This window comes from Camelus ferus, chromosome 10, assembly GCF_009834535.1.
Source record: "Camelus ferus isolate YT-003-E chromosome 10, BCGSAC_Cfer_1.0, whole genome shotgun sequence".
Taxonomy (NCBI): Eukaryota; Metazoa; Chordata; class Mammalia; order Artiodactyla; family Camelidae; genus Camelus; species Camelus ferus.
Window position 1 is genome coordinate 59,112,575 of NC_045705.1, and position 144,179 is coordinate 59,256,753.

At 40.2% G+C, this 144,179-nt stretch overlaps 3 protein-coding genes and 1 pseudogene across 7 annotated transcripts; 1 reads left to right on the top strand and 3 right to left on the bottom strand.

Annotated features, from left to right (window-relative positions):
• Positions 1-13,391: 13,391 nt before the first annotated feature.
• Positions 13,392-23,522, bottom strand: KCNE3 (potassium voltage-gated channel subfamily E regulatory subunit 3). Of its 3 annotated transcripts, XM_032489346.1 has the most exons (4): positions 23,383-23,522; positions 22,081-22,147; positions 17,859-17,992; positions 13,392-14,852 (listed from the first exon to the last, which is right to left on the bottom strand). In XM_032489346.1, the coding sequence occupies exon 4, from the start codon at positions 14,810-14,812 to the stop codon at positions 14,513-14,515; it is 300 nt and encodes a 99-aa protein (XP_032345237.1). In that variant the 5' UTR covers positions 14,813-14,852; positions 17,859-17,992; positions 22,081-22,147; positions 23,383-23,522; the 3' UTR covers positions 13,392-14,512. The 3 variants fall into 3 exon arrangements, with proteins under 3 accessions (XP_032345237.1, XP_032345238.1, XP_032345239.1); XM_032489347.1 differs by lacking the exon at positions 17,859-17,992; XM_032489348.1 differs by lacking the exons at positions 17,859-17,992; positions 22,081-22,147.
• Positions 23,523-27,241: 3,719 nt separating this feature from the next.
• On the bottom strand, positions 27,242-27,843 carry LOC102515928 (annotated as a pseudogene).
• An 11,539-nt stretch (positions 27,844-39,382) lies between these two features.
• LIPT2 (lipoyl(octanoyl) transferase 2) lies at positions 39,383-41,389 on the bottom strand. Of its 2 annotated transcripts, none has more exons than XM_032489349.1 (2): positions 40,887-41,389; positions 39,383-40,343 (listed from the first exon to the last, which is right to left on the bottom strand). In XM_032489349.1, the coding sequence occupies exons 1-2, from the start codon at positions 41,308-41,310 to the stop codon at positions 40,114-40,116; spliced, it is 654 nt and encodes a 217-aa protein (XP_032345240.1). In that variant the 5' UTR covers positions 41,311-41,389; the 3' UTR covers positions 39,383-40,113. The 2 variants fall into 2 exon arrangements, with proteins under 2 accessions (XP_032345240.1, XP_014412177.2); XM_014556691.2 differs by having other exon boundaries at positions 40,863-41,360.
• A 48,678-nt stretch (positions 41,390-90,067) lies between these two features.
• Positions 90,068-134,713, top strand: POLD3 (DNA polymerase delta 3, accessory subunit). Of its 2 annotated transcripts, XM_006181583.3 has the most exons (12): positions 90,070-90,259; positions 91,531-91,586; positions 103,122-103,224; positions 107,659-107,698; positions 108,935-109,067; positions 113,596-113,860; positions 115,056-115,128; positions 118,071-118,236; positions 120,682-120,788; positions 126,678-126,808; positions 127,939-128,017; positions 133,910-134,713. In XM_006181583.3, the coding sequence occupies exons 1-12, from the start codon at positions 90,200-90,202 to the stop codon at positions 134,107-134,109; spliced, it is 1,413 nt and encodes a 470-aa protein (XP_006181645.2). In that variant the 5' UTR covers positions 90,070-90,199; the 3' UTR covers positions 134,110-134,713. The 2 variants fall into 2 exon arrangements, with proteins under 2 accessions (XP_032345241.1, XP_006181645.2); XM_032489350.1 differs by lacking the exon at positions 127,939-128,017 and having other exon boundaries at positions 90,068-90,259; positions 133,910-134,044.
• The last annotated feature ends 9,466 nt before the right edge of the window (positions 134,714-144,179 follow it).

Consider the following 144,179-nt stretch of genomic DNA (forward strand, 5'->3'; position numbering starts at 1 on the left):
ACTGTAGCCCTCAGTGGTGCTTAATTCAAAAGGGAAGAAACCCCAGGAGAAAACCTGATCCTCTCTGGGAGGGGCTAGTCTGGAAGGTACAGTATCTGAAGGCCTGGAGCCTTTTCCTGATTGGCTGCTAATTATGCCATTCCCTTGACTGCAGTTTTTTGTTTTTGTTTTTTAACGGTAGGGTTTTCTTAGCTCAATAAGAGAAATAAACGAGAAGGAAGCATGGAATCCTGTTCTTAGAATCCTAAAATATTAGGCCTGGGAAAAATCCCCCAGTGTGCTTTCCCCTCCCAGCATGCTTACTGAGCTGAAAATAAGCGGCAAATGCAGACTTAAAGGGGAGTAGAAATGATTGATTTTTATAAGAGAAAACTGGAGGAGGGTTCAGTAAAGGACAGGGGCAGTGCTCTCTCTTTGCTTTGGTAATACTGGGGATTCATGTGTTGATAGAATATTTATAAATCTCAGATTGTTTAGAACCAGCTGACAGGTGGAACTATTTTCTTCCCTAGATCATCTGTACCTCTATATAGAGATAGAACAGAGTCACATTTTGATGTCCTGAATGTCTTGATCATGAAATGAGCTCCACCTTAGAGGTTTTACTGGTCCCCACTCCTGTACTCTATATAATGCTTGTTATGTTATGTTGTTACGTTATGCTATGCTATACTATGCCATGTATGTTATATTACATTATGTTATATTATTCCTGAGTTCACTGGAAATTCCTTTTATCCTACACTCTGTCTTTTTCATGCCTCTCTGCAGGCTGTTCCAGGATTGTTTTATGGAGGCTGTTAGAATGGTAGACTATTCAAATGGGAAGAACTTTAAAGAGTGCTTGGCCTAGCTCTGCACATTACAGCCAAGGAGCACAGGCCCAGAGGAGCATTGAGTGACAAATGTCAGCCAGGGATTTAGAGGCAGAGCTTGGGTGTCATGCTTAGCATTCTTTCTGCAACAGGCACAATCTCCTTTGCCAGGTGATTTGGTTGAGATGAATTTTGGCACCATTCTGAAAAGCTCAACATCTTATCTCTTCTCACAACAAATCCCTCTTTCCTAGTTCCTTCCTCATCTCTCCTTTCTCCTTCCCAATTTTGACTCGGATCCAGGAGCCACAACAGGTGTTGGGTCTGCCTCTCAGCAAATCCTGACTCTTGGCTGGCACAGTCCTGGGGGGTGGAGCATGCCCTTGTGCCACCCGCTTGGCTACCAGATCAGTTTCAAGGTCTCTCTGGTAACCTCCAAGGAAAATTCTACAAAAACGTTCTTTCCTCCTTGGCTCATCTAGTGATTGGCCTGAGGAAAGTCTTCAAAAGTCTCCTCTGATCTCCCCAAAGAGCAGGGATATTTTATTGGAAACTTACCTCAAACTCCTTAAAGATTGTGGGGTTTTTTGCTAAGCTGGACACAGTATTAGCATACAATGGAGGCTAGTAAAACATGCCTGTTGTTGACAATAATGGTAATAAAACTCACCCAATTATCTGAAACCTTCCCAGACTCAGTCATTCCACTGGAGAGGGCAGGGCTGCTGTAGTGCTGAGTGTAATACCTTTTATGGGCTCAATAAATATTTGTAAGAAATATGCAAAATAGGTCTCATTTTAAGCTTAAATTAGATCCACATTTTGAATTCACACAGGTGTGGGCATGTCCAGTGAGGCAGGCATGAGGAGTCCACTGCTCAGATCTCCAACACGGAGAGCCTGCTGGTAGGAGTGTTGTTAGCTGACCACCTGGGGCTGCAGCACCTTCGGAATCTACTGCAGTGTTTACACCACTGTCCTGAGCTCCCTCCCCTTCTTCCTCTTAATGACTGAGCACTGCAGACATGCAGAGCCAAGCCATGCCTGCCCAACACGGGTCTCCTCCAACAGGCAGAGTCGTTCTGCGTCTCCCCATTAGCCTGGTTGAGACTTTCTCAGAGCTGTGTTGAAGTCTGAGGTTTTTCCTGCCCAAGCCTCCTTCTGTCTCCCTCTCCATTCACAGGTGTCAGACCTACATTGCTATCCGCAGCTCTCCCATCTACTCCCATTGCCCCTTCTCTTTATATTTCACCGGTGTTTTCCCCAATAAATCTCTTGCATTTCTTACTCCATCTTGGCATCTGCTTCCCAGAGGACCCAAACAGGCAGTTCTGCCAAGTGGACCCAACTCACCAAATCTATTTTTCATGAAGGCCTTAGGTGTCTCCTGGAAGGAACTCATCCTAAGGAAAGCAAGGGCAATCAGGTCCAGCAACGGAATCTTCAAAATCAAAGAGAAGTGAGTCAGAGTTCAGTCAATATTAGGTTTGTCACACAGATTGTTTCCTGGCCTCACTCCCCTCCATTGGCTCATGCTCAGTAATTTGTGGAAGGGGATGCGGATGAGGAGGAACCAGCAAAATATAGAAGAGCAGCTTTACTAAAAAATCCTTGAGTCCAAAGGGCAGAAAAAGTACCTACTGAAAGTTCGTGTGACAAAGTATAGCACAAGGGTGGGAGAAAAATATTCTCTCCTCTTCACAATCCATATAATGGATTCTGTGGACTGGGGACTCTACGAGGGTCAGTGTCATCTGGCATCTCAACAGCCCAGTGAGTGAGAATCACTCTTTGGGCCTCCCAGAATTTAAGGGGAGCATTTCTCAAGGAGCTGAGGTCCTTTATTAACAGGTGGAGGCAAGAGCTTGCAAAATGACATAACAACTTTGAATCACAGGCCATCTGAACTGAAAGGAACTACAGAGATCATCTAGTCTGCTGGTTCTCAAACTATGTTCCGATTAGAGCCTCAAGGGCAGCGGTGGAGGAGTTTTATAGATGAAATACAAATGTATGATAGTTTAAAGAAAGGAAAGATTAATTTGATGGAAGAAGGTTTTCAATAAAAGTAAGAGGATAAGCAGATGAATGAACTAGTCTAGGTCAAATGGTTAATAAGTGGAAGAGCTAAGACGAGAATCATGATTTCCCAGCCTCCTGTATGCCTTCCTAAGGGACTTCAGCTGTTATTTTAGTGATGTGGTGGCTATGAGCAAATTACTCAGAATGGAAAGAATTTGGGGGTCATGGTGTATATTTTTTCTCTATGTTCCTACTCTTGGGAGAAGGGCAGAGTGGATCTGCCTTTTGGATGCAACTTGGTGACTCTAAACAATTATGCTCTTTCTGGAGCCTGGTTTTCATTAGTTTTATATCCTCAGGCTCACAAGTCAGCCGGGGCAGAAATGTGGACAGAAAGGCCTAATGGAAGGAATATGTTTGCTTCTAATTTAGAGTAAGAACAACTGCACCCTGCAGATCAAAATCCATGGAAACTTCCACAGCCCTTCAGCAGTGTACAGAGCAGCATTTCTGAAAGAGTGCTAAGAGATACTTAATATGTTCTTGAGAAAGGGTTCCATATCAGTACTTTGGGGGAATATTCTATATTATATCCTTGTCTTGGAGATTCATGTTGCTCATAGAAGAGTCTGTGAAGAGCTCTGCAGAAGATGTCTATTTAACCGTAATCCAGGGTTTTGTGAACTTGCTTGTTGATGGCAACTTTTCTTCATGAAACATCTATTATCATCATACAGAGCACACTTGGGAAATGCTAAAGTGAAGACTACTGACTAGGAACAGATGAGGTCTGGGTTGTGGTCCTGGCTGTGCCATTAACTTGAGTTTTTCATCTTCTTTAGACTTTAGTTTCCCCAGCTGCAAAAGAGAGGATTGGACTCAATGATCTAGAGAGAGAAAAGGACTACCTTTTATTGTATACTTACTCTGTGCTAAGCATACCATCTGGGCCCTGCCCTTAGAGGAGTGCCATGCTTGGTTTAATCTGCTGTCATCACCCTGAAATTCTTAATAATTTTTAACAAAGGCCTTGCATTTTCGTTTTGCACTGGGCCCCATAAATTATGTGGCAAATTATGTAGCTGGTCCTCTGTGTGTGTGTGTGTGTGTGTATATATATATATATATAATATATGTATATATACATATATATTTGTATGAGAGAGGGATTATCTCTAATATCTCTAATCCAATCAATCTAATGAGAATGTATGTGTATTATTATTTGTGATAGACAGATATGGAAACTGAGAATGAATGGGGGTGAAAGAAATTGCTCAAGGTCACAGAGAGAGTGAATATCAGAGCCAGGATTCCAAGTGAGTCCACTGGACTCCAAAGATTTTGCTCTTCCCACTAGACCAGCTGCCGGTACAAACATTCTATAATTCTAAGATTCTTTTGTTCTTCCAGTTACTGCTAGATTGGTCTCACTGTTTAAGTAACAGAATAACTATATTGATACTGTTCAATATCTAAGTGAATACCTGGCTAAATGAATCAGTAAGCGGTGAGGTATATGTCAGTGAATGCATGGCTGGGTGATGGGAAATGAGTGGCTATCGAAGTCAGACAGACATGGGAGTCCAGCAAACCTGGTTCTGCCATTCATTAACCATGTGACCTGGGGTGACCTACTTGACTTCTCTAATTCCCAATTTGCCTCATAGGTATGTTGCAAGGATTAAATGAAAGTGCACTGCCTAAAACATGGTAATCCCTCAAAAGATTATTATCATTCTTTTATTAACCTGGCCAGCTAGATTTGCTGTTGTGATATCAGAGCTCCAACTATTGGAATACATTTGATTTATTCAGTAACAAGTGCAAAAACATTAGATTTCTTTATTTTTTTCTAAATCAAATTAAATAATAAGATTAAATTTTAATTTTTCTAATTCAAATCAGATTAAATTTAGCGTCACCCTCACCTACCAGATTGGTGGGACAGTCAATATTAAGACTTCTATGGGGATACAAAAACCTCAGGGCTTACCCAGTCCAGAAAACCTGTGGGACCATCTTCAGTCCATTTTAGTTGTAGCACATTGTCCAAACAGGTGTGTTGCAGTTAGGTCTATCTGGCCCAGTTGCTCAAGCGATCTACTCCTTCTGTTCTAAACCAGACTACCAAGAACTCCCATATGGCTTCCAAAGCCATGGCTTGGTGTTCATTCCCCAGGTGTCCTAGTAGTCACCACTGCCAGAGATACTGAGAGAGAGCCAAGTGCAGATCTTTCACCACCCATCCATCCTCTTGGCTTTATAGAACCCAACTCTGCTCTCCTTTAATCCTCAGAGCTTCTGCCTTCCAAACAATCCAGCTCTGTCCCCTTAAGAATGTAGATGTTGGAACCTAGTGAATAAAACAAAAAAGAAGCAGACTCAAAGATTTAGAAAACAAACTAGTGGTTACCATTGCGGAGAGGGAAGGGGGAGCAGGGCAATATTGGGGTAGGGGAAAAGAAACGGGTTATGTGATTGTATGAAATCATGTGTGGGACACTTTTGAAAATTGTAAAGCACTATAGAATTTAAAGAATCTTTCATTCCATTAAAAAAAAAAGAATACAACGTTTAAAAAAAGAATGTATATGTTGGAAACAGAAACCTCTAAATGGTCCACTGCCCCTTCCCCGTCCTCCAGAGAAAGCCTCTCAGCCTACAAAGGACTTACTGTCCTTCCAAAAAGGACACAGAGGACATTTTTCTTCAAGTCTTTCTACTAAGTCCACAGCAGAAAAAATATTAATTAATCAATCATTCATTCATTCATACCCAATATTCTCAAACCTTTTCATCTTCTGTGAAGACTCCCATAACTCCCTCTCTCCCTTGGCCACTATAGTTCACGTGTATCCTGAATGTCTTACTTTTACTGCAAACTGGAGAATTGGGGTGGGGAAGGGGAAGTGACAGGACTAGACAGATTATGTGGCAGACTCTCTCCATTTCTGGGTGTGAACTGTCACAGCCAGCTGTTTGGAATTCCACATTTCTGATCTTCTGAACCTCTTGGGAACAATGAGGAACAGGCTTTGGAAGCTTCGATTTATATGTAATGGCACAGAGTGCTTGGTGACGGTACTGGGATGGGCTAGGATACTGATGTTCATGGAATAGATAAAACAGAAGGAAGCATTAGACCATCAGTTTTTCCCCTAGTGCAGACAATTATGCTGGGTGTCTGCCAAGTCAAGGGCAAAATTAAAATTTTGCTCTAAAGCAGCATTAGAGCTATAGATGTGTAGCGCGGGGCCCTCTAGTGGCCAGTTCTTACTCAATGACCATAAGTTGCCATTTTCATCACCTCCAGTCTCTGTCAGTGCCTTGTCTTCTTCATTTTGGTTTTGCAAGAACCACTAACTGCCTCCACCTGTATTCTATCATCCCATTCCTCTGTCATTACTGACAACCTACTTTGGAACAGGCTCAGTGCTAGGGAACAGTTCTTGAGGGAGAGATTGATTCCCTTGGAAACCAACTGAGATGGAGAGTGGCATGCAGGTGTTTTAGAGCGTGCTCTTGGGAGATACATCAGTAAGGAATTGAGCACACAGGAGTGGGCAGAGGGAGAAGCTAACTCACAATGTGGTTACAGTGGGAACCTCAGCTAATCCTACTGGGAGTTCTGGAGCTGAGATGGCCCCTCAGAGTTGTCCCAAACTGATGTGATGGAACCAGACCTTTGTATCCCAGCATCAGTCTGTCATTGGTAATGAACTGCCCCCACTTCCTCCCAGGAGGGGCTATAGCCTTGGGTGAAATAGTTCCCTGTGGCCCAGAGCAACGCACAGTGAGGGCTGCAGCTGTGAGCTGCCAGTAGCCCACATTCCCAGCAGGTGTGTCATATCTGGGCAAAGCATCACTGTATCCACTCCTGGGAGTTTGCAGTCACATTCAGGGGCTCCCTGAGCACTTTGTTTATGCCTCTCTTTTATCAGTTTCCCCTTAATGCTGGGAGCAAAGTCCAGAAATAGAAGTCAGGAGACATAGATTCTAGCACAGACTCCTGCCGCATGACCTTAAGTATGTCACCTAAATTATCCTGGCCTCTAGGCTAGCAATAGAGTTCAATAATAGTCCTTTACCATTCATATTTTACGAAGTGTTCTCACATCCACTTTTAGTTGAATCCACCAGACCAGACTCTCTAAAGCAAATGAGATAAGGAGATGGAAATGTCTTGAAAGGTTGGAAGCACCATGCACATGTGAGAGATTATGTAGCACAATACTCATGGTAATGTTGATTCATTCCATTAATGTTTATCGAGCATACATTTTGTGCCCAGCTTTATCGTAGTTGATGAGGGCATAGAGATACATTGGACGTGGTCCCCGCCTACACCTTTGCAGTGTTTCTAACGGAGAAAAGATATGCCTGGAGAGTACAATGTGATAAAAATTATCAGAGATTTATAAGCAGGGCAGTAACATGAGTGGAAGAAGCCTTGACCTGTGCAGAGGAGGAGCATAAAGGAGTTCAAAGTAAAGCTTCTTTTATAGGCAGAAAAACTGAAGTGGGTGAGCTAATCCTTGCCCCCATGAAAGCGGAGACTGGGGCTTTCTTGTTTGCTGCTGTATTCTTTTACCAAACACATTGCCTAATATATGGGTACTCAATCAGTATTTCTTGAATGAATAAATGAATGATAAACCAAGATCAGAACTGTAAGCTTGTAGCTGTCCCACAGAGATCTTTTGAGATCTGTTTATAATCTCATCCTCTCTCCAGCTGAGGGAGATGCACCAAATATTCACATTATAGATCTTTTCTTGAGATTTGACCCGTCTAATCTCCCAGCAGATTCTGTGGCTGATCTCTGTGTTCCTCTTGTCCCGTGTTGAGTCAGTGCTGTAGGGACTCAGGGACCTCACCAAAGAGCTGTCCCAATTGGCTTATTATTCCCATCAGCATTGTGATAAAGCCCTCTCTTCTCTGAGGCATCTTGGTTGGGGTAGGAGGAGCTGGGCGAGATGTGACTCCTCTACTTCATCCATGAAGGGGAGCAGAGGCCAGCCACAGAATCACTGGGAAATTAGGGGGGTTTAGTCTCGAAAAAGGATCTAATGTGACTCTCAAAGGGACCAGCTATCGTGTGAAAAACATGGACTTTGAACTCAGGCAGGTCTTTGTTAAAATCTAGACAGCTCCATGTATTAATTAAATGAATGTTAAGCTATTTCCCCTCTGAGCTTCTGTTACCTTATCTACAAAGTGAGATTAAAAAAATAATTACCTCAAGAGCTTCTGAAAAGGTAAAATAAGGTAACATGCAAATTCCCAGCACAGTGCCTGGCAGAGATTGGTTGCTCATCAAGTATTAGTTCTTCTCTTTTTCTTTCCTGTTCACTAATTTCCTTCTCTCCTGCTCCCAGAGCTCATTCTCTGTCACAGCTTAACCACTTTCCACAGAGAGGTTCTCTGATTTCATCCAGGAAGATCATGTTCCTGGTTTCTTAGCGACACCTGAAAGAGGATTCTTTTTCCTACACAAGGCTGGCTGAAAGCCTTGCTTTTCTATTTCCCCTTTGCCTAAACAAATATGTTGGCTATTACCACTCCAGTGAGAGGAGAGACCAGACTCACCAGTGCCAGAAAAAAAAAAAAAAAAAAAAAAGCAAAAGTCACACTCCCAGGACAGGCTTAGTTATACCCACAAGGCTCCCCGGCCCCCCCAAAAAACATGTTGAGTCAGAGTGACAGCACTGCTTCCTTCTTGGCAGGGCTGTACATTTTTTGATCATGACCCGTCCTGGGGAAGGTGAAAAGGGTAGGGTGAAGACCACCTGCTATCCACAAAATCCACTTTCTTCCTTATAATCATGGTTTATCTGAGACCTGACTGCCCAGATTGGGACTTCACTTGCCAGCCCCCTTTGCAGCCAGTGTTGACCACATTACTGAGCTGTTGTCAATGGGTGTGAGCAGATGGGATGTAAACAGCTTTTGCTTTACTTGCGTTTGAGTAAATCTCTGGCCCTGGAATTCTGTTCTGTCTCTCTCTTAACTAACTAGAAGTACTTCAATCAGAGTGAACTTAGAAGCTACATGTTGAAGGTGGCAGTCATTATCCCAGGTCCGTGAGTAGAGCAGAGCCATTCACCTACTTGGAATGTTGCCTTGGACCATACTATACTGGACCTTCTAATCAAATCCTACCTCAAATCCCCAGGAAACATCCGTGATATGTCCCTTGACTATCATGTTCAATATTTGTTCCCCACATTTTCTGGTATTTAACTATACTGTTTCCTACTTGGTTCTATTTGGTGTTATATTGTTTTGTTCTTTATTTAGCATATGCTTCTTGTCTCTTAAGTTGGGAGATCCCAAGATGTGACACTCTGCTTCTGCTCCCATTTCCCCAATAGCACAGCTGTTGTGGATGCTGACGGAGCCCCCATGTTGTCCTCCTTCCCCAGCTGCTGTGAGTGTTGGGTGCCATCAGCTCAGAGCTGCCTCCTTGTCCAGAGTTTTGGCCTCAGCCAAATATGAGCACCCCTGGGATGTTAAGGGTCCCCTCTAGCAGCCAGCAGTCAATGATGACTGACATGGGGGAGAAAAGGATAGCCTCAAAAGGCGGGGCTGATTCTGTGATGAAAATTGAGCTTCAGAACCTTCCTAAGGAATCAGGCTTTTGCAAATCACCAACCAAGACAACTGCTCTAGCCTGCAGTAGCCCACAGGCGCCACTCTTCTCCAGATACCTGCTCTCAGCTGATGGGAACCTCCTGGCACCCCTTCTCTCATCCCCTCTCCCCACCAGGGTGGCCCACAACCAATGACTGACTGATATGGGGCATAAGAGGCTGGTCCCCTTGCCTCAAGGGGCTGTAATTCTGTTATGCTGTTTTTGCCCCACTTTCCTGGGATCAAGCCACAGCTAGATGTGACCTAACATAACACATACCTTGTTTATCGTGTTCCTTTTCCTCTCTACTCACTCTCTCTCTGGCAAGTTTCCTCTGAAAAGTGCTCCCTCAGTAAATGCATATCTCAGGCTTTGCTTCTAAGAAAACAGACTTCAGTCTACTGGTGTCAGTACTCTGCCATCATCTTCCCAAATCATTTTCCCAGTCATCTCAAATCCATGCTTTGTGCTGGGTATGCCTTGGCGCTAAAATTAGGCTGAGGGTGCACAAGGGGCTATATGAAGAATAAGTGGCTCCAAAGCAATCTACAGATTTAATATGATCCCTATCAAACTACCCAGGACATTTTTTTTTCACAGAACTAGAGCAAATAATCCTAAAATTTATATAGAATCACAGAAGCCCCAGAATTGCCAAAGCAGTACTGAAGAAAAAGAATGAGGCTGGAGGAATAACCCTCTTAGACTTCAGACAATACTACAGAGCTACAGTAATCAAAACAGCATGTCACAAAAAACAAACATATGGATCAATGGAACAGAAAAGAGCCCAGAAATAAACCAACACACCTACAGTAAATTAATCTTTGATGAAGGAGGCAAGAATGTACAGTGGAGAAAAGACAGTCTCTTCAGCAAGTGGTGTTGGGAAAGCTGGACAGCTGCATGTAAATCAATGAAGTTAGAATACTCCCTCACACCAGACACAAAAATAAATTCAAATGGCTTAAAGACTTAAACATAGGACAAGACACAATAAATCTCCCAGAAAAAAACATAGGCAAAACATTCTCTGACATAAATCTTAGCAATGATCTCCTAGGGCAGTCTACCCAGGCAATAGAAATAAAAGCAAAAACAAACAAATGTGATGTAATTAAACTTGTAAGCTTTTGCACAGCAAAGGAAATTATAAACAAAACAAAAAGATAACCTACAGAATGGGAGAAAATATTTGCAAACAATGTGACTGACAAGAGCTTAATTTTCAGAATATACGAACAGCTTATACAACTCAATAACAAAAAAGCAAACAACCTAATCAAGAAATGGGCAGAAGACCTAAACAAACATTTCTCCAATGAAGACATACAGATGGCCAATAGACACATGAAAATGCTCAGTATCACTAATTATCAGAGAAATGCAAATCAAAAGTACAATGAGGGATCACCTCACACCAGTCAGAATGCCCATCATTACAAAGTCCACAAAGGATAAATGCTGGAGAAGGTGTGGAGAAAAAGGAACCTTCCTACAGTGTGGTGAGAATGTAGTTTGTTGCAGTCACTATGAAAAACAGTATGGAGATTCCTTAAAAAACTAGAAATAGACTTACCAAATGATCCAGCTATCCCACTCCTGGGCATATATCCAGAGAGAACCATAATTCAAAAAGATACATACACCCCAATGTTCATAGCTATTTACAGTAGCCAAGACATAGAAGCAACCTAAATGTCCATCAACAGATGACTGGATAAAGAAGCTGTGGTTTATGTATATGCTGGAACACTACTCAGCCATGAAGAAGGGTAAAATAATGCCATTTGCAGCAACATGAATGAACCTGGAGATGGTCATTCTAAGTGAAGCCAGAAAGAGAAAGAAAAATACCATATGGTATCACTTATATGTGGAATCTAAAAAATGAGACAAGTGAACTTATTTACAAAATGGAAACAGACTCACAGACATATAAAACAAACGTACAGTTACCAGTGGGGAAAAGGTGGGGTGGAGGGATAAAATGGGAATTTGAGATTTGTAGATACTAACTACTATCCAAAAAATAGATAAACAACAAGGTCCTACTGTGTAGCACCGAGAACTATATTAAATACCTTGTAATAGCCTATAATGAAAAGAATATGAAAAGGAATATATATATGAATATATATATCTATATATATCTATATCTGAATCACTGTGCTATACACCAGAAGTTAACACAACATTATAAACCAACTATACATCAATAAAAAAATAAATAGGCTCTACTGAAGTAGTTGAAAGGAATACCTACTAAATAGGGATGTTATGCAAGTTTTCAAAGCTAAATGAGTTAATGTGTGTAAAATGCTTAGGCTACTGCCTGATTTGTAGTGTCTTAAGTATTTTAAGTGGTCTTAAGTATTAGGGCAGGGATTTATTTGATCTTTTTCATTTGCTTATGCATTCTAAGTGTGCCTAGATGAGTCCGTGGCACGTAGTAGGCACTCAATAAATCTGAGTGATTATTGAAGTTTTGCTTTGAAGACTCAAGGTGACATGCTGGGATCTGGCCAGCAGAGGGCAGAACTGGTGCAGCCAAAAGAGCCTAACTGTTGAAGGAGGTAGTGGGATAGAGCTGCCAGGAGGGCCATCGTACATCATGCATCGTAAAATATTAGAATGTTTAAATTGTACCTTAAAATCCTAGATTTTTATTTAGTTCAATCTTGAGTGTACATGAGGTATACTGAGCCCCTGCTTTGTAAATTTAAACAAGCAAGCAGTTCCAGGCATTGGATCCCTGGTATCTGTATCTTCTCTTTTGAGCTTGTGATGAACCCATACTCCTCTCAATAAATCCCCTTTTGTGCTTATGCTAATAATACACATTCGATTTCTGTAACTTGCAAGAGAAAGAATTTGTATTACTTTATTATCAAGCCCTGTGAGTATAAGAACTGTGTGCAAGGGAGTCTCCCCCATAGGTTTCCCACTGCAGGCCCTTTAGGCTGCCTCCTGCTCTGCCTACCAGCCAACTTGCTCTCTTCAGGAGGATGGTCTTACCACATTTCTGCCTCCAAGCTTCGTCTTATTCCTTCATTCACTCTGCCTGCTTAGATCTGTATTATCTTTCAAAGCCCAGTTCAAATTCTACCTTCCTCTGACTCTTCTAGATCTACTCAATCCTATTTCTCAAAATCCTGGTAGCATCCATCACCTGACATTTATTCTTAGACTTGATGGCATTCCGTATTTTATTTGGGCGTCTGGTCTGGGTGGTCTGACTTCCAAGTCTGTTGTCTACCCATATGTCACATCTTCTTAAGCAGATCTCCACCTTCTCCCTCAAGGAGACATGAGGAAAGGCTTGAGCATATGTGGGGCTTAGCACATTCACAAGGAATCAACACAACTAACTGCTCACAGGAGCCAATGCTCTGTGATCTTCCATTCAAGAAACACACAGGCATTTATTTTTATTTTTCAAAGTGGAAGTAGCTTTTCCCACCTTATTATACAAGAAATACATTCATAGTCAAACAAATCAAATATTACATAAATTTTTAAAGTAGAAAGGGAAAATCACCCGTAATCCTTCTCTTCAGAGATAAGTGCTATCGTAATATTCTTTCAGAGTTTTTGCTAAACACAAATATGTATGTTTTAATGGGGCTTTCTAGAGACCCCATGGAGATTCCTTACAAATAGAAATCAAACAGAACAGTGGGAGGTTCCAGCCTGGGATTTGTAGCTTGTAAAGTATTTACCTGCCACATTTCACGTATTCAGCTGAACCGCATGAAAGTACTGTTATTCAGCTGTTTTTGACCTACAAGTTTTGTATGGTTCAGATCAATGTATGTGAAGCCTAGAATGTCAGATCTGGTAGAGTCCTCAGAGACTTTCAATTGTTTCAACTTTCTAACTATTTCACAGTGCCAAAGAGGGAAAAGAGGCAGAGAGAGAAATGTCTAGCCAGTTTATTATACACCACACTCATGGTAGAATCAGGGCTGGTTCTCTCTCCAATGAATCAGGTACCTGCCTTTTCATGTTGTTTCTTTTAATATAGCAATCTTCTATGTGTGATCTATGTGTGATAATAATCTTCTAGATGCAGATTTCAACTTGGTATCAAAAGTTCTCACAGAATTCAATCAAAATGTTGAAGGCTGCCTTAGAGGTAGTGAAGTCCCCATGCTTGGAGTGTGGCTGGGAAGGGCACTGGGACATGGCTGGAGGGGCACAGGAACCTCGGAGCTAATGAGGCTTAACAATCAGGGCCCTGTACTCACGTGGCTCTTTCTTAAGGTCTTAGGAGGGGCCCTAACAATGTATTAACATGGTAATATATTTTTGTAATATTTACAAAATTAAGTTATTTTTAAATTCTCTTTTTTTTTTCAGGAGGACCCCCCAGAATTGTATATGTTTCAGGTCTAGATCCATTCCTGGGTGGCACAGACTTTTGAAAAGCACTAGGCAAGGAGCCCAGAGTTACTGGGTGCCAGTCATGGGACTGCTCTGGCCCAAATTGACAGAATGGCACTTGCTCTGCTTCCCTCTTGGGAGTAAAATCACAAATATTAAATGGGTAGGAAAACATCAAATGTGGGCAAATATAAATAAATAACATTACTCAGATTTCCTGTCTGTGATATGGGACAATCACTGCTGCTGCTCATGTTTGTTGAAGGTCACAAATCAAAAAATGTGTCCTCAGGGCATCTTCCTATTTCATTTCCCTCTAATACAACTTCCTCTTCTCCTTCCTCCAGCTCCAAGCCCCCAGTACTCTGGCCACTAAACTACTGATTGGTCATCATATGTTGCTACTTCTATATATTTGTTCATAGGGCTCCCACTGTCTATGAAGTCTATTTTTGCTGGAAAAAAATCCTTATCTACAAGGCCCAGGTCTCCTAGACCCTCTTCACCTACCCCAATAATGACCTCTCTCAGCAGTTTCTTGTTGATCTTACAGATAAGGACACTGAGGCCTGACATGGTCCATAGCTGAGTTCTGGAGGCCCCAGAAGATAATCCTCAGGTGTCTTAATCTGCCATCTCAAGCCTCCTAGCATCAGATCATGGACACACGGTTCTTGATGTACACATGATAGGGGTCACTGCGCTTGTCCACTTTGCGGGAGCGGGTGTATCCCAGGATGAGGCTGCCCACAGTGGCAGCAAATAGGAACATGACAAAGAGAATGTACATGTAGGAGTTGTCATCACGGCCAGGTAGGCTGGCGCGCCGCTCCTCAGTCAGGTTGTCTGGACTCAGCCGGCAGAGCAAGTTGCTGTGAAGAGTGGTATTTAGAGCCTTCAGCACAGCATGCAGACTCTTGTACCAGGTCTCAGTACCATTGGTGGTCTCCATAGCAACAGGGATTGAGGTGGGACAAGAATCCAAGGAAACTCTGGTAGTGACAGAAAAGAGAGAGGATGGCTGTTATCTGCAGTGGAATGACCTCCCCACTCCTTTAGACTCCAGCTAAAACCCCAACATCACAGTTTATTCTAACTACTTGTTTACTTGTCTATCTTCTCTACTAGACTGCAAGCCCAAGGAAGGCAGGGACTATGTCTGTTTTACTCACTGCTATCTGTGAGCACTTATGACAGCACTCAATAGGTGCTCAGTAAATACTTATGGAATAAAGTCCTCCTTGACCATTGTAACCATGTTGATCTATCCTTTCTGTGGATTCTGTAAGTCACTGAGCTTTAGGCTGGAAGGACCTTAGGGATTATTTAATCTAATTTCTTCCATTTTACACACAGGGAAACTGAGGCCCAGAAAGAATAGGTGGCTTGTCTGTGATCATAGAGAATACTGGAGGTAGAGCTGAGATACAGCCTTGCTCACTGATGGCCAGCTGAGGGCTCCTTTGGCCTTTACGCTCGTTCTCAGGAGGACTGTGTGGCATCATTAGGAGACACTCCTCGGAACCCTCCCTCAGCACAGTTCTCTTTTGTACTCCACAAACACCATGTAGAAGATGTTTGGGGATGGCTTAGATTTCCCCCTACCTGGGGCCAGAGGCTGAATCATTTGACCTCTAAAGCATCCTATGTCCCACTCTAGGTATTCCTAAGCTATTGAGGGGAAATTGTGATGGAAAGGAGGTAGCTGGGGAAGCAGAGCGAGGCCAGTAACCGCCGCAGGTACTGGGCCTGAGGGCAGTGGAGTGAAAGGAGCACTCAGTCTGGTTTGGGATTTTACCTGCCCCAGAGAGAGAAGACACTAGCACCTCAGCTGTCCTGCCTTCCAAAACAACGTCACTGTGTACGTGGCATATAATAGGTGATGACAGATGTTCCTTTTCCTTCCTCTCAGAGATCCTTAGTCTACAATGTAGAAGAATAGCTGAAGACAGCCTTGCATCCTAGTCTCTGGAAAAACATATGTCATTCCTTTTAAACAAGGCTCCACACTCACTTCCTTCAGGAAGCCTTCGTGTGCTCCCACCATACTCCACAAGCTTTATCATCGCAGCCTTCCCTTTGCCCCAGTGGTTACATAGAAGGCAACGTGTGGCTGTCCTCTTGCTATTGATAAAGGTTATCAGCAGACCACACGCTCGTGGTTAACAAGACTGTGACTACCCTCGTTCTCCCTCCCTCAGTGGTCTCCAGTAAAGATGGCCACTTTGGACTTCTCCATAAGCCAAGCACTCCGAGTTCACTGACTGGTTCCAAAGCCCTCCTTTATCTAGATAGAGCTGTCAACAAACCAAAGTTAACACATTTGACTATTAATTATAAGATCTCTTCCCCAGAAGAGATGACAGTTAGTTATGGCCACAACAAATATCATGAACAACTCTATGAATGCAGGTGTTGGGAGGAAGAATCTAAATAATACAGCATTAACCCAGGACTGGCTCACATTTTATGCAAGGCCCTTGGGGCCCCCTGCCATCTAGTACTTGGGCAACCTTGTCTAGATGGAGGAGGGGAAGAGTTGAGTTAAGATCCAGGAGGCATAAGTTCTTATCTACTGTCCCACTTGTCAGGCAAGAAAGCTGTGCCTTCCTCTTTCCTCATATGGGCCAATGGAAAGCAAGAGCAGCACAATGAAATTAATGGCTCAATGAATCATCTGGCCAGTCATCATTTATGGAGGCCCACTTTTGGGCAATCTCATCCTGGGGGTTCCAGGAAGCCAGTCCCTGTACTCAGGGGGCACATTGCCAGCTCTTAAATAATGTAGGAGACAATCCAGGAGTTACTGGGGCTTAAAGGAAGAAGGGCTCGGAGAGTGTTCACAGTGATGAAAGAATTTGAGTTGGACCTGGAAGGGTGTTTTGGAAGTAGAGAAGGCAAGGGAAGGAAACAGATGAGCAAAGGCCTGACAACAAGAAAGCACATAAAATGTTTTGAAGAATGGAAAGTAGCATAAAGAGGGTGAGATGTATGGAAGGATAAGTTAGGATGTGGGATGGAGAGACTGGCCCAAACCAGATTATGGAGGGCTGTAAGTGCCAGGTGGCAGAGTTGGAACTTTATCCTGTAGCTGGGGAAGAACCACGGGATGATATTTTAAAAGGGGATAGTTTTCTGACATTTTAAATGATCAGATCTGTGCTTGGAAAGGACACCCTGGCTGGTGTGTGAAGTGGGCAGGAATTGAGGCAGGGGGCCCAGTGATAAGGGTCTTGAAATAGCTTAGGTTCAAGTTGCTGAGTCCTGCGCTGGGGGATGACAAGTTGGGGTGGGACAGTTGGGGGATGTGAGAGGCATTTGGGGGGGGGATGTGAGAGGCATTTTTGGGAGGGAATGGCTAATGCAATGGTTGCAGGAGGAAGGGGCCTCACACAGTTTTACAGGTGGACAACAGACAGGTGGCATAAGTGCTGGAAGAGCTCACTCTGAGGAAATAGATTTCTTGCCCTGTTTGTACTTCAGTTTCCTTCATCTATCAAAAAAAGATTCTCACCAGCAATTGTTCAATGGGTATTGAGTTTCAGATGAAAAGATCTAGAGATTTGTTGCATGACAATGTAAATATGGTTAACACTATTGAGGTGTACCATTGAAAATGGTTAGGATGATAAATTTTTTTTAAACATATTACAATTTTTAAAAATTAAAAAAAAAAAAGATTATTATCCCTGCTCTGCCTCCCTCCAGGCTTACCTGAGCATATACTTTTATTACAGTGAAGAGGATTTTAAAAATATATTTTAATAAAAAACATGGTTTCCATTAAAATGATGATCTATTTTTCATTTTTGAGAAGTAAATACCCATACACAGTTAAAAAAAAATTGCAGCTGTACATACAATGAAAATGAAGTCTCTCTGTTCCCAGTGGCCCAGGTCTCTTTCACAGGTCACTGTTATCAGTTTTCTTAAATATCCTTGCAAGGGGGTTTGAATTGATGGGCAGAGGGAGGGCCACCTCAGCCTGAAAGACTCACCAAACAGCAGACAAATTCAGTGGCTCCTAGTCGGCTTCAGGAATCTCCCTGTGGGTGCCCTAAGGCTCCTCAGCCCCTCAGCTTCTTCAGGATGTCCCTGGACACATCTAGGGTCTCAGTATTGTCTTTGGGAGCTAGGAAGGCCCAGAAGGGCCAGAAAAGGAAGGAACCAGACACACAGAAAAAACTTCAGAACAAGGGTGGATCGCCCAAGGCCAAGCTGGAGGGTTGTGCAATAGCCCTGCTGAGGGTTCTGACCTCCGCCTGCTTCCCCTCCCCACCCTGCAACAGCTGGATCAGGCTAGCCTAGGGGTGCAGTTAGAGGAACTGTGCCGCAGCCAAGGGACATCTGACTGTAGTCCCCGACTCCAGGCCCACAGTGTCTCCACTGGGTGACTTCATGAGAAACCTCAATTCAACACATGGACTGCTGCTCAGGGGCCAGCTAACAGTGCAGACTAAAGTGTCCCCTTCCCCCAGGGTACTGCCAGCTTAGCAGGAGCATCTAAAGGCTGAAAGGGCCAGAGACCCAAGGAAATGATGCGAGTGGCAGAATGGCAATCAGCACTGGGGTTGATATTTTATGTAGGAACAAATGATGTTACCAATCAACCTATTTGGATAGACTGGGTATAAACATAGGCATGGCATCAACACTACCTGTAGCATAACTTTGTTGTGAAAATTAAAGGAGAAAATTATGCAGTGACTAGCACTAGACTCTTCACAGATGTGGTGGTGGTTTTATTTGTGTACAGCAGAGGTTGGCAGGGCCTTCAGAATCCTTTTAGTCTAACCTCCCTCATTTAAAAAAATTAAAAAGAATTTTTTTATTGTCAATACATATAATTTTGATTATTTATAGCTGTGCTAAAAGTGCTAAAAGCATAAACATTTTTATAAGATGGATATACACCAAGTTTTTTTTTTGAATATACATGTATTCATTTTCATATTCTTAACCTCCTTCACTTTATAGTGAAAGAAATGAAAACCAAAGAGCTGTCTGGGTTCAGCTGCTACTTGTATGACTTTGAGCATGTGACTTCCTTTTTCTGAGTCCCAGCTTCTGTCTGCATCTGTAAAATGAAGGGGTTTTACTATGTAATCTTATAAGGTCCTGATCAGCTCCAGCACCCCATAAAGATACAAATCTCAAAACCATACTGTGAGATTGTGGGAGATTGGACAGGCTGGTCAGAGAGGCATTTGGGAGGCTCTCTAGAGCCCCAAAACACAAGATAGAGAAGGCTGCAGACCTTTTCCTTACAGGTTAGGGTGCTTCGGAGTCCTAGGACTGCATTACATTTAATACTCCAGCCTAGATAAACTGAAGGCCAAACCTGTTGATTTGTTCATTTTTCCTCTTTACAGCTCACCTGCGAGGGTGATCCAGCCTGGGAGAGAGAGTCTGTGCAGAAAGTGGGGTAGGGGGACGGTGCGGGCTCTGAGGTGGGGTTCAGTGAGGGAAGTAAAGTTTCACAAAACCGTTCATTCCTCAGACCCTCCTTCCAGCGCCTCTCTGGATAGTCCTGGATACTTGTGGTTCTGGTGGGAGGAGTAAAGAAGCCATAGTTGCATATCTTTAGGAGATGGGTTGGGATGGGAGGAGGGCCCTAGTGCCAGGGCATCCTGTTGGGTCAGGAGAGGCAGAGCTGATAAAGGGACAGCTTGGTTCTTAATGACCTGACTCTGGGTCCCAGGACAGGGATTAGTAGTTGGCAACATTGGGAATTTTGTTCCTCTTTCTGAGCTCCTTGGCTTCTCTCTTCAAGGTAGTCATGGATTGTGAAGCTCTTTGGATGGGAAAGACAGAGCTCCTGCCCTGCAGAGTCCTTGACTTGAAACAGGAGATAACCAGTTAGGAAGGAAGGTGAACAGTGATTGATGTTAAAGATCATTTAGAATCTAGATTGTAGGCCAACCCCTCCATTTTGTAGATGAGGAAACTGAAGGTCGGAGAGGGGAAGTGACAAGTCCAAAATGACATGGCTAGTAAATGGCAGAGTTCAGATGAGAACCCGTCTTTGGGGTGCTTTTTGGGTGCTCCTTCCACTACAGGTGGCAACATGCCCTAGCATCTGAGCAGCATAGCACACCAAACACAGACTCCTCGTGTCCTGGGACACAGTCTCCTCTAACTCCATGTGCCCGATGATACTGAGCTACAGGCTATTCTGCTTTCTCCTGAACTGCAGATTCTTGCCAATCTTAAACGAGGATCCAGTAAGGGGAGAAATTGGTAACTTTTGGAGTTTTCCTTCCTTTGTAGTCTTGTCTCCCGTGGCTCCTTCTGCTCCTGACCTACTCCTGCTCCCCCATACAAACCAGGTGCCCTCTCTTCCTCCACACCCTGATACTACTCTTTCCTGCACATTAACATGTTCTCCCTAAATGTTTTTAACTTGAGCTCACCCAGCCTCTAACCTGGGGGTGGAGGTGTAAAGCTGTGACCTGAAGGATGAATGGGATATCTTAGTGAAGTTTTCTTTCAGGTCTCTCTACCATTGGTTCTTTTGGTTTCTCTATTGCTCTGTTTCAGCTACTCTTTCAGAATGAGTGTTTTAAGTGCCTGGAAATGTGGTAGAGAGACAAGGGGGAAAAGGTCATAAAACAGGCAGGGGATCCAAAGACAACTCCTGCAGCTTCACAATTTTGCCACTGGTCTGTCTGGTGGTATCTCCACCATGGACTGGACAGCCCATGGGGTGGGAGAGGAGCTGAAACAATGAACCTTAACATATAGTTGGAAGGAGACACAGGAATAAAATCTGAGCTGGAAGAAATCTTAATAATCATGTTGGTGGTGCAACCCTCTCATTCAACCAGTGGGAAAATAGAGTTGTTAAGTGGGAAAATAGAGTTGTTAAAGAATTAAAGAAGAAATCACTTGCTTAAGGTCTCACAGCCTAGGAGGGGTGAAGCTGGGACCAGAAACAGGTATCCTGTCCACAGATATTTCTATAAGTTTCCCATTACCTGTAGGACAGTCTAACCTCCTCTGAGTATCATTCAGACTCCTTTGGATGTGACCGTGCCTCTAGCCCCATCTCATCACAGCTTTTCCCAGTGCATGTGCCCGACGATACTGAGCTACAGACTATTCTCCAGACATTCCTTGCACTTGCACACCTATCACCTTTGCTCATGCTGTTTTCTTAGGCAGGAATGCCCTTCCACTTTTTATCTGCCTGGTGAACTCCTACTCATCCTTCAGTACCCAGCTCCAATGTCACCTCTGTAGACTGTCTCCTGAGACAGTTCCCTCCTCACTCCCTAGACAGTTAGCCTCTCCCTCTTGTCTGTTCCTAAAGTGCTTTGCATAACACCTTATTAGACCACTATGCTGTACTGAAATTGTATCTCTGTGTGTATCTATGTAAACATCAATAGATACAGATATATATGCTTAACTGCACTAGGAGGTATGAGGGCAGGGAGCTGTGCTTCATACATTTCTTTATAGCAGACACTCAAGAATAGATGGATCAATGCCTCTTCATACATACACATTCATGAAAACAGCTTACAGTACTTAAAAATCAACTTCAAGAGCAGGCCAAAGCATTCCATTTGGTCTGGAGAAAGGGAGGCTCAAAGAAAACACATCATCTTGGTCAGGTGGGAAAGTGAGTCGGGGAGAAGGAATTCTAAGCTGCCTTTGGAAGTCCAGATGTTCCCTGCACCTGAACCCCTGTCAATCCAAAGGGCAAACATTCTTGGCCCCAAAACACCAGCGGTGGCTTTGCAATCCTTTTCCCTGTGTACCTGCCCAGGGTGTGGCCATACACACCCACTGCTGCATACACACAGTCCAACTCCCAGTCTCCCAGCCTCCCTTGCCTTTCAAGTGTGCCTTTCATGGTTCGAATCTTGGCTGTATGCATGGCTATGTGGCCTTGAGCACTGCATTTATTTCCTCTGAAACTCATCTATGAGATTGGGGTAATTACCCTTGCCCTGCTTGCCTCACATGGGACCTCAGGGAGACAATGGAGGAAAGGTGTTTTAGAAATTGCAAAGTATTATATAAACATAAGAAATAATTATTGGGCAGCCTGGTCACCTTGTTTCCTTTTCTGTTTCCCTATCTCCTCCCCCTGCTCCCTAGTATTACCAAGAACAGCCATCCCTATGTCCCCTCTCTCCACCCTTGGTTCTCCTACCCTCAGAAGAGGTTCAGGAGGTTCTTTATTACTCTTCTTGATTCTCAGGCACTTACCTCCTTCAGAAGCATTCCTTGTTTCTCATCCTCTCTGATCAGCCCTGTAGTCTCTTTCCATTTAGTCCTATCGGTGATGGAGAACACACCAGAGTTGGAGTCAATAGACCTGCCCCTACTTTGCAGACCAAGTGTCTTGGTTAAGTCTTAAGTCATTTCTTCACTCTGGGCCTCACTCCCGCATCAGTAAGCTGGGGTTTCTTGTCTTGCCTTCCTCTTAGTAGGTATTTTGAACATCCACCCATTCAATTGATGGATAGAAATGTCTGGAGAAGTATGGAGTAAGTGAAGGAGGAAGAAGGATTTTGGTTATCATCTCAAGGAGTCAAGGAAATCTGAAAGCAGTTTCCTTGCTTCCAGCATGGATCTCCTCCCTCCATTTGGAGCTGAAAATGTGGCTGGAGGCCAGGAGATAATGAGGAGTTTACATATTTACAATGCACTTTTGTAGCTGAAGTGGAGACAGCCCTGGGCTAGAAGTGAGGAGAATTAATTTCTACTTCTGTCTAGTCCCCGGTGTGATCCTGGGCCAGCCATCTTCCCCTGAGCCTCAGTTTCCCCACATGTCAACTGGTGAGAAGTCGGGAGGAGGGATAGGAGAAGATACTCTTCATGGGCCCTCACACAAGGGCCGGAATTCATGTACTTTCTAGACAAGGGTCCAACCCTCCTTTCCCCACATACCATAAGGAGTACCCAGGCAATAGGGCCAGGGGCCCATTTTACAGGTGGTGACCTAGGAAAAGAGCGCACAAGGTATAGAGCAGCTGGGTAACTAGCACAGATTTTAACAACCTGTAAGCTAGAACCCAGGTCTCCTGACTTCCTGCCTAGATCTACATCATTTGCACTAGAAGATGTTTTTGGGAGCCTCCAGCCTTTTCCTGGGACTGCGGCGCATAAGGCGAGGGGCACAATGGAGTAGCGAATGGGCAAGTCAACTAGCAGAGCAAGCGGCTCCCACCAAGCAAGAAAACACGCTGGGTGCTGGAGTGTCATTTCCGCCTGTGCGCTTGTGGCGGAGCCGCAGGTGTTCGTATGTATATCTGAGGATGTGGAAGGAGCTTTTAGTGCCGCTGTCCCGGGGCCTGCGAGTGCAGACGCAAGCCCCACGGTTTCTGGGCCGGGCATGCCAGGAGTTGAGCCCCGCACTCCCACGTGCGCCTGGGATCCCTGTGGCTCGACTCGAGGGAGGATCAGTTCCTTGTCTGAGCCGCCCCCCACGCCAAAGGAGTAGGGAAGATTCCTCATTTATACCCCCCCACGTCAGCTTAACCTTTCCGACCTGGGAGTGCACCTTACCTGCCTCGCGGCGAGGCTCCGAGGGGCGCCGTCTGCTAGTTGGACACCGCGCCCTGGGCTCGTGGGTGCGCTGCACTGAGCCGCAAGGAGCTCCGCCAGCCTCTCTGCGCTCTGACCCGCGCTCCGCCGCCTTTCCCCTTCCCCAGGGTGTCCCTCCCCCGGCCCCGCCCGGCCCCGCCCGGCCCCTAACCCACCCACTTCTCCTCCCGGAGCTGGCTTCGGGAGCCTCCGCCCAGCTGCTTGGCCCCACTCCGCTGTGGGCTCTGACCCTTCCGTCCCTTGCAGCGCCTGCTTCCTGGACCTGAGACCGAATGCTTCTTGATTCGCTTCAGCTTGCCCAGTCTGAGACCGTGCTCAGAAGGCGAGGCTGAGTGTCGGGTGCTGGTGGAATCAAGCTTTGCCCCTATGTGGTCGTGTGGTGGTGGGCAAGTCACTGCTCCTCACTGGTCCTTGGCTTCCTGGCTGTAAAATGGGTACAGTTCCTGCACGCCTTCTTCACAGGATGAATGCGGGTTGGATGCGATCTTAGAATCCAAAATATTAAAGCTGGGTGGTTACTGGACAAATCATCTGATTCTAACACAAATCCTCTTTTCCAGAGAGGATGCAGTTTCCGGAAGGGGCCCAGTTTTGGGGAAGGGGGCTTACCCAGGTTCACCAAGGATGTCACTGGCAGAGCTCAGACTCAGAATCCGCTAGGGCACTCTCTCCCCTTAACCTCGGGCAATGTCTCCTCCCTCCAAGTCTCAACAGTCCCTCACATGCCCAGACAACTGGTCATACCTCACTGCTCCCTGTCCCAGGATACTCTGCTTTCTGGCTGCCCAGGTCCTCATTCAAGCTCTTGCTTCCTTGCTGGTGACACTGCAGGTTCCAGAGAAGAGAAGCAACCAGGGACAGCTGAGAAATGAGGGCCAGGAAGCCATGGGCAGGGGAGTGGACAATGGCAGGGAATAACCTTTCAGAGACTGTGGGTAGTCCTTATCAGAGCCCTTTCTGCCAGCCTGTGGCCTTGGGATAGTTAATAATAGGCTAAGCTCTGGCTCCCTTGTAAACAAAGATCTGTTCTAGGACATCTGAGGAATACTCCCTCAATCACAGACTCTCAGATTATATCTATGAAGTGCTATCATTTAAAAAAGACCTATAACATGGAAGGGATGTTGTAAAAATTGCTGATCTTCATCAAAACACGTTACTTCTGTGTGACTTCGGTACTTACACATTTTGACCCAGCTACTCCTTTTTCTCAGTCTGAATATCACCTCTCAGGGAAGTCATCCTGACCCTGGGCATGCAGTTTCAAATTTCAGTCAACCTAAGAATCACCTTGGCTTCTTTTAAGTGAAGTAGACTTTTGGGTTCCATGCCAGAGGTTCTAATTCAGGAGATCTGGAATAGAGCCCAGAAATTAGCTTTTTTTTTTTTTTTTTAAAGCTTCCTGAAAGATTGTGATGCAAGTGATTCTTGAGACCAGCCTTGAGGAAACAGCTCTGGCTCAGTTAGCATTCCTTCCCACATCCTGCCAAGGCCTTGCATATAATCTATAGGACTATTTATTACAGTTATCAAAAGTAACTGTCCACCTCATCTACTAGATTGTGAGTTCTTTGAAGATAGAGATTGTTTCTTGTCCTAATAAAAGAATTCTATATTTCTGTGTGTGTGTATGTAATACAGATTTTACAGATTTATTGCATATTAATCATGTCATTTCACACAATTTTAAGTAAACAGACTTAGAGAAAATACACTGGGAGTGTTAAACAGATGATGACAATATTGATGAGAGTGTTCAAGTGTTCATATCAGGTAGTAAGAGGCACCACTGCCACCATCATCCCCCAAAATTTGTACATTTCATATAAAAAGTAAAAATAGTTCATTGGCATTTAACTGGCATTATTCTTTGTAATCTATGAACCATGATGAGCCTGAACAATTTCAGACTCTTTAGAGCAAAACAAAGCATTTTCTTTTACTAACTAATGTAGCAATTTCAATTTCCTTAAAAAAAAAAAAAGCAAATAAAAAAAAAAGAAAACTACACACACAATCCTCAAACTGAAATTGGTATATTCCAATGGTCCTGAATTTTAATGTTTCTATTATATTAATTCGAGAAATAAAATGTGATTCAGCTTTTGAAAATGAGATTGAACTTCTTCATCGTAATTATGCTTACTTCATAGTTCAAATGATTTAACTGAAGCCAATGTAAACCTAGTAAAAACCATGGATACAACTCAACTGCTCTCTTGCTAAGGAAACTTCTTTAAAAGTGAACTATTCTTTAAAAGCTCAGACTCAAGATGCACAGTTGTAACTTGAGGAACTAACAATTGATATCACAACAGTAGTTCTATGTGTCTTTAAAGCTGGAGAGCATATACAGAATCACTGTGAATCACACATACATAGCAATAACTTCCTGGTAAAACTACACTAATAGTTTCCTCTATTAATGATTTAAAAAATAATTGAGCATGTACGGTTCAGCATTTGAAAGACTTCTATGCCTACTATTACAAAGATGCTCACGCAAGGAAATATATTTGGATACTTGCAAAGAAACAAGACTTGAAATGTGGTTTTGTGATAAGCCATTTAGAAGACCTGAGTTACCAAACAACTAAAAATAACCATCAAAAGATAAATAGGAATTTCTTAAAACCATTGTCTCTAAAGGTACAAAAATTAAATCTTAAGGTATCTTTTACTCCCAGTTATCTTGGTATATGCAGCAAAGAGATTTGTTTTATGGAATATTTTAAATAGGATCCAACACTTATATTCAAATGCTTTCTAATGTATTTGGCAGATTTGGCTTTTTTGTTTGTTTGTTTGCTTTGGGGGAGGTAATTAGGTTTGTTTGTTTGTTTGTTTATTCTAATGGAGATACTGGGGATTGAACCCAGGACTTCGAGCATGCTAATCATGCACTCTACCACTGAACCATAACCTCCCCCCTCAGATTTTTTTTAATTCTTATTTTTTGTTGAAGTGTAGTCAGTTTACAATATTAGGTTCATGTGTACAGCAAAGTGATTCAGTTATATGTGTACATACACACATATATTTTTTCAGATTATTTTTCATTACAGCTCATTATGAGAATTGAATATAGTTCCCTGCGCTATACAGTAGGTCCTTGTTATCTATCTATTTTATATATAGTAATGTGTTCAAATTTGTTTTATATTCTCCTGTTCAACATTCCACTGGAAGCTCTCATAATCAAACACCGTGACCCAAACCATGAGAAAAGTACAAGCATATTCATTTGTTAAAAAGAAGCAGTTCACCCTTGAAAAATAAAAAGGAACTGCAAAATATAGTATGTATGAAGTTCAAATACTAGTATTTAAATTTCTCTGAAGCAATCTATGCTTCAGTAATTAAGAGAAAGATGAGCTGAAGATTTTATTGAGATGAGAAGCCTAGTAATATGGCTCATGCTGTGGACTAATTGTTCACTCAGTCTTCTGCTCCATTGGGATGAGAGTCTGAAAAGGGCTTCACACTCCTTTAAAAAAATCACATCCACTAGAATAAGATCATATAAATTAACATTGATTATTATTCCTCATATTTGTTCATTTATAAAGCTCAATTGGCTTCATAAGCTATACTGAACAGTAATATTTTCACCTTTTACGAGGGTGAGTTTGTGGAAATAATTTAATATAACCAGATCTCTTCATGACCTTTCAGTTTGAAACATTTTTTAAATGAGAAATGTACACAAAACAATTCTGTTTTACAAAAACCAACCTCAATACCAGAAAAGATTAGTAAAAGATTTTGAACCCCATTTACTTTTTAAAGGATGCTTTTCCCTTGTCTCAAATTCTAAGCACTATTCATCACCTTTTGAGTTAGTTTCACTAACTTCACCACATCCACCCAGTTCCATCCTCAAGGAAGTTCTCCTGAGTGATCTATTTTATCTGCCTGCTTACGTTTCTGGGCTTTTGAAAGTTGTTCCTTTTTGTCTTTTTTCTTACTTGATGGGGATGTTTTAGGAGTTTCAACTGAGATGATATTGCTTATGGATTTCGTAGAATTAACGGGATGATGATTCTCCGTGAACTGCTCTTTCTTGTCCTTGGCATATTCAAACAACGTGTAGGGTACGAGAGTCTTGAGATTAACTTTCACTGCTTCCTGTAACTTGGCTAATATGCTCTACTTTACAGATGGTGATGTGGTGTTATTTTTAAAGGCATTCATAGATATGATTGGAGGTTTTGGGGTATATGTTTCTGTCCAGGAAATCTCTATGAAGAAGGCTTTGGGATCACCACTTTTCACTTGTCCTAAATTGAAATGAAACTGGACTTAACTCCTGGGAACTCTTCATCTCCTTCATAAATAAAGTGATGCTTTCCGTACTACTTCCTGGTCCTCATTGGCACTCAGTGCACACTGCTTGCTGGGCACCTCCTGGGCAGATGGCATTCAAGACAATGCAGAGAAAAGGAGGGCAGTGGCCATGAGAACTGCGTGGCTGCCTTCCTTGCCCTTGGCTGGGAAGGCACACCCTTCACATGGCAGACACACAAGACCCTCTGGCAGTGCCAAGCCACCGGTTGGGGACTGGTCTATGTTTCACTCTTGACAGGAGATTGATCAGTTTTTCTTGCACACCTCTAGTGACAAGGAACTCATTGCTTCAAGGCAGCTGAGGCTCTGATTGTTAAGATGTTCTTACCATTTGACAAATACTGCCTCCCAATGACTTCTACCCTTTGGTCCTTATGCCCAATGATGACATCAAATACGTGCCTAATCTTTGTTCCCTTCTTCAGTCCTTCAAAAACTTAAGGTCTGTCTTCTACTTCCCCTTCTCAAGTAAGGTGACAGGAACCTTGTTAGGGACCGCAGCTGGCTGAGGAGCCATAGGAAAGTAGGCTGAGCTGCCTCATTTTCGCCATCTGTGCCTTACAGTCTTGCTGTGAGGCTTAGATGATCCAGTGTGTATAACATGCTGAGAGGATGATGCACATGCATGATAAATGGCAGTTTATAATATTATTAGATGAGAAAAGGAAGGATGAAACAGAATTCCTGTCCTGGGGAGACCATTGTCTGAGAAGGACCTTTGGGGAACTATCTAATCCACAGAAGTTGGGGACAAGGTCCTGACCTTGTGATAGGGAGGGTGAGAGAGTAGGGTGGGCTGAATGAAGGGGTCAGGGGAAGACTCACCTAGAGACACACCTTCAAGTCTTAAGTGCCACCTTCTTGGTGAAGTCTTCCCTCACCATCCTATTTACAAATCCCTTCCTAATCCCTTCCTCCGCCTGTCCTCCCTAAACCCCTTCCCTGCCTTGCTTTTGAATAACATCAAACATCATCTGATCTGATAAAATATGAATATTGTTCTTCCTGCATCACAGCTGAAGCTCACAGCTCCTGTCTGTCAGCCCGATCTCAGAGCTCTCCTCTGCTCTGGATTCCTGTAACCACCCCCTCCCCTCTCTTTTTCAGGCCTGGGGAGGTAATGGTGCCCAAATGTTCCAAGATCCAGGGTACCTCATAACCTCTTGTGGTTTCCCTACTCCCTGCCCACCTCTTTGAATAGAGCCTCCTTACATTACTGACGTGAGATGGCCATCTGCTTCCTGCCGGACCTGGCTGATACAGAAGCCCATTCTCTTCCAGCCCCTGTACTTCCCTTGAACACAGCACTTACTCTGTGTTATAACTGTCTACTTTATTTGTTGACTCCACACCTAGAACATAATCTCCTTAAGGGCAATAAGCCAACACTAAACCTGCACAGAGTAGACCTTACTGAGGATTTGTTGAATAAATGAATGAATGAATGAATGAATGAATGAATGAATGTCATGAAAGAAAGATCACTAGGAATTATGCTATCAGGGAAAGCTTCCAAAAAGAGATAGAACCAGAGAAAGCCTGGAAGGATAACACGATGCTTTTTCAACCGTCTAGGCCAGACCTCTTCTCTGAGCACTAGACTCCTACTTTTAGCTACCTACTTGACATCTCTGCTTGGATAACAGGTTGGGGCTGGAACTCTTGACTTCCTTCCCTGGCTCCCCTCAGTCTTCTATCTCTTGGTAAATGGAACCATCATCCATCCACTTCCCTGTTTGCTTTCTTCATGGAACTCAACCCAGTCTTTATCTGTGTTCTCATTTGTAGGTCTGCCTTTCCCATTACACTGTAAGCACTCCAAGAACACAGACCAAAATACCCAGGATGTAACTCAATGTCTGTCTAGTAGGTGGGGGAGAAGAGTTGGGACGTAGGATAAGCATGGATAATGTCTGCCAACAGTCTTAGAAGCCTGGGTTACCAAGGAAAATACAGCATGAATCACAAAGGAAGTTTAATGATCATATCAAGTTATTTTATTCCATTACTCATCAGGAGCCCATGTGTTTCCGTGATCTTGTCTCCTCTTGGCCTATCAGTTTAACCTACAGAACGTTTGTCTTCCCGTTCTGAGCTTAATCATTCTCTTGCCTCCGTAGGCAGCACAGAGCTATGAAAAGAGCACTAGAAGTGGGGGAGCAAGGTGTGGTGTCAGGAGACTGAAGACCTCAGAGGCCTCTTCTCTCCACCTCACCTGCACACATGCTGTGTCCTGGGAAGGTGGAACAGTGGTCGAGAACACAGCTTCTGGTGTCCAACAGAGCTGGGTTTGAATCCTAGCCCTACCACTTATCAGCCATGAGAGTTCAACCTCTCTGAGTCTTTGTTTCCTTATCTGTAGAATGGGGATTAAAAATAATTACATCTTATGGTTGTGTGGGCTACAGTAAAATATTTAAAGTGCTTCACCTGGTTCCTGACACATAGCAAGTGTTCCATAAAGAATAACTATTAATGATGGCATGTGTGCTCATGATTGTATAAATATGGACTTTTGAATCTTATGGTTTAAACAATAAGGGCTATAGGAATACAGAAGAATGTGGAATCAGGGAGGAGTGGGGTTTGCAGGGGAAGTGGGTGCATCAATTAGGAATCTTAGTTGCAAAAGACAAAAAACCTAGCTCAAACTGACTTAGGTAGAAAAGGGAATTTATCGGCTCATGTAATTATAAAATCCAGAGGTATCTAGCTTCAGGTATGGCTGGGTCCAGAATCTTCAGGAAGCTGCCTCTTTGCATCTTTGGATTCTGCTTTTCTCACTGTTGCTCCATGCTCAGGCAGGGCCCCGCTTTGTGGTAACAAGATGGCTGCCTGCAGTTCCACTGTATTTTGTCAATAAAACCAGTAGAATGAGCTTCTCTTCCCCACAATCCTCCTGACAGGAGTCCTGGGTCAAACTCTTATTGTCCTTAAATAGGCCCAGTGTCAATCCCTGCACCAATCACAGAAGCTGGTAGGGGCATCCTCACTATTCAAACCACTACACTTGTGTGGGAGAAATTATATTCCAGTTATAAAATAAGTAAGTCATGGGATTATAATGTACAGCATGGTGACCACAGTTAATAATACTATATTACTTATTTGAAACTTGCTAAAAGAATAAATCTTAAAAATTCTCATTACAAGAAAAAAAATTTTTGTAACCATGTAAGGTGACAGATGTTAACTAGACTTATTGTGGCCATCATTCCTCAATGTAAATAAATATCAAATCATTATGTTATATCCCTGAATCTAATCTAATGTTACATGTCAATTATACCTCAATCAAAACAAACATATAAAGACACCCACATAAAGTTGGTGGGGAGTGGAGTTTGAGTCCCTGAGGAAAATCTGGTTGCTACTATCAGAAGCTGTACTGACTGAAACAACACATGTCCTCTACAGTGGGCCTTAGGAAGCAGATATGATTTGAGTGGACAGAGAGGAGGGAGGAAGGCACCCCAGAGACTCACAGCTGAGCAGAAGTGAGAAGAGGGGAGTCAGTGTGTTGTGAGAGGGAGCAGGCACCTCTGTGGAGTCCTAGAGAGTAGACCTGGGACCAGGTGGGCTTGGGGATGGGGGAATCACAGGATCCAGATCTCTGCTCACTGGGAGCATGGGACAGGCTGCCTCTGGAGATAATGGGCTCCGTATCACTGGAGGTGAGCAAGCAGAGCTTCCTCATCAGAGTGGCTCTCAGAAAAGCCTTCTACATGGGCCCTGAGATTCCTTGCATCCCCCAAATCTGAAATCCTATAGTCCAGAAATCAGCTCCCTTCATCCTGATCCCCACCCTTCTCTCTCCTCCAAACTCCTCTCTAAGGGAAGTGCTACATCATTCTCCCTAATGTGTTTATGGGGTGTCTGAAGACATTTTGGATTCTGATCCTGGCTCCTCCAGCAAATGTGGGAACTTGGGGTACCACTTGTCCTCTCTGGGACTTTCTCCCTCAGCACAGGAAGGGGTGAGGCTATCTGATCTCTGGAGCCCCTGTCAGCCCTAACCTTCTTGAATATTCTGTCAAAGACTCAGCCTGGCCTCCTGAGGAGGGACAGGACACACCACAGTTCTCAGGCCAACCAGGTGTGTTGGCTCTTCAGGGTCTCAAGGGCGCCTTCACAGTAGCTGTCTCGCTTGGTCCTTTCACTTTCCTGTGAGGAGGGCAGAGTGGGCGCCATAGGGATGCTGTTTAATGCACAGCCTTTGGAGTCCAGACTTGAGTTGAAACGAACTATGTGAACTTCATTTGACTAGTTTCCTTTTCTCAAAACACAGTCAGCAACACCACCTTGTGGGTTTGTTATTTGCTATAATGATTAAGTAATGTGTATAAAGGGATTAAAACAGCCCTGGGCCCACATGGGTTGGGCTGGAGAGGGTAAATGCAGTAAAATTGAGCTGAGCTGAATAACAACTCCTCGCAGGTGCCCAGCATCTCTTGGGGCATAGCACACCCCCAGTCCAGCCTCTGACTGCAGATTAGGGCCATGCTTCAGGCAGGAAACAGATGGCACCCTGAACCTAGGTAATTTGAAGAGAGCATGAACGATGGTTTAGGAAACCAACAAGGAATGGTGTGGTATGTCTGGTTAGCAGCGGTGAGGAGGGAGAGCACCACTAGGCTGGGAGGGCAAGGGGAGGATGTGATTATTGGAATCCAGAGAGAGCACCCAGGACTGCGACCAACCCATGCTGACCGAGCTGGGAGAGAGCACAGGAAATCAGTCCCCTCTTTTCCCTCTACACCCTCCCCTCCCACCCTATGTCTTCTACCACTGCCTTTTTGCCTCAACCCAAATGGATGCTTGAGAGCAGGGAGGTCCATGGTGAGTGGAGAGGGGTGGTGAGCATACAGAGGGGCAAGTGGGAGGATTAAGTGGAGCCAGTGGCAACTGTCAGATGGGTGGGGCCCTCCCCGGGTGGGGCCCTCCCCCTTCCTCTGCAGCCTGCTCTGGGCTAGGGGTGGTGGGGAGGAGTAGGAGAACTAAGGAACGTGGGAGGTCTCTGTGAGCCCAGGCTGTTCACTCTAGAAAGCGGGAGGAGGACAATCTGCAGTTCCTCAAATACGCATCTGCTCTTTCTTACCTCCAGACCTTTGCCTGTACCATTTTACCTGTCTGGAACACCCTTCCTCCTGGGGCCAGCTAAATCACCCTTAGAGGCGACCTCCTTCTGGCTCTATCTTGCCTGAAGTCTATCTACAGCCAGGGGTTTTAGTTACAAGATTGAAGATAACTGTCTTTTCATTTGAGCTACTTTGAGCTAGAGTTTCTCTTACTTCCAACCTAGAATTCCAATTTAATGTCCCTTGAATCATTTCTGCCCTTCTTCCCTTTTAAAGTTTGTCACTCCTGTGTTCCCACAGCTTCTCTGCAAACTTCTCTCACAATACTTGTAGTAAGTTACTGTGAACATTTTTTTACTGGTGTGTCTCCTCCACAAAGCTGTGGGCTCCTTGAAGACAAGGACCAAGTCTGATCCATCTTTGTGTCCCCACGGCCCAGCACAGGCTGACACACCTCACAGTGACCAGACTACACCAGGAATGCTATCTTTAATTCCAAGAAACACAGTTTAAGGGCATGTTAGCCAATTGGAGCTTGTTGAGGAGCCTATTGAGATGAGGGCAGTGGGGCTGAGTCTGGAAGCCATGTTCTATGAAGAACAGAAGAAGAATCAGGAAAGTTTAACTTGAAGAAGGTAGAATTCCTGGGACAGAATTCATTTGCCAATTCAACAGGCTGTTTCTGGGCATCTCGAGGTGAGGCCCTGGGCTGGGCCTGAGGGGGCCACAGATGATGCAGCTACAGTCCCTGCCTGGAGAGCTCACAGTCTGGACAGGGTCAGACATGGGAACAAGTAACTACATCATAGTGGCCACTGCCACCCGAGGGTGATGCAGGATGTGGCCGGGTGTGGCCAGGGAAGGCCTCTTGGAAGAGGATATACAGGAGGGCAGAATTATGACACTGTTGGAGCAGGTTTCAGCTTAGGATGAGGAATATCTTTCTAACAATCAGAATTATGAAGAATGCTCCGTATCTGGAGGTGTGTGAGCAGGGCTGAGATGACCACTTCACAGTCTGGATCGTGATGTCTGTCGACAAAAGGACCAATGTGGAGGCTACAGGGAATTCCTCATAATAGCACAGTCATTAAACCATTGCTTCCTTTTACATACTAGATTCTGGGATACAAACACAAACAGATAAACAAAACAAAGAAACAGTCTCTGGCTTTGAAAATCTCATAATTCAGGTAAATTGAAAAAAGTGTAACATTATGGCCTTATACCAGTGTCTCTTGAATTTGAATAATGAGTGGACCCCTTTGAAGAAAAAAAATCATTGAGGTACTCAGTGCTGATAATCTAAACATGTTCAGATTTAAACTCAATATGAACTCTAATGCAACTGTAAAGGCAAATCTTCTATATTGTGTTTATTCAATACAAATTTTACTGAACATGAACAAAACTAAAAAACTAATAAAATGGTAATAATGATACTAATGCTATCGGTTGTGTTGAGTTCTTTTGGACTCAGCTGACAGTTCTACAGACGTATTCCAGCTGGTCAGTGAAGAAGGAATGATAGAATTGGAGTATCACATCTTGCAAACTCCTAATGAAATAACGGATCTAGCACATGATCATCACAAAAAAAAACAGGGATAAAATCAGATATTACCCCTGCCTCTTGTTATAAGAACACACCACTACCTACAAAGCAGACTTGCTAAAAAAAAAATCACACCTGAATCAGACCAGATGTCAGGATCTGCTTTTCAATTTTCAGGAAATACAAGAGAAAACGATTAAAAAAAAAAAAAAGATAGAGGGGGGAATCTGTTGGTGAAAAGAAACTTAAGAAACATTTATGAGACATGTGAACCAAATTCAATGTGTAGACCTTGTTTGAATCCAGCTTTGAACAAACCAACTAAAGGAAGGAAGGAAGGGAGAAAGGGAAGGAGAGGGGGAAGGAGCGGGAGAAGAAGGGAAGAAGAAAGGTGAGAAATCTGAATACTAACAATATTTGTTGATATGGAAGCAGTATTTTTTATGTGTGATAATATGTTGTGGTTATGTTTTTTAATTAATTATTACTTATTATTATTGGGAATGCATACTGAAATATTTGCATATGAAATAATGTGGTATCTGTGATTTGCTTCATAACAATCCAGGGAGGAGGCAGGAAGTAGGTCCTGCTTTAGATAAACTAAGATTGGCCATGAGTTGATGATTGTCTTAGCTGCACATGGGTACGAGGGGTTCACTGTTGTATGCTTAAAAGATTTTAAAAGACTGTATGCTTTAAAAATGAAAAAAAGACTAAGATGCTGAAACATTTAAAAATCAGGCATCACCTTCATATGTTGCTGACGGAAATGTAAATTGGTATAAGTTTTACAGAAGGCAATATGACAATATCTATTAAATTGAAAATGCACATATCCTTTGACTCAGAAAATCACTTCTAGAGATGCAAACACCACAGTATGATAATATGTACAGTAAATTAACAATTTAGTGAAAAAAATCAGATTTTGAATTGCAAATATCTGATTTCTGTGTGGGTTTTCAGAGTCTTTTTTCATAAAGTGAGGTGCACCTGGTCACCTTGCTGCCAGAGCAGGTTCTGTTTGGTTTCCTGCCAGCCTCGCTAAGGAACAAGATGCTGGACCAGTCACTGCTGTTGGTCACGTCCTCACACTCAGCACTCATTCAGCAGACCCTGGACAGTTTGTTTATTTATGAGGAAAAGACTCTGCATAAACAAGAAGAGCCTTTATGGGGGCGGGAAAACCAGGGTGTTAACTATCCTCCTTCGTCCGCTCAGCTTCCTTCCTTGAGGAAGGGCCCCAGTGGGAAACCGGAGGAGGGCTCTGTCCAGGCAGGAAGGAGAGTCAGAAACCCGCAGCAGTGACCTGACCTTTTCCACAGGCCCAGCCTCAGCCCAACTCTGGCCTTCTGTCCTGCATCCTTCTCAGCGCTGCTGACCCACCTGTTCTCGGAGGCATGTCTCCTTCAGGAAGCCTAGCCTGCTCGCACTTCAGAGGCAGCTATGGAAGAGTGAAAAGAGCCCAGATTAGGAGCCAGGGACTGACTCTGCCCCAAACTAGGTACATGACTTCATATATGTCGCTTAGCCTCCCAAGACATTTTTCATCCATAAAATAAGCCTACCTATCTTGCTGTGCTGCCAGAAGAGTGAATGAGATTGTCATGTTGCTTCATCCTGGGTTCCACACTACATCTCTGCCTACTGCTTCTCAGTCTCCTTGGCCTGCTCCTCCTCGGCCTGTGCCTCAGTCCTCTGCCTCCTCTTCTCTCTTTGGGCTCCCAGAACTAAACTGTCACTCATCCCGTCCATGCTCCAGATCCATGCACCCAACTGGCCCTCTCTGCTTGCATCTCCCACAAGTGTCTCAAACTTGATTTATCTAAAACCAAACTCATTATTATCCTCTCCAAACTTGGTCATCATCCAGTGTTCTTTATCCCAGCAATACCTGTAACATACACCCAGTTGCTCAAGCCAGAAATCTGGGGATTTCCCTTGACTCTACTCCAACTCTACTCTATCCATTCGTGGATTGCAGTAGCAGTAGCCATCGTCTACCACATGGCCTGGGAAACAGAGAAGGCTGGACTGGAGTAAGATAAAATGAAGCAAACACACCTAGAAGCATGGCAGAGAACAGGATAGAAAAGACCATCTGGGTTCCTAAAGGGCTACAGGCTCTGGTTCTGCTCTGGAGCCCAGCTGCAGCCCCACCCTTGGATTTTATGAGACCCCTCAGTACCTTTTCCAATAACGCCCCCTCCCCCACTGTTTTTTGTTTTTCTTTTTCTGCTTAAGTTAGTTGAATTGGGTTTCTATACTTGCAAATACAAGAGTCCTAATTAATATATACATATTTGATCAGTCAGAATAGGCTAGTTATGCTGTAGTAATGAACAACCCCCACATTGTGGTATCTTAACTCCACTACAAGTCCATCAGCAGCAGGGAGCTCTGCTCATCACAGTCCCTCAGGAAGCAACTGCCATCTTGAATATTGTTGGCTGCTGTTCCTCAGAGCTGACTTCTCATTCAAAGTTTCCACCCTAACTGCCTGTGGTAACCACTCTCCAAGATGGCTCTAATGATCCTCACCTCCTGTCACTCTTGTGTAGTCTCTTTCATACTAACTAGGGCTAACATATTAAGAGACTGCAGAAATGACCATATGACTTACAATGCTCGGTCATAAAAGACATTGTGGCTTCTACTTTGTCTCTTTCTGGCATCACTTGTTCTAGGGGAAGCCAGTTTCCAGGTCAAGAGAACATTCAAGCAGCCCTACAGAGTGGCCCACAGGGTGAGGAACTAAGTCCTCCTGATAACAACCAGTACCGACCGAGCATGTAAGTGAATCATCTTGGAAGCTGACCTTCCAAGCCTTAGTTAAACCTTCAGATAAGAGCTACCCCAGCTGACATGCTTTTAAAAATTGAATTAAAGATTCTTTAAATTCTATAGTGCTTTACAATTTTCAAAAGTTTCATATACATGATTTCATATAATCCAATGATAATCCTTTTTTCTCCCTCCTACCCCTATATTGTCCTTCTCCCTTCCCTCTCCCCACTGGGAAGCACTAGTTTGTTCTCTATATCTGTGAGTCTGCTTTTGTTTTATTCACTAGTTTGCTGTCCAAAAGTCTGTTACCAGTTTATATTCTCAACTTCATGTATAAAACAGTCTCTGTTTCTCCATAACCTTGATAGCATCAGGTATATTGTTTTGTAATTTTCCTAGCTTTAATGGCAAAAATTTGTATCATCTTAATTTTACTTTCTAAGAGTAAAGTTGAACATTTTTCATAAGGAACTAACTCTTAAAAACAGAAGAAGAAAATCTTCTAACTTCTTTATGACTCATGAAACCCCCTCTGATCTTCCAAGAAGTGGTGAAACCCAGAATGGGGACCAAAACATGGCACGATATGGGTTTCCCACGTAGAGTTGCCTCAGTTAAATAATTAAGCTAGTGACTTCATAAAGCATGGGTTCCTTTATAAGTCATCATATGTTCTCACTTCAATTAAAGTCCCTTGTTGCTCCTCTTTAATCTAAACTTTTTCTTCCCTTCTCCTCTCAGCCAGAAGTCATTGGCTCTGCATCACTGCCTTTGAGAGCTGTCATTCAGTCTGAGCTGCTTTCTTTCAGTGACCAGCTTCCAGTGCAACAGGAAAATGGTCAGACTCCACTTGGCCCCCCTCAGGGTATGTACATATACATTCAGGTAGTCAAGTATTTATGGAGCATGTGTTACTGGCTGGCCCTGAAAATACAGCAGTGAATAAGAAAATCAGGGTCTTACAGCTTATATTAAAATAGGGCAACAAAAGTGCTGGGAAGGAACTAAATGGTATGATGTGATAGTGAGTACCTGGGAGGAAGAAGGAGATGGGAAGGTCTCGCTAAGGAGGTGAGATTTGAAGAATGAGAGGAAGAGGCCACCAAGTAAAAAGCACAGGGAAGATCATTTTAGAGAAGAATAGCACATGCAAAGGCCCTAAAGTGAGAATGGGCTTGGCTTTGTCAAGGGACAGAATGTTGCCCAGGACAGTGAGCTAAAAGGGAGAGTGGTAGAAGCTAAGACTGACAGGCAGGCAGGAGCCATATCGTTCAGAGCATTGTAGGTCAGAGTAAAGGGTTTATCTTTTATCCTCAGAGCCAAGAAAGGACATTGAACATGGGAGTGTTTTAAAAGATTTTAAAAGATTACTGTGTGGATAATAGATTTTAGGGTACAAGAGGGAAATTAGGGAGTCCGTTGCATACATCCAGAAAAGAGATGACTGATAATTTAGACTAGAGTAGTGGCAGTGAACAGGGAGAGAAGTGACTGAGTTTGTGCTTGGTGGAATGAATTCTGATGTGTAATGCATTGGAGAGAGGATTCTTTCCTTTTATTCAGAAGTATCAACTTCTTAGATAGAAGAATTTTTTTTTTTAGAGCTTGCTCTAATCATTTTTAAAAACTGAAGTATAGTTGGTGTATAATATTATATATTCCAAGTATACAATATAGTGATTCACAATTTTTAAAGGTTATACTAATTTATAGTTATTATAAAATATTGGCTATATTCTCAGTGCTGTATAATATATCCTTGTTGCTTACTTTATACATAATACTTTGTACTTCTTAAACTGCTACCTCTATATTGCCTCCCCCCTTCCCTCTCCCCACTGGTAAATAATGATTTGTTCTGTGAATCTTTTTTTTGTTGTTGTTATATTCACTAGTTTGTTGTATTTTTTTAGATTCCACATATAAGTGATATCATACAGTATTTATCTTTCTCTGACTTATTTCACCTAGCATAATGCCCTCCAAGTCCATCCATGTTGCTGCAAATGGCAAAATTTCATTCTTTTTATGGTTGAGTAGTATTCCATTGTATACATATACCACATCTTTATCCATTCATCTGCTGATGGACACTTAGGTTGTCCAGCTGACATCTTGACTGCACCTTGTGAGAGACCTTGACCCAGAATCACCTAGCTAAGCTTATCCCAAACTCCTGACCCACAGTGTATGAGATAATAAATGTTTATTCTTTTAAGTCATTAAATTTGGGGGTGATTTGTTACACAGCAATAGATAATACACAATCTCATAAACTTAAGAGATTTCATATATGAAAACTTACTTCTATCTCTGGCATTTGTACAGTGTGAGAAATTATTCTTCTCTTTCCCCCGGCCTCTGGCTGAGCTCAGGTTACCTAACTAAAAATAAATATCAGATTTGAGGAATCAAACCCAGGAAGACAGAATTCCATTTTATTCTTTAAAGAAGCCTTTCCCTTTCCCTTTATTGCAGAAAGCACCACTTCACATCACCTTCACCTGATAATCCAGAGATATGATGCCTACAAAAATCAAAGGAACTGGAGCCCACACTTACTCAATTATTACCTCCTCAACAGTATTGAGGAGGTAATAAATATTTGAGAAATGACACCCTACAATATCTGAGTTTTTCTAAGCTGAGAAAATGGTGTCATTAGCACTAGTGCTAATGCTTTATATTTATATAGCATGTGTTACTTTTCATAATGTTTTCACATCTATATCTGGCATAGGCGGGGAAGATATAAATAAACCAGGATACATATGAAACAGTGGCTCAGAGCTCATGATTTGCCCATAGTCTCATGGTGAGTGAATGACAGGGCCAGGTCCAGAATCTAGATTTCAGTGACTCCAAGTCAGGTGTAGTGCTTTCCAAGGCAGGACCTCCACGCTTTGATAACATAAGCACTCTTCAGTTGAGGCTGTTCTCTGTGATCAATGTGCACTTGTAGGTCTCCTTAAAGGCCTCAAGGAAAGGTGGTACTACTTCATCCACAGTGACATGCCTCTGGAGCTCCTTACTCAGGGAAGTGACGCCTGTCCCAACTAGCCCACAGGGCACAATGTGCTCAAACCACGTGAGGTCGGTAGAACAGTTCAGCGCCAGGCCGTGGGACGTGATGTGCCTTCCACAACGGACTCCTGCAAGGCAAACCAATGGGTTTTAGGATCGTTATTTTCCCTCACCAGTCTCCATGATCCCTCTGTGATGAGGAAAATGGACTAGATCACTGATTTTCCAAATTTGTTTCTAGAACACCCAGGAGTTGTGCACGGATCAGGGGAGGGGGACAAAATGAGAGGAGGGGTGTATGGCTCCACAGTAGCAGCACTTAGTATGAAAATTACAGAATATGTCCTTTAACAGAGATTCTGTTGCTTTAAATTTTTAAAAAAATTTTTTTCACCCTTACTGTCCTGACATTGTGAAGTAACCTGGCAATTCACTTCTAGTATCTCTCCATTCGTAAAAATGAGTGTTGAAAGAGATGACCTCTGAGGGCTCTGAATCAGTAAGAGGTTTAAAAACTTTTAAAGGCGACGGGTAGTTCTGATTCAAAGCCCGCGCCAGATACATCGCCTCCCAGCCGGAGAGCTGCCCTCACGTCCATTGGTCGGGCCTCGGAAAGCCCCGCCCCCTCCCCGCGCCGAGTCGCTCACCGATCGCGCAGATCTTGCGCTCACCCAGCCAGACGCCGGTGTAAGGTGGAGGCCGCGCGCGGGCGCCGGGTAAGCCCTGGAGCTCGCACAGGCGTACGGCGCACGCCTCCAGCGCCGCCACGTGGGTGCGCAGGCGCAGGCCAAGAGGTCGCAGGTCGAGGACCGGGTGGCAGAGCAGCTGGCCCGGGCCGTGGAAGGTGGCTAGGCCGCCGCGGCCAGTGGCGCGCACCTCGGCGCCCAAGGCCCGAAGCCGCGCCGTCTCCTCGGACGTCAGGCCGCCGCGCAGCCCTGCCGTATACACGGGCCCCGCAGGTTCGCAGAGCAGGAGCGCGCCCGCCTCGGTCCCTGGCCCGGCCTGTAGCCGCTGCAGCCAGCGCTCCTGCAGCGTTAGCAGCTCACCGTACGCCACCAGCCTCAACCTCACCAGCCGTACGGCGGGTTGCGGCATCGCGCCGGCTGCGAAGTCTGCGAGGCCCCACCCCTGCCTGGGCTTGGGGGCGTGCCGAGAGGGGCGGGGACTCAGGGGCTTGTCCGGAGCCACCGCCCCTAAGTGCCTGTTACAGATTGTTGAGAGACTGTACGAAAACCAGAAGGTGTGTGTCATTCATTCATTCCCACAACCAGTATTTAGGGTCTGCTTGTGTTCTGCAGGCCCTGCCCTAGGCACCTGATTCAGTAGTGCACATTGTTAGGGAAAAAAAAAAAGATCTGTTCTGGGAAGCTTAACATTCTTAGAGCAGACAATAAGGAAGTATTAAAGCATTAAATATATAAGGTTATCTCACACGCTGATAACTGCTATGAAAAGAAAAATAAAATAGGGTGGAGTTCCCTGAGGAAAGAGAGATTAACGTGCAGGAGGTTTACTGGAGTGGGGATGGGGAAGACTTTGGAGACCAAGCCTGGGAGGGAGTGATGGAAACAGGATTAGGCAGAAGGAGAGGCTGAGTTGTGAAACTCTCAGCAGAGGCCTCAGCCAATCCCAAAGAATGCTTTGAGCCTGGGATGACCTTTCAGAGTTGTTCCAAATTAAAGAAGGGGGTCAGAAATTTATATCCTTGTTTTGACCAGTGATAGAGGCTTTATCTGGAGAGGTGCTATAACTTTTGGCAAGGCTGCTTCCTTTGGTGAAGGGCAATTCCCAGACAGAAATTATGAGCCATGAGCAACCTCCCCCCACCCCCGAAGCTGGGGGGAATGACAAGCTAGATCCCGAGGTTGGATCTGGACCATAACATTCATTATGTTGTATTGGAGTGTGATTTAAACAAATACAAATTCATTCAATAAACTTTTACTGAATACCAGCTATGTGTTAGGCCTATTGCTAGGTAAGGAGGTTACACAAGGATATCCCCTCTTGTATTCTTACCCCCCTCCTTGTGTTCTTAATAACATACAGAATCCAGTTTTTATGTCTTCAGTCTATCCTCTGAATCTGTCTTCTAAGCTGCAGCCAAGGATTGTTCAAATGAAAAGAAAGGAGAATGAAAAGAAGAAAGCAGAAAAATACAGAGAATAATGTAACAAATTACTGTTTACCCACCATTCAGCCTTAGCAAATTTTAATACTTTACAGCTTTTGCTCAGGTCTTTTTTAATTTTAGAAGCTAATAATATTGATCGCTCCTGAAGGTATCTGAAAGACATTTCATAAATTTAGACATAAAAATCCTAAGCAAATATTAGCAAATTTATCCAGCAATGTATAAAGGGGTTAATACACCGTGATGAAGTAGTGTTTAATCCCAGGAATACAAGATTGGCTTAACATTCTAAAATCAAAAAATGTAATTCACCAAAAAGGAGAAAAACCATATGATTATTTTCAATAAATGCAGAAAAAGCAGTTGACAAGAATCAACACTTACTCTAACCAAAACTCTTATCAAACTAGGAAGAGAAGAGAAATCCCCCAATCTGATGATGGGCATTGCATCAATCAGGATTTAGATGAGAGAGAAACCACACAGATAATATTTTAATTAATTTTTTTTGAGAAGATGGTAGACTCATATGCAATTATAAGGAATAATACAGAGAGATCCTGTGTACCCTTTACCCAGTTTCCTCCAAAGCTAATATCTTGCCAGTGTCACAGGACATTGACATTGATATAGCCAAGATACAGAACATTTCCATCACCACAAGGATGCCTCATGTTGCTCTTTTATATCTACACCACTACTTAACTCCTGGCAAACACTAATCTGTGTTATATAAATGGAATCATACAGTATATAAACTTTGAGAATTAGCTTTTTTTTCACTCCGCATAACTTTCTAGAGACTCATCCAGATTGTTGCTTATATCAATAATTCATTTCTTTTTATTGATGAGTAGTATTCCATGATAGAGATGTACCACAATTTGTTTAACCATTCACTTATTGAAGAATAACTAGGTTTTCTCCAGTTTTCAAATATTCTGACTAAAACTGCTGCAAACATTCATGTACAGGTTTTTCATGTGAGCATACATTTTCATTTCTCTGGAATTAGTGCCCAAGAGTGTAATTGCTGGATCATATAGTAGCTGCATGTTTAGTTTTTCAAGAAACTGCCAAACTGCTCTCCACAGTAGCTGTACCATTTTATATTCCCACCAGCAATATATATACACGAATGATGTTTCTCTGAATCCTTGCCAGCATTTGGCATTAACACTATTTTTTATTTTAGGCATTCTGATAGGTATATAGTGGTATTTCATTGTGATTTTAATCTGTATTTGCCTACTGGCTGATGGTGTTGAACATCTTTTCATGTGTTTATTTTCCATCTGTATATCCTCTTCAATGAAATGTCAGTTCATATCTTTTCCCCATTTTCTAATTAGTTGTGTTTTTTACTATTGAGTTTTGAGAGTTCTTTATATATTCTAAATAATAGTCTTCTGTTAGATATCTGGTTTGTAAATAGTTTCTCCCACTTTATGGCTTGTACTTTCATCCTCTTAATAGGGTCTTTTGCAGAACAAAATCTGTAATTGTGATAAAGTGAAATTTATCCACTTTTCCTTTTATGGATCATGCTTTTGATCTGAAAAGTCTTTGCCTAGTCCTAAGTCCTGAAGACTCTCTATTGTTTTTTCCTGTGTTTTGAAGGCTTGATCATAGGTTTTTTGGGGGGGGGGGTATTTGTTTGTGCCTATGAAAGTTCCATTGCTCCAGCACCATTTGTTTAAAAGGCTATGTTTCCTGTATTTAATTGCTTTTGCATCTTTGTCAAAAACCAGTTAAGCATACTTGCATGGGCTGATTTCAAGTTACCCTTCCATTGATCTGTGTGTCTTTCCCTCCACCAATACCATGTTTTTGATTGTTGTAACTTAAAAGTGGGGTAGTCTGATTCCTCCCACCTTACTTTTCTTCTTTCCAAAATTGTTTTAGTTATTCCAAAATGTTTTTGTTATTGGCCTTTTCATATAAATTTTAGAATAATTTTGTCTGTATCTTTAAAAAAATCTTGATCGGACTTTGATAAACATTGCATTAAACTTGTGTATCAATTTGGGAAAAATTGACATGTTTGCTGCATGGGGTCTTCTAGTCCAAAACATGGTACATCTTACCATTTATTTAGGTCTTCTCTGAATTCTTTCATCAGCATTTTGTAGTTTTCAGCATACAAATCTGTATGTGTTTTGTTAGATTTATACCTGAGTATTTCTTTATGAGTGATTCTAAATAGTATTATATTTTAAATTTCTGTGTCCATATGTTCATTGCAAACATATAGAAAGGCAAACTGATATTTGTATGTTTATATAGCATCCTGCAAGACACCTTGCTGAATTCACTTATTAGTCCTAGGAGTTTTTTGTAGATTCCTTAGACAATCTTGTTGTCCGCAAATACAGACAGTTCTGTTTTCTTCCTTTCTGACGGACATGCATTTAATTCCCTTGTTTTGCCTTTTTTGCACTGAGTATAACTTCCAGTACTATGCTGAACAAGAGTAGTAAGAGCAGATATCCTTGTCTTTTTCCAGTCTTACGGGGAAAGCATTCAATCTTTCACTGTTAAGGATACTGTCAGTTGTAGCTTTTTTTAGATGATCTTTATCAAATTGAGGGAGTTTTCCTCTTTTTCTCTTTTCCTGAAAGTTTTTGTCATGAAAGGTGTTGAATCTTGTTAAAAGCTTTTGTTTTTTGCAATGATTGATATGATCATGTGATTTTTCTTCTTTAGTCTGTTAATGTGGTAGAATTAGCTTCATAGGGAAGCTTTGTCCTCTTATATTTTCTGGAAGATATTGTGTAGATTGTCTTCTTTCTTCTTTAAACATACGGTAGAATCCTCTGTGAAACCATCTGGGCCTAGAGATTTCTTTTTGGGGAGTTTTAAAATAACAAATTTAAAAAAATAAATTAAAAAATAAATTAATTTTCAAAAAAGAATATGAAAATGAGTATATGTATGTTCCTATATGACTGAAGTATTGTGCTGTACACCAGAAATTGACATAACATTGTAAACTGACTAAACTTCAATTTAAAAAATATATATATACATATATAAATAAATAAATAAAATGACAAATTCAATTCTCTTAATAGAGGGCTGTTCAAATTATCTATTTCATATTGGGTGAATTGTAGTAGTTTGTGTTTTTCAAGGAATTACTCCATTTTATCTAGCTTGTCAAATTTATGTCTGTAGAGTTTTTTGTGATATTCACTTATTATCTTTTTGATGTTTACATGGTCTATAGTGATGTCCTTTTTGTTATCCCTGATGCTAGTAATCTGTATCTTCTCTCTCTCTTGTTTGTCAGTCTTGCTGGAGGTCTGTCAATTTTATTACTTTTCCTAAAGAATCAGCTCTTTGTTTTATTGTTTCTATTGTTTTTATGTTTTCAGTTTCATTTATTTCTGCTCTTATCTTTATTATTTCCTTCCTTCTGCTTGCTTTGAGTATATTTGGTTCTTCTTTCCTGTGTTTTCTCAATGGGAGCTTAGGTAATTGATTTAAGATTTCTTCTCTTTTCTAGTGTATGGATTTAGTGCTAAATTTAGTGATAATTTGTTTCTCTCATTGTGACTTTAACAGTATCCCACAAAGTTTGAAATGTTCTATATTAATTTTCATTCAGTTCAATGTAGTTTTAAAAATTTCTTTGAGACTTCCTCGTTGATTCATGGATTATTTTGAAGTATGCTGTAGTACTGTTATCTGTCTGTTAATCATTTCCAGTTTGATTCCATTGTTGACAGAGAACACACTGTGATTCCAATTTTTTAATTTTTTCTAATGGCCTAGCATGTGGTTTGTCTTGTTATATGTTCTGTGGTCACTTTAAAAGAATGTATATTCTTTTGTTGTTGGGTGCAGTGTTCTATAAATGATCATTAGAATCAACTGGTTGATGGTGCTGTTGAATTTTTCTGTATCTTTGCTGATTTTCAGTCTCTTTGTTCCACCATTTGTTCAGAGAAGTACACTGTAGTCTCCAACTATAACTGTGGACTTACTTGTCTCTCCCTTAAGTTCTCTAAATTTTTGTTTCACATATTTTTCAACTCTGTTGTTTGGTGTATATCCACTTATGATTGCTGTGTATTCTTGATGAATTGACGCTTTTATCATTTTATAATGTTATTCTTTGTCTCTGATAATTTTTTTGCTATGAATTTTACTTTATCTGATATTATTGTAGCCACTTCTTTTCTTTGATTAATTTTACACAATTTATATTTTCCATCCTTTTACTTTCTTTCTTTAAATTTTTTTTTTTTATTGAAGCATAGTTGATTTACAATGTTAGTTTCAGGTGTACAGCTAATCAATTCAGTTATATATATACATACATATATATGTTCTCTTTTCAGATACTTTTCTATTATATGTAATTACAAGAACTCGAATATAGTTCCCTGTGCTATTTAGTAGAAACTTGTTTATCTGTTTTGTATATAGTAGTATGTATCTGTTAATCCCAAACTCTTAATTTATCCCTCCCCAACCCTTTCCCCTTTGGTAACCATAGTTTGTTTTCTATGTCCATGAGTCTATTTTTGGTTTGTAAATAGAATTTGTATCATTTTTATTTAGATTCCACATGTAAGTGATATCAAATAAATAGAATTTGTATCATTTTTATTTAGATTCCACATATAAGTGATATCAAATAGTATTTGTCTTCCTCTGTCTGACTTCCTTCACTTAATATGGTAATTTCTAGGTCCATCCATGTTGCTGCCAATGGCATTACTTGATTCTTTTTATGGCTGAATAATATTCCTGTGTGTGTGTGTGTGTGTGCGCGCGCGCGCAAGCACGTGCGTGTGTGTGTATACCACATCTTTCTCCATTCATCTGTCAATGGACAGTTAGGTTATTTCCATGTCTTGGCTATTGTGAATAGTGCTGGTATGAACATTAGGGTGCATGTGTCTTTTCAAATTATAGTTTTCTCTGGATATATGCCCAGGAGTGGGATTGCTGGATCATATGGTAAGTATATTTTTCGTTTTCTAAGGAACCTCCATACTGTCCTCCATAGTCATCCTTTTACTTTTAATCTGCCTTTATTATTATATTTAAAGTGAGTTTGTTATAGACAGCATATAGTTGGGTTATGCTTTTTTCTTCTACCAAGCCAATCTGTTTTTTAATTGGAGGTATATAATTCTTATATATTGCTGTATTTGGTTTGCTAGTATTTTGTTGAGGATTTTTGCCATTTAGTATTGGCAAATGGTATTAGACCATTTTGATTTAAGGTAATTATTGATATATTAAGGCTTTATCCTGACACTTTTAAATTTTTGTTTGTTCCCCCTATTTATTATTTCTCTGTTTTCTTTTTCCTATTTCCTGTGCTCAACATCATTAATCATCAGGGAAATTTAAATTAAAACCAATGCCATTATGCAGTTACCAGAATGGCTAAAATTAAAAAGACTGAAAATATCAAGTATTGGCCAGGTTGTGGAGCAACCAGAAGTCTCAGATATTGCCGGTGATAGTGTAAAATGGAATAAACACTTTTGGTAAAGGTCTGGCATTTTTTTGTGAAATTAAATAGACACCTAACCTATGACCCAGTTTTAATCCTAAGAATTAACCCATAATAAATGAAAGCATTTATTCCACAAAATATTTGAATTCATCAACCAGGAAGCTCTACTGAGCCTTGGTGTCCAGACTTTTTATTGGGATTTCATTACAGAGGCATAATTGATTGAATCATTGGCCACATGATTGAACATCTCCAGTCCTCCTCTTCTCCCTGGATCTCAGGTTGGCTCAGAGCCCCAACCCTCTAATCATGTGGTTGGTCTTTCTGGTGACCAGCCCCATCCTAAGTCATCCAATCCTTTAGCAGAAACTCAGATTTATGATTCAAAGAGCTCATGATAACAAAGATACTTCTATTACTTGGGAAATTCCAAGGGTTTAAATTCACCCTCCCAGTAATCAAGGACGAAGGCCAGTCAAATTCTTTATCATATAAGAAATAGACATTATTATTGCCCCCATTTTACAGGTAAGTGGGGACCTACAGAGGTTGCTCAAAGTCACACAGCTAGTAAGTAACAAAACTAGGACTCAAACCTAGATATGTCTGACCACAGTCTTGATACTCTTCACTATATATATTGTCTGAAAGTAATTGTTCACTATTTACTGAATGAATAAATTACTAGGAAAATATCAAAGATGATTCTGAAATTTCTAGCTTGGAGGGACTGAGAATGATCAAGGCTTTTCTAAGAACTTCATTGGTCCTAGATACATATATTTTGCAGGTCCTATCCTATATTAAAAATGTTCCTGTATCCCATGTCAGAGATTATTTCTTTGCTAAAAATATCTGAAATATTTAAAAATTTTTACTTTGAAATCATTTGGCTCTGTCTACTTAAATTATGACAGTTTTTGACTTCTTGGCAATCACAGTCCATACATGGAATGTTTGCAAAGTGAGAAAAATCAAACTTAGAAATTATTTTAAATGTGATCAAATGTTCATGAATACCAACTCCAGCTCTTGCCTTACATTCCGCATTGCAGCCAGGGGCAGGGCCGCTGCGTTGCACAATGGCAGGTAGCATCATTCTTATAGACTGCAATGCAAATGTGCCCACTGGAGTTGTCTGATGGAATAGCTCTGGCCAGGGAGTTAGGGGAAGGATGAAGAAGAGCCCCCATCCACTACACAACCAGAAGTAGCAGGGATCACTTGTATTCACATCTCATGTCCAGAAGTTAGTCACATGACCACATCTAGCTTCAGGAGGGGTTGGAAAGTGTAGTCTTTTGCTGGGTGATATTGTGCCTAGTTAAAACTCAGCTGATCTATTAATAAGGGAGGAGGGACATATGTGCCCCTTAACTGTCACAATTAAGTTGAATAGATAATGAAGTTGATATTAATTTATACTGGTAGACATTTGTCTAAATATTTATTGATTGAGATTTTATAGCTTTCTTTTTGTATTTTGGATTCTATTTTGGAAAAAATGGGAGGAAGTGGTCTTAAATGATTGTCTTAAAAAACTTGTCAGCTCCAGGTGCTGGGCCTTTGGTACCCAATGGATACAAGACCTCTGAGGGTGATGAGGCCAGTAACCAAGAGAGGGAACCCAGGGTGAGTGGGATCTCTCTCAGCTCTGGCCCCCCTCCTAGACGAGAAGGTAGCTCCTCAAAGGGTGTGTGGCCAGATTCCATATGCAATTTGTGAGGCAAAGAGAGTATAGACACTTAAACATTAAATATTAACTAATCCTTATGTAGTTGGGGAATAGCCCACAAAGGTGGAGAAGAAGGAAGTGGGAATGGGGGTGGGGACAGGGAACAACAACCAGAATGAGGCTCAGGGCCAAGAAATAAAGAGGGAGACAAAATAGCACGGATAGACATATACAATGGTAGGTTTCAGGGCAGATTACAAAAGTCATTGTGAGTCATTAATGGCAGTGCTATTGTTTAAAAATAAACATAACATTTAGAGAGCTCCAGGCTCTGAAGGAAAAACAGAGGTTGGATTACTTAAGACCCTGTCCCAGGGTACTTATTGTCTATAAATAAATATATATGAGGTAGGGAAAGTAACTCAAATGACTTGGTTCCTGTAAAAGATGAACTTAGTGCTCTAGCCTGAGAAAAGTCCTGATATGAACTGGAAGGAGTCCTTGGCTGGGCAGTTGGGGGTCTGGGTTCATGTTCTGTGTCTGTCACTATTTGAGAATGTGAGCTGCTTTGTGGTAGGTAATGCAGAGTTTGATCCCTGGATCCCACCTATCCTAGTGCCTGGCACAAAGAAAGTTTTTAGTAAATATTAGGGGATGAATGGTTTATTAAATGAATAACGAGCTGTGTGTCCTTGAACAGGGACCTTTTACCAGGGGTCTTGACTATAAAAGAAAATATTGGATCTAGGTGGGCTTCAGGTCCCCAGTGACCCCAAATTTTCTGGACATGAGGACTTTTATTTGGTTGCCATTACCTTAAAAAGTGTTTATCTGATAGCATGCTGAGCCCAGTCTAAACTCAACTTACAAGGCTCAGCTCAAAGACTGCCTCCTCTATAATGTCTCCCCTACCCCTTCCCTCAACAAATTCTGCCTCTGCTAGTACATAGTCTGCCTGACTTACTGTGAGTTTGGTTCATCACCTTCCCACCCCCGACTTGACCTGTGACCTGAAAATAGGAAGTAAAGTTAACACTTATGTTGTACTTAAAGTGTGCCAGGCACTCTGAAAACTTTAAAATCGTCAATGCATTTAATATCTTAACCCATGAAGTAGGTACTATCATTTTCCTCATTTCACAGATGAAAAAAATGGAGGTACAGAGTGAGTAACTTACTTACCATTAGGCTACTTGAGTGGCAGGGACAGGATTCAAATCTGGGTAGTCAGGCTCCAGAATCCTTGCCCTTACCCAGGACCTTGACTTGTTCCCATAGCAAATACCCCACAGCAAACAAAAATCTCATAGTTTGGCATGTAGTAGGTACTTGTAAAAATGACTCTTGAATAAATAAACAAAAGCGGGAAACTGGAAGCTGGGTATTAGAAGGGCTTGTGGTTCCCCTGATTACCCATTTGCCCACTGAGCAGGGGTTAGTATGTGTTTCAGTGCATCCACACACCCACTCATCCATCTGTCCATCCTTCCATCCACTTGCCCAGTCATCCATCCCTCCATCTAGTCAATGAATAGTTACTATCCTACCCCACCCCACAGTGGGTGCCAGTGATACAAAAATGAATTGACATAGAAGTAGTGACAAGTGTGACAGACAATGGCGGTACGGTATGACAGGAGCTACGCAAAAGAGGGTGCCACTAACTGCCTGGGGAGAGCCAGGGAACACTTCTTAGTCTATGGGACATAAATTCAGCTTGGGGTTTTTAACCTGATGGGCCAGCATCCTGCCTAATCCCAGTCCATGTAGTGTGACAGAACAACCTGCCTTCTCAGCTGCTGGCTGCAGTCTTGCCTTGGGGACCAAGAGCTCTGGTGTCCTTGCTGGGTGCCATGCCTCTAGATTGAGCCATACCCCTTTGGACTGTGATTCTGACTGTTGATCCTGACCCTTCAGTGCCAGGCCCACAGTCAACCATGGCCCTCTTGCCAGATCCCATCAGCTCCCACCCTTTCCTTTTCAGCAATAGCCAGGGCGCAACATGCCCCTAAGCATGTGATAAGACATAGACCTGGTACCTGTAGGTTCCCTGATCTTTAGTATTCTTGACTCTCTTCTCAGCTTCTAAGGAGGCACAGGGAAGACTAAGCAAGGACTCAGTCCAGAACACACCTGAGAGGGCTCAGCGTGGATGCTGCTTGTCAGCACTGTCCTGGCCTCAGAAATCGTCCAGATCCTTGCCTACCCCAATGTTCAGGAAAGGCAAGGGGCTTACTGAAGGGCATTTAGTAAAAGGGACAGGACTGGAACTCAGGACTTCTGACAACCAGCCTGTGTTATTTCCTTTATACTAGGGGCTCTGAAATCCATTTTTAGTAATGGAAATTTTCTCAAGGAAATCTTATACAGATCCCCACTATATAAAGCAGAAAGCCTCTGCTTCGTTGTCTCTGCCTCCCTGTCTCAGCCTTTCAGTCACTTCTTATTTTTTTATCATTAGTTCTCAACACTGAAAGTGGGACCTGTGAGATCTTACAGCAGCTGCTTCCCTCCAGCCTGTTAACACCCATCTCACATTCCACACTGCAGCCAGCGACCTTTCACAGACCCAGACCCATCTGTGCCATCTTTCAGTTTAAAAACATCCAATCACCTATTTGGCCAACAATATTTATTAAGTGCTTTCATTGCGCAAGTTAAGAGTTTGATGGACAGAACAGATAATCCCTGCCTGCTTTTGGGGGATGGGAGAGACAACAAATCTGTGGGCACCCAAATTGCTAAACTAGGCATGCTGATCAAGAATAAAACTGGGAGAATGGCTTGAGGTCAGAGAGCTGCACAGGGGCCAGTCCTCTGAGAGCCTTAAAGGTCACTGAAGTTATTTGTCTTTATTCTAAGAGCAAAAGGAATGCAATTGAATTTTTTTTTTCCTTTTTCATATTCTTTTTCATTATAGGTTACTACCAGATATTGAATATAGTTTCCTGTGCTATACAGTAGGACCTTGCTGTTTATCTACTTTATACATGATGTAACTGAGCAGGACTCTATTGTCATCTGTGACCACATGGTATTTGTAACTGCTTAATTGTGTTATAGTTTAAAGAGTTTTTCTCATACTCCTGCCTACCAGGGTTAGGCTGGAGAAGAGGGAGGCTTGGGTGTTCCGTCCAACCTCTTTATGCTGCTGCTTATGGGGATCATACTCAGAAATAGTATTTGGGAGGCAGAATCTGCAGACCAGCTGATGAATTGGATAAGGGGGTAAGGAAGAAGGAGGGATCGAGGGCAATGCCACCCATGGACCTGGGCGTTACAAGCCTTATTATCACCCCCCCCCCCACAGTTTAATTAGGAATACGTGGTTTCCTTGACACACAGGAGCTGGGGCTCAGCACTGGCAGTTGCATGTCCTGTGCACTAAACATTCCCTCTTGAGCCTAACCTCATTCAGGCTCCATTAAGTGCATAGTTTGAGGAGACAAATGTATCCACCTGTGAAACAACCGTCCCACTTGGTCATGGATACAGATCATTTCCATTATGCATGTCTGAAGTTCTGTGGTTTGTGCTGCTGCCCACATGAGAGGGGACACTGCTCTGGAGTATAGGGAACACCTGAGTAGCAGAAGCTCTTTGATAATGAACCATGGAAACTTTTCTCTCAGATAGCATGAGTGCATCCTGAGGCATCGTTTCCCAGAAGAGCAGAGAGTCCATTTTCTTGCTTCTCTTCGATTTACAATTCATGTTCTAGGAGGAATTCAAGAATTGTTTGGTATTTGTGATAGTTGCAGGTGGCAGCTAATAAATATTTTGCACATTAACAATCCATAGTACTCTTAGGGTTGTTTATATGTAGGTCTTCTTATAGCATGATACTGATTCTTTATGGACTTAGATACTGCTTTAAGGAATGATGAAAATCACAATATAACTGGTAGCATTTATGTGATAAAATTAAAATGTTTTGGAATATTTTCTCTTATAGTTTATATGTCTCAATAATTTTTATAAATTTGTTTTAATACAGAAATATAATTATTATGAAATATATAATTTATTATGTACTCCCATACTTGACCATGATATATAAAATTCATAACACATATTTTTAATCTAAAATATCACTTTAATCAACATAAAATTAATGTCAGCCAGGTGCATTTAAAAATAAAATAAAACAAAATAACACTTTAAGAATTTCGCTAATAATGCCAGTTGCTACTGGAAAGTTTTTCCAAATGGAAATTAACAAGTTTAAAAAAATCAAAAACATATGACTCAACAAAGTTTATTTAATTTTGGACCTTATTGTCACTCAAACAAAATTGTTTGAAAATCTTGATAATAACAGAGAATAATTAGTGATTTTGCTAAGGTGAAGGCAAGGAAAAATTGATGAAATATGTAATCATTTATGAATCACGTATTTCTTTTCACTCATATATTATTGTCCATAAATAAAACACCATTAAATTCAGTCATCTTTGATATTTTCTAACTTTCAATCCTAAAAAATCCATAGCTTTTGAGTAAAAGAATCCTGACACAAAAAGAGTGCACTGCCTAATTACATGGAGTCTTAGAACAAGCAAAACTAACTTACAGTGATAGAAATTAGATGGGTGGTTGTCTGGAGTGGAAGGGAGGGGACATTGACAGCAAATAGGCAGAAGGAAACTTTCTAGGGTAATGGATATATTCTATATACATGAGTGATTGGGGTGATGGTTACACAATATCTTTGTCAAAGCTCCTCAAACCATGCCCTTAAAATGTGTGCATTTTATTGTATGTAAAAAATACCTCAATAAAATTAAGAAGACTTTATCTATTAGTAAGTGAGTAATTGGTTTAATCTGATGTATAACTTTTAAATACTTAGACTTCTGTTGTGTGAGCCCCATTGTATTTTTGGCCTGGGCCCCAGGGATAATGCCTTGGTTTCCAACAAGAGTACCTGGGCAGATGATGGTCCCATTGCTGAGATGGAGAAAGCACAGGAGGGGGCAGGGCTGATATGCAACTGGTACTGGCTGTGCCCACGGGGAAAACCACTGCTGCTCTGAGCCCCTTTGGCAGCCCAGCTGCATGGACTTTCCCTGTGACCCACAGATCCTCTCCAGCATCTAAAGTATTAATATCTGGCACAGCGATGGGCCTTTAGGATGCTGATCACAACCTCTGGGGAACTGTTGGTGCCTGTGCCCTAAATATTTTTAATACCACTGCTGGTGGAATTGGGTAAGGAAGCATGTAAGTCAGAGTTCATTTGGGGAAATATAAAGTTAGAAGTGACTATAAGAACCCAAGTGGAAATGTCAACACAATATTCTGTAAATAGCTAAAAGCTACGAGGAGAGTTCTGGGCTGGAGGAGGAGATCGTTGATCCTCCACTGCCGACAGCATCATGTCCAAACTCCTTTAAGTTTATTATCCAGTTCCCACCTGTCTTTCCAGCTCCATCTCCTGCCACTTCCCTGCCAGGATCCCTGCCATCTTCTGCTTCCTGATGCCTCTGTGTCCTAGGACACTCTATTCCGGGACCCCTGCCTGGAATGCCCTACCTTATCTTCTTCATCGGCCATCCTCCTCCTCATCCTTCAGGGCTCAGCTCACACATCTCCCTCTTCCAAGGCCTTCTGCCTTTTCGTCTGCCTTCCACAGCCCTCCATGTAGAGGAGAGCACCCTGCCGTGTACACTTCTGTTTAGATCCCTGCCTTTTGCACTAAGCTGTCAGCTCCTCCAGGTCAGGATGGGGTCTGGTGGCTCCCTGGGCCCAGCAGAGAGCTGATATGGAGCCATTTTATAGAGTTCTGACTGTATTTACCATAGTCCCACCCTTACTCCATCACCTCTGTGCACGTTGAGCTACACATTTAGACAAACCAAACTTGCTCTTCTCGAATGAATTGGCTCTTAAAGACAAAGACCACTCTTTCCACATCACTTCTCACTCTCTCACAGTCTGAGAAAGGGCCCACAAATGAAAAGAACCGAGGAACCTGGTCAAATGAAACTGAATCTCAGCCTGGACTCTCATGAGCTGAGTGACCTTGGGGAAGTTACTTAACCTCTCTGAGCCTCAGGTTTCTCAGGTGTTAAGAATGGAGATAACAATACCTATCTCATAAGATGGATGTGAGGAGTGAATGAAATAATGTATATAGAAGTGTCCAGTGATTACCAGGGGCTGGAGAGTGGGAGAATGGTAGTTATTATTAATGGGTACTGGGGAGGGTATAGCTCAGTGATAGAACGCATGCTTAGCATGCATGAGGTCATGGGTTTGATCCCCAGTACCTCTGTTAAATTTAAAAAACAACAAACAAACAAACAAACCTAAATACCTGCCCCCACTTCCCCCCAAAGAAATAAAGAATGTTTACTGAGGTTCAGTTTGGGATGATGAAGAAGTTTTGGAAATGAATTGTGGTGATGGTTGTGCCACAATGTAAATGCAGTAATGCCACTAAACTGAGCATTTAAAATGGCTAAGATGAAAAAAAAAGGCTAAAATGGTAAATTTCATGTTATGTATATGTTACCAAAATATAAATAAATAGATAAATAATATCCCTAATAAAAGAAGGCAGACACACACAAAAAGCATAGTCCCAGGTACACAGTGGAAGATCTGTGTGTCGGAGTTTCTTTCTTCCTTCTTCCTGGATTTCTCTTCACCTGGGTTCCCGGGCTACAGCCAAGAGGCAGGATGAGGGAGAGCAGGACGGGTGTCGAGGGAGGAAGTGATTAAATGTTGAAAGAGGATCTGGTGGTTGTGGGGTCAAAGCTAGGACGGCCCTTTGGGAAGGCCAGGCATCAGGAGGCGGGCTGCCTCCTGGCCTGGAAGGAAGAGGATGTCCGGAGGTCAGGGATGACACTAGTGTTTTTGGCCATGGGAGAGAAGTGAGATATCTAAACTAAGGAGGAAAGGCGGGTGGGAATTGCAGGATGTCCATATTGGCCTATGTGGCAAAAATAAATGCTTCTGGAAGTAAATACATACGTAAATAAATAAGTTCAGATTTTTTTTGTCTCCAAATCCATCGTCTTGCTCCACTTTACCAAGGACACAAGTAGCATAATAAGCTGAGAAGGGAAACAAAGAGATTATTAAATTCCGGTTGCTATGGGGAAATTACAAATGAGGTCTGACGCTATCTTTGTTTCTTTTTCATTATGAAAAATACCTTGCCTGACATGGGCACCCTGCCACCATTGGGAGAACCGTGAGAATCCAGTTTGTTCCCAAAACACTGCCATAGGGAGATGAGGTCAAAAGGGAACACGATTTTCCCCCAGGGCAGCCCAAACCAAAAATAAATAAATGAATAAATGATAAATAAATTATGTCCTAGGAGAAACACTGAAACAGGAATCAGAGCACATGGCTTCCAGTCTGGTGCTTTCACATGCCAGCTGGGTACCCAGGGGCAAGGCATTCCTCCTGTTTGCACTTCAGTCCTAGGGTGCTTCTATCTCTCATGTTTGGAATCTAGGATATACATTTTTCAAACCCTTGAACAGAACAACAATGGAAGTTGAAGAGAGAAGAGAAAATGCTGAATGGTGGAGCTTAATATCCTAGAGCTAGCAAAGAGGTCCCCCAGCTCATTCATCCATCCATCCATCCATCCATCCCTCCATCCATCCAGTATTCCCATCTGAGTAAGTACCCTGTGCCTGGCCCTGTGTAGGGAAGTAAGAACCAAAAACTGAATCAGACTCAGCCCCTACCTGCACGGAGCTTGCAGTCTAAGGGATGGAAAGGATGATGTGGGGGCAAGGCAAAGGGATAAATAAATGATTATACCACCAGGGGCGATGGGCCTGGGAACTGAGGGTAAGGGTATAGTAGGGGTGCATAGTGGGCAAGACTCATTCAGCTTGTGGAGGCCAGGAATGGCTTCCCGAGGAAGAATCCATTCATGGTAGATTTGAGATCCATTCCAAGTAGAAGGTCTCCAAGCAGGTAAAGGGGGAAACAGCAGAACAGCATATGCACAAGTGTGTTACCCAGTTATTCCAATCCCAGGAGACCTTATAGCTCTTCAGGTAAAGACATCCCAGAGTTTTGGACATGATTAGACCAGAGTTTCTCAAACCTGAATCTGTTGACCCCTTGGGGCCAATAGATGTATTTTCAAAAGGCTGAGATGTGTCTCTGAGATCTTCTAAATATTATATTTCATTTTAGCAATAATTCAAGCAAGTTAAAACAAACATTCTGAGTTGTCTGGAAGACCACTACCTCCCATGCTACTTTGGCATTTACTTTGTGTTTGTGATCACTCTGGCACCCAATAGTGCTATGCTAATTGTAGCCTGACCAGGAAAACAGGGAGGGGGACTTAATGTAAATGGTGCTTCTGTGCCAAGTGGAAGTCAAATGGGGTCTTGGTGCACTGTCAAAATGAAGATTTTCCAGGAGTTTTACCAGGGAACTATGGTGGGAGCTGCCTGTAGCACACAGTGCTATGGGTGTGCTAGACTCCAAAGAACTGTCAGGTTTCAAATAGCAATTGAATTTCAGCAAAATCACATCTTTTGTTACATGAAATTGAAGTGTTATTTGAATTTTATAGGTTTTATAGTTTTCTTTTCCATTTGTCTTGGTTTAGAGTTGTAGAAGAGCTGTAAGCACAAGGAATATATACTGAATGTTGTGCTTATAAGTATGTGAGTGGTATTAAAATTAAAATAATTTGAGTCAACTTTGGAGTGAGTCTATGAGAATTTTAAACAGGGGCCCATCCTTTACTTGAGTTTGAGAAACATTCTGTTAGCTGCTGTGAACAATTCTCATCATTAATAATTTCTTATTTGAATCTAATGGGGTCTTTCCTGCTGCCACCTAAGGTGAACCATAACTTATAAAATGAACCATAGCCTATTATCATGTAGTTCCAAGAAAAGGTACACAGGGCCTCTAGGAGGTAACTCCATCTTCCAGGGTTAGGCATGTCTGACATTTTTACCATTTTCCACTGCCCCCAATATGCACCTTCTGTTGCAGCCATGTTGCAGAGGTTGATACCTTAGTGGTGTTTACTGAGCAATTTGGGTAAAGTCAACCTCTCCAAGCTCCAGGTCCCTAATCTGTAAACCAAGCAGGCTAATAAAACTTTACCTCTCAGGTCTGTTGTGAGGATTAATTGGGCAGGTGCCTGGAATGCAATAATAATTGTTCTAATAGTCACCATTAATGCTAAACACATTTCCCCCTCTATCTCATTTAACTTTCCCAAGAAGTCTGCATGGAGATAGTTTATCTCAATTTTATAGCTCAAGAAACAGGCTCATAGAGGTGAAGGGAATTTGTTCAAATGGCTGAACTGGGGTTCAAGCCTAACTCTTAGACATACAAATAGCCTTGTCTTGTAATCATTGCTCCCAAATACTCACACCCTGGCAGCTCCACCTATGGAAATCCTGCCTGCCTTTTAAAAATTCTTACCAGAATTAAGCTCTCCTCCTGTGTGCTCATACCTTTAGCTTGGCCTCATAGATTGCAGGAATTTAATCTCATTTTGTATCAAACAGGGTTAGTTTACCCAGGACACACCCTTGGGGGTTGGGGGCTGGGGACAGATTATCTGGGGTCTGGGAACAATCAAATGTTCTCTGGCTCTGAGCCCCAGCCTAGTGAAATCACCTACACCCAGAGCCCCTTCCCAGAAAACGTCACCACTCCTTTCCCTTGGCTGGGTTCCCAGGCGCTCACTTGGCGTTTGTTATACTGAATGGAATTGAATGGAGTCCAGCCTCTGACCTGTGACTACAGTCTCTAATTTGGACAAGTCATTTGAACTTTATGGGCCTCACACTCTGTGTAACGGTGTTTGTGTGTGCATGTGAAATGAGTGCTTGGTGCAGTTCAACCTTGCTTCAACATTCTGTGTTTTCTAAAGTTGTAGCCAGAGAATCAATATGAGACCTGTGGCCAAGTTAAGTTTCTTGGAGCAGGGCATTCCCTGTGATAACTTTTATCATAGTATATCTTCATGAATTGTAGCAAGAAGGGGAAAAAACGAATATTGCAAACAAAACTTAGCATAGTCATATTTGCCTATCAGGGAATGCCATATGCATCAGTAGAGAAAAGATTTTACTTGTCTAGAAAAATACTATGGTCAGCCTTTTTGGATGGGAAAGGTGGGTCTTTCTTCCTCACCCCTTGGATAGGGTCTGATCTGGAAGGGGAGGGCAAAACAAAGAAAGGTGTAAATTGCACTGTGTTAGAGAGTAATGAGAGTTTCAGTATTGTTCATGGACTGCTTGAGAGTCTAGAAAGTAAGAAGCTTAAGGATAGAGGGGAGAAATATATGAACTTTAAAGAGGGGAGAAGAGACTACAGAAAGATGTAGCCAGTGGGGGAAAAGCCTTGTGATAGGGGAAGGCTAATAAATCTTTAGGAAAGTAATATTTGACATTCAATTTCTTTCTTGTCAGTAATGTAATTACTTTCCATCACCTGTAGCTCTTCAGTAATAGCCTTGGGTTAGTGCCACAATGGGAGAAAGAAGGACAGGGATGGGGGGTGTTTGGTGTCCAGCATGGGGCAATGGGGGTCAGGCACAGAGTACAGCAAGGACCAAGGGCAATGATCAGAAGCAGGACACAGCAGAGCTTCTGCAACAGTTCAATGCAAACTGGACTGACTAAGAAGGTAAGATACCTTCCCAAACCCTTGGAGATATGGAGGAAGGATCTAAATTTCTGCAGTGTTTCGCATGAAGAATTGGTTTGTTTCACTATTATTTAACACTTTATTGAGATATAATTGACACAGAAGAAACTATACATACTTAAAGTTTATAATTTGATAAATTTTGACATATTACATATGTGTTTGAGATCATCATCACAATAACGAACATTTCCATCACCTCCCCAGATTTCCTTATGCCCCTTGGCCCTCCCTTCCTCTGACCCCTTCATCCATTCCCAGGCAACCACTAATTTGTCTGAAACTATAGATTAGTTTGCATTTTCAATGTCTATTTCTCCTTGAGTGAACCTTAGTAGTTTGTGCCTTCAAGAAAGTTGTCCAGTTCATCCAAGTTGTCGAATATGTTGACATAAACTTGTTTGTAATATTCTTTTATTGTCCTTTTAATATCTGCCAAATCTATAAGGATGTCACTGGTCTCATTCCTGATATTGGTAGTTTTATCATCTTTCTTTTTTCCTCATCAGTGTGGCTAGAGGCTTATCAATTTTATTGATCTTCTTAAAGAACTTTCTTTTGATTAAATAGACTTCATTTTTGTTTTTGACTTCATTGATTTCTGCTCTTAATTTTTTCTACTTTCTTTGGTTTAATTTGTTCTTTTTCTTGCTTTTAGGTGGAAACTGACATAATTCTTTTGTGACCTCTCTTCTTTTTCTAATATATATATTTTATATACATCTTTATACTAATATATATTGTATTTAGTGTGTACGGTTCTCCCTAAGTACTGCTTCAGTGGTCCCACAAATCTTGATACTTTGTGTTTTCATTTTCATTCAGTTCAAAATAATTTCTGATTTCCCTCTTGACCCCTAAGTTGTTTAGAAATGTGTTATTTGGTTTTCAAATACTTGGGGGATTTTCCAGAAATTCTTCTATTATTGATTTTCAATGTAATGACACTGTGGTCAGAGAACACTCTTTGTATGATCTTAATAATTTTAAATTCATTGAGACATGTTTTATGGCCCCAGAGGTGATCTGTCTTGGCAAATGTTCCATGTGCATTTGAACTGAATGTATAATCTGCTGTTTGGGCTGGAGTGTACTATCAATATTAATTAAGTCAAGCATTTAATAGTATTGTTTAAATATGTATCCTTACTGATCTTATGTCTATTCTTTTTCAATAATTTAGAGATATTGAAATCCAATTACAACTGTGGATTTGTTTATTTCTCTTTGTGGGTATATCAGTTTTGGATTCATACTTTTAAACTCTGTTATTAGGTGCATCAATATTTAGGATTGTAATGTCCTCTAGATGAACTAAGCCCTTTATCATTATGTAATGATCCTCGTTGGCACTAATATTATTCTTTGCTCTAGATATTCTACTTACCCATCTGTTCTTTGTTTCCTTTTGCTCTTCTTCTGCCTTCTATTGGTCTAATTAAACGTTTTAAATAATTCTGTTTTGTCTCCTTTGTTAGCTAATAAGCTGTAACTCTGTTTTGTTATTTTAGTGATTGCTCTGGGGTTTAGACTATACTACTTTAAATTTTTACAGTCTACCTTTAAGTGATACTATGCCATTTCACATATAGTCTGTGTGAGATAATAGAAAATATACGTTGGTCTCTGTGCCCAGTTCTTGGCACAGAGATCCTAAAACCCTTGTAATTTCCTAAGTGATAAGAACACTAGGAGTATTTCTTATTCTAATATTGGTCTTTGACCTCTGTTTCTGATACAGAGCTCCTGAAACCCTTGTAATTTTCTGGGTGATAGGAGTGTCTTTTATTCTAAGGAAGTGACTCTGGGTAAGGCTCTTGGATAGTTCCTGGATGAAGGCTGGTCACCAGAAAGACCAAGCCATGATTAGAGGCTTGAAATTTTCAGCTCCACTCCCCATTCTTTTGAGAAGGGGGAAGGGCTGAAAATGGAGTTAATGATCAATCATGCCTTTGTAATGAAGCCTCCATAAAATCCCCAAAGTACGGGGTTCAGAGAGCTCCCAGATTTGTGAACACATGGAGTTGCTGGGAGAGTGTTGCACCTAGAGAGGACATGGGAGCTCCATGCCGCTTCCCACATACCTCACTCTAAGCATCTTTTCCATCTGGATGTTCACCTGTATCCTTCTTGTACCCTTTAATAAAATGTTAAATGTAAGCAAGTGCTAGCTGCTCTAGCAAATGGATTGAACCTGAGGAAGGGGTTGAGGGAACCTCTGATTTATAGCTAGCTGGTCAGACACCCAGGTGACAATCTGGCCTTTTGGCTGGCATCTGAGGGGCAGTCTTGTGGGGCCCTGCTGGTGTCCAAGAATTGCTTCTTGGTGTCGGGGGAAAACGCCGCACATTTGGTGACCAAAAGTATCAGAAGTGAAGTGTTCTGCATGAATAGTAAAGGAGACACACAAAAGAGAAACAGTAGGGAAGAACCAGGTTTTTTCCTACACAGAAAGAGGAGAAAAACTGAGTTGTTTCTAATGCAATATGAGAATTGTAAAATAGTAAAATTTCATTACCCTTCTCCTGCTCTTTGTACTCTTGCTGTCATACATTTTATTTTTACAGATGTTATAAACTCTATACTACCTTGTTCTTTTTGTTAAGCAGTTAATTTTCTTTTAAATAGATACAGGGGGAGGGTATAGCTCAGTGGTAGAGTGCATGCCTAGAATGCACAAGGTCCTGGGTTCAATCTCCATACCTCCATTAAAAAAATTAATTAATAAAAACCTGATTACTTCCCCCTCCCAAGTTTTTTTTAAAAAATAGATACAAATAATGAGAATTCTTACATATTTCCCCATGTAGATTCCCCTTCTTGTGCTCTTCATTCCTCTGTTGGATCTATATTTTTAGATGGTATTTTCCTTCTTGCTGAAAAAAATTCCTTTAGCATTTCTTTCAGTGTTTGTCTCCGAGTGATGAATTCTTTCAGTTTTTCTATGTCTGAAAACATCTTTATTTTTATTTTTCAGAAGGGTATTCTCACTGGATATGGAATTCTAGGTTCACAATTTTTTTCAGTACTTTAAAGATTCTGCTGCACTAGGTTCTCACTTGCAGTGTTTCCAACAAGAAATCTGTTGTCATCCTTAACTTTATTCTTTTTTATGTAACTTGCCTTTTTCTCTGGCTGCTTTTGATATTTTTTTTATCACTCATTTTGAACAGTTAGGCTATGCTCTGCCTTGTAGTTTTCTTCATGTTTCTTGAGCTTCTTGGCATTCACTGAGCTTTATGTTCTGTGGGTTTATAGTTTTAATCAAATTTGAAAGAAATTCAGCTTTTATTTTTTCAAAAAAGTTTTTTTTTCTGTCCTCATCTTCTATTATTTGGGAACTGAAATTACATATATATTAGACTGACTGAAGTTGTCCCACAGCCCACTCATGCTCTTTTAATTCTTAATTCATTTTTATCTCTGTATTTCACTTGTGTAGTTTATGTTGCTATGCCTTTATATTCACTTATCTTTTCTTCTGCTATGTCTAATCTACTGTTAATTCTATCCAGTATATTTGTCATCCCAGACATTTGAGGATTTCATCTCTAAAGGTTTTATTTCTGTCTTTTTTATATCTTCCATGCCTCTACTTTCTGAACATATGGAATACAATTATAACAACTGTTTTAATGTCCTGCTCTGTTCATTTGAACATCTGTGTCAGTTCTGGGTCAGTTTCAATGGATTGATATTCTTTTCACTATATAGTGAGTCACATTTTCCTGCCTCTTTGCATGCCACTACTGAGCCAAGACTTTCCTGACTGCTCCATCCAATGCCCATTAAATGTAAGTTTTCCTAGTTCAGCTTGTGGGAAGAAACACTATTCCTGGACACTACTGGCCACTGTCACCTCTAGTCTGTTAGGGTGGTTCTTTCCCTGGGCTTGGTAGTTTCCTCACATGCATGTGCTGATTACTCAGCTGAAAAATTCAAGTAAGACATTCTGTGAATCTCTGGCATTCTCTCTGTGTGAAGTTTTCTTCTCCCTGTACAGTTCCTATTGAACTCTAGCCATTCCTCCCTCTTGAAAATTTGAAAAATCACCATATGTTACAATCAATAACTATATTAATAAGAATATTAATTCACATTTATTGAACAGTTACAATTTCTGAATGAGGAAACTGAGCTTAGGGAAGTTATGTAATTTATCAAAAGTCATTAAAACAAAGGTAATCTGTCTCTAACACCCACTTTTTTAATCCTTTTTTTTAAATTGAAGTTCAGTCAATTACAATGTAATGCCCACATTTTAAACCATCAGATTGTACTATGTTATCATATATTTTGTGTGTTATTATTTCCTTATTTTTATGATGAGCTTCTATTAAATCTATGATGTAGTTAATAATGAGTGGCAATTTAGAACAGAGAAAACTTAATATTTAAATTAAAAACTGAGGACAGAATAAGAGAATGTGAGGTCATGTGAGTCACCTAATAATAATTACTATTGCTAACATTTATCAAGCACTTTTTGAAGACCAGATGTTTGGTTGAATGCTCTGTATACACTACCTATTTTATTCTCACATTCTATTCGACAAATACTATCTCCATTTTACAGACAAGGAAACTGAGGCTGAGAAAGATTTAATTAAGTAGTTGCCTACCATCCCACACTAAGATGGCGGATCTAGACTATAGACCTGTCTGCTAAACCCATGCCGTTTGCCACTCCACTAAATTGCCTGTTTGGGGAGGATCTGGAATGACAAAAATAAATAATGTGCTCTCAGAGTTCATAGTTTAATGGAGGAGATAGGTGTGAAAATAGTTGCATTATACTGTTCTTTTAGTGCCGATTTACTTGGTTGCAAGTGACAGAATTCCAATTTGGCCTAGCATAGTAAAAAGGGAAAAAAATTCCTAGGTAATCATGCAGGGCAAGAAATCAGCTGGGCCCTTACGACAACAGGACTCAGAGACTGGAATCTCCTCAGGATTCTCTCACTCTCTGACTCCTGTCTATTTCTTATCCTTTCTTTCAATAATTTATTATAAAAAATTTCAATATACAAAAATATTGGAAGATTTGTACATATATATACTATCACGTAAATTTTACAACTGTTACCATTTTGCAGTATTTAATTTATCACGTATTTGTCCATCCATTCCTGTTCTATTTTGCATTTTGGATTTGTTTTCTCAGATTAGCTTCCCATCTGATGGCTTAAATCCCCATCTCATACCTTACAGTCTTAATTCTGCAGCTCCAATTCAAAAACTTCTATGGCTGGACTCGAATTCACCTAACTTGGGTGTGCACATGCCACCTGGACTAACTAAGGGGAAGGTATACTGTAATAGCAGCCCCCAATAGGACTACATGGTGGTCAGGGACAGAGAGTCAGGGAATGGAAGTAGGTGAACAAAACAATAACAACTGTGATAAGTGCTGCGACAAAGGGAACAGCAGGGGATTGTGGGAATGCAAAGGGAGGCACCTAATCCAGTTGAGATAGTCTAAGCATGGCTTCCTGAACTGAGTCTTAAAAGACATGGGAAGTTAAGCACTGGGAAAAGCTAGATGCTGAAGAGTTCATGGAACTCAAAGTGCAAAAGTAGCAAAAGAGTCTGAGGAGGTATAAACTAAGAAAAGAAAAATAATGTGGCCATACAGGTGTACTCCAGTGTTGAAATACTTTATGGTGCAGGCAACAGTGAACTGACTCTCAAAGTTGATTGTATGCTTGTTAGTAGTTTGAAATTGTCCTTTGTAAGAGTACTTTCACCATGGAAATCAGTAAGTCTACAAATGAGGGCTTTCTTTTTTTTCTCAGACTGGTTAAACATTGACCAACACCGCTGGTCCCAGGCTATAAAGACCTGAGGATTACTATTATATCTTCTCCTGATGTTCTCTCATGTAGGCTGAAGTATTTCTGTTGTAAAAATTTCTCCTGAAGATTCTCTTTCTGGTCTTGAATTATTTTCCCTTGATGTTTCATTCATTCATTCATTTCACAGACCTGCCTACAAGGTGCCATGCTAGTACTGGGTGCTGCAGATAAGTGAGTGGGTACTGACACCACCAAGAAGTCATGGCACCTGTACCCTTGTTCCTGTCTGGACTTCACAGAATATTTTACCATGAACTAAAGTGGACAGATTGCTATTGGAAAAGAAAGATTCTTAGCTTGTGGGATTTAGAAAAATAATAATCCATTAACACTGATGGAGTCCTAGCTGGCTCCAGGGTACCTCCTGTCTGGATCCCATAGGAGATTATAATAGAGGTTGGCAAACTTTCCGAAGTACTCTACCAAGTCCACATATAACCATGAAACATATTCAAATTTTATTTCCCTGTAATAGTAAGTTCAGACTATCTTCATTAGCAACAATTATTGATCAAAGTACTCCCTGAACTATGCTAGATGACACTTCCTGCCCTTAAGAAGAGTTAGGACCCATTAAAATATATATAAAGAAAAAGAAAAACAAACATAAATAAGAATAGTACTTAAATCAGAGAATCATAAGAGTGAAAGGAACTATGGTATGCCTCCTTTTGTATGTTGTATTTTTCACTTTCCTAATAGTGTACTTTGAACCACAGGTTTTTAATTTTGATGCTGTCAAACAAGTCTATTTTTTTGTTGTTTTAGCTTTTAATGTTACATCTAAAAATATTGCTTTATACAATTGCTTTTAAAATCAGTTAATAGAATAAAGAAGAAATACATATTTATTCTGTCTTTTATAATTATAAAGGTAACATAATTACCTTTACTAGTGCTCTTTGTTTTTTCATGTGTATTTGAATTACCATCTGGGGTGAATTGTTTTCAGGCTGAAGAATTTCCTTAAGCATTTCTTGTGGCTGGTCTCTCTCTCTCTCCCTCCTCTTTGGAGATGGCCTTCACTCTGTCTATGGAGTGTGTACCTACTTTTACTCTAATCTGAGCACCCAGTCCTCACACATCATGGCCTTTCCTCTTACTTTTTGAAACAGCCTACACTCTATGCAATATGTATCTCTCTAAATAAATCTACCTTTACTCAACTGTGGCTCTCTCTTGAATTCGTTCCTGTGTGATGCCAAGGACCCACACTTGGCGGGGCACGTCCCAGGGGCTCAACTGAGGCCTGGGACACGGCCCTCCTCATGCCCCATATCTGTTTTTCCTGCATCATCTCTTTGGTACCCAATGTGGGGCATTTACATAAAGAAACGGAGCTCAAAAGGCATAATCTCGATCCGCCTATTGGGCTATGGCTCCCCTCTCTTCCGAGGGTGGCAGGGGGTTTCTCCCACACTGTGCAGATTCAAGTGGCCCCTTAGGTGGCTGCTGATGCTGCCTGCAGGATCTGGCAGAGACTAGCATTTCTTGTAAAGTCAGTCTGCCAATTAAAAATTTCTTCCAGCTTTTATTGATCTGGGAATGTCTTTATTTCACCTTCATTTTTTAAAGTTTTGCTGGATGTAAGCTCTTGGTTGACAGTTTTTTTACTTTCAGCACTTTGAATATGTCGTCCTTCTGGCTTCCACTAGTTCTTACAAGGAATCACTTGTTAATCTTACTGGGGTTCTCTTGTTTGTGACAAGTTGTTTGCTCTTGCTGCTTTCAAAATTCTCTCTGTCAGTGCTTTTTCTATAATATATCTGGGTGTGAATCTCTTTGTATTTATCCTAATTGAATTTCATTGAGCTACTTGGATGTGTAGATCAGTGGTTTTCATCAAAATGTGCATTTTTCAGCCATTAGATCTTCAAATTTTTTTCTGCTCCTTTTTCTCTTCTCCTTCTGGTGCTTTCTTTACACATATGTTGGTGTACTTAATAGTGCCCCACAAATTCTGTTCATGTTTCCTTCTTCTTCTTTCTCTCTGTTCTTTAATTTGCATAATCCATATCAATCTATATTCAAATTTACTGGTTCTTTCTTCTGCCACTCTAGTGAATTGTTAATTTTAGTTATTGTACCCTTTATCAAAATACCTGCTATGTGCTCAGCACTTAAATACATGATCTCTTTTCATCCTCACAACAACTGTAGGGGCTAGGTACCAAGTGCGTTTTGGCAGATGAGAAAATGGAGGCTCAGAGAGATTTACATAAGTTGTTCATGGTTACCCAGCTAGTAAAATGATAGAATTGGGTTTCCACCTTAGGTTTTTCCAAACTGCCAAACCTATGCTTTTACTCTCTTTCCTTTTAAATTTTAAACATACTTAAAAAAAATTATTTATTTTTTCAGAAATTCCCAATTTTATTGACCATTACTTAGAAGTATATTTTTCAACTTTTAAATTGATGTATAAGTGATGTATAATATTATATATGTTTCAGGTGTACAACATAGCGATTCATAATTCTTAAAGGTTATATTCCATTTATAGTTATTAAAAGTATTGGCTATATTCCCTGTGCTAAACATACTTTTAAAAAATTCAAGTAATACATACAGTTTATAAGCCAAACAATAGAAAAATTAACGTATAAAGTACATGTTAATAATTTTTCCTTTCTCCCCTCTAATGTCTTCCCCGCTCCCTTATCACCATCCTCTACCACATCTCAATTAACAAATATTAACACTGTGTTGTGTAACTTTCCACCCCTTTCTTTTTGCTACTACAAATACATAAGTATAAAAAAGGGGGTTCTTTTTTCCTTAACAAAAATAGGGACCTGTACACATTACTGCGTAACTTGTTTTTTCACTTAACAATATTTCATACTCATTCCTTCTTCCTGGTTGGTACATATAGATTTAACTCATGTTTTAAATAACTAGATCATATTCCATAATATAATGTAAATGCATAAAAATGTCTTCAATAATTTCTCTACTGTTAAGACATTCAGGTTATTTACAGGATTTTTTTTCCACTGTAAACAATGTTCTCATAAATATCCTTGTATGTATTTTTAGGTACTGATACTTTTATTCCAATAGTAGAGAGTCTTAAAACAGAGATTACTGGACCAAAGTATATGTAAATTAAAAATTTTAGTAGATTCTTCCAGAATATTTTCCAGACAAATTATGGTGTAATGTTATACTTACACCAGCTGTGTGAAATATGTCTATTTCCTTACTCTTTGACCAGGGCTGGATGTTCTTAATCTTTTATTTTTTTGTCAGACATATTGTTGAAAAACTATACCCTACTTTTTAAAAATACGCATTTCCCTGACAAATAGTGGGTTTAAGCATACTTTCATATGCTTATTATCCACTTACATTTCCCCTTCTATGAATTGCCTGCTCATATTATTATCATATGTCTGTTCTTCTCTGTGGATTATTTATCTTGTATACATTCCACACTGCAACTTAAGTGGTCAATGAAAGAATCAATCTTTCAACTTCCAGTCCGGGTATTTCTCCACTTAGGCCACTTCCTGAACAGTTGTGAATTTGTGTTTTGCTGTGTATTTGTTTTCTTGTATTTATGCCTCCTCTCTTTGCCCATGGCCAATGGGAGAACAGTTCACTCTTAGCATAACTACCTCTCTCCTTGTCCTACACATTCCATCAGTCCCTCATCTTTAAGTTCCTCATGGATGTGTCAAACTGTGTCTTATGATCCCTGAGCTGTAGGGTCACATGTTGAGCTCCCTGAGCAGTTTCCTTGGTGTCCCCTGCCTCCCTGTATGCACTGATTGTCACCCAGTAGAAAGGAACATTGCTCTGGGATTCAGGAAGTTTGAGATCTAGTCTGGGTTCTGATACTGACTCATTGTGTGTCCTTGGGAAACTTTCTTTTCCATTCTGGACCTTGCTTCTCTGGCTCAATTAAAGGAAGATGCCAGACTAGATTTATTCATCTATCTGGTAAGTGTTTATGGAACCCCTCTTATGTGCCAGGAACTGTTCCAGGCACTGGGAATCAGCAGAGAATATAGTAGGTGATCTCTGGTGGCCCTTTCAGCCCCCACATTCTCTGATGCTCTTCCCTACCAGTTCCCATTCACTCCACCCCAGCCCCACAACAGGCAATCAGTTCTGGCCTCTCACATCATCACCTTTTCTACTCCAGCAGTGCATAGCCTTCTCTTGCTGGGACCTTTGATAGAACTAGGAGTGAGCTTCCTTTGCAGGCAGCATTGCTGTCTCTCTCTCTCTCTGTTACTGCCCATCAACCTGGTCTGTCTGCCCTGGAAGTACTGCCTGGCCAACGACAACGGAAAGGTTTATTTGTAGAGGTCAGGAAGTCCCCCATGACCCCTCTCCATCCACCTCTGGGACAGGAAGCCCCAGGAGGAAAAAACAAAAGATGAAACGCTGGCAAATTTCCCAGCTTCCAAATGTTCAGTAGTACTTTAGTCTGGAAGATCCCTTCTGCCCAATGGACAGTGACCTCCCTCAGCAACTCCTTCCTTCTAATTGGGCCCCAGGCCCTTAGTTCCCTTCCAGGGAATCCAGAAGGACTTAGGTGACGTAAAAGAGGTAAAAGAAATGAATATTGACTCTCTGGGAAAGGATGCATGTTGTCTTATCCTACGCTAAGCCTCTGTGTCTGAGAGGGAGGGAGGTCGAATTCACAGAGTGGGAAAATATTCTCAGTGGTAAAGGAAGCCAGTGACTCACCTGCTCTGACCTTTACCTGTGCCTTCCCATGTCCAGGGTGATTTCAGGGAGAGCATGGGGATGGAAGAAATTTCCAAGCCTCTATTTTTGCTTCTGAGTTATTTGAGGACCCTTACTCATGACACCCCTTTCCATCCACCACTCTCCCAACAGCTTAGGTAACCTGCCTGGGAGAAAATATCAAGAAGATATGACCTGTGTAGTTGCCCAGGGCCCTGTGCTTAGAAGGGCTTTGTACTTGGTTTAATGCTCTGCCCTTGCCATCTTCAAATTCTTAATAATTTCTGAACAAGAAGCCCATGTTTTCTTTTTGCCCTGCGACTCATAAATTACATAGCTGGTCCTGATTTAGGTGTCCCATGTATTAGGTTCTAAGCCAAGTACTCGACGTACTCCTTCTATTCTACTCTCTAACTGTGCTGAGCTAGGGACCATTTAGCTCCTTGTTAGCACTGATGAAGTTTAGGCCTAGGTAAGTAACTTGCTCAAGGTCACATACCAAATACTGGGTGGAGCCAGGATTTAAGTCCAAGTCTAACTCCTGAGTTAGTGCTCATTCCTGTCCACAGTGCTTCTGACCAAGAGAAATGCTTTTAGTTCCCACTTCATGGGAGAGCTGAGTCTGGAAAAGCAATTCAGGAGTGTCAGGCGGGGGTGGGTGAAGGGCTTTCACCGGAGCTGGATTTTCAAGCAAGCCCTGAGTATATCTTTTTTGAGAACAACCTGAATACACATTCACACACTCACTTACACTCAAACACTCATGCCCACACACTTGCACATGTTTACATCCAGCCCCACATGCCACCTAGATCAGAGCTTGCCTTCAGAAGCAGTTCAATTACATGTACCATTATAGTGTCCTGAAGGGTCAACACCATTGGGGACCCCTAAGGAAACACCTAACCTGTTTGATGGGTGAGAAAAACCAAGGCTCTGAGAGGGAAGAGACTTATCTAGGGCACACATTTTACTAGTGGCAGAGCTAGGGGCCACATGCCAGCCTCTGGACTCTCGATTTGACAGTACAGCATGAGGGTGAATTGACAGGAGGTAAGATGGGGCCACTACAGGTATCTAAGTAGAAAGGAAGCTTGATCTTAAGGTTAACCAGGCTCTCTTCTCTCCTGACCACCCTTCCTCTAAACCCCAAGTAAAACTTACCTGTCAGCATCTGAGAAGTGCTCTGCTTCTGGCTGGGCACAGAACCCCTCCACCTCCATATATGTATTTGTAGTAATGCTATTGCTCAGGACCCAAAAACACCTGCTTTAAAAGGTTAACCAGTTTGGATTAGGAAGGTTGAATTGTTCTTTCATTCATAAGCAAAGCAAAACACAAAGACAAAATATAAACAGGATGAGGCATGAAGGTTTAATTACCCTATAGAAACAGGAGAGTTTCTATGAAGTAAAAAACAAAACATGATCTTCCAGAAACTGCCCTGGAGGAGCAGATGACCTGAGGCTGGACCCAGTTTAGGACCTTCTCTAGACAATCTTCCAGCACCAGCCCCTGAGACCAAACTGAGCTAGAGTCATGGGGTTAAAAGAACAGGGTTTTGATACCTTCTATCTTTCATAATAAAGACTCTTATGTTTCTTCCTTGATAGCTCTGGGTTGAAATTTTGACTCTGTCACTTATTAAATATGATTCTGGGCATGCTGTATAATCTTTCTAAGCCTCAGATTACTCATCTGTAAAATGGATATGACACTCAAACCTACGTCCAGATCTCAAGGTATTCCCAGGGTGTGGGACTTTCGGTGCTAAACCCAGGAGAGTCCCAGGCAAACTAGGAAGGTTAGTCACCTTAGGCTATTAGGAAGACATTTTTTTTCAATTGAAATATAGTTGATTTACAATGTTGTCTTAGTTTCTGGTGTACAGCAGAGTGATTCAATTATACATACATATATATTCTTGTTCATATTCTTTTCCTATACAGTGAGACCTTGTTGTTTATATATTTTATGTATAGTAGTTTATATATGCTAATCCCAAACTCTTAATTTATCCCTCCTGCAGCCCCTTTCCCATTTGGTAACCATAAGTTTGTTTTCTATGTCTGTGAGTCTATTTCTGTTTTGTAAATAAGTTCATTTGTATCATATTTCAGATTCAACATGTAGGTGAGATCATATGGTATTTATCTTTCTCTGTCTGACTTCCTTCACTTAGTATGATAATCTCTAGGTCCATCCATGTTGCTGCAAATGACATTATTTCATTCTTTTTTATGGGTGAGTGGTGTTCCATTGTATATATATACCACATTGTCTTTATTCATTCATCTATTGATGGACATTTAAGTTGCTTCCATGTCTTAGCTATTGTGAATCGTGCTGCTATAAACATTGGGGTACATGTATCTTTTCAAATTAGAGTTTTCTCCAGATCTGTGCCCGGGAGTGGGATTGCTGGATCATGTGTCAACTCTATTTTTAGTTTTTTAAGGAATGTCCATACTGTTTTCCATAGTGGCTGCACCAATTTACATTCCTACCAACAGTGTAGGAGGGTTCCCTTTTCTCCACACCCTCTCCAGCATTTATTGTTTGTGGACTTTTTAATGATGGCCATGCTGATTGGTGTGAGGTGATACCTCATTGTAGTTTTGATCTGCATTTCTCTGATAATTGGTGATATTGAGCATCTTTCGTGTGCCTGTTGGCTATCTGTATGTCCACTCTTTGGTTGGGTTTTTGTTGTTGTTATTGAGTGGTATAAGTTACTTGTACATTCTAGAAGTTAAGCCCTTGTCAGTTGCTTCATTTGCAAATATTTTCTCCCATTCTGTAGGTTGTCTTTTTGTTTTGTTTATGGTTTCCTAGGAAGACATTTTAGAAAAGCATTTATCATGGTGGCTGGCACACAGTAATTGCTCTAAAAATAATTATTATTATTCTTTCTTGTTACTTCAAACATTTAAAAAGTCCCTCTGCCTGCCACACTGTGTGCTTGGCACTGCTAAATTAAATTACAAACATTTATAGAGCTCACTTTATAGTTTACAAAGTATTTTTATACTTATTGTTTCATTTATTCTTTATAATAGCCCTGTGAGGGAGATAAAACTCAATATCCCTGTTCTACAGGTAAGAGAACTGGAGCTCAGAAAGATAAGTGACTTGCTCAAGGTCACTCAGCTAATAGGTTGCTATGGACTGAATGTTTGTGCCTCCCTCTCCCCTAGTTTGTATGTTGAAGTCCTAATCCCCATTGTGATGGTATTTAGAGGTGAAGTAATTCAGTTTAGCTGAGAACATAAGGGTGGAGCCCCCCATAAAGGATTGGTGCCCTTAGAAGAAGAAGAGACCAGAGCTCTCTCTCTTTCTCTCTGCCAAGTGAGGATACTGCAAGAAGCTGACCCTCTGCAAACCAGGAAGAGGGCTCTCACCAGGAACTGAATCAGCTGGCACCTTGATTTTGGGCTTCTTAGCCTTCAGAACTATGAGAAATAGATTTCTGTTGTTTAAGCCACCTAGCTAATGGTATTTTGTTTTAGCAGCCTGAGCTGACTAAGACATAGGTGAAGGGTTAGGAGATGAATGTGAGTCCCTTGGCTCCAGAGCTCAAGGACTTTTACATCATATCACATTCTTTCTCTCACTACCCTTCCTCCTCCTAGTCCACTGAGGCCACTGTTCCTTTTTACCATTATTGAGCAGGGTTCCTTGCTGCAAGCAGGAAACAGGTTCTGGCTTATTTAAGCAGAAAACAAATTGCTGAAGAAATGTTAGGTAGCTCACAGAATCTCCTGGATGGCAGGGAGCCAGGCTTGGACCTCACCCCGGGATAACCTTCCAAATTCACCACATGGAACTACCCCAGTGAACACATGACAGTCACTGCTCTGAGGAATGGGTACCATTCATGCACCATCAAGATGACCAGTGTCAGACCCTGGACCATGCCACCACAGCTGCTGCCTCTGCTGCCAGCCATGGCTCACACTGATTCTGCATAATCCCACTTCTTTGTCTCATTAGCTTCCAGTTCAAAGTCTGTCTAAGGTAGTATTTGATTGACAGGGCTTAGGTCATGTACCATGTCTTAGATGTAGGGGATGCTGGGAAAGTGAGTTGGCATTTTCAGTTTCTCTAATGGGAAGCCAGCTCTGTCTGTCTTGTAAGATGAGGAATTCTCCAAACATGAACAGGCCCAAAACAATTACAGTTGACCTTTGAACAACACAGGTTTGAACTTTCTGGGTCCACTTATATATGGATCTTTTTCAGTAGTAAATACTACAGTATTTATACTCTTTGTGATTGATTGAATCCATGGATTTGGAACCACAAAGGATAAGAAGAACTGTGGATGCGGAGGACCAACTGTAAAGTGAAACTTGGATTTTTGACTGTGCAGGGTTGGTGCCCCTAACTCTTACATTGTTCGAGGGTCAGATGTGCAGCTATTTGCTATCTCACCCCTTCTTTCCTCTCTCTACACCTCTAGGCCATCTACCTCCAATTTTATTTTATTTCATCTCATTATACCTTGCTAAAAGTGTCCCAGGTCTTGTGAATTAGTCCAGAGTGAAGCCCAAGTTCCTTAAAAGGAGGTATGCTTTTACACAGGGATGTTAATCCAGGTACTCCAAGAAGCAGAACCAATATGAGATTAAGCATGCAAGATTATATGAGTGAAACATATGAAAGAAAATGGGAAAGGAGAGTTTGGTTGAACCATAAATCCTCCATTCCCTGAGTAAGCAGAAGGGGAAGGGGTACAGGGTTGAGTGGAAGTGTCCTAGAGCGCTCTAAGGTCTAAGGAAGGTTGGGTTATCCTGAAGCCAAAGTTGGCTGTCAGAGGTCAGAGGACTCCTTTGCCTCTCTCCCTGCCTTAGTCTCCCTGCTGTGCCCAGTCCTTGGCTGACAGCAGCTCATGGGAGGTGATGTCTCAGCACAAACTGGATGCTAGACTTTAGAGAGCAGCATCTGGGGCCCTTGGTCTGGGGCCTCCTACAGTGGGAGGACTGCAGTGCATCTTTTTATAGCCATATAACATGCTTTTTTTTTTCTGCCCCCAGTGCCTCCTTCCCAGTTTTTTATTTTTGGCCAACTCCTTTTGATCTCTTAAAACAGGTCTCAAATCTTCATGAAGTCCTCCTTGAACTTCCCAGTCACAATGCTCCCACAGCGTCTTCTATCCAGCAGTCTCTTAGCAATATTCACACTCTTTACAAATGTGTGTTTAGATGCCTGTCTCCTCTCCAGACAGAGCTCCTCTAAAGTGGGAACCATTTCTGTGTCCCCAGCACTTACACATCGGTAAATGTTGGGGCAGGATTAAGTGTGGACGTGGGATGGATGGTTGAATGGGTTCATACCATTTCATCAGGGTCCTGCTCTCCCTTAAGCAATTCTGACAAAATTCAGTGAACTAAATCTTTCCTTACTCATTATCTCTCATAGCCATCTGTCCCTCGTATTGCCACTGCTACCACCCTGGTTCAGGCCCTCTTCTGCCATCTAACGTCTGGACTGTGGCAGCAGCTGCTACCTGACCTCTTTGCGGGATCTCTCCTCCAGTTCATTGTCTGCACAGCATCAAAACAATGTTTCAAAAGCAAAATATCCTTCAATAGCTCTCTGTTGAAAAGAGGGAAGACCAAACTGGTCTGAGCTCTACAACCCCTTATGATCTGGCCCTGGTGACCTCTACAGGCCATCTCGCTGTGCCCTGTGTCACACCCCAGTCTTCCAGCACAGTGTTGCTCCTAGTTTACCCCATGAACTTTGCTGCTCCAGGCCCCTGTTTCCTCCCTTCTGCCTAGCAAGGCACCAACCCACCTCTAAAGATTCTCCTCGAAGTCATCTCATCTGTAAAGACTTTCTAACCTTCTCCCCAAGGAGAATTAACCAGTCCCTCCTTTGTGACCCCATTTTACTCCTTATACTTTTAGCCTCGAACCCATAACATTCCATTTTTTTCTCCTGCTCATTGTGGTCTCCTTGAGGGCAAGATCAGTGTTTTATTGTTTCTGATGGGACTTAACATAGAGCTGGTAGAATTTTTAGGTATTTAAGAATGCTCACAGTGTTTGCAGGGATACATGAATGAATGAGATTTTTTTTAAATGACAGATTATTTTGGATTATTTGCATTTTAATATATATGTATAGAGGTCAGGATTTTCATTTTTGTTTATCGTTTGATTGGTTGGTTCGCTCATTTGCCCAACATTGAAATCTGTTTCTTTTTTGGAGAATTCTCTACCGTAAGAGTCTTTGGGGGTTGGGGTTCAGACCTTGTCTCCCATTATAGAAGTGACGAAGGCTAAATATTTGCTTTCCCAGGCCCCCATTACAGCCAAGGTATGCACATATAATCCAGACTCAGTCAATCAGGTACATTCTCCCAGAACTCAGAACAAGACATTTGTGTTGTAAGGAAGCAGGGACAGTGGAGAATTCATTTTTGGCAGTGGCTGGGGGCAGTAACATCTAGGTTTGAGGGCAGCAATGCCAACAAAGTGGTGGCCTCTGGGTCCAATGTTCAGGGCAGGGGGAGAGGGGGCAGTGGTGTCCTTATTGCATTGGTTCTGTAGCGTGATTTGAGCTGAGGTTGTACCTGCCTTGGCTCCCTCTGTTCCTTTCAGTTTTTTAACAGCTTTATTGAGATGTAATCCACATCCCACACAATTGTGCAATCATCACGACAGTCAATTTTAGAACATTTTTATCAAAATGAGACTCTCTACCATGTAGCTATCACTCCCCTACCCCTTGTCCCTTCCCAGCCCAGAGCAACCCCTAATCTACTTTCTGTCTCTAGACTCCCCTGTTCTGGATTTTTATACGATTCATATAGTATGTGGTCATTAGTGACTGGCTTATTTCACTTAGCATAATGTTTTCAAGGTTCATCCATGCTGTAGCATGCATCAGTACTGCATTCCATTTTACAGCTGAACGCTGTTCCATTGTATACCAGATTTTGTTTATCCATTTGACTGTTAATGGACATTTGGGTCAGTTAAAAAGAAACAAGCCCCAAACAGAGTCACTTCTGCTAAGTCTCACCAAGACTTAATACCTAACCTAATTGCAGTTTCAGTCACTCCAAGGAGTGGAATTGTAAACCAATCAGTCTGGAATTTCCCGTTCAGCACTAATGAGGTAATAAGATGATAAGAGCCCCCTGTGCTGCTCACATAGGGAAGGTGACCTAGCCTGAAACAATTCTTTCTTCTTTTTTGCAAATTTTACTTCCTTGTTCTGCCCCATTTTTTTTCCTGTCTATGAAAACCTTCCATCTTGTACAACTCCTTGGAGTGAATCCCCTTTAGTAAATACTGTATTTACTAGATGGGATGCTGCACAGTTCATGAATCACTGAATAAAGCCAATTAGATCTTCAAATTTACTCTGTTGAATTTTGTTTTTTAACAGCTCTTTTTGATGTTTTGGCCATTATGAATAATGCTGCTGTAGACATTTGTGAACAGGTGCCTGTGTGGATATATGCTTTTATTTTCTGCCCATTTTTTGAGCCTAATACTTCAGGCTTTCTGTTGACTCCACGGCTACAGAAGATTATTTTAACAAATTCATTTCTTATTCTAATCAGCCAGAGTTCACTTCTGTTGTTTAAGTGAGGTCTCTAACTCCTTTCCCTTGGGGCCAAATTCCTAGCCTCAGGACAAAGGGCTATACTTGGCTAATGTGACATACTTCCCAATTAACCTTCAAAGTCTTAAGTTTAGTTTTCTCCATACTTTGATGTGGAGAATAAGGTCCAGAAAAGGAAAGTGGCTTGCCCAAGGTTACAGAGCCAGTCAGTGGTACAGCTAGGACTAGAATCTAGGACTCTTATCCCAATTTAACGTTCTTTCCCCTACACTATGGTGCCTTTCATCAACTCAACAAACGTATGTTAAGCTCTGTGGCCATAAGATATATGAAAGAAGCAGAGGATATAGAGTCCAAAGACATAGTTTCTATCCTTGACTTTGCCACTTCTTAGCTTTGTGACCTTCGACAAGTTAACAATGTCTCTGGGCCTCAGCTATCTCATCCATAAAAGCTGGGGACTAGAGGAGAGGGATTGGGTTATTGGATCCAATCTCAAATGCCTACAGCCTTGGGTGGGTGTTACTGTTTCACGTATTCAGCTATATTTTATTCACTTATAATTTATTCCCTTAATTACAATTTATAACAGAAACATTTATCTGCATTCAAAAGAATAAAGTCTGTTGAGATTTCAGTCCTTTGCTTCCATGTTGTTGCTTTTTCATCTCACATCTTATCTATATTCTTTTTAGTTCTTATTGTGCTTTATTTTTGTAATGGCATTGTAGGTTGATTATTTCAACACAGACACACTGCTTACTTCATTTGCACAAAGAAATGGGTTCTTTCTCCCTCCTCCTTTTTTGAAAATGTGTGGTCCTCTTAATCTAGCTTTTATTTTCTTCCTTTTGTTGAAGACATGGTTAAGAAATATTTCACTTATAATAAAAAGGTCTAAGAAAAATGACGGTACAAGTACCGTGAACAATGGCAAAAGACACTTGGCCTAAGTGCTGGGAAGACCCCAGGGAGTGGTAAGAACTAAGACCCACAGGAGACCACAGCCTGGACAAAAGATACCAGCCAGATGTTTGGATTAATGAATAAAGCCTGAAATCCGATTTTAATATGGAATCCCCTATTCTTTCAATTCAGGCAGTTAATTCAATTAAAGTTTGGCCCACAGAGCATTTTCTAATTGGCTGTTGAGGTCCTATCTTCATTGTTATTCTTTCTGTGAGAAGGAGCACCAGCAGCTCCTGATGGAAGATGATGAAAGAAGAGCAGACGCTGCCACCTGCTGCTCAGTGACCGGATGTACCTGATGGTCCTTTACTCGGGTTTAGGTGGCACCCTCAGATCTGTCAGATCTGGAAGGCCTCCTGGGCTCTCTGTTTTATGGATGAGATATCCGAGGCACCTGGAGGTCTTTCATTTCAATATCCAGATGCCATTTATCTAGCTCCTGGGTAACACCCAAGAGCAGAATCTGTCCTCTGATGAGCATCAGGGATGTGCTGGCATAGAGCCCAAAGTATAGAAGACACAGGGAGAGGAGAAAGGATTGGAATGGGAGACACCAAAGGAAGTTGGAAGCTCCAGAAAGGGGCACCGGTTAAGGTAAGAAAGTGGAGAGAAAAGAGTGGATTTGAGAAGCAGTACAAACAGACAACCAGACTTGGGGAGACATAGGATCTGGAGAATGAAGAGTAAGTCTGCACAAGTTAACCTTCGTAAAACTTCAGTTTGATCATTCATTAGCTCTAGCCTGTTTCTAGCTTCACTCTGAGACCATACACAAAGCAAGCTGTCATCAGGTGGACACTGAATGCCCCTCCCCACCCCCAGTCAATCTCCCCCTCTAGTCTACCAGGAATCCTTGACCAGGTGGGGGTCAAGAAATTCCACTGTAAATCCCAAGTTCAGTCATTTTCTGGCCCTGTGATCTTGGAGAAAGTCACTAAACTTGTGGGAATGTTGTTTTCTTATTGTAATTTAATCATCTGAACAATGGCTCCCTCTATTAGGCAGTTATGCTGAACCCAGTGGCACATGAGCTAATGTCTGACATCTGCTATCCTACTGAATCTTTGCAATCCCAGGGGATAAGCACTACCATTACCCACTTTGTTCAAATGAGGACACTGAGGCTTAGAAGGATGGAGTAGCTTGCCCATGGCCACACTGCTAGTAAGTGGCAGAGCTAGAATTCAAATCCAGACTGCTTAGCCCCAAAGCTTTATTGTACTGAATCTCTGTTATCAGTTAGCGTTTGCTATAAAATGACTCACCCTGAAACATAGTGACTTAAAACAAAAATCACTTTATATATTTCACAATTCTATAGGTCAGCTGGTTTTGGTCAGTGGATCTAGGCTGTGCTCTCCCGGGTCTGTAGTCAACTGGCAAGTTGGGTGATGGCCTCACTCACATATTTGGTGTTGGGGAGTCAGACAGTGGGGGCACCTTTGTTCTCCTCCATGTGGTCTTTTGTCCTCCAGCATCCCAGCTTAGGCTCATTCACATGGTGGTCCCTGGACTCCACATGCAACAGGAAAAGAGAACCCCCACATACTCAAGCACTTTTCTAGTCAAAGCAGATCGCAAACCTAAACCAGAATTAATGTGGAAGGACACTTTCAAAAGGTGTAGAGAGAGGGAAGGAAATAATTCGTGGCCATTTTGGGGGTTGGAGATGGGAACAGAGATTGATTGCCTAAGTGGGGAATGTGGGAACTTTTTGGGGGGTGATGGAAGTGTTCTAAAATTGGATGGTGGTTTTACACAGGGAGTAATATCACCAGATCTATGTTTTAGAAACATCATCTGGTATTAAAGATGGACCAGGGTGAGGGGCAGGGGCAGACTGGAACAGAGATCAGGCTAGAGAAGATGTGGATGAGCAGGAATTTCCTTCATAAGCAGAAGAACAGGTTCAAAAAAAAAAAAAAAAAAAAAAAAAAAAAAACCTAACGATAAGGAGAGTCTAAAATAGGGCAGGTCCAGGGAGACCAGAAGGGTGATGGAGGCATTTCCTCATGGAACAGAGACAGGGGAATGAGGCGATTTAGTTTGGGAGGAGTCTACCATCTGATTTTGTCCCTTTCTCTAGAGTCTTTGAAGAAAACATTGAAAGGTAAGATATGTCAATCCAAACTGTAAGGAGTGTTTACTAGATGAAATCCTGTATGTATAGGAACTCATGAAGCCTCCCTTTGGGGTCTCCAGCAGCAGTGCTCTTTTGCAGCTCTCAAGCCTGTTTAGGGTCTGGGCTTGGTTCCAACTTTTATCCATAAAAGGTCACCTCTCTCCCCCTATTTCTGATCACTTGGCCTTTGAAGGCAGCTGAATCTCCCCAGTTCACTTATCAGTAATGCTCACCCTGATAACAGACTATGTACAATTTCAGTGGTGGAAGGAAAAGAAAGACAACACCTTCCACAAACTATGTTCTATAAATCAACAAAAGGGATTATAGAGCAGAACAATGTTTAATTCAATTCCATTCATCCATCTGCCTATTCATTCCACCATTCAGTTATCAGTCAACAAATATTTGCTAAGGGCCTACACTATGGCCATGCTGGGTTCTGGGAATCCAGGGATGAAAAGACCTTTGAAAAATTCCCATTCTGTGAAAACCGAAGATCTACCAGTGCTCTCCTCCTGCAGTTGCAGGCTTTCAGTTTCTGAGGCATCCGTGACTAAGGACGTTCTAGATGGAAAAGACCCTGAAATGCCTGTTGTACTTCCTTTTTGGACAAATGCCCACCACCGCTTCCCACCACTGTTGCTCAGGCTGATGGGCTGTGACGTTCATGGCCACTCACCCCCACCCACTTCTCTGTTTCCACAGAGTTCATTGGTCAGAGTTGTCTCCACCCTCCATCTTCAGTTCCCCTTCTCATTCTTACTCACCTCTTAACTCACTGCAGTCTGGCTTTTGTGCCTCTCCCTCCTCCGGCCAATGTCACCAGAGGCCCCCTATTTGCCAAATCCAATGCTTTCCTCTCAATCCTTACCCAGCGCTACTTTGGGGAAGCATTTCACACTGTCGATAATTCCTCCTACAAACTCACTTCTCTTGTTTCCACTTTGGACCCTCTCCTTCTCCCTCTCAGTTCACCTTTTGGGCCTTTCCTCCTTTGTTTGTCCCTAAACTGCTGATGTTCCCTGGGGTCTGCCTTTGCCTCTGTCCTTGGTTGATCTAATCCCCCCGTTGGTGTCAGATCCCATCTATATGTGTGGATCCCCAATCTGGAAACAGACATAGCCCACAGCCTGCTGGACATCTCCGATGGATGCACATTGTTTGTTCCCTGACTTATAACATGACCTTGTAACTGTCTGGTAATGTCTCTGTTTCCAACCAGGCCCCGATGTCTTTTGTGGTTCTACTGTATCTTACACACATATTGAGCTCATAGAAGGAACTCAATCAACAATTGGAGAATAAATGAAGAGGCAAGTGTATTCAAGAGGAATCTGTCCACTGGCTGCTCAGTATCCTGAAAAAGATAATTGCTAATCTGAGATTTAAAAGAAACAAAAAACAAAAGCCTGGGATGAGATGAGCATATCAGGTTCAATCATTTAGGAATTACAAAATGGGGAGTTACTGAGAAAATCTATAGTGAGCAGGCAGAGGCTGGAGGTAGTGGGACAGATGAGCTGTGGCAACCTGTGGCTGTGTTTAAACTAAAATTATGAGGAAGTAGAAACTGTGGGTAAGTCAAAGAAGCAAACATTAGTCAGAGAGAGAAGCAATGATGCCAGGAGTGTCAATGAGCGAAGAGAGCAGCCCACTCTATCAGGACTGTGTCTGGAACAGCCTCTGCCCTTTCTTCACTCAAAACTAAAGCTGAGGCCACATAGTTTTTCCTCAGGAAGTCTTCCCACCCAGCAGTGTTTGGGAGCCAGTGAGCAATGGTCTCTAAGGGTAGGATCATATACTGCTTTTTAGCCCTGAAAGCCAACACCCCTAACCCCCAATTTTAATCATTCAGAAATGATATGCTTAAGGCCAAACTTCTCATAACCAGTTTCCAGTTCTCTTCACTTTTACCTTCACCACCATCCCGGCCCCAAGCAATCTTCCAGCCCCCAGGGGAATGGACAAAGGAACACAGTATACAAAGCAACTGCAAGATGGGGGTGGGGGGCCCTCCTGCTCTTTTTCTGAATGTCTGAGGCAACAGAGATGGCATTGTGAATCTCTGGTGACTGAGCTGAGGGAAAAACGGGCTGGGGTGTGACTGTGGACTGGGGCGGCAGGGGAAGGGGTGGGGGGTGGCAGCAGTGTGAAACAAGGGAAGCGGTGTCCCAATGTCCTCTTGGTTCATTCACTTTGTTTTGGTAACTGAGGGGTTTTACACTGATTTTCACAGAACTGATAAGGTGCTTTAGAATAGCACCTGGAGCCTTATCTCACACTCCCCTGGGCTCCTGCCTCCCCAGCCGTCAGGAAGGTTGATGTGTACTGGCCTTGGGTGGCTGTACATTCCACAAGACAGCATGCACAAGGTATCCATGTTCTCATAAAACATCTTAAAAAAAAAAAAGGAAATTCAGGCATGTTGTGTGTTGTTAAGAATTATAAAAATAGCAGGACCCTGATTTTATTTCTTATTTATATTTACCTAAAGTGAGAGGAGGGATATTACATGGTATCTAGCCCTGGATACCCAAGTCCACTTTTGCACACGTTTCTTCTGATCCTCATGCTGGGTTAGTTGCCTCCTCTGGGTTCACGTGGCACCTGTGCTTCCCTCACACTGTGTTGCTATTTATTCCCCCCGGACTCTGAAGTCCCAGGGATAAAGACCATACTGTGTCCCCATTAGTCACATGAGGCCTGGTAGATAGGAGGCCTTTAGTAATGTCTGATGAATGAATGTATGAATGATCTAATGCTAAATACCTCGGTGGTAATAAGTCCTGGGCCCCTGGGACTCTGGAATGGCCACTGGACAGTTATGTAGCCCTTGAGTCATAATTCTTATACTCCTTGGCTCTGATCTGTTACTCCTACTGGAATGCTATCCCCCAGAGACCCACAGCAGTCCTGAAGCCCAGCCAGCTGCTGGGGATCTGGAGTTGCTCTTACAGTGCCTCTTCCCCTACTCAGAGTCTGGGGTCCTGCCTGCATATAGTTGATGGCTCCTCATCGCCCTCCCCAATATTGATCCTGTCTAGATCTCCCACCCCATGCCCCATCCTGTCAGAATCATTAGACTCTCTGATGCCAATCATTTCCAGGGTAAAGTGGGATGAAGAGGAGGAGAGAGGAGGGTCAGCCTTCTATGTGTAACATACACCTTAGGTTTTGATTTGAGACGCGGAGGCTGAGTCCTGATGCTGTGGCTCCCACTGCTGGTATCGCCTGACATCGCCATCCCCCCAGCTTTTGTCTATCCTCCTTTGCTTAGCAAATACTCTGGTTGATTTGTTGTTCTTAACATTGATGCTAAGGTTCATCTTTAAGGACTAAGGAGTGAGTTGTCTTCTTTTACTTAAAGAAACAGCATTTAAGGCATAGGAAGGAAAGGTGGTACTTTTCCTTTTGGGAGATTTGCCTTTTACATTTCAACAGGGAAAACATTGCAGATGCCTGGAATAGGAAGATGAGTTAATTTTATATTGTTAAATGTACTTTTTTTTTCAAAATGAAAATATGCTCATTTTTTCTAATGATAAAAAGGATATAGACCCTTGTAAAAATTCAAACAAGAGCATGAAAAAAATAAAAGGAGGAGAAGAGTAAAAATCAACCAGCTGCCCTCTAAATACAGTGTTTGAGCAAGGGCTTTGGGCACACCTGGGTGGAAAGACATCTCTACCACTTACTACTTGTGTGGTTTAGGACAAGTTACTTAACTTCTCTGAGTTTCAGTTTCTTCATCTGTAAAACAGGGATAATAGGAGATAAGTAATAGTATTTACTTACTTTATAGAATTATTTTGAAGATTAAATAAGAATATTCAAGTAAAAGGCCTCACATGGTGCTTGCACATTTTCCACACTCAATGAATGATAAGAGTGAACACTATCTCAGGTCTCCTTGTTTCTTAATCCAATGTTTTCCCCTCAAATCTCACTTCCTGCAGTATAATTGAACTTAAGTCAATAGACATTACTGCGAACCTATTAGATGCTGGTGTGTGTTGTTATATTAGAAGGAGGCAAGTCCTAACATCCTACTCAGTTATTAGTTTAAGCAAACCTTGCCTTGGAAACTATATGGAATCATTTCCTATTCATTCTTCCTATTAACAACATAAAATTAATTTCAAATCTGGGTTCTTTTTTGGTGAAGGTATAGCTGAATTTAACAGGGTTGTTAGAGGATTAAATGGGTCATTTTCTGCAAGGTACTCACAACATGGTAGGTGCTCAATAAATGATAGTATTACCACCCCAGCAGTGCACATGCACTGACGGACTTACACACCTGTGACTTATGGGCATGAAAATGCAGAGGGGTCCTTTCTTTTCTGATTTAATTTTGACCCTAGAACTAAGCTTTCAGGCATTATCTAGAAAAAACACTAATCTTCTGGACATGGTCCTAGGTTTGTTCACTGGCATCTGCTAGCTGTGGGTCCCTCCCTAAACCTAATCAAATATCCATCTCCCCTTTCTTCCCTCCACTTTGTCCCTCTTGCCTCAAAACTGCCCTGAAAACTTCCAAGATTAACTCCTAGTTACGTGGACTCTATGTTCCCACATCCTGTAGATACTCAACATATACCATTTGTTACTTGGCTTCCACTGAAAGCAACTCTCACTTGACTGATGTGCATAGGTATTACAAAATTCTGCAATAAAGTATGTTGGAGTTCATAGTGCTTATTGCTTTCCTATATGCAGTTGTAAACTAATAATGAGACAGCGAAATACAGGTTTCGCTCTTTTATGGATGTTGGAGCGAGACTGCCTAGGTTATAATTCTGGCTTTGCCACTTACTCTGTGATCTTGGGTGAGTTACGTAACTTTTCTGTGCCAATGTTTACTTATCTGGAGAAAGGGGATAATAACACTTACTTTCTAGCGTTCTCACGGAGATTAGATGGGTTAATATTTGTAAAGCACTTGGAACAGAGCCTGGCATATAGTTAGTGGTATACAAGTGTTAATTATATAATAATAGTTACCATTTTTAGAGCACTTAGCTATCTGCCAGGCACAGAACATGTTGCCTTCGATCCCCTCAGTCATGCAAGGTCAACTATTTATAGTAGTGTGCTAGAGCTGGCCTGTACTTGCTTATGAGAGCTGAACATTAAAGTTTCAGAAAGTTTGTAAGTCAGCTGTTGAACAGAGCCATTACTAAAATTTAAATTATATAAATTACCACTAATAAATTATATTAAAAACAAAGATAATAAATATTCAGATCTCATCATTTCCCAATTATTTTACTAGATTTTACTATCATCTATGCTCTTGAGGTTATCTGTTTATTGTATCTGTACAGTGGAAATAATGGTGTGATAATGTGCCTCTCTTCCTAATTCTGTGACATCAGTTTCCATAGCTCAGAATCTGCTATGGTGGGAATATTTACACCACAGAAGTTGGCAACCCCTACAAATCAAGGCTTTGTTTTTTTAATTTGGTTAATTGGTTGTTCAACATTCATCAGAACACCACTGCCTATCATTGTCCCTTCTTTAAAGATGATGAAACTGAGGACTACAGACGTTAAATGATTTGCCCAAGGCCACAAAACTAGGAAGTGGTAAAGCTGGGATTCAAGCCCAGGTTTTTGTTTGTTTGCTTGCCTTTTCAAAGAAAAATATATTTCCAAAGTCCACATGCTGTCCAGTCAGCTACTCTCCCCTGAGGTAGGAATGTAAAAGCTGGGTAGGATTCAAATATAAGGGGAAAAGCTCTTCCGTTCCCCTTCAGCTCCCTGCCCTTAATGTACAAGTCCAACTCCTAGCCTGCCCCCTCCTGGGCATAGCAGTGGTTATTCCTTTCTAGTCCCATTATTCCAACCTTGGGGGGAGGGTATAGTTCAGTGGTAGAGCGCATGCTTAGCATGCCCGAGGTCCTGGGTTCAATCCTCAGTACCTCCATCAAAATAAATAAATAAACTATCCCCCAAAATAAATAAAAATAGTGATAAAAGATACTTTAAAAGGAAGTTTCCATTATTCCAACCCAGACTTAGAGATGCCTTTGATCACTTAACTTGATAATTCCATTACTGTCTTGCTTGGGGGTCCATTTTTGCCCATTATCCCTTCTTCCCAGAATCTCTTTTCTTTTTTCCAAGGTTAAGACTAAACCCTTTAGCACAGGAAACTACATTCAATATCTTGTAATAATGTTATGGAAAACTTTATGTAATAATATTATGGGAAAACTATAATGGAAAAGAATCTGAAAAGAATATATATCTTCTTTGAATCACTTTGCTGTACACCTGAAATATTGTAGATCAATTATACTTACTTTTTTTTAAAAATCACATTAAAAAAAAAGACTAAACCTACCTTTTTCAATACCTGTACCTATTTTCTATTTTCCTGGTTTGAGAATACTTGGCACAGTAGTTAAAATCCCTCAGATAAGAACTTAAACTTTTTTTTGGCTTTTTTGGGGGGAGACTGTTTATTGCTGGTAAAATCCTGATGGTATAATACAAGGTGAAAAAAAGATACCAATTTTGTAATATATATATATATATGTATGTATATATTCCAACTATATATATATATATATATATATATATATATATGGAATTTTTTTCTTTTTAATAGACTATTCTTTTAGAGCAGTTTCAGGTTCACAAGAGAATTGAGCAGAAAATACAGAGTTTACACATAGCCCTCCCCACCCACACATACATACTCCCCTACCCTCAACATCCCTCATCAGTGTGGCATATTTGGTACAATCGATGAACAAGAACTTAAACTTTTTATTGATGTAACATACATATAGAAAATCATATATATCAGAAGTATACAGTTCAGATCATTTTCCCAGACTTGATACACCCATGTGACTAGCACCCAGATCCAGAACCAGAACTTTATATATTTATCAGAAGCCTCTTCCTACTCCCTTTCAGTTTCTATTCTCCCAAAGATAACCACTAAACTGGCTTCTAAAAATCACACACCTCTTTTAATATTGGCAGATTTAGGACCACACTGGGCTAGGTAGTCTATAAGTATTATTAAATGCTCCCTTCAGGCAGGGAGGTACTATCAATTATCTTGACTTATTTCCCACTCCTGTGGAGCAATGACAAGAAAACTGAGTTCCAATCCCAGTCTACCACTTAACCCTGTGACCTGGAAAATCCATTTCTCCTCTCTTGAACCTTGGCAATCTAGTCTATAAAATATGGACAAACATAATCCATTTGCAGAACCAAATGAAATCTCACTCTCAAAGCCTGGTACAGTGTGCCTGGTATATAGTAATGTAATCGCTGTGTTTTTTCCCCCTAACTGTAGTTAGTCATTTTATTACTTGCCAATTCCAAGTACAAATACTAATTGTTGATTTTATTTTATGCAGGCATGATGTGAATGTTTTATCTATATTACCTCATTTATAACTCTGGCCAAATAGAATTCTTTAAATTTCTCATCTGCTTTTTCTCAGTCTTCCATATCTCAGTAGTCAAAGGCATCACTATCTAGAGATTTAGATTCCAGTCTAGGCATTTTCCTTTATTACTGTCTTTCTCATAGTCCACTCATCTAATTTATTAGCAGGTTTTGCTGACTCAGAGAAAATCCAAGTCACTCAGTTCTCAATTTCCAGTACCACTATGCTATTTTAAGCCACTACCATCCCTCACTTAAATATCTCTACAAAAATGTAAGCTACAGGTGAACAGACTCTGTGTATTATTGATCACAGCTGTATCCCCTAGCACCCACAACAGCGTCTCGCCCTTAGTAGGCTTTTGCTATGTCATGAACAAATGAATGTTGCAAAAAACATTTGTAGTGTGTGCCCTTACTATTTCCATCTTACAGATGGTGGGGGGAGGCGTGCAGTTGTTAAATAACTTACTTAAGTTCACATGACAAATATAAAAGCCAGGGCTCAAAGCCAGGGTCTAAACCTAGAGCCTGCTCCATCATCCACTAAGCTGTCCTACTAGACTACACTGGCTTATTCTGAGGCCAAGGGCTTTTTAGTTGATGTTAGGAGAAATTTTAGTTGAAATCCCCCAACCTGAAAACTTTTCTTGAGAATAAAGTTCATGTACCCCTTCACACGGCCTTGTAGGCACATCATGATTTGGTTTCTTCCAAGTCCCTTCTCTCCTTATTGGCTGCTTCTCCCAACATTCCAGCCATAATGCACTCTACTCCCTTCCCAGCAAATGCTCCTGCCTCTAACCAAAACAACTTTCTCATCCCCTCTGGAAAACCTTCCCTAATTTCTCAATTCTGAGAGATTATAACAGGCAGTACTTTATCCCAGCTGGCAGGACGCTACTAAAATACTTGTTTATTTTCTTAACTGTTCTCTGCTGTGTCTCAGAGCCTAAGAAGCGCCTGGAATAGACTAGGTACTTAATAAATATTTGCTGCATATGAAACGTATGAAAGGGCAAAGATTATTTTATCAATTTACGGTAGAATGTGGCTCCTAAGCGCGAGGTATTTCGCCCTGGGTCAGTCACTGAGTGCAGAGGCGGGATCTGAAACCGGAGCTCTACAGACAGCCGCACCAGACCACGCCCGCACTCCTAGCTCCTTTCTTCCTCGGCTCCGACGAGCTCCGCCTACTTCAGCCGGCGCGAGACTAGTTCCGATACTAGTTTGGCCCTCGGGCGGCCGCCGTAGCGCATCGCCCCCGTTGCCGTGGGAAACGACCCGGGACCTGGGAGGAAGGAAAGACGTTTCCCGCCGGCGGGAGCTGCGGTTGTGGTGTCAAGGGGCGCTCAGAGGCAGCGGATCCTAGCACCGCAGCACTATGGCAGACCAGTTTTATCTGGAAAATATAGACGAGTTCGTCACGGACCAGAACAAGATCGTGAGGAACTAGAACCGGGGAATATGGGCGGGCGACTAGGGTCCTGGCCGGGTGAGGGTGGCGGGGGCCGTGACCCCTCTGCCGCGTGGGGACTGGCCGAGGGGAGACAGGTACCCCAGGGCGAGCGAGGACCTGTGGGACGCCCGCAAATCCTTGTTCCTGGGTGGGCGTGCTGGGCTCTGTGCTCTGTGGAGGGACCGCAGGCCACGGAAGTCAGGCGGGGAGGGAGGAGCGTTGGTTAATAATGTTTCTAAGGCGTTTGAGGTCCCAAGTTTACAGCTGAGGAAATTGTCCTAACCGGGTTAAGTGACAAATTGTTTATCCTTCCGACACTCGGTTTCTTCTGGAACTTTGGTATTGATACAGGCTTGACCTGCCCCACAGGGTTGGAGTAAATATCAAGTGAGATGATGGATCTTAATGCGCTTTGCCAATCGTGATGAATGAGTGCTTACTATAAGCTTTGGATACACGTTCTTAAATTTAATCTTTACAGTGACCCACGTAGAGGTCGGTGAAAGTATCCCTAGAAAAGGGAGTTGAAGCAGAGGGACCATTTATTTGTGGTTAGTAAGGGATAATCAGTTTTCCAGCCTAGATCTGTCTTTTGCTAGTACTTTCCTCTGCATCACACTGCCTTTGTCTAACTTATGTAAGTCTTGTCATTATTGGAAACTCAGCATTTAGAATTGGAAGACTTTGAGAGGAGGGTGACAGATTACAAGAAGTGGCAAGTGATCAAGGAAGGATGGAAGATTACGCTTTAGGCCGGTAGTCCCCAATCCAACCTCTTATACAGTATTCATCCACTTCACTTGTTCCCTGGCTCCTGCACCACCTGTGCCCTTTAATGTTTGTATGGCTGCAACTTTCCTTAGAAGTTTGAATCATGCCCTCCTACATAACCTAGCTTCTGGTGAGTTTGAGGATAGTGTTTGGCGGTGGCCCCCCAAAAGGACAGAATGTGAAAAAAGGGACTTTAGTAAAACAAGAAGTGCAAGGAAAATGAGAGCTTTTTCTATTTATATTCATCCTTTCTTTTTAGAATCTGTTGCCTTAATTGATCTGTGAAACAAACTTCTTAATATTTGTAAGATAAATATCTCAGTCCTACCTGCCCAGATGGATAGTTCTTGGCAAAATTGGGGTGGCATTTATTGTAATTTACCAGGAGTAATCGTCTAAGAGTGAGACTCTTTAGGAGCCCTTGGGACTGATCTGCACTCTGGAGTCATCTAGTAAAATATTAAAAATTTTTTTTCTTCTTGCAGGTGACATACAAATGGCTGAGCTATACATTAGGAGTTCACGTTAATCAGGCCAAACAGTAAGTATTGTTTATTGCTAATTTTAATCACATTGAAATTTTTTGTTTTGTCTTGTTTTCTTTTGCTTTGTTATTAGCTTTACAGATAGTCTCTAGGTAAGAACTTTTTTTCCCCTCTGGGGAAATGGGAAAGAATACTATTTTTACTACCTTTTACTGCTTTTGTCTATTATTTAGGAGATAGGTGTACTCATATACAAATGTGTGGTGATATGTTTACTGGATTTACTTGTAGCCTTGCCCTCTGGTTAACATCATTTTGTTACTTCAAATTTATTAAATGGGGTAGCCAGTTCAGTTTGCACCTCAGATTTATACGTGTTATCTTACATCTGCATTGCGTTTTTACTTGTGCTCCTTAGGCCTATCTCTGGGTGGTGTTTATTGAAGTACCTACATAAAGAGGTCAACAGGTGTTTGACACAGGCTGTATAAGACAGGAGAGAGCTATCTAAGTGAAACTAAAAAGGGAGTGTTTAGGATGGCACAGAGTATTGCCCTTCTTGAATTTTGTCATATCACCTTTCCTTGCTGAAACTTGTAGTCCAACTTGAGGCCAAAATGGAAAAGGCAAGTTAAAAACAATTTAAAAATTTTTTTTACTTATTTTTATCTTTAAAAAAATTTTTATTGAAGTATAGTTGATTTACAATGTTGTGTTAGTTTCTGGTGTACAGCATGTGATTCATTTATACATATGTATGTTTTCTTTTTCATATTCTTTTCCATTATTTCTTATAAAGACATTGAATATAGTTCCCTGTGCTGTACATATACAGTAGGACATTGTTGTTTACCTATTTTATATATAGCAGTTTATACCTGCAAATGCCAAACTCCTAATTTATCCCTCTTCCACTCCTTTTCTATTTGTTAACCGTAAGTTTGCTTTCTCCATCTGTGAGTCTGTTTCTGTTTTGTAAATAAGTTCATTTGTGTCATTTTTTAAGATTCCACTTATAAGTGACATCATATAGTATTTATCTTTCTCTTTCTGACTTACTTCACTTAGTATGATAATCTGTAGGCCCATCCGTGTTGCTGCAAATGGCATTATTTCATTCTTTTTTAAGGCTGAGTAGTGTTCCATTGTGTATATATATACCACATTGTCTTTATCCATTCATCTGTCAGTGGACATTTAAGTTGCTTCTACATCTTGGCTACTGTAAATAGTGCTGCATGCATTAAGGTGCATGTATCTTTTTGAATTAGAGTTTTCTCCAGATATATGTCCAAAAGTGGGATTGCTGGGTAATATGGCAACTCTAATTTCATTTTTTAAGGAATGTCTATGCTGTTTTCCATAATGGCTGCACCAATTTACATTCTCACCAACAGTGTAGGAGGATTCCCTTTTCTCTATACCCTTTCCAGCATTTGTTATTTGAGAACTTTTTAATGGATGGCCGCTCTGACCAGTGTGAGGTGATACCTCATTGTAGTTTTGATTTGCATTTCTCTAATAATTAAAGATTAACATCTTTTCATGTGCCTTTTTGCCTTCTGTATGTCTTCATTGGAGAAATGTCTGTTTAGGTCTTCTGCCCATTTTTTTTTTAAATTGTATTGTTTGGTTTTTTGTTATTAAGCTGTATGAGCTATTTGTATGTGTTGAAGGTTAATCCCCTTGTTGGTTACAACATTTGCAAGTATTTTCTACCAGTCCGTAGGTTGTCTTTTCATTTTGTTTATGGTTTCCTTTGCTGTGCAAAAGCTTGTAAGTTTGATGAGATCCCATTTGTTTAATTTTGCTTTTGTTTCTATTGCCCTGGGAGACTGACCTGAGAAAACATTGCTACAATTTATGTCAGAATGTTTTACCTGTGTTCTCTTACAGGAATTTTATGGTGTCATGTCTTACATTTAATTCTTTGATCCATTTTGAGTTTATTTTTGTGTATGGTGTGAGGGAGTGTTCTAACTTCATTGATTATGTACAATTGTCCAGCTTTCCCAACACCACTTGCCAAAGAGACTGTTTTTTCTCCATTGTACATTCTTTTCTCCTTTGTCAAAGATTAATTGACCGTAGGTGTGTGGGTTTATTTCTGGGCTCTCTATTCTGTTCCATTGATCCCTATGTCTGTTTTGGTGCCAATACCATGCTATTTTGATTACTGTAGCTTTGTAGTATTGTCTGAAGTCTGGGAGGGTTTATGCCTCCAGCTTTGTTCATTTTCCTCAGGATTGCTTTGGCAATTCTAGGTCTTTTTTGGTTCCGTATAAATTTTAGGATTATTCTAGTTCTGTGAAAAATGTCATGGGTAGTTTGACAGGGATTGCATTACATCTGTAGATTGCTTTGAGTAGTATGGCCATTTTAAGAATATTAATTCTTCTAATCCAAGAGCATGGGATATTTTTCCATTTATTTAAGTGATCTTCAGTTTACTTTATCAATGTGTTATAGTTCTCAGCGTGTAAGTCTTTCATCTCCTTGGTCAGGCTTATTCCTAAGTTTTTTTTTTTTCCTTTTTGTTGTGATTTTAAAGGGGTTGTTTCTTTACTTTCCTTTTCTGATATTTCATTGTTAGTGCAAAGAAATGCAACAGATTTCTGTATGTTAATCTTGTATGCTGGTACCTTGATGAATTCATTTATCAGTACTAGTAGTTTTTGTGTGGGGTCTTCAGGACTTTATATATATAGTATCATGTCATCTGCATATAATGACAAGTTTACCTTTTCCCTTCCAATTTGGATACCTTTTATTTCTTTTTCTTGTCTGACTGCTGTGGCTAGGACTTCCAATACTGTGTTTAATAGAAGTAGTGAGAGTGGGCATCCTTTTCTTGTTCCAGATTTTAGTGGGAAGGCTTTTAGCTTTTCACCATTGAGTATTATGTTGGCTGTGGGTTTATCATAAATAGCGTTTATTATGTTGAGATATATTCCCTCTATACCTACTTTGGTAAGAGTTTTTATTATGAATGGGTACTGAATTTTATCAGATGCTTTTTCTGCATCTATTGAGATGATCATGTGATTTTTGTGTTTTTGTTGATGTGGTATATCACATTGATTGATTTGTGTATGTTGAACCATTGTTGTGCCCCTGGGATGAATCCAACTTGATCGTGGTGTATGATCTTTTTTATGTGTTGTTAGATTCAGTTTGCTAATATTTTGTTGAGAATTTTTGCATAGTCATCAGAGATACTTGCCAGTAATTTTCTTTTTTGGTAGTGTGTTTGTCTGGCTTTAGTATCATACCGATGGTGGCTTCATAGAATGACTTTGGGAGTGTTCCCTCCTCTTCAACGTTTTGGAAGAGTTTGAAGGCTCTGTATAAGTTCTTTGTATGTTTGGTAGAATTCCCTAGTGAAGCCATCTGGTAGGGAGTTTTATTTGTTTGTTTGTTTGTTTGTTTGTTTTTAACAGATTCTTTTTGACTTCTAGTGAACAGTCTATTCAAATTATCTATTTCTTTTTGATTGAGTTTTGATGGCCTGTATGTTTCTAGGAACTTGTCCATTTCTTATAGGTTGTCCAATTTGTTGGCATATAATTGTTCATAGTATTCTTACGATTTTTTTGTATTTCTGTGGTATTGATTTTTTGGGGGGTGGGAGGGAATTAAGTTTATTTATTTTTATTTTTATTTTTAAACAGAAGTATGGGGATTGAACCCAGGACCTTGTGCATGCTAAGCTCTCGCTCTACCACTGAGCTATACCTTCCCCCTTGATTGTTATTTCTCCTCTTTCATTCCTTATTTTGGATTTTTGGGGTCCTCTCTGTTTTCTTCTTGGTGAGCCTGGCCTGAGGTTTGTCAGTTTTGTTTACCGTTTCAAAGAACCAGCTCTTGGTTTTATTGATTTTTTTCCATTTTTTAAAAATCTCTGTTTTATTTAGGAAAAGGCAAGCTTTTGAATTAACTTCAAAATTTCTTCACCTGCAAATGTGCAGATGTTGTCTATGTCCCATGAGGAGGAATTGGTGAACAGGCTGAGAGCACATATATTGAGTTAAATATTCCTTTTGTTTGCTTTATTCCTAAGAGGGGGTCTATTTTTCCCTATTTCTTGAGTTATAGGACATTCATTAGTGTTAGAAAATCACTGATCTCTAGAATGGGTTGATTTGGCTTAATTTGGATTACTGTTTGACAGATTTAGAAACCTGGTTTTGAGTGTGATGTTTATGCCTCCAAGACCTGAAACTCTTGACCCAGGGATGGGTTTGGAGTCATTTTGACTATTTGAGATTGCTGTTGCTAAGACCAGACCTGGCCCAAACCTAAGAGGTTCAGGTAACTTTAGGAATGGATACCCATAAGAGTAATTATTTATTGTAGTTATGGATGCTTAAATATGAAATGAGGTAAGTATTACTATATAAGCCTATTGAGGTTTAAAGGTGCATATTGAGGCCTGAAGATGAAATAAAGTTGACTGCAATTTTACTGTAGCGACCCTTATTTCCTGTAATTTTTATAGACTTAATATGCTATCTAGCCCTTGCCTGTCTCCCAACTTCATCCCATACTGACTGACATACCATACATACTTTACCTGGCTTATACTCTAGCCACATTTGCTTTTCTGTTCCTCAGATATGCCAAGTCCATTTTCACCCAAGGAAGTTTGTACCGTTCGTTCCCTCTGCCTGGACTGCTCTTCTCCTAGCTGTCCTCATCCTTCAGGTTTCAGCTTAAATTTGACACATTACTTCTTGTAACAGCCCTTACCTAATGCTCACTTTCAGGTATCCCTGCTCCTCCCTAACTCTCTGTTATGTCACCCTGTTAATTCCTTTCATAATTCTTTTTTTAAGAACAGCTGTATTGAGATCTAATTCACATACCATATGATTCACTCATTTAAAATGTACAGTTCAGTGATTTTTAGTATATTCACAGAGTTGTGCAGCCATCACTACAGTTAATTTCAAAATATTTTCATCATCCCCAAAAGAAACCTTGTATCCGTTAGCAGTCCCTCATCATTCTTGTCCCCCCAGCATTAATGCAACCAACTAATACTCTGTCTAAAGATAGATCTGTCCATATAAATGGAACCTTATAATATGTAATCTTGTGTATCTAGTTTCTTTCACTTGGCATAATATTTTAGAAGTTTGTCCATGTTGTAGTATGTATCAGTACTTTATTCCTTTTTATGTTTGATTAATATGCTATCATGCAGGATGTTATTTTCTTAGGGCTGCCGTAACAGAATAAATACTACAAACTGGATGGTTTAAAACAACAGAAATTTATTGTCTTAGTTCTAGAGGCTGGAAGTCTGAAATTAATGTGTTGGTAGGGTCATGCTCCCTCTGAAACATATAGAGAAAAATCCTTCCTTGCTTCTTCCTAACTTCTGGTGGTTTGCTGGCAGTCTTTGGCATTCCTTGACTTGTAGCTGTATAACCCCAGTATCTGCCTTCATAGTCCCATGGCATCCTCCCTGGGTGTCTGTATCTTCACATGGTCATCTTACAAGGATTCCAGTCATAGTAGATTAAGGAGCCCACTCTATTCCAGTACGACCTCATCTTAACTGGTTACATCTACAAAGACCCTGTTTCCAAATAAGGTCACTGTGAGGTATTGGTGGTTAAGACTTCAGTATATCTTTTTTGGGGGAACACAGTTCAACCCATAACATGGGTATACCATATTTCATTTATTCATCAACTGATGGACATTTGAGTTGTTTCCACATTTAGAGGGTATGATGAATAATGCTACTATGAACATTTGTGTACATGTTTTTGTATGGACATATATTGTCCATTCTCTTGATTATACACCTAAGATTGGAATTTCTGGGTCATATGTAACATTTTGAGGAACTGATGAACTGTTTCTCAAAGGGGCTACACTATTTTACAATTCCATTGGCAAAGTATCAGGGTTCCAATATCTCTACATTCTTGTCAACTCTTTTTATTATATGTCTTTTGCCATCCTAGTGGGTGTAAATTGATTATCATTATGGTTTTGATTTGCATTTCTGTAGTGACTAATGAGTTTGATCTTTTCACATGCTTATTAGCCATTTGTATATCTTCTTTGGAGAAATACCTATTCAGACCCTTTGCCCATTTTTTTCATTGGGTTTTTTATCTTTTTATTACTGAGTTCTAAGAGTTCTTTTTACATTCTAAATACAAAACCCGATCAGATAATGATTCGCAAAATTTTTCTCCCATTCTGTGGGTTGTCTTTGCACTTTCTTGATGGTACCCCTTGAAGCACAAAGTTCTTACTATTGATGGAGTCCAGTTTTTTTTTTCTTTTGTTGCTTGTACTTTTTATACCATATCTAAGAAGGCTTTACCTAGCCCAAGTAAGTCATGAAGATTTACTTTTGTGTTTTCTTCTGAGAGTTTTGTAGTTAGCTTTTACATCAATAATTATTATTATATTTAAAGTTTCTACATAATCTTGTGCTCAATATACTAAAAATGCTCATAATAGGAATACGCTGTAGTTTTCAAATTAGGTGTTGGCTCAAGCTAATTTTTAAATGAAGGCCTAAAATGTGTATAGGCATATCTTGTTTTGTGTGCTTCACTTTATTGCACCTTGCAGATATTGCACTTTTTACAAATTGAAGGTTTGTGGCAACTCTGCATTGAACAAGTATCTTGGTGCCATTTTTCCAATAGCATTTGAATATTTCTTGTCTCTGTCACATTTTGGTAATTCTCACTGTGTTTCAAACCCTCTGCTAGCAAAAAGATTATGACTTGATAAAGGCTCAGATGATGGTTAGCATTTTTTAGCAGTAAAGTATTTTTTAATCAAGTTATATGCATTGTTCATTTAGACATGATGCTATTGCACACTTAATAGACTACAGTATAGTGTAAACATAACTTTTATATGCACTGGGAAACCAGAAAATTCATGTGACTCGCTTTATTTTAATACTCACTTTTTTGCAGCGGTGTGGAATTGAACCTGCAGTATCTCCGAGGTATACCTATAAACAGTCACTATTTCTCCCAAGAATCATTCTCTATAAGATGTAAGGAAAGGGCCCAACTTCATTCTTTTGCATGTGGTTATCCAGTTGTTCCAACATTTCATATTTCTTAATACTAGCTAACATTTTCTTGCTTATTGTATGCCTCCCTCCCACGAGAATGTAAGCTGCATGAAGGCAGGGAACACATTTATCAGGTTCATCTCTTTTCCACTTACTATTGCTATGTAACATGTTGCCCCCAAATTTAATCGCTTGAAACAACCATTTTATTATGTTTATAGATTCTTTTCGCTTGGGATTTGGGCGAGGCACAGTGAGAATGGTTTATCTCTGTTCCATGTTGTCTGGTGCCTCAGCTGGAAGCTTCAACAGCTGGAGCCCAATCATCTGTAGGCATCTTTACACATGAGTCTGGCAGCTGATGCTGGCCATCAGCTGGGTCTTCAGCAGGGGCTATTGACCAGTCATTGCGTGTGGTCTGTTTATATGGCCTGGTGTTTCCTAAGAGAATGGTATCTTCAGGTAGTCAGACTTCTTACACAGCCGTTCAGGACCCCAAAAGCTAGTGCTCCAGTGCAAGGCAGAAGCTTATTGCCTTTTCTGACTTGCATCGGAAGTCAAGCAGTGTCAGGTCTGCTTCATTTCTTTTGGTTAAAATGACTCACTAGCTTTCCCACATTCAAGGGGAGGGGATGGACTCCACCCTATGGGAGATGTTGCAGCCTTCTTTGGAAAATACGGTATGCCACAATCACTGCATCTTCATGCCTGTAAATATTTATTGAGTGAGTACTGAGCACTATGGTACTATTTTCACAGACGTTTATCTTACATAATCTTTATAACAGTCCAATGTGATGGGTGCTGTCAGCCTCTTTAACAGATGAGAAAACTGATACTTAAAAGTGTCCTGTCACCTTTTTTTTCCTTTTACCTATAATGGGATCATTTAAAGTATCATTGTTGGTACTGAAGGCAGTGACTGGACATGGTTGTTATTGTTTGCTTGGATTCATTAAAGAGGTATTTTTTCAGTTTTTACTATATTTTTAATATTATTTAGGCTCTGTCATAAAACAGCAAACCTGACAAATAAGGTCCCTCCCATCATTAACTTAAACAAGGTAATTTTAGGTTATAAAAATGCTGTGAAGGAATTAAAATAGATTAGCGAAGGCAATATAGACTATACACTGTATTCATCCAAGGGAAAATTATGAGTGAACTGATCAGGAGGGAAAATAAATGAATTAAAATAAGAAGATGAGAAGGTATAGTTAATTATGTGTGTAGGAAGTGCATCTTGTAAGAAGTCATACATATTGTCATTCATATTTAGGAGTAATTTGCGTGTTTTGTTGGTAAGATGTTTGGCATAATAAAATTAGATGAACCTGCTCTGGAGATTCAGAAATTATGCAGAAATTTTTTTTTTTAAAGGGTTTGTGCAGTTTTGACCTTCTTGTTAATATAAGAGAACTGGGTTGATATGGGGTGCACAGAGGACAATGACTGATGATATAGGCAAGAATGTGAGTTATTGATAAAAGATAAAGCATTTAGCCAGCAAGCTTGAAAGCATCTTGGGTGGGGTCCCTGCTGTTCATTTCTACTGGCATGTCCTAACTAGCATAAATAAACCAAAATGTTTGTAAATCTGTGTGCCTCATCTTTCCTAACATAATTGCTGCGTGGACAGAAACACTAAAGAGAACAAGATAGAGGAATCAACAGAAATGCTGAATAGGGCATATTTTTTCCTCAGGATGCTTATAGTCTAGTGGGAATGGTAGAAATTTAAACTAAATAGTTAGAATATAGTGTGGTGAGTGCTATAATAACAGATACGGAATAGGTTCTGTTAGAACTTAAGAGGGGAGGGGTGCCCTGCTGGCCTGGTGGTGGTAGGGGAGGATTCACATAGGTGATAACTGAGCTGCTGTTGTGATGAGAAATTAGGTGGCTGAGGTCTGAGAAGAGCATTCTAGGCAGAAGGAGGGGCTTACAAAGGAGCCAGGGGAACTGCAGAGTGTTTCTTGCATTGAAAGTAGTATGAGTTTGGGAGAATGGTGAGAGATACAGGGGCCAGAGCAAGAAAGGTCTTACATGTCGCTGCTAGGGAGTTGGAGTTGCTCCTTAGAAGATGGAGCACTACTGTAAACTTTCAAACAAGGAATAATACTTCAGATGAGAATAGTCAACTACCTTTTTAACAACACTTGATCACTAGTAGACACCTCAGGTTTAACATGCCTTCAAACTTAATTCCTCATTTCTCCCCCATGTCTCCTGCTTTTCTCCATCTCAGTGAGTAACAGCCTTTTTTTTTTTTTTTTTTTGAGTTGATTAATATAATCATCCTTGACTTCTCTTTCTCTCATACCCTTCGGTCAATCCATCAGCAAATCCTGTTGTTTCTCCCTTTAAGATATACCCATAATTCATCCACTAATTACTACCTTCATTGCTGCCACCCCTAGTCTGAGCCACCAGCATCTCTGGCCTGGATTACTGCAGTAGCCTCCTAACTGGTCTCCCTGCTTCCTTCCTTGCCCCTCGACAGTATATTCACACGGGAATCAGGAGTCCCCTGTAAGGTGAGATCATCTTATTTCTGCTCTAAACCTTCTAGTGACTTCCTTGCTTAAAGTCCTGCATAGGGCCATGGAGCCCTGCATGTCTGGCACTTGGCTCTCTTCTCCCCTGCTTCCTTATTCAGCACACACACCCATTTCTGTTCCTTGGACATTGCTTATGTTCTTGCCTCAGAACCTTTGCATTTGCTGTTCTTTCTACCTGGAACCTTCTTTCCTGAGATATCTGCATTGGTGGCTCTGTTACTTCCTGCAGGGCTCTGCTCATGATGCCTTCCCTAATCATGTAATAGCAAAACTTCTTCAGGCAGTTCTCCTAATTCTCCTAATCTTTTTTTTTTCTCCTATAGAGTCTGACATATTTTGTTTGTTTATTCTTTGTCTCTCTTTTCTACAGTGCAAACTCTGAATGGGTAGGAACTTTGGTTTTGTTCACTGCCCTATCCTCAAGGCATAAAACCTGAAGTAGCCACTCAGTAAAGTTTTGTTGACAGAATGACTTCATTTGCATTTTTAAAATTTCACCTTGGCAGCCTTGTGGATAATGAATGGGAAGGGGGTAGGAAGAGGAAATTAACACTTGGAATTGAAATGGTCCAGTCAAGAGATTTGGAGGGCATGGAGTCAAGAATTACTTGGGAGGGAGAACTGACAAGATCTGGCAAATCACTGGACAGGGAGAAGTGAAGGATAATGACTCCCAGATTTCTGGCTTGGGTAGTTTGAGCAGATGATGTTGTTGTTGGGAATAAATGAAGCCATAAGGATGAATGAAATGGATCAAGGAGAATATGCAGTAAGGTGACCAATCATCCTGGTGTGCCCAGGACTGCCGGTTTTAGCACTGCAAGTCCGTGTCTCAGGAAACCCTTCAGATCCAGGCAAACCCAGATCGTTGATCATTCTAATATAGAGTGTGAGAAGGTAGCTGAAGACACAACCCCAACAGTTTAGGAAGGAGGAGGTAGTCAAGTCTGTGCCGGAAATGGAGCAGAGGCAGTTAGAGGGGTGGCAGGACACTCAGTGAGGCATTGGATCAAGGAAGTCAAAAGAGTAGCCAACAGTGTAGGTTGAATTTCCCTTGGAATTTTTGTTTCCAGCCATCTTGGCAGAAGTATGACATGTCATAGAGGCTCAGTGTTTCTTGAAATAAAAGATACAAATGATGTGTCAATTTGGTTGATGTTTCTATTAAATTTTTAAGTTTTTGAGGGGAGTCAGCTTCTGATACTAGCTGGATTGTAAGGATAAAAATGAACTTAGAGATGATACTAAAAGCAGCATTATTACTACATTGAATGTTTTGTAATCTCAGGTTAATGAATACTAAGCAGTGTGAGTAAGCTCTTACATTCTGCAGTTCTGGAACAGCACTGGATATGAATGATCATAAAGTTGGAATTTCAGAGCTGGTCACTTGTGATCATCTCCATAGTGGTTCTTAATGTTTTGGAGTAATCTTTTTGTGAATCTTTGGAAAACCCTGAACTATTTCCACCTTCCCCTCAAGAAATACATTTTGCTTACAGTTTTGGGCAGTGGAAGGTTATGGATGGCCACAGGAATCCCAGGTTAAAAAAATTGCCCATCTAGTGGATCCCTCCCAAATAATACCTCAGGATATGGAGGCCTGGAAAAACGAAGTAATTTATCCAGGATCACATAGCTAGATAGTGACTGAACTTTTTCTTGATTCATTATTCTATCCATTGTGTGGCTTTGCCTCTGTTTTAATGTAGGCTCAGTCCCTCTTGACCTATTATTATATTTCTTTTATTTCAGTTGCTTGGTCACTGTGCCAGCTCAATATAAGTTGACCACAACCCCTATGTTCCATCCATCTTTTTTTAACTCTCTGTCCATGGACAGAGCAAAATTACTCTGTAGAATATTTGATGGACTGTCAGATTTAATATATCTAACTTTTAAGTCATGAATTAAGAGTTGATGAGGTAAACTTTTCCTAATGACTTACTTGTGCCTTTTGTTTGGAACAGGATGCTGTATGATTATGTTGAAAGGAAGCGAAAGGAAAATTCAGGAGCCCAACTGCATGTCACCTATTTAGTGTCTGGCAGTCTCATTCAGAATGGACATTCCGTAAGTTCTCAGAATCTTATAATGAGTTTAAAAGTGTTTGAGCCATCAAGTGTTACATAACACAGGGCAAAAAATAACAACAAGATTCGGTATTATGGAAGTTTTACAAAGCTGCTTGAAGATGATGATTATTTTGGATTTTTAGTCTAAACCTAAAACTTTGAGAAGTTTGGGTAATATCTTGGCTATGATGCAGAGACTATGTCATTATTGTACAATTTTCCTAGGCAAAAAGACATTAGGAAACTGCTTCTGTTATTCCTCTTTCTTACTTTTTGAAGGTATGTTGGGGACAAGTACAAATTTTATATTTTATTAAGTGAACTTGATTTTAATTTGAGCTTTCACCCAGAAGCTCTGCTGAGATAACTCCATTCCTTCTCCTGCACCAGACTGATCCTTGGGAATTTTGATAATTCCTCGTCTCTTGCTTCCTTCCCAAACTGAGGTGCACCTCCTCTGTTCTCACTTCCCACACCTCTTACCTGAAGGTTCTTTACTCCCACACCACCACCACCTGCCCTACAGAATTTTGCTCAAGGATCTGAGTCCTTCTCAGAGATTCAATGATACATATTTTCCTACTCCTTTTTGACTTTCCCTAAGACTCATAAGTTCAGAAGCCAGATTTGTCAAAATACTGACTGGATTTGACTTGTATCAACAGTCTCACGCATGTGAGATTTAAAACTGGAATGGCAATTTAGTAATTTACAAGGAGAAGCAAAACTTGCTAGGGGTATCAGATCCTTATATTCAATGACCAGCATATTCTGTCCTTGTTGGTAAGCTACTTGGTAAGCCTGATGAAAATCGGGATATTTGCAAGTGTAGATGGATTCAGATGTCATTATGTATCTGAAACAAGATTAGGTAGACCTGATTCATTTGCTCTCAGAAATAAACCTAACCAGAATCCTCTCCCTGTATGGCTCTGGCGTAGTTCCCGCTGAAGTTTGCATCTGAATGTCTTCTTTCCTTTGTTTCCAGGGTTAAATAACCCCCTTCTATTTCAAGAATTTCTGGAATTTAGCCAAAGCCTTCCTTTTAGTCATATAGTCAGTTCTTTACCTGGGAATCATTGTGTACCTTTAAAACAGTGGGTATTACTCTTTTTTTGATCACTGATTCCTTGAGAAAGAATAATGTATATGTTCACACATTCATAAAACTTTTAGCGTTCACAGACCTTTGGAACAAAGGTCCAAGGTTAAGAATTTATGTTTTAAGATAGAGTTATAGAGTTTTAGTCTAACCCATATGACAGAGGTTCTTAATTTCCGATCCTTGGATGGTCTTCAGGGTTCAGGGGATTCTTAGATGAACCCCTGAAAGTACATTTGAATTGTATTCCTCAATGCATTTTTTGGAGACTGTTTTTCAAAATGATATGTAACACATAATCAGTTAAAAACTTCTATGCTTTGGCTTGCTTATGTAAGGCCTTCTGTTTCTAAATTTAAAAGGGCATTTAAATTCTGCCTACCTTTTTTAAAGCAGCAGTATGCTTTATCAAATGAAGTTTTTTTTTCATTTATTTATTTTTTATTGAGGTATAGTTGATCTACAATGTTCTGTTCCTAGTGTACAGCATAGTGATTCAGTTACACACACATATATATATTCTTTTTCATATTCTTATTTATTATAGGTTATTATAAGGTATTGAATATAGTTCCCTGTGCTACACAGTAGGACCTTGTTGTTTATTTATTTTATGTATAGTTTATATCTGCTAATTCCAAACTCCTTTCCCTCCCTATCCCTCTCCCCCTCTGGTAACCAAAAGTATCAAATGAAATCTTAACTGGAATCCTAAAATATAAAATATATTAATAGTAGAGTTGCTGTGGTTGTTGGAATTTTGAAGCCCTGTCCTGGGGAACCCTGTAAAATTACTGACGAAGTGTGGATGCTTACCCATGCTTTTTTCCTTAAAGAGAGCCCACCTTAAAAAAAAAAGCAGATTATTGAGCATAATGTCAGCTCTTCTAATGTCAGGTTCTACTTTCTTTTTTAAGTTTTAAGTGTTTCTAGAAAGAAAAAAGACACACAGGCTTTATATGGATTTTTCAGCATGTAAATAATTTTTATTTTTCCAATAATTATTATTGTAAAAAAAAATGCTTAATAATACATAGACAGTACAAGCCTCCTTCTCATCCATCCCATCCTGGACAGTCTTCCAGAGAGTTATTTGATAATTTCACAGAAATGTTTGGTTGACTCTTTTTGTGTTGTTAGAGGTTATCAGCCTGATTCATCCTTTATGAAGTTCTGTATTAGCTTTTCTTTAGCTGAGATTGATTTTATTGTTGCCTAGATCATTAATTCACTAGGAGTTACAAAATGTTAATGTTCTACTTCTATCATTCCTTCTGGATTTATTGGCTGAATTTTTCTATAAAGAAGAACTATCTCATATCAACCCACCTATATTTTTCCTTTTTCTTTAACTGCCAAAAAGCTCAAAGGGCTTGCCCCCAGCCAGGGTCTGGGTTTCTGGATGCTGAACTTACTCCCTTAACAGGGACCCACTGATTCAGAGCTCCACTCTGGTCTGTGTTGTTTTAGCAGTGGCACTTCCACGTGTTGTTTTTATGCATTTCTCTAATACTCCCTAAGGTAGCATTTAGTCACGCTGAACTGTCTGGGCTGCCATATTTTCTCCTGAGGGTGCCAATTATTGTTTCTAGGGCTCCTGTTACAAAGTTACATAGGTTTGAGTGATTAGTTCCTAATGTTGGTTTTTCTCATAAGCTTTGTAATTTTCATGTACAATTTTGTAGAACATGACATTTTTAAGAATGTTTGGTTTTTTTTTAAGAGAAGATGTGTTATGAAGATATACTAATATTCCCAGTTCAAATTTACAGTTATACTTTTTAAAAACTTACTTGATTTTAAATTGCTTTTTTTCTTATGTTATAAACTTTGGTGTTTCCTAACATTAACATTAATATGTGGTTGCTTTAGCCAAATATATGAGATTTAGAAAAGCAAAACCAATAGTTTTACTAACAATATGACTACTGAAAACAGCTTAAGATCTCTTTGCAGTTCTTTTTGTCTGTAGGCTATATCTACTAGGGATGTACAATCAGCCTGTGTTTTAGGATCACTTGAAATAATTTCGTTCTGTAGTTAAGCCACCAACTCAGTATCTAGTTAAATTCAGTTTTTCCCCTTACTTTCAGTTTTTAGGTTCTCTCCTTTCTCTTATAGGTAACTTTTTATTAGTTTTGTGTTGTCCTTCAATTGTTCTTATTGTTGTATTTTTTTTAATATAAGCAAATATGTGTTTATATTATCCTTCTTGTCCCAGATAGAAGTTTTCATTCTTTACACTCTATTTTGTACTTTTTTTTTTTTAACCTACAGTAGATCTGGAGCATCACTCCATGGCAGTTACAGATATATTTCTCATTCCTTATTACAGCCACATGATCCTACATTGATAGGTATACCTTAGTTTATTCAGTAGTCTCTTATTGGTAGTTAATTTGAGTTATTTACAGTCTTTGCTTATTACATTTAGTGCTGCAGTGTATATTTATTTTGTATATTTTTGCCTGTGTTTTAGGGTTATGTTCCTAGAAGTCAGATGTATATGAACTTCACTGGGTATTGCTAAATACTTCTCCATTCTTCATTCCTACCAGCAACATATGAGAGTGCCTGTTTCTGCACAGCATGTGTGGTCCTGTTTCAGGGTCATCAACATTTCTCCTCTATTAGCTGTCTCTTCATACCTCTTGCCTATTTTCCAAAGGATTGTTAGTCTTTGTTTCCTCTGTTTTAGGAGCTACATATTAAATCTTTGTGATGTAGGTTGCAGATATTTTTCCACTTACTTTTGTCTTTTTACTTAAGTTTTTTTGTCATCCAAAAATGATTTGTTAGTTTTTATGGATTATTTCAGTTACCTCTGAATTTTTCCTCATTCTCAGATTATATTAGCTATGGAAGAATTCACCCATATTTTTTTCTTTTGCATATCTGGTTTCATTCTATATGTTTAGATCTCTTATGGATTTAGAATTTATTTTATTGTATAGTGTGAGAGATTGATCCAATTTTTATCTGGTTCCATGTGATTATACAGTAATCTCATAACATCACTTACTAAAAAGTCCTCTTTTCCTCACACTAATTTGAGATGCTGTGTTTTTTGTTTTTTTTTTGTTTTGGTTTGGTTTGGTTTTTGTGGGGGTTTTTTGTATTACTGTACTCTCTCACTTTCCTTAACCTGATTGAGAAGTTTTAAAGTAACAAAGTTAAAAATGAGTATAACTATTAAACTGTAAAGTATATTTTTAGGGGTACCTAATGTTTCTAATTTTATATCCAAGTACAATTGAATTATTGGCAAGGAAACTTTAAAACTGCAAGTTGTATTACTTTAAATACTAATAAAGTGTTATTTCCTTACAGTGCCACAAGGTTGCAGTAGTGAGAGAAGATAAATTAGAAGGCAAGTATTTTAGCAATTTAGCTAGCTTTTCCTCTTAAGGCATCAGTGTAGGTACAATAAAAAAAAAATCTGCCACTAACGTCTCATATATTTAGCTGTTTTACTGAAGAGCCATATATTCCTTTTATTAGTAGTTTCTGAAACATGTTAAAATATGATACTATACTAACTTCCTATTTTCAAGGCCAATAGCTGCTAACATTTATAAAGCACTTTTACCACAGGATTTCAAAACTCATGACAAACATGTAAAACCTTTTATGAATACATAAGGAACATCCCATCAACTGTAAAAAGACAGTGTTCTCTAAATATCGCATTGTGTTCCATAACAATTTTTTGAAGAATATTGAAGAATGCTTTTTAAAGTCAATAAGACTTAGTATGACTTCTAAATTAAATTTGTTTACCCATTTCAAGACTGTTAATGCTACTGTTTTATTTTTTATTACCCAATTCAAAGGAATTTTGAACAGTCAGGGTCCATGTGATCTTGGATTATGTCTTAAGACAAAACCTGCACTGTTGTACTTTGTATATAGATGCCCACCAGTGGAGTCCTTTTCTTACAAATTAACTTTAAGGTATTCAAGATAGTAGAAATGTCCAATATTTTCTTTCTGAATTCTGACAATGGTAGATTTATTCGTCCAGTAGATACATAATGAGTATCTATTCTGTATCAATCTTTGTACTAGGCACTGGAGACTTGGAACAAGTTAGGCGTTAGTCCCTTCCTTCATGGAACCTAAAATTTGTTCTTAAGATGTTCTTTTGTGTTTTTTATCTGCAGATTTATCTGGTTTATAGTATTTTTGTTATATATAGTTTTTTTTTGTAAACTAAAATTGAATTACATAAGTGAGACTTCTCAGAAATTAGTTATTCCTCAATTATATGCTAGTATAAGATTCTTCCCTGACTGAAAAAAAAAAGAAAAAACACACACATCATAGTATGATCAATCATTCATTAGTATTTACTGAGTGTCCACTGGATGAGTGATATCCTCACAGGTACTGTACTTAAAACTGACTCACCACCTACCTTTCATAATGTCCTTGTCACAGACAGAAGAGTTGCTATTATTCTATATATATGACTGTTTGGCCTTTTAGAGCTTTTGGGATCACCACAAATTACAAATGGTTTTAATGCAGCAGGGTTTCTTGTTAAAGTCACCACCATGCTATGAAGTTTGTGTATTAACAGACTGCTTTTCCTGTTGACTTGTAGCAGTGAAGTCCAAGCTAGCTGTGACTGCCAGCATACATGTGTACAGCATCCAGAAAGCCATGCTAAAGGACAGTGGGCCTCTGTTCAATACCGACTATGACATCCTTAAAAGCAACTTGCAGAACTGCAGCAAGTGAGCTCCTTAATGTTCCTTGTGGGCTTCTTTACGAATTGGTTTTGTAAGATGTTTACACAGTGGCTGCCTCTTAAGAGTGAACGCCAAGTCTAGTAAAACCCCATTTATCTTGCAGTAAGACACATGCCTGGTTTTATTAGTACATCATAAGGTGAAAAATAGCAGCCACAACCCATATTGAAAACCCCAGTGGACTCCCCATAAATCTCTTTCTCATGTATTTATCCTGTCATTACCAACAGAAATGTTTGTGGTGCCCCCTCTTTACTCCTTTACTCTAGTCTTTGCTTGTCTAAATCCTACTCATCCTTCAAGAACCAGTTCAAATGTTGTCCTTCAAAAAACTGTTCCTAATTTGATATCCCTCTACCTTCCATCCAGAATCAGTTGATCTTCCACAGCCAGGATCGGGTCTTGTTTTTTTGTATCTTTCACAGCACAGGGAGAAGATGGACTATAATAATGCACGTTGGTTTTGGAAACTGATGGTCATGGGCTTGAGTTGTGGCTTTGTTGTTTAATGGCCTGGTGGCTTTGGACAAGTTATTTAAACTCTTTTGAGCTTTGGTTTCTTCATCTTTAAATTGGATATAATAATGCCTACTTTGTGAGGTTGTATAGAGGGTTCATACCAGATCCCCAGACATATATTGAATACCTACTACTTTGACAGGTACTAAGGATGATAATTTGAATTAATTCAACAAAGATCTGATGAGTATGTGTGATGTGCCACATACTATAGAGTCGATATGGCCCAGTACCTGCTTATGAAACTGATGGTCCTATGGGGGCCAATTACAGTACAGTGTGACAGTGCTACAATGGGAGTAATAGGGTGGGAGGATGTTGTAGGGGGCACTCATCCTCCCCGCAACCCTGCCTTTTTGGTTGTGGAGTGAGGGGGCAAGACAGAGGTGGCGTCTTGAACAGAACATCTAAGTTGAGGCCTGAAGTCGTAGTAGAAGTAGTCAGAGGAAAGTGGGAGAGTAAGAACAGGGTTGAGAGAAAACATGGTGCTTGTGCAGAACCACATAGTTTTCTATGGCTGGAACTTAAAGTGAGGGGCAGGAAATAATGATACAAGGAATCAGACTATGATTTGACTACTGGGATAAGGAATTCAGACTTTATTACAGGGGCACAGGGGAGCCACTGAAGATTTTGAAATAGATGATTGAAATGATCAGAATTGCATTACAGAAAGATCACTTTGGCTGCAGTGGTGAAAACAGATCTGAAGGGAGTAATCTGATGGCAAGGCCATCAGGAAGGAGTTATGTTGCAGTTATTCAGGGTGGAGATGACAGTTATCTAAAGTACAGTAATGGTGTTGGGGATGGAGAAGTACAAAGGTTAGAGTCATACCATCAAAAACTGGATGGTATGGTAGTGGTTAGAGACCAGGAGAATGTGTATGGTGGGGCCATGGTTGGCGGAAGGAGCTGTTGATGGTGTTAAGGATGATGGCCATGTTTCTGGCTTGAATTGCTGGATGGGTATTGGTACCATCGCTAAGAATGGGAGTATATGAGGAGGAGCAGGCTTTGGGAGAGAGGGAAAAATGATGAATTGGGTTTGGACATGTTGAATTTGAGTACCCTGTGGGGAGTCCAAGTGGAGATGTCCATTGCAATAGATAGGTGAGTCTAGAGCTAAGGAGAAAAATCTGGGGTAAAGGTAGAGATTTTGGAATCAGAGAAAATAGGCGATTAATTGGGCTACAGCAATAGATACAATCATTCAGAGAGAATGTATAGAATAAAAGAAGGGCAGAAAGTAAAACTCTAGCCACAAGTACTAGCAGGATAACCTTGGGGAAATTAACCTCTCTGCTTCAGTTTCCTTGTCAGTAAAATTAAACTAACGATAGTATCGATCTCAGGGTTGTAGACAATTGAATTAATATATGTAAAGCATTTAGAACAGTGCTTAGCACACAGTAAGCACTATTTAAGTGGCAGCCATTTTTTAAGCAATGGGCAGAAAAAGGAGCAGCCAGAGGTAAGAGGAAAATCATGAGAGCATATGAAGTTCTTAAAACTAAGGAAAGAGTTTCCAGAAGGAGGGACTGAATGACAGTTCAAACCTTGCTGAGAAGCTAAGTAAAATAGGAACTGAAAAGTGATGGCCGTGGTAAGAGCATTTTCAGTGGAGTGACCACATTCTGGTCAACTGAGTAGATGGGATGTAAGGAAGTGAGACAGCAAATACAGAGAACTTTCCAGAAAATTTGACAGTAAAATGGAGAGAAAAGGGAGGTAACTTGCTACAAAGGAATTGAAAATAAGGGATGATAAATACATTTTTAAAGTTGAGAATGCCTTGAACTTGTATTACTAGGAAAGAGCCGCAAAAGAGGAAATAGTTGAAGATACTGAGGGAGGTGGAATAACTGATAGAGCTGGGCCCTTGAGGAGAAATAGAAATAGAATTGCCAAAAATAATTTCTGTAAGTTCCGTTAAAATAGGATTGTGTCTATTTTGTTAACCGCTATATACCAAAATGGTGCCTGGCAAATGATAAGCATTTAGTAAATAATTGTTGAGTGAATTAATGATAGACATTAGTTCTTTTCTTTCTTTAGCTCAAAACCTTGAAGGTAGTAGGCATACCAATATTTATTAAATACACAAGTATAATTATACAGCTAAAGAGTAATAATTTATGTCTTTTGTCTTTTAGGGAAGGATTATAAGAAAATATTAACACCCTGATGTATTTATGTAAATTAATTATTAGATTTAAGAAATAGTCTGTTTTAAAATCTAGTTGTGGCATGTCAAGCTCTAAAAATCAACTCTGTTGTATCTAGCACGTAAGCAAACAAAAATAAAATTGACTCAAAACTCCAAAATGAAATTTGCATAGGGACCACCAATAAACATGGCAAGTAGAAATGTGATAGTAGGAAGCCCTTTAATAAACCTTTTCTTAAATACTTAAAATATCCTCTATAGAAATGTGAAGAATTTATCTCTAATAAAGAAGTTTGTGTTTAGTCCTGAGAATTACAGGCCAGGTGAGATCTGACTCATTGTTTCATGTGTTTTAAGAAGTGTTGTGACAGGAAAAAAGCTGAAATTTTAGGATTGAGCAGATTCTTCTCTCAGACATGTTCCCAGCCTAACTTGGTCTCTTCCCCATTGCCAGTTCCTGGTCCTGACCCTAAGGTGTGGAATGTAGACCAAAAGGAGAAAGAGTTGTCTTAGGGCCAACTTTAGATGTTGTCAATGAAATAAAACATTGCTCTTTTCCTTGTACATGGAAGCCTTGCAAGGCCAGAGAGGAAGACTGGTGGGTGAAAGGAAATGATTTCCGTCTGTTCTGAACTCTGATGCACAAACTATTTGTGTTAATCTGGGGCTTTCTATGTGGACCATAATAAATCAGTAGAATGTTTTTGGAGCTGTGGGCTCTAGCTTGGGGCTGCTCAGCCTAAAGTTACTTCTGAAATCAAGTGATTTTATCAGGGATTTTTTTCTTAGGCCAGTTATTCTAGCAGTTAATCTTGAAGCTGTACATGATTAATCTCTAATGTAATTGCTATCACCACATAGTTTCTTAACCTCCATCTTTTCCCACCCCAAGTTGACTTAAAATAATCTTTCAGTGACTTAAATAATCTGTCATTCAACCTGTATTTCTATGTGCCAGGTCTTGTACTGGGTACTTGAAATACAAAACATGAATAATAATACACTTAACCTTCAAGGAGCTCTCAACTACCCCAATAAGCAAAAGACTGGGGGAAATAAAATGCTGTTCTTTGTTAGGAAATGTTGGAAAACTAAAGCAAAGTACAGCCATTTGAGAAGGCTGAATCGGTTACCCATTCACAGTATAGAACATTACATTATGGATTTTTGTGAAATAGGCACATCTACAATGATTAAAGAAGAGATGAATGTTCCCTTTAATATGCTATGAAGTTTGTTACAAATTTCTTCACTTGGCTATGGGCATACTTGTCTGGGGCTGTTAGTTGAGATTATTAGAAATTATTATTAACAAATGACTGTAAAGGACCACAGGTTATAGGAGCCAGTAGCTCTGTTCCCAGCTGCTTCCATATTTTCAAGCATGATCCATTCTGGCTGGGAGAGTTGCCAGGAAATGTTAATATTTAAAACTCTTAATTTTGATTCAGTCAATATTTATAGTATATCAAGCCCTATAAGGTGAAGGTCTTTAAAAACAAGAGATAACCATTTGGTTTACCAAGGATAGTGAAATTACTAACTTTAAATTTTAAACTTTAAAATTTAACTTTAAATTTTCCATATGGTATGGTAGAAGACACCTTCCAATTTTAGTTCTATTACTAACGAGTTGTATAACCTAGGATAATTCACTCACTTTTCTCCAGCACTTGTTGCATAAAATAATTTCTCAAATCCATTCTGGTTCTAAAATTTCCTAATTTTATAGTATTAGGGTCAGAAAGTATTGTGTGGAAGAAGCAAGAGTTTGAAAGTACGGCTTGAAGTTGACATTAATTTAATGTGACCTATCTGTCCTCAGGTTTAGTGCCATCCAGTGTGCAGCTGCAGTCCCTAGAGCTCCTGCTGAATCCTCATCTTCTGAAAAGTTTGAGCAGTCAGATCTTCCAGTATCACCTGAGACACAAGCCAATAATGAGTTGACCACCAATGGTCATGGCCCACCTGTCCCCAAACAGAGTTCCCAACAGCCCAAAGGAATTATGGGCATGTTTGCTGCTAAAGCTGCTTCTAAAACCCAAGATACCAACAAGGAAACCAAAACAGAGGCTAAAGAGGTCATAAATGTAAGTCTTCTTTAAGATATGCTTTTACTGTCCAGAGTAGGTAACTAGAAAAGCACTTCATAATTCCAGTGGTAGTAGTTTAATTCACAAGGTTCTGATATTTAGTTCTGATTTTTCTAGTTTAGTTTAAATCCTTTAATTCTTGATACTCTCACCGTAAGTAGTCCTTTTTCTTTTGGTAATACTTCTTACCAAGCTTCAGATTCTCCTGTAAAATGTAATGCTTGCCCTGTACACATGACAGGATTGTTGTGAGACCCAATTGAAATAATGCATGTGAGAACATCTTGAAACTGTAAACTACAAAGAATTGCATATTAGCAGTATGTCATTTGGCAACATCTTACATTCTGGGGTTTGCCACGTATGCCTGCCTTCCTAGTATATTTAACCTTCTCATTCTATTTTATGAGTTCTTGTTGTTTTCCTTCATTCACTTTCCTTAGTTTTTTTTTATTGTTCAGTCATCTGAACATTGACTTAAAACACATTGATCTGGGCATTGACTTAAGAAAAGTCTCATTAAGATAACTATTAAAAATAATCTAGAAAGCATAATTATTGTCACTAGTATCATTACTTTCGTTGTCTTTTTAAAGCTTCCACTTTGGGAGAGGAGAGGAGAGGAGAGGTAGACAGAAGACGCTGGCATCTATAGGACTTCTGTGTGCCAGTAGTTTGATCTTTGTTTAAATCCTCTAATCAATTCTGTGAGGGAGATATTATCGTCTCCATTTTGTATGTGGTGAAACTGAAGCTTAGATTTGTTAAGTAATATGCCTGGATGTCATATTGCTCTAAGTGGTGGAGCCAGCATTCCGTTCCACTTACAGTGGTTACAAATGTAATGTTTTGGAGGTCTTTCCTGATTGTGTACTGCTTCTGATCTGTTTTAATTCTGTCAAGCTAAGTAGTTTTTAAACATACTCAAGAAAAGTTTAGGTGCATTCATGGATAATAATTTTATAAGAACTATGAGGAACTAAGCTTTGGAGATTTACTCCAGGTATTGTCTGGTCTGGATTTGTTCTTGTATCTAACACCTACACATTTTGGCATGATACTGTAGAGACTGTACGATCATGATAGTGTGCTCTGCTGTTGAAGAGATTTTTGTGGAAGAGACCGTGACTTGAAGAACAGCCTAAACACTAGAGAAAAAAAGTCATGTGTATTTTCTTTTCCATGCTTTTAGGCATCTTCGGCAGGCAACAAGGCACCAGGGAAAGGGAATATGATAAGCAATTTTTTTGGAAAAGCTGCTATGAGTAAGTATGTTCTTACCTTCTTTTGACTAATACATGAATTTTAATATAATCACTTGTTATATCTGAGGTGAAAGCGACTTTGTCCAGTTTTTACCCATTTAACACACTACCAAGTAACATTCCTGCATCTTAACATAAATTTACAGTCTACTGACCTATAAATTGCTGAACGTAACCAACTGGGACAGTGGATTTTACAAGGTGAGCTGAGCTCAGTTTAGATCTCTTGGAGGGTAGTTTGCGTATTCTCATTTTTACTTCATGCCTTGAAAAGAGAATTAAACATTTGTTTTGTAGGGTTCTTAAAAGTGGGTGATTAAAATAAGAGGGAGGCTACCTGGTTAAGCAGTGTATTGTTGGGGTTAATATAGTGGATGCTGGGGTCAGTTTGCCTGGTGTGACCATTGTTAACTCCATTTCCCAAGGGGCTACAAAAACAAATTTTTTGCCTTTCTTTAGTTATTTTTGCAGATTACTTATAGTAATGAACTAAACCTCAGTATGAATTAGAAGGGCCCAAGTGGTAATGGCCATTTAAAAGCATTTACTTTTTGGGGAAGCAGATCTCCTTTATTTAAAAAAAATTTAGATAAGAATACTTTCATATAGAAAAAGAATATGAAAATGAATGTATGATTGTATATGTATGACTAGAGAACATCATGCTGTACACCAGAAACTGACATAACATTGTAAACTGACTATACTTCAATAAAAAAGAAAGCAAATTTTAAAAAAGGAAAAAAAAAAAAGAATTCTTCCACAAAGAACTAATAATCACATATTTCCATATTTCTCATATCAAGTACACATTCCCTGAGAGTATGTGGCCAGAATACGAGGAAGAATGCAGGAGTTGCAGGGTAATTATGACACACTTCTTGGAGCATCAATTTTACAAAGATTTTGTGGGAAGCATTTTGTCACATGCCTACGCAAGCAAAATAAGTCAGAAATCTGCTTTTCTGTGATGTTCAAATTGGTATAGGACAGGTTAGGGTAATAGTTTTTTTATTTGCCATAAAACCTATCAGGGAACATTTTTATGTTCTGAAAAAATATTTAAAATTTGCTACTTTCAGATTATTGGGAAGCACGATTATATTGCAGGCACGGTGTGTAGGAGGACTCCCTACTTCTGTGAAAATAGATCATGCTGCATGGCTGGTATTTGTCCACTATATGTAGTCAGATTGTGTGGTTTCTTGGCAACTTTGATGAGGCCCACATGTTTATTTGTTGTTTCTCTTTTTATGTATATATAACCTTAAAAAACAATGAATTTTAAAATAATTATTATTTCTAAATACTTAAAGATGTGACTGTTTGCAAATTGTAAAAGCCAAACAGAAGTATACATTTATTTATTAATGTGTTTAGCAAATATTTATTGAGCACCTACTTCGTGCTTCACACCATTATGCACTAGTGATACCATGGAGAAAATGCCCTTATGGCCCTATATCCTACTGAAATAGACAGACAAATAAATACAGAAAAAATAGTTAACGATTATAATTGCAAGGCAGAGAATAACAGGATGTTACGATAGAATGTAATGGAGGAGGAAAACCTGGATAAAATAAAGAATGAAATATTCAACTAATTCAAAGAATGGCTTACAAAGCTGATTTATTTAACAAATTTTTTTTTAAGACTGAGTGTTTAAATTAAAATTATGAATGTTTTTATTATATTTGACACATAACAAGATCATTGCAACAAAAATGAAGCTTGAGGGTTGGATGAAGAGAGTTGATTGTGGGACCTGAACCATTTAAAACTTAATGCTGGGTAATAACAAGTGTTGGCAAGGATGTGGAGAAATTGAATCCTCATACGTTGTTGTGGGGAATGTAAAATGATGTGCTCACTTTGAAAAACATTGTGGCAGTGCTTCAAAAAATTAAACATAGTCACCCAGCACTTTGACTCCAAAGTATCTATTCAAGTGAATTAAAACTGTATATCCACACAAAAACTTGTACACAAACATACATAGCAGTACTCTTAATAACCAAAAAGGTCCATCATCTGATAAATGGATAAATAATATGTGGTATATCTTTCTGATGGAATATTATCCAGCTATAAAAAGGAATAAATTACTGATATATGCTACAACATAGATGAACCTTGAACGTTACACAGAATGAAAGAAGCCAGACACAAAAGGCCACAGGTTGTATGACTGCATTTATATAAAATGTTCAGAATAGGTAAATCTATAGAGACAGAAAGTATATTAGTGGTTATTAAGGGATGGATTGGGGAATGACGCTAATGGGTACAGGGTTTCTTTTGAGGGTGATGAAAATATTCTAAAATTGGATAGTGGTGTTGTTGCAATTAAAAACCACTGAATTGTACACTGTAAAAGGGTAAATTTTATGATATGTGAATTAAATCTCAGTAACAAAAACCATAGTGCTTTGTATCTTTTAAAAAAAAATACAGCATTGGTGACAAAATTTAAAAGTCATCATCTATTATCTTTCTTTATTTAAAAAGATATTTCATATTTTCTTAAGTATAAAAAGGAGATGCTTTTCTGTTGTCACAATTTGTCAGCTGCATACTCTTGGGAAGCATCTTTTAATCCCTCTGACTCTTAATTTCCTCATCTAACAAATGAGAATGTTGGTACCTCATAAAGTTGTATTCATTTTTTCTAAGCTCTGCCTTTACTGTCATTTGGCCTGGGGGCTGTGATATGAGGGATTAGGAGGAAGCAGAAATGAAAACAGTTACAGCTAGAGTGGTAGTTGGAAAGGATAAATATTCTCTTGACTAGACCATGAGCTCTTTAGGATAGGGACTGTTTTTTATTCCTTTAGACCCTGTTTCTAATATATCATGTGGCACTTAGTAAACTGTCAAAGGAATGATAGATTAATATTACATGATGGGGTTATATATCATCTGCTATACTTTATTTATAGATAAACTTAAAGTCAATTTGGATTCAGAACAAGTAGTGAAAGAAGAAAAAAAACTGGAGCAACCTCCACTCTCTGTCACTGAACCAAAGCTGGCAGCCCCTGTGGGCCTGGAGAAATCTAGCAAAAATATAGAGCCTGTTAAGATGCAGCAGAAGGAAAAAAAAAGGTAGGAAAATTTTGTTGCTTGTTGGGGAAGAGTTTCTCTGCTGGGGGTGAGAAAGTCTGTTTGGGCTCATTTGCAAGCAGGCAGTTTTCAGTTGAGTATCAAATTCTTCTTAATGCCTTAGGGATACAGCTATATAACTAGAATGAACAGAGAAGCTCCATAGCTTAACTAGTGAAGCAAAACTGTGGAATCAGCCCATTCAGTTGATTTAGAGCCCAAAGCCAGTTTTGGGGGCCCTGTTGATCTAAATTGATTGTCTTTTCTTCTTTACTTCATTTTATATTTGTGGACATGGCATTAAGTATGCCTGATTGTCTGTCTGTGTGTCTGTTTTTCACTTCAGATTGCCAAATGAGGGGTTACTGTTTCCAGTGAAATTTAAGAGAAAAAGTTCTTTGTTTTCTTTTTATATCAATGAGTTTATTTTTCAAGTGGTAAAATGTAATTAGAAAAGAAAATAAAACGCACACAAGCTGTTAAAAATGAATCCAGGAATTTGAGACACTACCTCATAGTTGGTAGGAATTAGTCTGTTGAAAGAAATTCTAAAGGACACTGTCAGCACTGATAGGCCCAGAAATACTTGACTTTTGTGGCAAGGTTGGGGCTACTCTGTTAGAAAACGTCAGCAAAATGCTGAAGTTTCAGAGGGTCAGAGTTCTGTCCAGTGGGCCTCACCTCCTAGGAACATGATATGTATGGATTAAAATGTCTCCAACCATGAGACATTTTACATTACAACACTCGTTGATGGTTATTGCCAGGAATGCATTCAGTATTTCACCACTAAATAGGATGTTAACTGTGTGTCTTTAATAGATGCCCTTCACCAGTTTCAGATAGTTCTTTTCTATTCCTAGTTTGCTAAGATATTTTATGACTGGGTGTTGATTTTTGACAGATGCTTTTTCTGTGTTTATTGAGGTCATCATATAGTGTTTCTGTTAATGTGGTGAATTACACTGACTAGTTTTCAAGTGTTAAACCAACCTTGCATTCCTGAGCTAAACCTCAGTTAGTCATGATGTATTTCTTCTTCTTATGTATTGCTAGATTCGATTTGCTAATACTATGTTAAGAATTTTTTTGCATCTACATTTATAAGGACTATAGATCAGTTATTTTCTTTGCTGATAATGTCTTTGTCAAATTTCTGTATCAAAGTTATGCTCATTTCATAAAATTAGTTGGGAGGAGTTTCTTCTCAGTTTTCTGAAAGAGATTGTGTAAGGTATGTATTGTTTCTTTCTTAAAGTTTGATAAAAGTCACCAGTGAATCCAGTTTGGAGTTTTCTTTGTGGGAAAATTTTTATGATTTTGATTTCTTTAAATAGAGCTATTCAAGTTTTCTTATTCTTTTTGGGTCATTTTTGAATGTGTTTTTAAAGGAATTTAATTCATCTAAGTTGTTGAGTTTATATCTGCAGAATCTATAGGTATCACTACAAATTTCTTCATTCTTTCATTCCTTATATTGGTAATATATACTTTTCTTTTTTAATCAATCTTGTGAAAAGTCTCACTAATTTTATTAATATTTGCTAAAAGTAACAACTTTTACCTTTGGTAATTTTCTGTTTCACTGATTTCTGCTCTTTATTATTTCTTTCTTATTTTGGGTTTAATTTGTTCTTTTTCTAACTTAAGGTGGAAAAATAAGTTGGTATTTAGTTACATAAGAAATAAGGTAGTTGAAAGCAAAAACTGTCTTCTACATATTTGTGTCTATAAATAGTAGGCCCTTAATAAGTTATTTGCTGATTGAATGAATAGCGTGGTGGAGTATCCAGATAGAGGAGCTAAATAATGTCAAGATGGATCTAGGGTTTTTTATGTCATTAGAATCACCTTAAAGTCTTCTGTCTATATCTTTGCCCATATTGTTCTTTCTTTTTAAAATATGTCTCCCTTTTCTATATGATAAAATTCTATTTAGCTTTTGAAGTTTTAAAGTAAGACTCGTGTTCCTTAATGTTTATTTGTCCAGTAAAATTTATAACGGTGTATTTTATAGTTAGTGGTATTTATATCTGTTTTTCCTGCCAGATCTTCTTGAGAGCATGGTATTTTCTTGATCTTTGCATATGAATGTTTAGCAAAAAGCCTTGTATACAGGTAGTAGCTGCTTATTTAATGCTTGTTGAATGATTGAAAGGTCAGTAAGGGAAGAAAGAAGGAATTTGGAAAAATTCTCAATAGCCTGGTAAGTAGCTTATAGTGGTCTTTAGAGAGCTAGAGAAAATTTTTATTCTGGTTACTCCCATGAAGTGACCTAGTTGTGGTCAGTTAGCAAACTATCCTTAAAAAGAATCCTTATGGGTCTATTGTGACCTCTTATTTTCTACCCTCTGGAATTAAGATCATGAGTTACGAAGCAAGACCCATAGTGAGATATGAATACTTACATTTTTATTTTGTGCTAAAATTATTCCTGAATGGCAACAGGAGGAAGCAAGTGGAGTTTTCTGATGATGAGACAAAAGAAACTGAAAACATGAAAAAGAAGAGGAGAAGAATCAAACTTCCTGAGTCTGATAGCAGCGAAGATGAAGGTGGGCAGTGCTATTAATTTTTGGTTAGTGGGGTTGTCTCAGTTTGGGCTCCAAAAATACTGTAGACTGGGAAGTTTAAACAACGGTTCTAAAGGCTGAGAAGTCCAAAATCAGGTGAGAGCTCTCTTCCTCATTTGTAGGACACCTTCTTGCTGAATCCTCACATAGAGAAATCACCCCTCTCATGCCTCCAGTCTCATTCATGAGGGCTCTGTCCTCATGACGTAATTATCTCCCAGAGGTCCCACCTCTAAATACTATCATTTTGGGGATTAGGGCTTCAACATATGAATTTTGGGGGAAGACACAAACATTCATTCAGTCCACAGAAGGGTCAATTATTATTATGATGATTTTAGCCCAGGAGCTAAAAAGTTACTTATTATGGGTCACAGAAGTAATCCTAGCATTGAGAGACATATAGTACCTATTTCTGTTTAAAATCTATTTTAACCTTTTGATAAGAACCATAATCTGGTAATTTGCCAAAATAAGAAGTACAAAGGGAAAGAAAATAAGGATTATTATTATATTTATTATCAAAGACATTTTCTTTTTTAAAAAATAAAATAGAATTATTCCTTTGGCTACCTCATGTGAATCTTATAAAATGGATGATATTGCAGCATCAAGGGTATTGGTGGTGGTTTGTACCACATAAGTAAAACATACTAGGATGAAGAATCTGCAGTGTCATTGTTGAAAGGGAATGACACCGTGGACCCCCAGTTTTAGGTTGTGGACACTGTTGTAAGATAAGTGAACAGAATAAGGGCAGGATTTGCGCCTGAAAAATTAATGTGCCTGTTAAAAGAATACCAAGTATTCTGAGAGCCAAGATCTATTCCCAAATTGTGTAAATGAAAGTACAGAAAAAGAAGGAGGCTAAAGAGAAAGATATCTGGGTTGAACTGACATGCCAGATGACTTTGACCCTGAAAAGCCTGCTTTGAGAACCAGTGGTGAAAAGCTTGAGCTGCTGTGATTGATTCTCCATGAATTCATGGCATAATGAGTATAAAACATTTTAGGTAATGCCCGGGGGAACTCTTGTCCAAAGGGATTCAGCATCACATAAAGGTAGACAAAAGCAAACAAACTGACGTTAAAAGAGATTAAAGGAGAAAATTGAATGCAAAAAAAGGAACCTGCTATGCTGTTGAAGAACGAAGCTAAACTTCTTAGACTCTACTCTTACCGGAAACTGCTATAAGAAGCACTGAAAATGGTAACAGAGTTTTCCCCAAAAGTGGGGGGGGGGGGCGGGTATTAGCCCAAGTGAAGAAACAAATTATATATATAGATGACAGTAATGCAAAGGAAATGAACAGACCTAAGAAATAATACAAGGAAGTTGAATATGTCTGTGGCAGAAAGAAATTTTTTTTAAGTGAGGGAGGGAGGTAATTAGGTTTATTTATTTACTTTTTTTTTTTAAGAGGTATTGGGTATTGAACCTAGGACCTCGTGCATGCTAAGCATATGCTCTACCACTTTGAGCTATACCCTCCCACCTCAGACATACATCTTTGACTCTTCCATGGATTTAGGGTTTTCAGTGACTGGAATGGATAGGGATAAGGTATTGTGAGCATCCCAGTGGGACAGTTGCTGTATACTCATCCCATGTCATTTATCAAAATGCTTTAACCAAGACTGCAGAACAGAAGATCCCCAAATGTGTGGATGAAACAAGAACCATCAAGAAACATTCTGACAGGTTAAGAGTTAAGGAAATAGAGGCAACTCCATGCAGACACATGGGAAAATAACTTAGGAAATAACTTAAGAATGTATGCTAACTGAAACAGCCTTTCCTAATTCCAACCAGGAGAAGAACTTGGGGAAGATTCTAGAAAAGTCTTTGAAGCCATCTGCCTAATGGACATTTAAAAAGTAAACTGGATACTCTAGTATTAGTGAAGGAGTCAGCTCTAAGTCAAGGAATTAACTGTAGTTGATTGAACACTCGTTACATACTTCTGAAATATTTTCTGTAGTTTGATCCTTAGCTCACAAAAATAATACTCATAAGTTATTAGAAATATGAGTGGGGTTATTTAGTTTGGAAAGGATTGAGAAAATGTGAAAGAGGTGGACAACCTATAATAACAGATGATATAGAGCAGAGGCTCTCAGATTTTTTCTCTGGCAAAGGTAACTTTTGGCATCTGACTAAATTTATAAACCTTTGCCATTTTATTCCTAAATTTCTTCTTTGTCTCAAAGCCAGTGGGATTTTATTTTAAACCTTTACATAGTCTCTAAATTATTATTGTTTTATTTCTGTTACACTGATTATGTGCTATTAGTTCAGTATGCTGTCTCCAGCTAGAAGTTAGTACGTGAGCAATAGGAGTGGAGGAAATGGCAGAGACTTTGCAGTCAGACAGACCTGGGTTTAAATCTTGCCTCCATCACTTACTGTGTGGCTTTCAGTAGATTACTTAACTTTAGTTCCTTGTTTCCTCATCTCTAAGATGGGGATGTTATCACAAACTGGGTAGCCCTTTTATGAACATCCAATAAGATGCTGTGTCAAAAGTGTCAGGATAGTGCTTAACGTTATTTTTCCTAATTCATGCCACTTTTTCAATTGAAATTCAGTAAGCATTTAATGATAGTAAATGCACTTGAAAATACCTTCTCAGAAAATTCCCTTCAACTTCATATCCTTAACTCTCTACTCAAGGGACTGTTCCTTTCTCCTTCTCTCTGGCAGAGTCATAAGCACCGTTAGCAGTTCTGCATACTCTCTTTGCAAAGCAAGAAAAGGCCAGACCCAGAAAGAAATAACATTAAGAGTGATATCTACATTGCTAGGAAGCAGTAGTTTTAACCAGTATGTTTCAGTCTTTGCTAACATTTGTAGTCCTTGCAGATTGCTTATAGAGAATGTTAAGCCAATGATCCATCCACCCAACCCCCTTTTTTTGAGAGTGGTTATTCTATAGTATTCATTCTTTTTTTTATTGAAGTATAGTTGATTTACATTGTTGTGTTAGTTTCTGTTGTATGCATAGTGATTCAGTTATATACACACAGATACACAAACTACTGTATATAAGATAGATAAACAACAAGGTCTCACCCCCTCCCTTTTTTTTAAAGGTTAAGACAAGTAGTTACAAAAATTTCCTAGGAAACTGTGAGTGATTTCCAAGAATTCTAATTACCCATCTCTTCCAGAAAACTGATGAACAGTGGTTACATTGCTAGATCCCTTGGGTTAGTTTTGCCCCAGTTCTAATTCTGCCTCAACAGAGGTTGCTTTCTTGGGTAAGTGATGTTTCACTGCTTGAGTACCTTAATATGAAGAGCTGTAAATTCGTTACAAACATATTTAAAATACACCAATGCATCAATCATTCCTTATGCTTATATCACGAAAAGTCTATTGAGGGAGAATGCTTGGCTTGATAATAAAGATGAAGGCAAATAGATACGGATTCTAGCATATGAATGTGGGCAAGTTTTTTAAAAATCTCTTTGAATCTCAGTTGTGTATAACAGAAATAGTAATAGTGATTTTGTGGGGTTATTATAAAAATGAATGACTAATATTTGTAAAGCCCAGAAAGTTCTAGATGTTTTCCCTATCTTTTCTTCCTTATTAAAAAAAAATTTAAACAAAGTAATACATATACACAATTTCAAAAATCAGATAAAATACAAGTTTTATAATATAAACCTCTCCTTAATTGACTCAGTTAATTGACTGATGCTTCTCTTGTCAACTTTCTCCTATCTGCCTTCCATCTTCCAGGAATTTGAAATTTCTTATTCATTAAGAGCTCTTGGCTCCTCTGATGTTCTCTTCCTTATTATGGGGGATTACAACATTTCATTTCTTTTTTATCGTTGTTTCTCTTTGCGGGTATGTGGAAGGGAGAAGGAGGTATATACCAAATCTTCCTTGACCTAGAACTCCCCTCATCCCAAATTTAGTTCAGAAAATAATTCTTTTCCTTTATTAAAAAAAAAATTGTTACTCTATCCAATGCCAGAGAAATCGTGGTACCTCTGCCTGTATGTAGCTTAGAGTCTGAAGGGGGGAAATAGATAATCAGTTCCATATAGCACAGTGAGAAGGGTCTTAGAGGGTGCTGCTTGGGATTATGTGTTTTCCTTAGTTAAAACAAGTCGTTACAGAACTGGAAATAGAATAAGAACTCATAAATTTATTACTGTGAGTACTCAAAATTCCTTTTCTTTGGCGTCCTCACTGCATAAACTTTCCTTCTACCACTGTAACACATTGTGACACAGCTTTCTTAATAGCTATACCTTCAGAAAAATAGGTGCTTATGGTTCTGTGGTTTGACTTGACTTTTGCTTGCTTGAGCTCCCATCATGTTCTAGCCTCCCAGAGATGGTTAATAAATAGCTGGACCACTTTCCTTTTATGTTTCTGTCTGTTGTTTTCTAGAGCTTATAAAGTTGTGGGGCCCATTTCATAATTGAAGTGTATAATTTATTGTTTCTTGGCTTCTGTTCTGCTTCACCTTTTAGTTCATTTGGCCTTGAACCCCTCACTGTCATAATTTTTAACACTGACCTAAATCAGTTGGGAGAATTTCAGATCCAAGACTTGTGCTAAGAATTTGAATACAGCCAGGAGATTCAGGGAGCAGGTGAGGCTAGGCAGCTACCCAGTCCCTTGACCAGTAATTTCTTGTGGTGACTAAGCAATAGGTCAGCTGAGGATTTTCACTTTCTCTCATGGGCCTTCTACTAAGATCACTGTTTCTGGAACTATTCAGAAATGATGGAATTTTCCTGGTGGCTCTCTTCTCAGGTGGTACCACTTCTATAGTGATATTTCTTTCCTTAAAATATTCCTTTTTGCCTATCTCAGTGTAGCAAAACAAGTCTCATGGGAGAGGCAATCACTTGAAGTACTTCCCAGACAACATATTAATAAGCAGGTCTTAGTTAGAACGATAATTGTGATCATCATTTCAAAGATGATTCCCCAACCCCCGAAGTTATGTTCTTAGTATCAACTGGAAAATTTCAGTCTAACAAACATCTTAGGTGACTGCTAATAATCCTTAGATCACGTCACAGAATCACTATTACTATTATTTCTGTTTTATACAACTGACGTTCAAAGGGATTTAAAAAAGACTTGCCCGTATTCGTATGCTAGTATCCATGTCTGTCTGCCTTAGTCTTTATTATCAAGCCAAACATTCTCCCTCAGTAGATTTTTAATGACATAAGCATAAGGAATGGTTGATGCATTGGTGTATTTTAAATATATTTGTAATGGATGTCTTCAGATGAAAGGTACTCGCATTTGGTATAATCTGAGGATTATCTCCACTTACTTGATATTAAGAGAAAATGTCTGGCCCTGAATGGTAAGGCGGCATGATATAGTTGGAATAGTAAGGCTGTGGAATCAGAGTAACTGGGGTTTAAAACCTCCTGCCTCAATTGCAAACTCTGTGACCCCAGCAAGTTAATTAACATCTCTGAACCTCTGTTTACGCATCTCTAACGTGTGAATAATAGTAATTTGTCTCTTGTTTTCTGTGAGGATAAAGTGAAATAATGTAAGTGGAATAGATGACACATGGTAGATGAACAGTGGATATTTGTAAAATAACTTTATACCCTGACTTATCTGTAAAATTAGAAGCTTAGCTCAGATGATCTTTAAGGTACATTCTAGCTTTAATAATTCTTGATTCTGTTTCTCTTTGTATGAAAATTAATAAAATGTGTGTTTTAAAGATATATAACTGCAGAGTCCTTGGTTATCATGAATTACTGCTTGCAAAATGTGCTTTGCTAGACATGGAAGTGTAAAGAGTCCGTGGAGAAGGCATCGTACCAGATACTGCCGTAGTTCTCTTATCTAAGCTTGTTTCCTTATTTCAGTCATACCAGACTCTCCTGGGGCGTATGAAGCCGAGTCACCATCCCCACCTCCTCCTGCTTCCCCACCTCCTCCTGCTTCTCCATCTCCTGAACCACTGCCGAAGACCGAGCCAGAGCCTCCTTCTGTCAAGGTACAGCTTTACTGGGATGGCTGCCTTTCCATGTGTCTTTCATTGACCAAGGATAAAGCTGCTCTGCTAAACTAGTTTGCCGCTGTACCCTTCACACGTGCCAGTAGTTGCCTCCTGTCGCATTCAGCTCTCCTAAAGGTGGTGCAGAGCGGGCATGTCCTCTCTTCTTACCTGAAGTGGGAGTTCAGCCATAGGGTGTCATCTCAGGAATGTAACAGAGGTCAGTCCTGGGAGCTCTTTTGTTTTTCATGACCTCCAGCTTCAGGGCAGCTGTGCTACCCAACTTCTGTTGGCTTTGTGCAAAATGAAGTCTTGCAGCAGAGCAGAGTGTGTGAAAGAGTAGAACAAACAACTATGCACATTTGTTGCTCTTCTAGAAAGGGCTGCAAATGGAGAAATACGGTTTTCAGTGATTTTCACCTGCATCTTGTCAGCATCTGTTAGTGTAATGAAGGGTTAAAAGATGGGTGGGTGTTTTTTTCCTTTATGACTATTAGTTTTCCTTAATTTATTGTCTTACAGACTATCTAAATTTTGTACTAATTTCCTCACTAGCTGAAGAGAAAATGGGGTGAAAGACCAGTAGAGAAAAAAGGAAATTGGTATAATACCTGTTTGAGACAAAATTTGATGGTGGTAAAGTTGCAGTGTTGAGGCTGAATGAGCAGGTATCTAGAGCAAGGGTGGGTGCTGTGGAGACCTGTGGTCTGGTTTAGGGGCCCTTCCCTTTGTGTTTCCATAATATCTGCTGTGGCCTTGTATTAAAGCCCTTACCGCAGGGTATTGCCATGGTCTTTTTCCTTGTCTCTCCTCCACTAAGGCTCTTGTCTTATTGGTCCTTTTTAACTGTGATGCCTACACTACTCAACAAGTTTGTTGACTGAATGAACAGTTCTTTGTTCAACATACTGTTTTTCTTCTCACAAACAATGGAGTAACAGGCCTGCACATACAATGAGCATAACTTGTCCATGTGGTTGGGCTGGTTCCCTAAGAGGAAATGTATAAAATTCCTTGTTCAACTTTTTATCATGGAGTACTGGAAGTAATTATTATAGATTAAAAAGATTTTATTATTTTTCTCTATTGCTTCATTGGTCAATTTAATGTTGTTTCCTTTGATCTTTTAGAGCTCAAGTGGAGAAAACAAAAAAAAACGAAAGCGTGTGCTAAAATCTAAAGTCTTTGTGGATGAGGAGGGCTGCATGGGTAAGAAAAATCTGGGGCTCCAAATCCAGAGAGAGAGTTATTACCATAGAGCACCTTAATCCCTTACAGAGCAAGATGCCCAAACTTCAATGTGCACATGACTCATCACCAAGTGATGCTATATGCTGCTTGCTTGTGGCCCACACTTTGAGTAGAATTTAGAGAACACTGCAACCAAAGTCAGAACACCTGGGTTCCTGTTTGGGCCATACGCTGTAAAAAGAAGCCTTGAGATCTTGGATAAAAGTCCCATCACCTTTGATGGGGGTTTCTTGACCTGTGGCATGGAGGGAAAATATCCATGTTGCCTATATGTGGGGTTGTTGTGAAGCTTCAGGTGAGGTCATACATCTAAAATAAAACACTTTCAAGAGGGAAACCACATGCCAGTTTTAAATGTTTTCATAGACATTGAGAAACATTTCTGGGTTTTTTTTTTTTTTTTGAATGTTTGTTTTATACATCTGAACAATGGAAAAGAAGTTCCTACAGATGATTGGACTCTGAAGAGTGTCAAGAGTCTTCTTGGTATTTCGTCCCACTTGTTTTCTAGAGACGTATGACTGGGAGATCACTTCCTTTGTGTGTGTTTGTAAGCCATGTTAGGGAACAGCATTGTGCTTTTTATGCAGGCCTACAGGGAATTAGAATTCAGGCTTTGAATCATCAGTTGATTCTTCAGCCATGTTTTAGCTTGTTCTACCTTTTCCACAGTTGACCGACTTCTGTGGGTCTTTTAGGGTTTGAGGCCCAATGAGATGCTCAGATCCTTGAACTGTCTTTTGTGTTTGGAGATTGAGGCTCTTAAACCTCCTGTTAGTCAGGTCACCCATAACTGTCATTTCTTCTTTCCTGTGACACTGGCCACACCTTGGCTCTCCTAGAGAAGTATTTTTTCTCTTTCTTGTTTGTCCTTTTCTGGTTCAAATTTTTGTCTTGAAAATGTTGATTGACTCTGAACATCAACTTTTCCTCGGCAGCAATGTGATTGTTAAAACCTGTGAAGACATCGGTCTTGAGCCCTGTCCCACTATTCTCCACCTCCCACTCCTGTGAAAAGGCCTCTGCCATCTTAATTGTAGCATGATTAGGGAATAAATTACTTACACAGGGAAATTCTGTCTTTTCAGTGCCAAGTTTCTAATGAGCCTATGAATTCTGAATCTTAGTCTTTTTTTGTTTTGTTTGTTTTCACTTTGTCTTCTAATAGTGAATTTCAAGCCTCTTGGTTTGACTGTTGGTGGTAATATATGTATTTACTGTTGAATTTCTTATTTTTTTCTCTTAAGTTTAAGAGGACAAAAGCATCAATGCCAGTTTTTTCCTCCTACCTCAAAAGAAAAGTGTCAAAAATACCTATATGAGAATTAATTGGGAATTTGTAGCTAATTACCTATTGCTTTGTTCAAAACATAATACTTAAGTTTTGGCCAGGTGTGGGATATGAACTCTCCAGACAGGACTATTAAGAGCCTTGGATGCAACAATGAAAACTGTGCTCACATAGCACTTTTTTTTTTTTTTAAAGGTTTTTAGTCCAAGCTCGACCTAATGAATCTTGGCTCCTGCTACCAACAAAGGAGTTCTGCTTTCCTCTCTTTGCTCAGACTGTTCCAAATGTACCAGCACAGGGGGCTTGTCCTGTCCTGTGCTGAATCAGAACTGGTGTGTGGGTTTAAAAAGCTGACCTTTCCCTTTCTGTGAGTTTACTGCAGGGACTGGGGAGTTGGGCCCCTGGGATAAGTTTGGGGTGGACTTCTGGACAGTGTAGATTTCTAAGAGCAAAACAGTTGAATGGAAAAGAATTCTTCTTACCCATGCAAACTAGGCTTTTTTTTTTATGGCAGCCCAGAAAGGTGGCATGTTGTTCAGCTAAAATAGAGGTCCTGTATTTTTAAGTTGAAATCTCCTTTGTTCTGTAGTTTGAAGTAGCTACAGCTTTGAATATAGAAATGCTCCTTTTAGCTTTTAGGGTATATACCAAGTGTTCTGGTTAAGAAATTCTGTTAGTGCTGCCAGAACTGGTTTTTAACTCCCTCAAGCAATGCATCACACTAAATTGGCAATGAGATAACCAGTGATTAGTAATAATGAGCTAATTGATACTGGAGTTTAATATTATAGGCATACTGCCATTTGAACACAGAATATAGCTTATGGGGGAGCAAGTCTTATACCAACAACTAATAGTAAGTCATTTCTTTATTTGTAGATGGCTCTTCAGACTTCCCTAATTTGAGATATTGAGTAAATAACAGCACATAATTTTGTTCCAATAATTCAGTTACATAATGCTTTTGAAATTGCATCAGGATGGGAATGGTTTTCTGGGATCATAATTGTTGAACTAATAGGTATGCCATGGAAATTCCTTAAATATCTCAACACTTCTCAAACTTTGCTGAATATATGCGTTACTTGAAGATCTGGGTAAAATTCACATTCTGATTCAGTAGGCCTGGGGTAGGACCTGAGATTCTGTGTTTCTAGTGAGCTCATGGGATATTCTGATGCCTCTGGTCTGTGGAGCCTTAGGCCTTCAAGAATGCTTAATGTATATTTAAAGCTTACTAGTGTTTTTTTAGCCTCTAAGTTGGCAGGAGTCAGCCAAAGTGAATTCTAGGCTCTTGAAAGTAATGGCAAATCCTGGGAACTCTTAGGGTGGGGACCATTAATTATCTGACCATAGTAGGATTAAATGGATAAACTGAAGGAATACTCAAAGGGGAACCCTCCTACACTGCTGGTGGGAATGCAGTTTGGTGCAGCCACTATGGAAAACAGTGTGGAGATTCCTCAAAAGACTAGGAATAGACTTACCATATGACCCAGGAATCCCACTCCTGGGCTTGTATCCAGAAGGAACCCTACTTCAGGATGACACCTGCACCCCAATGTTCATAGCAGCACTATTTACAATAGCCAAAACATGGAAACAGCCTAAATGTCCATCAACAGGTGACTGGATAAAGAAGATGTGGTATATTTATACAATTGAATACTACTCAGCCATAAAAACTGACAACATAATGCCATTTGCAGCAACATGGATGCTCCTGGAAAATACTCCACTGGCAATAGCCAGTTGACCTCCAGCTTGGCTCATTGTGAGGGGTAAAAATAGCACTGAAGAGTGCTTGCCACAGATTTCTGGGTGTGTCCTGTGAGGCAATGTATCACCATTTTACAGGGGAGGAAAGAAACAGCGATTCTTCAGGTGTGGCCCCTGACCTGCAGCAGCAGCAGCAGCACCTGGGAACACTGTGAGAAAAGCAGATTCCTGGTGTCACCCCAGACCTACTGAATCTAAAACTCTGGAAATAAAACCCAGCAGTCTGTGTTTAAACAAGCCTTCAAGTAATTCAGATTACATGTTAAAGTTTGAAATTATATAAGTGACAGACAAGATATTAGAACACAGGTGTATTTGATCCCAAAGCCTATGCCTCTAGAACAGTTTGACGGATATATATTTTTTGTTTGAAGTATAGTCGATTTACAGTGTTGTTTCAGGTGTACAGCAAAGTGATTCAGTTTTATATAATATATTCTTTTTCAGACTCTTCCATTATAGGTTATCACAAGATATTGAATATAGTTCCCTGTGCTATATAGTAGGTCCTTGTTGCTTATCTATTTTATATATAGTGGTGTGTATCTGTTAATCCCAAACTCCTTATTCCTCCCACTACTTTTTCCTTTGGTAACCATAAATTTGTTTTTTATGTCTGAGTCTATCTCTGTTCTGTAAATAAATTTGCTTGTGTCATTTTAAAAAATTTTACATATAAGTGGTATCATATGATATTTGTCTTTGACTTTCTTCACTTAGTATGGTAATCTTTAGCTCCACCTATGTTGCTGCAAATGGCATTATTTCATTTTTACGGCTGAGTAATATTCTGTTGTATGTATGTAGGTGTTTGTGTGTTTATATGTGTGTGTGTACACAACGTACACACACACACACACACACACACATCTTCTTTATCCACTCCTTTTGATGGACATTTAGGTTGTTTACATGTAGCTATTGTAAATACTGCTTTGAACATTGGGGTGTATTTATCTTTTTGAATTAGAGGTTTCATCTTTTCTGGATATATGCCCAGGAGTGAGATTGCTGGGTCATAATGTAACTTTATTTTTAGTTTTTTTAAGGAACCTCCATACTATTCTTCATAGTGGCTACACCAGTTATATTCCCACCAACAGTGTAAAGAGGGTTCCCTTTTCTCCACACCCTCTCTAGCATTTCTTATTTGCAGACTTTTTGATGGTGGCCATTCTGACTGGTGTGAGGTGATACCTCGTGGTTTTGATTTGCATTTCTCTAATAAATAGTGATGTTGAGCATCTTTTCATGTGCCTGTTGGCTATCTATATATCTTCTTTGAAGAAATTTCTATTTAGAGCTCCTGCACATTTTTTGATGGGGTTGTTTGGTTTTTTGATATTGAACTGAATGAGCTGTTTGTGTATTTTGGAAATTAATTCCATGTTGGTTGCATCATTTGCAAGTACTTTCTCCCATTCTGTAGGTTATCTTTTTGTTTTGTTTATGGTTCCCTTTGTGGGACAGAAGCGTTTGAGTTTAATTAGGTTCCATTTGTTTATTTTTGCGTTTATTTCCTTTACTCTAGGAGGCAGATCCAAAAAAATACTGCTGTGATGATGGATATATTTTATTAGAAAGAAATGATCAATAATTAAGAGCCTAAAACTATCATTGTTCATTAATGGGAAAAAATACTTTTCACTTGACTCATTTGAGTATTTATTATGCATATTAGGCTACTCTGTTCAGCTAAGAAAAGATATTTTCCTTTACTTTTCCCATCATTTGCTGCAACCAGGAAGGATGAGAAAGAATTTAGATAACTGATTATACAGCTGCTGCAGCTCTCTAAAGTCACAGGAAGGTGGCATTGTAGTTTCTTGCGGTTGGTGTGTGCGCTGCAGTTGTATTGGAGAGACCCTCATCAGTTCTGGGACATCATTATCTAGGAAGCCATTATCTGTGCCTGTGCCCTTTGGGGCTTATGGTGACTCCTCACTGGTATTTCTTTTTTTTTTTTAAGTTTCCAGTCTGGAGGGTTCAGTGAATTTTATTGACAAGAGAAAAGACAAATAAGCCTTTGGCTGATAGGAAGTAAGCACAGTGGTAACTTTCTGATTTTATCATTTTCCTTCCTTAAAACCATCAAGTTTGTCATCTGATTGAGTATGCTTGGGACAGTTATCTTCCAATGTAGACCACTAGCAAATCTTGGGTCACTTAGGACCAAGAACTGAACAACCAAGTAACTAATCTCCAGTTCTCTGTACTTCAGATGTGCAGAGAGCCGGTAACATCAGGTAGGGCTAGCCAGGAGGGTCCCTGGCAGTGAATCTGGCTAGACAGGAGGGGGACTGGTAGTGGAGCAGAGATTAAGACCAGGAAAACCAGTGATGGAAATGACAGGTGCTGTGGGCCTGGGAGGTGAGGCTGAAGAAGTCAGTCAAAGCATGGAGGAAGAACTAGAGCTCAAGACGTTAGCCAGCAGAGACCAGTGCCCAACTGCAGCATTTGAACTGTCAAATGACAGGGCCCATTTCAGGGCAAGGGACATAGCATTGAGGGAGTAAGGGTGAATGTTGATTCTGAGCCCCAGCTAGAGGTTGTTTGGGCTCAAAATACTACTTCCTATCTGAGGTGGGATTTGATCGCCCAGCGGGAGGAAGCGGTGGTGGAAAGTGAGCACACCTGCCTCGATCAATGGGTCTGAGGGGATTGTGGTGAACCAGACGTCTCATTCTCTCTCTCTTTTCTTAGACATCTCATTCTCTTGATAGAGTGGTGTTCTAAATGACTCAGCCTTCTCATATCCCATTTTTCCCTTGTTCTACCAGTGACTGAAAAAGTCTTTGAGAGTGAATCCTGCACAGATAGTGAAGAGGAGCTGAAGATGAAGACTTCCGTCCACAGACCCCCTACCACAACGGTGAAAAAGGAACCCAGAGAGGAACGAAAGGGTCCAAAGAAAGGGACTGCTTCTCTGGGCAAAGGCAATAGACAGGTGTCCATTACTGGCTTCTTCCAGAGGAAGTGAACTGCCATCTCTGTTAAATCAGAGACGTCGAGTGGTCAAGGGACAAGACCAAGACATACCGACTCTCGCTTACTGTGTAAGTTCATCCAGCGCCTCACCTCGCCTGTATCAAAAGACTTCTTCCATTCTGTAAGGTTTATACGGCTTCTGGTTTTCAGCCAAAAGGAAATCACCTGGAAGCAAGAGGCAAAGGAATATTTTGAAAGTTGTTATCTTCTCATGACATTTTTTTAAGCACAATCTTTGACCTGTCCAGAATTCACTCCAAAGATAAATTGGAACAGGTTTCAGAATTATCACTGAAGCCATTTCGTGGCTAATCCACTGCACCCTACTCACCCTACACCCTGATCCATCTGTTTATGGCTCAGGAAGTGATCCTCCTCGTTCTGTTGTATTCTGTGGACTTGTGTGGATATTCTTTTATCCCCGAATTTTACAGGATACATTTACCATTTCCCCAGCATCCCTTCCCCACTACCACACTTCTGTGTGAAGCGTTTTCTGTAAGTCTTTTAAATCTTGGTTGGACTAAAGGCTGAAACAAAAATCTCCCTGTAATCCTCTTTTCCTCCATTATAAAGTACATCGACACCTGGCTACAGACCAGCACATTACTTGTGTTCTAGCACTTTCACAAAAGCTTACTCTCTAGACCTTTACTTGCAGTTAGTGGTTAGGGAAAAGCCTCCGGCAGAGCACAAATAGAAACGTAATGATGTATTCCACTCCACCAGAAATTACTTAGAGTCAGCATTGATGATATTCGAGGACTTGTCATGTTGCTGACATGGGAGGTGCTTTATACTGACTGCTCTTTGTGACTTTTGTCTACTCCCCTCTCTCCCTTTCCCACTCTCAATACCTGGAGAGGGAAACCCATACAATGAAACAAAGGCTAAAAAGAGAAATCCCTTCTTACCTACAGTATACAACAGCTGAGTAAAATTTCTCCTTTTCAAGGAACCCAAATGTTCAGAAACAATTTTCCAGGAAGGTAACAAGGAAGAGATAAAGCACATTATCTACAGATGTTGCTCCTCTGTATTTTTAACTCCCCCACGTGCCTAGAAGTACAGGTTCCCCAGGAAGGTAAGGAGAGACTGAGTCATTGGTAGATCTAAAATTTTCATGTGTTACTTATGGAAAATCATCTATTCCAGTGATAACTCTGAAGTGACTTCCTGTATGGCTGGATAATAAGCTCAGAGGACAGAGGTGGTGTGGTGGTGATCTTGCACAGAGAGCTCTGAGGAAAGGAACAGAGGCTCAGCTGCTGGCATGACTCATGATTAACAGACGAGGGATGTCTGATTTGCTCCTTCCGCCTTAGCCTGGTGTATGTCGTAAGCGAGGCAGTCAGCCGTCTACTGTTTAAGGTTAGGATTGTGACTGACCTTGGATTAATAGGAGCTTCTTTAGCAGCCGTCACCCCATGGACTTGATTAAAACCAGAGGTTTGGGAGATGAATCCCGGCATTACATCTAGGACTTGACAAGGCAGGGGCTTTGTGCAGCAAGCTGAGTAAAGGTTGCCATATTCCAAACTCCTTTCCTTTTAAAATGTAAAAGGATGGAGAGAAGGGTGGAAAGCCTGGACTTAAAACTTTACAAAAAACTTCTGGAGAGGAATCCCTTTTAAATGGTTATTTTTGTCATTGCCTCTAGTCATTTTTCTAAATAGAAATGGAAAATTTTAAAAAGCAACAATCCAGTCTTTTTAAAAAAATTATTATGTTGGGATCTCTAATAAAAGCAAATTTTAAATTGGAAAACTGGTGCTGGTGGAGTTCTATCTTTGAAAGGATAACGCAAATCCTGTGATCACTGTGCCCAGCCCAGTATGCTGCCTCCACTCTGAGCTGTCTGCAGGGCTCAGTAAGTAGTGAGTGCTGGCTGGTTTTGTCTTTTTGTTAAAAACAAGACAAAACAAAAAAAAACTACCATATTACCCACATGAGTTAAATAAATTTGAGAAGTTTTAAAACAGCACTTCAAACTGAATGTCTGACAAGTGTGTTATTTGATGGGACAGCAATTATTTAATCTCTGAGCAGGAACAAGGCTGGGTTTCAGTTTATACTGTTAAAACTGCATACCCATAGTAAACAAGTTATTTGCTGTCTTCATCATTTTTTCAGCCCTGTGGGAAATCTTAGTTTCAGCCAACCTCATTTTTTAGTTCCTTTAGAAGAAAATCTAGTCCTGATCTCACACATTGTGTTAGTTTGGCTTCATCACTTGCTGGCTGTGTGTGACCTTGGGCAAATTTCTAAGCCTCAGGTTCTTTATCAAAATAGAGCTCAAATGAGTTACCATGGGTTGTCAAGGCTGAAGGAGTGTATATACAGAATAAACTGGGCACACATAGGCACTCTGCAAATGGTGGCTTCCTTCTCGCTGTCGTAAATGATGTAGTCAGTCACCCGCTTCCTGAAATGTTATGAATGATATGACCCAGATGTTATACTCTTTCAAAATCATCATTCTGGCTGTAAATGTAGTCAAAGAGGGAAGATAGTTGTCCTATCTTATGAAAGGTTTTAGAGAGTACATTTTCCTGTTGTGAGAAAGTGAGATTTATAGATGGCTCTATTTACTATTCATTAAAGCATATATTGCATATCTACTATATGTCAGGCCTCTGATCTGAGCACTAGAAGATATAATAGAATCCTAGAATTTGGCACTTGTCCTCAGAGTCTAGTGGACAAGACAAGCCAGTAAAATGCAATTATAGCATCAAGTGGAGAGTGTGGTGCTAGATAAGCCCAGGGCCCTCTGAGAACCCACAGGAAGTGGGTGTTGAGGACGTCTTCCCAGAGGAGAGGAGGCCAAGCAGTTTTTGGAAGGATGAGTAGGATTTTACCAAGCCAAGAGGAATGGAAAGGATTTTCCAGGCGAAGGAACATGGCTGTTGCGGGGGGAAATGGACTATTAGAATTTGGGAATAGGGAGGAAAATATATTGAGAAATGAAGTGGGGTCCTGCTAAGGAGTTTGGATTTTGTTTGAAGACTGAGGGCCAATTGAGTTTTAAGAAGGGTAACATTAGAAGTTGATTTTCATTTAAGCATGACAGCTGGCATTTTCTTTGATTTTGTGTGCCATATAGGGAGTGTTTCTACCCATTCTTGTACATTGTATCTTAGTCCTACTAGTATTCAAATTAAAGTTGTAATGGAATTTTTAAAAAATGTCCTGGTTAAAATAAGACTGCTTAATTTGGGCAGTCAAGGTAGACAATGGCAGCATTTCCCTTGTTTTCCCATCAATACAGCTTTCTCTTGCAGAAATGATTTCACTTTTTAAAAAGTGATTGCAAAAGCTGGTAGTTCTCCGACACTCAATGATACAAGCCTCTACTCATTTCCCTGGAAAAAAAAAAACCCAGGGGAGGGGGCGGGGATGAGTGGAACAGTTCTATTCCTTTTCTATCTTTGTTTCTCTAAGAAGACATTAGTTATTATACAGGAGAGAGCTGAAGAGAAGGGCCATATAAGGAAACGAAATAGTTGCTCCAGGACCTGAGTGGAGTGAGTGCATAATAATGTATTTGCCAGAAATGTACTCTGTGTCAAGACTCGTTTTGGTAAACTTGTCTCCTTTCATTGGTTCCGGGATCTCAGTATGCTGTAATGCAGCTTTTTACCACCATGAAACATTCTGGGGCTGCCTCGTTCTGTTGTGAGAAGGCAGTATTGCTTTCTGAGTTATTACCCTGGCGGCTCTGTAAATTAGCCCATGCTGTCACCATGCCCTGTCTGAAGGGCACATTGTACCCAAATGACTGCATTAAGGATTGACTCTTGCCACTCCCTGCTGCATGACACTTCTCACCACTTGTATCTGTGTCCAGTTTTTTTGTGTTAAGTGTGGGCCACCCACAGATTGCCACCCAGGCTCTCCAGCCTGAGAAACTTGGTAAGGCTTCTGATCCAAACCCACCTTAACTCTACAATTCCCCTTCCGTTTTCAAACCCTAAATATTGTCTGGCTCCCACTTCTCTCCTCCTCTTTTTTCTCATTTGCTTTTGCCAGACTCCTTGTTTCTTGAGGCTCCACTTTGGCTTCTCCCTGTCTTTTTTTTTTTTTAATTTAAACTCAAAGTTCTTCATGGCTAGTCCTTCTTTAACTTCTTTCTTTCAGTCTTTTCAGCTTGTTTTCTCAAGTTCTTATGTCTTTTACTGGACTGCTCTTGAAGAGTGGAAAAATCACGTTGTTTAGTATCCACTTTGGATTATTCAAATGCAAAGTGTCAAGCAGTTGTTGAATGCTAGTTATGTTTCATCCTGGATAAGATACTTTAGGGATGGCCAGAGCTCAGAGGTTATCATTTTGGAGTGGCAGGACATGCACAGCCAATAGCATTAAATAGCAATTGAGATGATACTTAGATGTGGTAGACAAGGGACTTAATTCAGAAGAGAACCAGGATAAACATAATGGGTAAAAATTTATAGTCCTGTGTAAAGAATAACAAAGGATTTAAGACCAGAAACCGGCTGAGGAAGGTTCACCATTTTAGTGTATTTTTATTTAGCTGTTCAAACGTCACTCACCATTTACACAGTCATGGTAGAAGTAAACCGTGATAAAGTGAATCCTTAATGGGGTTATTTCTGTCCTACCTTAAAAATGAGAATACTGACAAGACAGCAAGCAGGTACCCCGGATTATTCCAAGAGGCAGCTTATAGGATCTACATATATTAGATCAGCATAACTTCAACTCAGTTTTGTACACACTCAACAATTTTGGCATACTGGAGAAGCAGGGTGCTGTGATGGAAACAACACAAGTTGGGAGGCAGAGGGCTCTGAATTCAAACCCTATTTAAGGCACTGACCTCAAGTAAGATACTCATCCTCTAAGAACTTGTTTCTGCGTCTTTATAATGAGTTACTGTCTACCTTACAGGGTTGTTTTAAAGCTTTAAGAAATACTGCATGGGCTGTCAGTCCCTAGTATTTTGACATATAGTAAGGCTAACATAAAGCAAGATAACTTACATTTTTTACACACATACTATGTGCCAGGCACTGCTCCAAGTATGTTAAATGTGTTAACTTTTTAAAAATTGAGGTATAGTTGATATGCAATATTATATAAGTTTCAGGTATACAGCATAGTAATTCACAATTTTTAAAGGTTATTTCCATTTATTTATACTTAAAAATATTGGCTATATTCCCTGTGTTGTACGATATATCCTTGTAGCTTATTTACTTTATACATAGTGGTTTGTACCTCTTAATCCCCATCCCTATCTTGCCCCTCCCCCCAGATATATTAACTCTTAATCCTTATAGCAACCCTAAGAGATAGGTAATTTTATTCCCATTTTACACATAAGGAAACTGAAGCAGGGAAGTAACATAACTCGTTCAAGTTCACAGAGTGAGCAAGTGACAGAGCCAGGATATCAATCTTGATAATTTGGCTTCAGTGCCTGTAGTCAACCACCATGCTATACTGCTCTTGGCTATGTTAGTTTACGCTTCCATACTGCCCAATGATGATTCAAGTTCATTTTTATAAGTGAAAGTACAACTAGGTGTTCAGATCCCAGATTGTCACATCTGAAGGCGATCTTAATGTTTATCTAACTCAACCACCCATCTGCTGCGTGAGTCCTCTCTACAGATCCCTGCCAGGTGGTCTTGAATCTAAACAAAGATTCAATTATGTTCAGTATCCCATACTTTCTAAATTACAAAGTTAAATAAGTAGACTAATAAATGTTAAGGAGAATTTAAAGGGTGGCTAGAATAAAGTTTTATGATTAATTTTAGATCATAGGGAAACTTCTGAATACAGCATAGTTCCCTAAGTAATCCATTTAGTTGCTTTTAGTTTAAGTAAAGAATACTCTTTTTCCTAGGAGAAGATTGTCCAATTCTTGGCCTTGCCTTTGAGTCAACCTTTGTAAGAAGATCAAGAAGAAATTTGGCAGGGTTTTTTTGTTTTTGTTTTTTGGGGTTTTTTTTTTTGACTATTTAGGCCATGCTGTGAGTTCACATGTAGAAGAGTGGCCCCAGGACACTTGTTAGCCACTGATTGCACTGGATTAGGCCAAGCGAGTATTCTCAAAACCAGGTTTTCCTAAAAGGTATGTGAAGATCACATAAACACAGCATCTTCATGGTATGGTGCTTCTTTATTCTATCCTGGGTTGGGATGTATAGGAAGCAGAACCATTTTCCTGTAAACCAAATAGATATGAGTATTTCCCTTGTCCCTCATAGTTATATTCCACCTTTATGTGGTGTTTTACTTGATCTTATTTCATCCTTGTGATAACCTTCAAGGATTTTCTCTCCCCTGCTTTGCAGAAAACAAGCCCAGGTCATTTAGCGAGTTTGCCTAAAATCTCACAGTAAAAGAGTGGACCAGGGCTAGAACCAGGGTCTTCAGACTTCACATCATGTGACTTTTCCACTGTGCGACAACCCCTAAGAAGAATGTGTTGGTCTACTCAAGGGTGTGCCTGGAATTAATGCTTCCTGATTTGCCCAACAACCATGGTGGCTGCTGTGAAAGACACAAGAAAAGCACATGACACGTTCTCTGCCTTCCTAGAACTGACAGTCATTGGAAAGGCAACCCATGTGCATATTTGCGCACCGCACAGACTTTTGTTAAAAGTTTACTATGTGCCCAGCACTGTCGTGTTAGATGCCAGGGATAACATACAAAGATGAATTTCTCGCCCTTTGAGAACTTTACTATCTAGGGGAGGGAGAGACACAGACAAATAATTCAAATGTGCTATAATGATAAAATTAGTCCTTATCATGGGCCAAAATTTGTGCTAGACATTTTTTCTCTAATCTTTGTAACACTTTTCATTTACAAATGAAGATAGGGAGGCTCAGAGTTTAAATGTTTGGCCAGTAAGTGGCAAAGGTAAGATGTGTTCATTTTTAATAATAAATTTAATTTTAAAAATTGGAGGAACTAGAAAACTCGAATGATGTGATTAGCAAACCTGAATAGGAAGCTAACTTCCTGTCGTATGGATGTGTGAGCCAATGCGGAGGTTGGAACAAAAGGAGTGAAATGAATTCCACCTTTAGAATCGTTGATCCCAGCTAGGGATGATCTTATCAATGGTTCAGGTCACTGCCTCTTTTGGCTATAAGCCCTTGCATCTGTCTTTACATAAGGAGAACCACACTAGCAGACTAAAGGCTAGAAGACTACGTCTTTCCCTCTGGGTGGTTTTCCAGCTGGCCTGGGAGGAGAGCCAGAGTTTAAACTATAGGATTTCTGACTTGAAACCTATATTCTTTCCACTGTATCAAGTCCTTCCTCCCCTGCCCAGAGTCTGTGGGCCAAGGGAAGGGTTGTCTGTGACTGCCGTAGGGATTAAGGATCCACAGAGGATGAAGTGCTTAAACTGAGAATAGAAATTTGCCAAATGGGAAAGTGAAGGGCACTCCAGGCAGAAGGAACAGGACTTACAACATAAGACGCATAGGCACATGAGAGCGCAGAGTGTTTACAGTTACAAGTGGTTTAGTGTGAGGTAGAATCATGGGTTATGAGACAAGTAAGTAGGCAGAGACCAGATCACAGAGGTTTTTGCTAAGTAGTTTAGACTTTACTCTACAGGCAGTAGGAAGCCACTGAAGAATTTCAACATGTCAGATTTGTACATTAGAGAAATCATCCTTTGTAGCCTGAAGAGAGAATCACCAGATCATAAATAAGAGCCAAATTGCACCTGCATCTCGAGATGGAGAAAGCAGAGGAAAATAATATGAAATTGGATTTAGTTCAGTTTTAGGCAGATGACTTTCTTGATCCCCTTAGAAACTCAGGACAGGAGAGAATTGGGAGTGACTTCAAATGTGGACTGATTAGCCTTTTGCTGGGTCATCTCATGCTTGGAAATCCTGGCTCCTGCCTGAGCCATGGTCCTTGTTAAAGCATGGAGATGGGATTGGTTCCACAGTTCCACTAAGGATACATGTAGGCCACTCTCTGACGCACGGACACACACTCTGATTTAGACCTGGAACTGACTGCATCTCCCTGGAATTCTTTGGGCCAAAATGACCCACAGTCCCAGACTGGTCAACTAAAGTCATCTTACGAATAATTAAATAACTTTAGTCATATTTATCGTACACCTGTTCCATGCCAGTTTCGTCCATATACTTTATCATTTATTCCTAACAATTTTGTTAAATGTAGCTATCAGCCCAATTTTGTTAGGAAATTAACAAGGAATTAGGAAATTAAGAGAGGCCACCCAGCTAGCAAACGGTAGAGCTGGAATTTGAGGGGCAGACTGAGTGCCCTGTCGTCATCCATTCCTGACGTGAGTTCTTTTCCCGTGGTGTGGTGCGCTGTAAGCAGCCTTGCGTGTATCATAATGCGGTTCACATCAGGCACTCACTGAACAGCCATTATACTTGGGACTATGCAGTGATGTGCTTCTATTCTATCAGTAAGCTTTTTTACTGCAAACTCCTGAGCTTACCCCTAAAATAGGGGACCAGCTATCCTGAAGCCTCTGCATGAAGCACCCTACACCCCTTACTTAGAACCATTCATAGCTCACAACATGAGTTCCGTGGCTTCCCAGCCTATCACACATTAGAAGCAGCAGAGCAGCTAGAGATGGTCCCTGTTTGCTATCAAGCAAGTGGTTGTCACTTCTTGGTTTTCTAGAAAGTACTTGGATTTTAGAGTCAGAGAGACTGGGGCTTAGTGCCTATTTACTGTCATTGTGACTTCTAGAAAGTCACTTAGCTTTCCTGAGCCTCAGTTTGCTCATCTGCAAGGTGAAGATAATATCTATGTCAAGATTAATGTGAGGATTAGAGACAACAAAGTGCCCAGCTCATAGTGGTTGGTCAGTAAATGATTAACTATGATTATTTTCAAAGCAGTACTTTAGGCTTTAATGTTACCTATGTGTGAAAAATGAGTTGTCATCCTTTATTATGTTTTTTCAACTGACCTTTGTTAAAGTATCTACTTTATGTTACAGACAAACATACTTTGATATTGGACTATCAAAACTGATACTCTTGGGATTCTGCTCACCTGTCCAACCCTTGACCCTCCTTGATCCACCAGCACCCCTCCCCTCAGTGGGCTGCCGTGTCACTCCGCACATATCCTGTACTCGTTTCAACCACATTTCTACTTGAAACCATTTAGAGTGAAGCCAGTGGTCTGAGTGCACATTCTACTTCTCCAAGTACAGACATCAGAGGGCGCCTTTATAAATGAAAAAATAAACAGATCTCCGGCAGCGAAGAGGCCTCCCCCGCCTCCCCTGATGATGTGTGGGGTGCTCAATGGTCATGCCTGTAGTTTGAGCCCATCTGTTTTTTTCTGTCTGCCTCCTGAGTACTGTCCCCTTGTGGTTTGCATCATTCCCAAAGAAGAGCCAACTCTAACCCTCCTCAATCCACTTGGTCAAGAGCTGTCTTATTTAAACACACTCCCTCTCTCTTTGGGCGCCAGATGTGAAGTTTCAAGGCAGTGGAGGCCAGGCTGGCTAACACTGTGACACCTGCTTTAGCAGGCAAGCCAGTCAGCTGCTGCTTCTGATGATGTTGGCCCTTTTTCATGGACAGCATGAGGGTTTCACCCCACCGAGCACACACACAGGCAGCTGAGGGAGCCTCATAAATTATGGTTTTGTTTGTTTACTTAGGGCAGGCAGCACGGTGTAGTGGAAAGAGCCCTGCACTTGGAAGCAGAAAACATGGGTTTGAGTCCTCACTCGTTATGTCATTTTGCCTTCAGAGCCCCTCTTTCTTCATAGACATATACCATCTGAGATGGTGATAAGTGCTATTGGTCTGTCTGCTTATGGGCCATCTCCTTCATGGTGTTATAGTGAGTCCCAGGTGGTCAGGGACTGTTTTGGCCATCATTCTATCTCCAGCACCTAGGACAGTGCCTGGAACATAGTAGGCCCTTAGAAAAGATTTACTGAATGAATGAATTCTAAAACTGCCTCTTCCACTTATTGGCCATGTGATCTGGGAAAAGTCCTTTATCTTCTCTGGGCCTTCATTTTGTCAGCTGTAAAATGAAGCCATT

What these genes read in the sequence shown, in the direction of transcription:
- KCNE3 (XM_032489348.1), bottom strand. Translation starts at nt 14,812, where the DNA reads ATGGAGACCACCAATGGTACTGAGACCTGGTACAAGAGTCTGCATGCT.
- POLD3 (XM_006181583.3), top strand. Translation starts at nt 90,200, where the DNA reads ATGGCAGACCAGTTTTATCTGGAAAATATAGACGAGTTCGTCACGGAC. An exon ending in TCATTCAGAATGGACATTCC is followed by an intron (nt 103,225 to 107,658) that starts GTAAGTTCTCAG and finishes ATTTCCTTACAG; the next exon opens with TGCCACAAGGTTGCAGTAGT. An exon ending in TGATAGCAGCGAAGATGAAG is followed by an intron (nt 120,789 to 126,677) that starts GTGGGCAGTGCT and finishes TCCTTATTTCAG; the next exon opens with TCATACCAGACTCTCCTGGG.
- LIPT2 (XM_014556691.2), bottom strand. Translation starts at nt 41,310, where the DNA reads ATGCCGCAACCCGCCGTACGGCTGGTGAGGTTGAGGCTGGTGGCGTAC. An exon ending in GCGCAAGATCTGCGCGATCG is followed by an intron (nt 40,344 to 40,862) that starts GTGAGCGACTCG and finishes TTTGCCTTGCAG; the next exon opens with GAGTCCGTTGTGGAAGGCAC.